Source organism: Lampetra planeri, chromosome 61 (genome assembly GCF_965212315.1).
Source record: "Lampetra planeri chromosome 61, kcLamPlan1.2.h2, whole genome shotgun sequence".
NCBI lineage: Eukaryota > Metazoa > Chordata > Hyperoartia > Petromyzontiformes > Petromyzontidae > Lampetra > Lampetra planeri.
The window spans coordinates 3,518,100-3,630,771 of NC_136167.1; the positions used below are offsets into that span (position 1 = coordinate 3,518,100).

Below are 112,672 nucleotides of genomic sequence, written 5' to 3' on the forward strand. Positions count from 1 at the left end.
CATTGTGATACACTTTAAGGTGGGTAGAATAATACATATTGTTACATTAAAATGACGTATAATTGTAATGTATTACTTACTGTTAGTGGCTCAGCTTATTGTAGATTATAGTGAGTATACTGATGATGCTATGTAGTTTATACTTTAGTTGTTCATGCAGTTTATACTTTAGTTTTTTACGTGGTTGTTTGGTAACTGCAGCTGCATACTATTAACATTCCTTTCCTTTGATGATGCTACCCCCCTTCCCCCTCCCTTTGATGCTGCTAATCCTGCATAATGCACGGGCATAATATTAACTTGAAACCCCCTCCGTCCACCTCCTACGCATTCTTCATATGCTAAATTACTCTTGATATGCAAATTATTTTGTTAAAGCGCTCTTCTTCGCACCTCCCCCCCCTCCAGCCCAGCTTAAATATACGCTCCTAACTTGGTGGTGTTTCATTCTTCACCTGAGGACGGCTGCTTGCGTTGTGGCCGAAACGTCGTGAGAATTATATTATTTTATTACGTTTTGTTTTTATTATTGTATTACTTCCCTTCTACGTGACTTTACCGAAAGAACCAAGAAGATGAATCCCTGCAGTCACGAAAGCTTTAAATCGAAATTTAGCTCTATCTTGATTTGAAGCTTTCGTGACTGCAGGAATCCATACTCGTTGGTTCTTTTGGTAAAGTCACGTAGTTACAAATAAATAAACCACGACGTTTCGATCGCAACACAAGCGGTCGTCATCAGGCAAAGGACGACCGCTTGTGTTGCGATCAAAACGTGATTTGTTTTATTTTATTTCTAACTACGTGACTTTACCGAAAGAACCAAAGAGTTTAAACATCCCTAATAACTCCGATTGTCTTATTAGCAAAGGCACAACGCGTTCCGAAACTTGGGAGCTGCACGGACAAAATGCGATCACCCCCTGCAGGAACAGAGCCTTGGCCTCAGGGGTCCTTAGAAGAAGGCGATTCGACGATCTCTGGGACCTCGTCGGGAGAGTCGACACGGATCACAGCCGTGGAAGAGTCGGTGCCCAGACAGGCGGATTCAGGTGATTCCGCATTGCCTGGCAGTAGTCGCCCCAGTGTCCCATCGTGCCATCGAGGGACTGTCCACTCCGCAGTATAAATGGGCACACCACAGTGGAGCCATATGCCCTATCTGGGGAGCCATCTTTCCAAAGTAGTTGACAGAGATGATATTCCATTGTAACCTCAGAGATGATTTTGACCATCGGATGAAACGTGCCGGTGCTGTCTTCGATCGTCTCCAAAATCCGATTTTGATGATCGTGACAGCAGCAGGACCCAGACCAAACCTCTTGTCCACCAGGCTGTTTGAAGCTGGACAACTTATCAGAAACACCTGCAAAGCATTGGAGCATTCATATCAGCAATGCCTTCAGATAATAATTTTGTATTAAACTAGGTTTACTACCCGGCTTCGCCCGAGACTTGGATTCTTGTCTTGGATTCATACACGGCCTACGCGGAGGGTGGGGGGGATGCGTGACGTCAGCAGGCACAATGCGTGACTGCCGCATGCGGGTGACATCACAGATGTGACGTCACAGCTCACTTCCCGTGCAAAATATATCCATTATTGCGCCCCCCCTCCAAATACAAAAGTCTATTTTTATACTTTTTGCATTGTGTACAATCTGGAAGCTCCCCACATGCCAAATTTCAAGTTTGTTGCATGTCGGGAAGGATGCTAAACATTTCGAACAGACACAATCACACATTTCCCTTTTATATACAGTATATAGATGGGATGGGTTGACAAAAGTACCAACATCAGCATCTTGGCTCAAGATGGAGATTAATCCACTTGGAGTCTGCCACCCCCCGGCAAAGTATTGGTGCTTTCAATGTCTACGGGAGATGTAACATTTGTTAGATCCACTGGCCCTCACTTCCAATGCTGTATTACTGGCGTGTGCAACCACCACCACCCTGCAACACAGTCGAACCCCTCTTAACGACCAACCCTCTTAACGACTAATCGCTTAACGACGGGCCTCCATAGAGCCCAATGTGTAGTGTATAGTAGTGTAGTAGTTTAGTGTATCGTAGTGTAGTGTATAGTAGTGTATAGTAGTGTAATGTATAGTAGTGTAATGTATAGTAGTGTAGTGTATAGTAGTGTCGTGTATAGTAGTGTAGTGTATAGTCGTGTAGTCTATAGTAGTGTAGTTTATAGTGTAGTGTATAATAGTGTTGTGTATGGTAATATAGTGTATAGTAGTGGAGTGTATAATAGTGTATACAGTGTAGTGTATAGTGTTGTGTATGGTAGTGTTTCGTAGTGTAGTGTATAGTAGTGCAATGTATAGTGTAGTGTATAATAGTGTAGTGTATAGCAGTGTAGTGTATAGCAGTGTAGTGTATAGCAGTGTAGTGTATAGCAGTGTAGTGTATAGCAGTGTAGTGTATAGCAGTGGAGGTCCTCCATAGAGCACAATGTGTTTTCTTACCCACCATTCCCCTGTTAACAACGGGCTATTGTAGGTACAGTAAATATTAATGTATTGATTAACCATATTTTGTTGGATTTTTGTTTATAATGTTAGTATGTTTGTGTATTAATATCAATTGCTTTAAATATTACAAAGTACCTTTTTTGGATGAAAAGGGGGTTACGTTCGATGCTATCAGAACGAATTAAGCCTCTAACGTCCACTTCCTATACTCGCTGAATGACCAAATCACTTAACGACCGGTTTCATTGATCCAATTACCGTCGTTAAGAGGGCTTCTACTGAATATGAAAGGCATCGACTGATGTCACCAAGCCCCGCCCATCACCTACCGTCCAGCGGCACACAGGTGACACTTGTTTTTCCAACTATTTTTGCGCTGTCTGATTCGTCCAGCAACAGAACAGATCACCAGGTAGTCATTTGAGGCTGAGTCGACCTAGGGGAGGCCCAGGAACAGTTCAGATAATTGTCACTAGTGTTAGCCATGAGCGAGAATCGAACTCGGGTCGCCGGGTTCGTAACGCAGGGCGCTAACCACTACACTACCGCTACCCACGCACACACATGCACGTGTAGTGACATAGAATTGGTCACTTAGCACAGGGGTGTCCAAACTTTTTGCAAAGAGGGCCAAATTTGTTAAAGTGTAGATGTCCGGGGGCCAATAGTTCCTTCTGACATTTTTTTAACCAAGTTACGTGAAAATATACACTGTTATGAAATAATTTTCATTGTCACAATTACCTTTATTTTTCAAATGACAATGTAACCAAATATAAGCCACTCAGGCAGACGTGAACAACTCTAAAAACACAATTCTGCCTTTCATTCAGTCAGAATAAACTGTATAGAATACCTTACATTTCCATGAGTTAAATATCTTTGCCTCATGAACATTTTAAACAGGAGTTATAAGTAATGCAAAGTGGTCTGTTATCATTAAACTTTAAAACAAGTGAATTTTGCCCTTGTCTTTTACAAGATCTTTCAGAAAGCAATAGTTTGTGTCACATCTACAGGTACATAACATCAACAGTTATAACCAAATCTTATTCAAGAGTTTAATAAAACAAGTGCCATAAGTCCAAGTGCATTAGTGTACTTTAGGCTTTTCACTGTTAATAGTGACAGATGTTACCGTTCAAAACACTACATTTCCGATTGATCAAGGAACAGATAACTTGCTGACACTAATGAGAAGGGTGATACTGAGATCGAGATTTCAGTAAAGAGACCAGGTCTGGCTTGAGGGCAGTGGTTGAGATGCGTACAATGTCACGCAAGTGGGAGTCGCTCATCCTTGACCTCAATTGGTTCTTGTTTAAGTTCATGACTGAGAATGTTTGCTCACACAAATATGTGGAGCCGAATAAGCTCAGCATTTTCTTAGCGAATGACCGCATTTCTGGAAACCTGCTTTTGTCCAGCTGCCGGTAAAAGTCAACAAGAGAACACTGCTGGTGTTTTCCGCGGCACTCATCGTCACACTGCGGCTCAATGAACTCCAGCTGCAGCTGTGGAGGAGCATCATCAGGGTCCACGGAGAAGGGAGAAGATGAAAGCAACATGTCCTTTTCAATAACTGCAAAGTCCCGAAAGCATTTGTTAAATTCCACAGAAAGAGATGCGATAGCTGTTGCATAACTCTTCATTTGCGCACCGATGTTGTCCTGTGGGAAACTGTCAATGACCTCTTTCGAAGCTGGGAAGTGCGCGGTGCAGGGCTCTGTTTGGGACAAGTGTCTTTGGAAAAGTTGCAGTTTGGTTCCAAAGGCCTTGATGTGAGCGTATAGCTGGCTCACCAGTGCATCTTTTCCTTGAAGATTAACATTCAGCGCATTCAGATGCTTCGTTATGTCAACCAAAAAAGCCAGATTTGACAGCCATACAGGATCGGACAGTTATTCCATTGTTTGTCCCTTCTCACCCACAAAATGTCCAATTTCCTCTTTGAGAGAGAAAAATCGCTGCAGTGCGGACGCCCGACTTAGCCACCTCACATTGTTGTGATATATTACGTCACCGTATTCAGCCTGGATGTCACGCAAGAACTGCTGAAACTGTCGGTGGGATAGAGCTTTAGAGCGAATAGAATTGATTGCCTTTGCCACTGGTTTCATAACATCGTCAAATTTGAGTTGTTTGGTGCAGAGAGCCTGCTGGTGAATGATAGAGTGAAGTTGAATAGCGTTACCTGCTTCTTCGCTGACTTTATTGCAGATCAGTGTGGACAATCCACTTCGCTCACCAGCCATGGCAGGCGCACCATCGGTAATGATCCCAGAAACGTTACTCCATGGTAGTTTCATATCATCAACAGCTTCACAAACAGAAACGAATGAATCTGTTCCTCTGGTTTGCCCTTTAAGGCTTTTGAGGTGAAGCAGCTCCTCTGTCACGTTCATGTTGTCATCAACTCCTCTTAAAAAATAAGTAGTTGTGCAGTGTCAGATGCATCAGTGCTTTCATCGCAGGCTAATGAGAAATAGTCAAAAGCCACTCCCCTGTCCCCCAGTTGTCTTTGAATATCTGACGATGTGTCCTCAACTCTCTGTGCCACAGTGTTGCGCGCCAGGCAAACATTAATAAATTCTTGCTTCTTCTCGGGGCAAATGTTCTCCAGCATTTTCATGACACAGTCTTTGATACACGCACCTTCAGTAAAAGGTTTGCCATGTTTAGCTATTAACATGGCCACTTCGTAGCTGGCTTTGGTGATGTTTTCTTTTGACTCACAGGCCCGCGTGAAGATTCGCTGTTGCGATGCCAGAGCAGCTTGGAGTTGCTTCACTTTTTCAGCGCAGTCACTCCCTGTTAGCTTGTCGTATGTTGTAGCATGTTTAGTCTCATAGTGTCTCTTTAGGTTGAAATACTTAAACAAGGCAACCGTCTCTTTACAAATTAGACAAACACAATTGCCTCGATTTTCAGTGAAGAAGTATTGTAATTTCCACCGCTCCTGAAAGCGGCGGCATTTACTGTCAACTTTTCTATTTTCTTTTTGCAGTCGCCATGGCAGAAATGATTCGAGAAGGGTTCGCGGCACGGATGCAGAGCCAGAGAGCATTAGAATGGTGCTGCCACCATGTGGTGAAAGGAGGAATTACATCTTTAAAGTTTGATGATTTGTTTTATTCTGACAGAACTAGCGAACCATAAATAACACATTATAAGACCGAAGCTGCGGGCCGTATGAAATCTGACCCGTGGGCCAATCATGGCCCGCGGGCCGGACTTTGGACATGCCTGACTTAGCAGCATAGCGCTGGCTGGTGGCAGGGAAGGGGATCTGCAGCTTATAGCAGCCCTGACTGACAGCAGGCCACGTGATAGACCCGAGAGGGATCTAGGGGAAAGTTTACGGAAGGGACACGTCGAGAGCCCGCTAGTAGGTTCCAGAAGGGGGGCGCGGCCGGGGTGGAGCGAGACAACGCTGGCAGTAATAGAAGGGCCCCGGGAGGGGACCTCGGGGCTGTCGTTTGGAGTGGGATCCCCGTCGTCGTTGCTGCTGAAGATCGTCATCATCATCGCTGTTGTCTCGCCACCTTCGTCGCTGTCATCATCACTTGATATATTGCGCTGCTAGACGGTAGTTGGCTGTCTCTGTTCAGCGCCGTCAGTGTTAGACGGCTAGTGTTGTGTGTCGGCTAGCAACCAGTGTAGAGCTGTGTATAAGCGAGATACAGAGGAGTGTGTAACAGTGTAGGATGTGTATTGTACAAAGTGTGCTCGGTGTTTAATTAAAGGATTGCCTCTAAGAAATAACATCTCCAAGTCAGTCACTACACACACATTGTGATTCGGAGATCAGTGCCCCATCATGGTTACTTACACTCACACCCGAGCTTCGCCAGCACCATCTCACTAGCATGGTATTCAAGTGTTCGCCACGATAGACAGATGAATACCATTGAATGGCCTGCAAAAAAAAATGTTTTGGCTGAGATCGTGTAGATATAATGTAAATGTTCAACTACACCCTTCTACTAACTGACATAACCTATAAAGTCAAGTTGTCATTTGGGCAAATATACAAATTGATTTGGTTTCATGTTTTGCTGGGGATTACAATCATCGAATCGCCCAAGAGTTGATATTGTGTGAAACACCTGATGAGACTGGTTGGAATCGACACATCACCTAAAAAACTGATTTTGCTGATTAAACTAAATAAATTCGCACGTTTGCCCCCATGACAAGCTTGTCATAGGCTCCGACACTGCTTAGGTCAAGACTCAAAAGAGTATTTGTTCGCGTTCTTGTGAGATCGATATGCTGGGCATGGCAGTGGTTGCTAGAGTTTACGTTATCACCAGCACTGCACGAGCCAATGAACAGCCAGGAAGAGAACCCGCATGCAACATGACTACCGTGACATCATGTGCTTCAGCCGGTATGTGGCTGAGGCAAGTATATAGTATTCATGTTTTAAAGTCATGTATTTGTTCTAGATTTGAAGTTTTCGTGACTGCAAGGATCCAAACTCTTTGTTTTTTTCGGTAAAGTCACGTAGGTAAAAAATAAAATAAACGAAAACTAAAGGAAATCACGACGTTTCGGGCGCAACACAAGCGTCCGTCTTCAGGTGGGGACAACATAGCTAAAGCACAACCGCTTAAGTGTGTCTAAGAGATGGCTGTGACGAGGAATTATATAGTTGCGGGGGATGGAGGGGGGGAGGGGGCATGGTGAGTGTGGGGGCGGGGTGTGGGCTGGGAGGTAACCTGGAGTTCAAACTGAAGCTTTGTGATGCATCACAAAGCTTCCCCCCCCCTCCTTCCCCCGCAACTATATAATTCCTCGTCACAGCCATCTCTTAGACACACTTACGCGGTTGTGCTTTCGCTACGTTGTCCCCATCTGAAGACGAACGCTTGTGTTGCGCCCGAAACGTCATGATTTAATTTAGTTGTTTTCATTTTTATTTATTTATTTTTTTACCTACGTAATGTATTTGTATTTTACTCGCGGTGTTTTGATATGTGCCTTCCCCTCTTTTGCCCTCCCTCCTCTCTCCCATGTCCCCCTTTTCTCAAGTATATTATCTTTCAAGCCCCTAACCTTTTCCCCTCCCCATATAAACTTTCGTGCTCTCGCTAGTGGTCCCCACCTGGGTGGGTGAGTGAGCCCAATGCTAGACGCAGGAGCGGCTTGCAGCCTCTGAAACCCTGAGCTAGATTCAGGAGCAGCTTTCAGCCTCAGACTCCTGGGATCTGATGCAGTGGAGACACGCCTGTCGCCAGCTGCAGCAGGGTGCCTGGGAGACTCCCAGCCTCTGTACTCGGTGGCAATGTCGACGTCGGGCGCCCAGTCACAGGTTGCAGAAATGTGGAGGCTTGGGAGGTTCATCAACGGCGACCTCTCCCTCACTGAAAGCGCACGGCGGAGGCGAGGCACGACCACCACCCAGACACCCTGATGGCCAGGAGTGGCCTAAACACCACACTGTGAGAATAAGTTTCCCCATTTTTTCTGGCAACAAAACAGGTGTTAAGATGTTAAAACACTAAACTGAAACCTTTTACAAGGAATCATTTCTGCATTAACCACAATACTTGTGGTCATAATGCAAACAAAAAACATACTCTGATAATATAATCTATGCATTGTCTTTGAAACTGATTGATCCACACCAGAGACAGCTTTCTTTGGAGCCTAGTCTCAATAGGTGTTAGACCAGAGGACGCCAAAAGTCGCCTTTGGGCGTACGCACGGGAAGCACTCACTTAAATACACAAATTTAATCCCGCCCTCAGAGCCTCTGTCAATCAACTTGGCTCGTGCGGCGCCCCCCAATCGGAACTCCGTAATATCACCCCACAAGCCCTTCAACCAATCACGCACAGCCCCGTCGACTGCCCCTCACCCCACGCCAACTGGCCTGCCCTGACTGGCCAACTCGTGTCCCACCCCCAGTCAAGTCCAGACTGAGTAGCGCCTTGGCTTCTGTAGATGGAGGGTTTGGAGGATTTTCCCCCCATAACAGTTTACCCCCACCCCCTTCGCTCAAATAACCTCGACCACCCCGGGTCACTCCGGGCCACAGCAGGCATCCACATTCTTACATTTATGCTACTTTATTGACACGATAACCAGATGCGTTAATCGGGCTTGGTCTATGGTAGACCGCAGGTAATTTTTTATGAATATGTAGTGTCAGTGAGTCGGAGACGAGGTTTGTAGAGACACCTTTATTGAACACACACGGTCTCGCCTGCACACTCTACAGTCGCTTGCCTATACACAACACGCGCCGTCTAACACCAACGGGCGCTGACGGAGACAACCAACAACTATCTAGCAGCACAATATCGAGCGAAGACGGCAGTGACGATGGCGACGAGACGACAGCAACGACAAGACGATCTAATTCTAGATTTGAAGCTTTCGTGACTGCAAGGATTCATATTCTTAGGTTTTTTCGGTAAAGTCACGTAGGTAAAAATTAAAATTAATAAAAGTAAGAATGGATGAAGCCCTTCGTTGAGAAGTTGGCGAAGTGCGGTTCTGCAATTAGAACCAATTAAACCGGATTTCTCCCAATCTCAGATGATCGGGTTTAATATAAAAAGACAATTAAACCCGATTGTAAAAAACCCGACTGTGCCACCCTTGGTCCGCTCGGCATCCCTTGACGCACCGCACAGCTGGAGATGATGTGGGCCATTGGTCCCCTGCTCAGTGGCTCCTCACTACGTACAGCTCTGCTGGGTGGATCAACAAAAGGGCTTTACAGCCGATCGCTGTGGACGGTCGAAGTGCGACGATTCCTTTGCAACCTGCACCGTCGTCTGTGCCAAGACCGATAACAGGACAGGTCCTTTCCACAGCTGAGTGAACTTGAACTCAATCCAAGCTTTCGCTTTCTCTCTTCTTGCTCCCCCCTTCACTGGAACAAACTTCCCTCTACACATTAAACGGTCACCTTCACTAAGTTTCCACTCCTCACTCACAACTCACTTATTGTTCCCGAGGTCACCGATGGCCCCTTTGTAGTGGGTACAAACTTGAGAGGACTTCACTCTTCTTGAGGCAGCACGTTTATTTATAACAGTAACACAAAGTCCCTGACACAAAGGGGTATCGGCACCTTCCACCCGATACCCTGGGGAGGTAAAGCCTCCGGGCTAGCGTGCCCTAATCACTGGGACCACATTCTCTATATCACAGCCTTCCGGCTAGGGGGGGCCTAGGGGAGGCTAGCCTGACCCGACCCAGCCAAGGTCCTCGGGTCACAACCACTGGCCCACTCGGTCCCGGCCCCGACAAGGACTTCGGGTCCAGGGGTTCCCAGGCAGAGGCGTAGCTAGAATATTTTGCGCCCGGGGACGAACTATAAAATTGGCGCCCCCCCCCCCCCGTATAATCACATTTTCCTATTACATCGAATAAGGAATAACAATTTATATTTTAATGAAACATTGTATTGAAAGAAGCAAATTTATAGAAATTATATTATATGGCTCACTCAGTCACTGTCGTAGACTGGTTGACATAGTCTACAAAAGATACATTTTTCTTGATTTCACTGTCGCAAACTGGTCAACACGTAATCAAAATCTGTTTTTTCCAATGTTTCTCTTTCAATGCTAAGAAGAGCAAGATCGCTGAGACGATCTTGTCCCATTGAAGCACGCAAATGCGACAAAATAAGTTTCAATTTGCTGAACGACCGCTCACAGCTTGCAATTGAAACTGCTATTGTTAATAAAATTTGCAGTGAAATTCGCAAATTCGGAAATATGTCGTCTCCATAAAACACAATAAAACCAAGAAGATCCAAAGGAGTTTCTGGTAGAACTTCATTCCGGTTACTGAGCAGCATTTTGCAATCTCCAATTTATGTGACAAGTTCGTTGCCATTGATGTCGGTGTCATAGAAATTTCCAAAATCTGTGCAATTTTGACGAATTGCATCGACATCTGTGTCGGATAGAAGAGTTTTGACGTCCAGCAGAAATCCAAATTTTGTGTTCAGGTCTTTTAGTCGTAAAAACCGTGTTGACATCTCCTGTTGAAGTCGATAAAATACGCTCTTCATAACGCGCACAATTTCTTCTTCTGCATCTCTTGCCAGTTCTCCTGGCATCTTCCGACGTCGCCTAATTCTTCTGTCCACATCGATCCCCCAGGCTGTGCATCTTGTTTTGGCGTTTTCTACAGCAACTTGGCTCAAATCATCACGAAGCTTGACAAATTCATGCTCCAAAGATTCAAGATCAGTTGCTGCTTCCTTGAAATTCATAGTAGGATCCTGTAAGCGCTTCTGAACACGATACATTTTTCCAAGAATGACATTCCAGAAATGTAATAAAACTATTAAGTTAAAATTTAATACGCATGCCTGTTCTGCATCACTTCTGGTTTCAGGCATCATAGTTACGTCCTCCGATCATTTGTCTAGCAGCCCTACTAGTTCATCCAGTCCTTCATAGATAGCTTTAACAGCTTCTGATCGTGCACTCCAGCGTGTTTCAGGCCGTCGTAGTTTCCGCCACCAAAAAACAGGCCAGTGACTAAGGCTGAAAGACTGCGCCTGTCTGTTGTTTGGGACGTTCTTCCATGTAAGTACTTAATAGGCGCGCGTACCAAAATGTAATTACATGACATGTAGGCTGTGTGTGGCGGGATATATAAACTTTTAGGTTGAGGTTTAGATTTGTGCAGTAGTTTCATGCTGCCGCGCCCGCCGCAATAAGTTAGACTCCCTTCTGCTCCCTGTTGACTCGAGGCCGTTACTGCAGGCTGCAAGTAGTGGCAATCGTGTACAGCGCTCAACGATGCCGCTACACCTTTAATCTCCCACTCATAACCGCCACCGTCACTGTTCCCTCTTCATATTCTCATTCCATGGCTATCACTCATTCTGCATTCATTCAATCCATTCATTCATCATTTCCTGTCATCAGTTTCGCTTTAATCAAATTCACGAGTTATCACAGATTCGCCCCCATTTCTTCCCTCTCAACAGTTGTATTTACCTCATCGCGACCATTACATTCACACACACGGTGTACTGTTCTTCCATGTGAAGCGCCTTGAATAAATTAAGATAAGATACATTTCCCTCGAAAATCCGCTTCACAAAAGCATCTATTTTTCTATTTTGAACTTAGCCCCCCCCACCCCTCGCAATGTCATTGATCTAAAGTGCATTGAGCTAAGTTGTAATTATTATTCTTCATTTAATGATTTCAATAGCACAATCATGATTAATTTGGAGAGCGGTGGGAACTAACAAAATGTGACCAATTTTACCCTTCAAATAATGTTCATGTGTATTAAAAACAATACAATTTCCCACCTCAAAAACATCTTAGTGCAGTAATATACAATCAGAACTTAATGCAGAAAAAATAATTGCTGTATTCCCCTGATTATGAGGCTCCATAAAGTAAGAGATACCCCGAACATGTGACCCACGTCTAGTTAAACAAATCAGAAAAAAGGGGAATATCCTCCAGGCAGCGATTGTAGGCTCTATAACTGCGGAGGTCAAAACACAGATGTGTTTGTGCACGTTGGAGGCGAGATTATAATGCGTGGCACACATCAGTGGTAGCTAGGGATCACTTCTGCTGCACCAGCCAATCAGCTGCCAGGAATAAAATCTTCATGTAATATGGCTGCCGTGGAGTCCCTATGCAACATGGCCACTATCATCGCTCCATTCGTTCAGCGGTTCTGTGGCGAGGTCAGTTGGATATTTGTTATTAATGTTTTTTAGTCAAGTAATGTGAGTTTGATTTTGCATACATTTACATGAGTGTGTGAGAGTGCATGCACATAATTGTTCGAGTGTGCTATTTTGTGTGGGAACGTCTGCTTGCGTGTGTGGTGCTGGCCACCCCACCCCTTCGTGAACCATACCGACCTTCGTAGGTGCTACTCGATCACAGCACTTGCCCCAGCAGTCTATGTTTATACGGGGGATCTTTGTCTTTGTGCGAGGACGTGAGTAATGGTGGCCTTAAAAGGTGGCCTCAACCACCCCAAAGCTCTCTTGTAACTTCCGTGATTTCTCTTGTGTAAATTCCCGATAGAATCGGGGTCAGGGCAAGTCTCAGCCTACTCAATATCTATAACTGCACAAGTAAAAAAAAACTTTGTATTTTACTAGGTAAGGCCCACTCAGCTTATACCTCTCACAAATGAAGTGGTTTATCACGCGGAAATTTATAGCAGCCAAATACGCATGTTTCTAAATGTCGAGGGGGAAACTGGAGGACCCAGGAAAAAATCCATGCGACCACGAGTAGAGAGATCGGGATCAAAACCACGACCTCTTGCATGACAGGCGAGCTCGCTACGATCTCGCCACCATGGCGCCTGGTGCTCAGGCTGCTGGGGTCACACACCGACCAGATTAAAATAAATCTCAAACTCTAAAGAATACAGCGCCTGCTTAAATAGAACACCGCCACCACACGAAATAAGGTATCATGTGCAATGGGAACACCACAATCATGATTACAGCAGATGCATCACAACAGCTCAAAATCACCCCTGTGCAGCCACCATCGGTGATTCAAGTGTCTCTGATCCATTGGTCGGATTGCCCGGCCAATGTAGCAAAACACTATCTATGATATACATTAGGGTGAGTAGAATAATACGTAATGTTATATTACAATGTATAAGGTTTATAGCAATACAGTATATAATTTAATGTTGGGTTTGTCTATGTCAGTATATAGTACGGTGTAGACTCGTGTGATGTAAGAGAATAAAGTTTAGATGAAAGCATATTATTTAATTTTTACGACGTAGAATTTTAATGTATTACTTACTGTTAGTAACTCAGCTTATTGTAGAGTATAGTTAGTATACTGATGATACTATGTAGTTTATACTTTAGTTGTTTACGTGTTGGTTTTAGTTACTGCAGCTACATACTATTAACACTCCTTCCCTTTATTAATTCTACCCCTCCCTTTGATGCTGCTAATCCTGCATAATGCACGGGCATAATTAGTACTATTCACATTCCTGCATTTCCCATATCCCCTCCTTTTGATGCTGCTAGTCCTGCATAATGCACGGGCATATGTAGTACTAATCACATTCCTGCATTTCCCATAAATATGCTAAATTCCTCTTGATATGCAAATTATTTTGTCAAGGCGCCCCTTCCCCCCCTTTCCAGCCCAGCTTATATATATGCTCCAAGCTCGTGTGCTGTTTCATTCAGACGCTGTCGCCTCGACAGACCTGGTTTTCACCTGAGGACGGCTGCTTGCGTTGTGGCCGAAACGTCGTGAGAATTATTTTATTATGTTTTATTTTTATTATTTTATTACTTCCCTTCTACGTGACTTTACCGAAAGAACCAAGAAGAAAAAACACTATTTATTATGCATTAATGGAAAATAAACTCCTTAAAAAAATTAACAACGGTTTATTTAGAAGTGCACTAAAATGTAAATAACTCGATTGGACAACGGGAAGTGGACGACATTTGATAACAAGATTTGACGCCGACATACAGAGGAATGAAGTGTAATAAGTCGAGTGGACAAGGGGAACTGGACGATATTTTTATTACAAGATTTTACCACGGCATACAGAGGAATGAAGTTTAATAACTTTTGTTTTCACAACTTCGTTTAACTCGCCGTCGAGAAGTACGTGAATGATGCTGCGGCTGCTCCCACGTCAACGCTTGGCGCCTGCTTCTTGGGCGAGGCGAATCCAGAGTTTAGGGACCGTAGCTTTTTGACCACCACAAATATATATAATTAATAAGTCGTCCATACGAAAAGTTAATTGCTTTCAAGGAGCCAAGTAATTGATTATTGATGCGATTTTTATACAGGCATGCATTGTCACCGGATCTGAGTACGTGTGCACAATTAGGGATTGATTGGACAACGGGAAGTGGACGAAATGCAGATTACAAGATTTGACCACGACACAGGAGGACAAAGTTAAGTAAAACCGTTGAATAAAAGTGGATTATTTTATATCTCATTAATTTAACATATTGATACATGTTCATGGCCACGTACTGAATGTTGAACCAATAAAGTTACGTCCCCTCGACTTGCATTGACACGTATATTAAATGATCTTGGCACATAGACTAACGTTCACCATCTCCCATCCATCCCGTCTCCCTCTGCCCATGTCTCCTCTCTCTCCCCGTGTCTCCTCCACTCCTTTCCCCGTTCACCCGGAGACTTCCAGCGGCAGGCGGCTGTACCCGCCGCTGTGTCCTTGCTGCCTGCGGTGGTAAATCAAGGATCCGCCCACGAAGAGAGCCGCAAACACCACGGCCAGCGGGGTCAGCAGCTGGGTCAAGTTCACTGCGGGGTTGGGGTCAAGGGCGAGACGGTGGTGGGAGAAGAGGAGGCGGCACGGCATCACGACATCGTCCTCACGGTTTGACTGCGCGAATCTAAGCCACTCATCACTTCCAATGTCAACTCGACATTTTAATAGATATGCAGTTTAAAGCTCTGTCCATTTGTCTCACTGCCCGTCCGTAACACACTAATCCTCGTAAAAACGAGCCAATATGCGCACAACTTTAGTTTCAAGCTCTGTTACTATTGGGGACTTTCACTGATCAAACAGTCGCCCAAAACTTGGGGAAACACAAACCAGTGCCAAAATGTCTCGCCTCGGCATTCCAGGCCGGTCGACTGAATCGCACTCGCCCCAGCAGTCGTTATCCAAACCCTTTTTGTCTGATCGGGGGCTTATGAACGCCACCGTTATGATAGCTAATTTAATACTTCCTGGAACCCAACGCATGTTGGGATAACATGACACAATCCATGTGTACAGCTGGTAAAACGAGCTACCACCGTGCGGCAAGTCAACAGAGGTTGCCCAATGGTTTGGCGGCGGCGGCGGCGGTATAACGTTGGTTCTGTTGTATTGTTGTCTATCTGTAAGGGGGGTGGTGGGTACCTCCAGGCGATCGCTCCGCCGGTTCCCCGTAGACCAGCGGGCCCCGTGAGACGGTGTGAACCTCCGACTGCACCGTGTCCTCCAACGCGCTCCTCCTGCGCCTGGCAGAGCCCCCCCCGGTGCGCAGGCAGCCCTGCTGGCAGCGGGTGTTGGGCTCGCCCACCTTGCACACGATCACGTCGCAGTGGACAAACACCTGCCGACCGAGCGGGGCGGGGGTGGGTTAACAGGGGGCGGGAAGAGATGAATACACAAACGATATTTGGGCCCAAAGGTTGGTAATGTACATACTGATAATTGTTTTTTACCCTTCTATCTGGCAACAAAACTGACACTTTTTTACAAGGAGTCATGTTTGCATAGACGACAATACCTGCAGCCATAATGCAAAAAAAAACATAACTCTGATAATATATGTACTGTCCTAGAAGTTGATTGGTCCACACCCGAGACAGCTTTCCTTAGAACCTAGTCTCACATGGGTTGGACCAGATGATGCCAAAAGGCGCACAACTCAAAGACAATGCACCATCAGAGTATGAGAGCTCGGGGTAAGCATTTACACCATTGGAACCTCATTTGCCAGTAAAAAATATGATCATTGGTTTTTTACCCTTCTATCTGGCAACAAAACTGACACCTCTTTTGCAAGGAGTCGTGTTTGCATAGACCACAATACCTGCAGCCATAATGTAAACAAAAAACATAACTCTGATAATATATGCACTGTCCTGAAGTTGATTGGTCGACACCCGAGACAGCTTTCCTTAGAGCCTAGTCTCACATGGGTTGGACCAGATGACGCCAAAAGGCGCACAACTCAAAGACAATGCACCGTCAGAGTATGAGAGCTCGGGGTAAGCATTTACACCATTGGAACCTCATTTGCCAGTAAAAAATATGATCATTGGTTTTTTACCCTTCTATCTGGAAACAAAACTGACACCTTTTTTTACAAAGAGTCATGTTTGCATAGACCACAATACCTGCAGCCATAATGCAAACAAAAACATAACTCTGATAATATATGCACTGTCCTTGAAGTTGATTGGTCGACACCCGAGACAGCTTTCCTTAGAGCCTAGTCTCACATGGGTTGGACCAGATGACGCCAAAAGCGCACAACTCAAAGACAATGCACCATCAGAGTATGAGAGCTCGGGGTAAGCATTTACACCATTGGAACCTCATTTGCCAGTAAAAAGTATGATAATTGGTTTTTTACCCTTCTCTCTGGCAACAAAACTGACACCTTCTTTACAAGGAGTCATGTTTGCATAGACCACAATACCTGCAGCCATAATGCAAACAAAAAACATAACTCTGATAATATACTCTGATGGTGAATTGTCTTTGAGTTGTGCGCCTTTTGGCGTCATCTGGTCCAACCCATGTGAGACTAGGCTCTAAGGAAAGCTGTCTCGGGTGTGGACCAATCATCTTCAAGGACAGTGCATATATTATCAGAGTTATGTTTTTTGTTTGCATTATGGCTGCAGGTATTGTGGTCTATGCAAACATGACTCCTTGTAAAAAAGGTGTCAGTTTTGTTGCCAGATAGAAGGGTAAAAAAACTATTATCATATTTTTTACCTGCAAATGAGGTTCCAATAATGTACATATTATTAACACATTTTTATGTTTAACAGGTAAAGCCCATTGAGCTGTGTAGCTCTTTTATCAGAAGCGACCTGGCCATCACAAATGATAGCTCAACGGAGTGGCTCATCGTGTCGAAATCTATCGCAGCTAAACACTGTCAATGCATGTTAATTCTAAATGTGGAGGGAAAACCGGAGAAATATCCATAAAACCAAGGAGAGAACACGCAAACTCCAAATATACAGCAGGTGTCAGGGTCGGGATCAAACCCACGAACTCCTGCATACCAGGCGAGGTAGTTAACATCTCGCCACCGTGGAGCCAAGAATGTACATACATATATACGCTGCTGGACAGAGCTAATGCATTAACTAATGTACATACATTATGTATGTTGATTTACTATGAATAACCCAACTAATAATAGAGACCCATTGTAATGTATATGACTATATTGACCCCCCACCCCCTCCTCTGGTCTTCACATCTGATAGGCTCAGAGTGATGACAACCCAACGCGAATGCGTTTCATCAGCTGGCCTATTATCTCGTTACAATTACGGCAGGAGAGAGAGAGAGACAGGATGGGCAGGCTACACTATGGTGCGTTTCAGATGCCTCATTCTCACTCAGGTGGCTCATAATGGCCGTGTCTGGGCGGGCAGACCTGGTGGAAGTTGCCGATGAAGTTGAACACCGTGAAGCTGAACTGATTCTTCTTCAGGAAGTTCCTGTAGCTCCTCCACGTGGGGTCGATGGGGCAGCTGTTGGGAGACAGAAATCGGCAGCGTCAGTATCATCACCATCAGCATCATCACTAGGATTTCATGCAGTGAGTTGCTAAGTTGTAGCCGGCCCGCCCTGTCCCTCTCCTCCCATGAATCCTAACCAGGGGATAGGTCGGATAAATAGAGAATAAAATAATAAAGTTCGTAGACGAGGAGGTAGATACTCTGTGTTGTGTTCTGTCCTCCTGAGAAGTGGGCGACTCCACAACCGATGAGCACCAGAGGTTTGCGAAACGGCGATGCTCTATTTCAAAGTGCTCTTCCGAGGAGCATTTGCGTGCCTGCAAAAATGACCAGACACACCGCTGTATCATCCTCCATGTTACACAACACCTCGGCTCAGTCCCTCAGTACGGAGTCCACCCGAATCTAAATTGGGGGCGGGTGCCCCGTACTCTGAACGGTCTACACACTGCTGGACATAGCCTGCTATGCATGTGAGGCTTGGGGTCCCTATCTCTGATCATCATCGCATTCGCTTATAATAATAAAAAAATGCACCTGGCTCTCTACAGTAATTACAGCAACACGTATGAGAGAGCACAAGAATTATCCGTGGGATTCATCACAGGTAAGCTCACACCGACTACATTGAACAAAGTCGGGTGCAGAGCCAAGGTCCGAGTGTCACTTGAGTGCTCCTGCGCATAGATGCGTCTTTATGCTGATGATACACAATTGTACACCGCACTGATATGGAGAGCCTCGAATATGTGGTTTGATCACGTGCAAAATATAGTCAGGTCCTGCAATTTCAAATCAGAGCTCTACGATACATTCAACCATTATTGAGTCGTGATACAGCCAACGCGGTGGTGTGTAGCATTGTATCAACAAGGCTCGGTATTGCAACTCGCTACTCTATGGGACGTCTGGCAAAAACATTGCCAAGCTGCAACGTGTACAACATTCTTTGGCACATCTCGTGACGGGTACTGAAAGGTCCGACCATGTCCGTCCAATGCTCGCTAAGCTGCATTGTCTTTTGGTTGGTGAACAATACATTTTAAAGTCACACTCATTACACACAAAGTACTTACCACAAATGAACCACAATACCTTGCTGATTTAGTCAAGGAGCATAAACCACCATCATGCTCGGAGCAGCATTGACTTACCATCGAACAAAGACCGTCACTGCATTGCACGCTTTTAGATGTGCTGCTGCGGTCATCTGAAATGCTCTTCCTGCCGATATTAGCAAGCCACTGGAGCTATGCACTTTAAATCATCTAGATTGAAAACTAATTTAATTAGAATTACTTTTTTGTGTTTAGTTTGTTGTCCTTCCCCCACATCACTATCTCACCACCACGTCTCCCGGATGAGCATCCCGGACTTTCCCACTTTGCTGAACGCCAAACCATGGCCCCCTCTCACTCACCCGTCCTTCAGGAGGTCGTATCGGATGGGGTCGCGGGGGTCGCCGCTGGGGGTCGCGTAGCAATTCTCGGCGAAGAGGGCGATGCTCAGGGTGGAGTTGACGGCGAGTTGCAGATAAATCTCCTGGCTCTCGTAGTAGTGCACCGGGAAGTCGTTCCTCCTACAGACACGGGGGTTCACTTCAGCCGGCTCCGTCTATGGTGTCACGATAAGCGTCCTGGACTTGCAGTAATAATGGGTGCACCAAAGTTAATCGATGGGCAGATCTCATGTGTTGGGGCACAGTGTGGGTACCCCCACCTATTCCCAGATGTCAAGCCAGCATTTAAAAGTTGGCCAAACAAATATCCTTCAGGGGAGCTCGCGAGTGCTCCCCCTAATTGGAGGCCGTTCTGCCAACAGTGACATGAGCAAGCAAGTGCAAGGCTGCAGCTTTACCTGTCCGGGTCAATGATTCAGTCAAGATAATTCTGCAGCCGGCATGCCACATCCTGTACATCTCCCTCGTCGTGACTGTGGCTACCACTCGTCAAGTGCCACCTCTACTCGGGGTCTACCAGCGGGGAGGCTTTAGAATGAGCGGTGAAGAGCCCTGCCTGTAGGCGAGTGCGAACGCGTCCGTCGTGAAGATGTCGATGGTGAAGACGAACTCTCCGAGCCCCTCCTCTTTGATGAAGATGCTGTTCGTGTCCGGAGTGAAGCTGACGGCCAGACCCTTGCGCTTGTCATACACACATCTGAGGGAAGGGGTAGAGGTAGTAGGTGCGGTGTATGAATGTTTAATTTTTTTGGCACCGTACGTAGCCAACCGTGCTAATCGGAGGTGTGGTGAGGGTTGCCGAGATATAATTGTTCATGGTACAATAACAATTTTCACGATATATAGTGGTTACCACGATATTCGTTTCCCATAAGGTAATTGTTGCACGTTTTTATTGTACTATATAGTTTTGCTTCTTGGCTGTATGGGCCTACCTCGACATATGTTTGGGCTGAAAACCTGAACTTACAGTGAAAAATTGTAATGTATATTGAAATATATTTTCCTATAAGGTTCCATTACTCAACCCAAGATGCGGTCCTAAGAACATATTTTATGATCCAAATCCTACTAAAATAACACTTTTCAACACAACTTAGATATTTTCATCCGTAAATATGGAGAACAATAACGAGACAAGGAATTAAAAGCAAATAGTGTACAGTGTACACATGCACACAACTACAACCGCCATTCGCAACAAAATGGCATTGATGTCACCACAGCGCTTTTGACACGCTATGTGCACTTTAAGGCCGCGTGAAGAAGTGTCAAACGCCTCTTGGCAGGAGGTAATGGGACAGACCCAGGTGCCATGGGTTGACTGACTGAGATGACTGGCAGATGCACCACCTGTGCCTCCTACTGTGCCAACTTGCTGTGTTTTAGTCACCCCGCGCTCCGCTCGTTATTGTGAGCGTCGCTTCTCTGCCCTCCGTTGTTGCCGGAGAGCGTCTGCCTCCAACTACTCAGTAGCGTCCTTCACTCTCTCTCTTGTTCGTCCATCAAAGTTGATGATGACCAAGGCACGTTTGTCATTTTGTTGGGTTTTGATGAGTGCGCAGATGGCTGAAGAGGCCAATCCGAGCCCGGAATTCTCTGTGGCACACTGGACAGGTCAGGGAGGATGTAGAGCTCTGAGGTGCAACCACACGTCCTTCCTTGGTAGATTTGCGCTGTTGCCTCTTCAAGATGGCACAGGAGCTTCTCCTACTCTCACAGAGGACTGCACCGTCCTGTACTTTCCTTCTCCAGGCAGGTCGGTCCTGTGCTAGGGATTCCCAGCTTTTCAGGTCGAATCCAAAGTTCTTCAAGGTAGCTTTAAGGGTGTCCTTGTAGCGCTTTTTGGGGCCACCTTGTGCTCGCTTGCCATTCTTCAGCTCGCCAAAGAAGACTTGTTTTGGAAGTCTCGCGTAGGGCATTCTGGTCACGTGGCCAGTCCATCTAAGTTGTTCCTTCGCAAGCAAGGTGTAGATGCTGGGGATATTTGCCTTGCGGAGGACTTCCATGTCAGGGATTCTGTCTTGCCACTTGATCTTCAGCAGTTTCCTCAGACAGCTCAAGTGGAGATGATTCAATTTCTTGGCATGGCGCTGGTAAACTGTCCAGGCTTCGCACCCATACAGAAGAGTTGGTAAGACAATAGCCCGGTAGACCTTCAGTTTTGTCTCCTGCTTGATGCCAGTCCTTTCCCATACCGAGTCACGTAGACGTCCAAAGGCTGCACTGGCCTTGACAATCCGGATGTTAACTTCATCATCTATGTGCACAGCGCGAGACAGTGTAGTACCAAGGTAAATAAACTTGTCAATGGCTGAAAGCTTTTACCCATTCACAAAGATGGTTGGCTCAGTGTAGGGTTTCCCAGGAGCAGGTTGGTATAGGACTTCAGTCTTCTTTGTGCTGATTGTTAGGCCAAAGTTGTTGCAAGCTGAGGAGAGGTGGTTCATACTGTCCTGTATATCTTTATTTGAGCCAGCAGCCAGAGCACAGTCATCAGCAAACAAAAGTTCTCGAACAGTGACTTCCTCCACTCTAGTTTTGGCTTGCATCCTCCGCAGATTGAATAGCCCACCGTCAAAACGGTAGATGAAGTTAATCCCAGTGTTGTGGTTCTGGAATGAGTATTGCAGCATCGCAGAAAACACCATGCTGAAGAGCATTGGCGATAAAACGCAGCCTTGCTTCACCCCGTTTGTGATTGGGAACGGATTAGAGAGTTCTTGCTGATCTCTGACGCTGGCCATCATGCCATCATGGAGATTGCGCACGATGCCAATGAACTTGTCTGGACACCCATACTTGGCCATGATTTTCCATAGGCCCTCCTGGCTGACTGTGTCGAATGCTTTTGTTAGATCAACGAAAGCCATATATAGATCAACATTTTGTTCTTGGCATTTCTCCTGTAACTGCCGGGCAGTAAATACCATGTCAGTGGTTCCGCGGACTTTTCTGAAACCACACTGACTCTCAGGTAGCAGACCCTGGTCTAGGTGGACAATTAGGCGGTTCAGAAGGATTCTTGCCAAGATTTTGCCAGTGATTGATAGTATAGAGATGCCTCTATGGTTGTCGCAGTCCTGCCGATTGCCTTTCCTCTTATATAGATTGATTATAATAGTATCCTTGAACTCCTTGGGAAGGGCTTCTAATTTACACAGAGACTGGAAGAGGTTGGTCAGTTTCTCGACTAAGCGAGGCCCTCCAGCCTTGTAAATTTCTGCTGGAATGGCATCGGACCCTGGAGCTTTGCCTGATGAGAGGAGTGTTATGGCTTTGCTGGTTTCTACCCTTTTAACTGGTACAAAACTGACACCTTTATTTTTTGTACCAGTTAAAAGGGTAAAAACCTACCATTATATTTTGCCACTGGTAAAAGAGATCTCATAGTGTTTGCTGGTTTCCTCAATGGATGGTAGAACAGCCAGGGACTGGTTTATTTCAACTTGAGGCAGTCTCGCAATTGCCTCCTCATTTATGCACGATGGCCGGTTGAGGACTGCGCTGTAGTGTTCGACCCACCTTGCAAGTATTTTGTCCTTCTCCATGAGGAGTGTTGTTCCATCTGAATTCAGGAAAGGTGAAGTTCCTGAGTGTTGCGGACCATAGACCTGCTTGAGTGCATAATAGAGGCGCTTGGTGTTGTTACTGTCAGCGTAAGATTGAGTCTCCTCGGCTTTTGCGCACAGCCAGGCGTCTTGCATGACTCTGAGTCTCTGCTGGACAATCCTGCGAATGTTGAGGAAGGCAGTTTTCTTTAAACTTGAGCTGCTGTCATTCAGATATGCTTTATGCAGGCGGTGTTTTTCGTCAAGGAGTGCTCGGATTTCTGCATCGTTCTCATCAAACCAATCTTGATGTGTACGTAATGGAACACCAAGTGATTCAAGGGCTGTAGAATGCTGCACGGTCTTGAGAGCAGTCCAGTCTGCATCAGCGTCTGTATGCTCGAAGCTTAGAGACTCCAGGTGATGGTCTAAAGCCTCAACAAAGGCCAGTCTGGTGTGTTCCTGTTGTAGGCGAGTGATGTTAAGACGCTTCACACGTCTTTTTCCTTGTGGGCGTCTGGGAGCCTTAATCCGGATGTTAAGTTTGGAGATGATGAGACGATGGTCAGTCCAACATTCAGCACCACACATTGCCTTGGTCACCCTGACATCGTGCCGGTCGCTCCTCCTCATGATGACGTAGTCAATCAAGTGCCAGTGGTGTGAACGAGGATGCATCCATGAAGTTTTCTTGCGCTTTGGTAGTTGGAATATCGTGTTTGTGATGAGCAGGTCAAATTCAGAGCATGTTTTCAGCAGTAGAAGACCGTTGCTGTTACATTTTCCAATGCCATGTGCACCTATGACTCCATTCCATGATTGATGGTCACTTCCAACTCTGGCGTTGAAGTCACCAAGTATCAGGAGTTTGTCCGAGCTGGCTGTGGCAGCAATAATGACTTCCAGGTCATTATAAAACTTGGTTTTGATCTCGTCAGAGTTGGGCATGGTAGGGGCATAGGCACTGATGATGGTGGCCGCCTTTTTACCCAATAGGTGGAGCTTCAGGGTCATTAAACGGTCGTTTATCCCCTTGGGTTGGCTTGCCAGTCGGTTGACCAGGTGGTTTTTTACTGCAAAACCAACACCAGCATCACGTCTCTCCTCCTGGCCTCGTCCGCTCCAGAAGAATGTGTAACCTGCACCCATTTCAGTCACTTGTCCAGTATCGGCCATTCGGGTCTCACTAAGGGCAGCAACATCCACATTGTATCTGGCCAGCTCTCTGCCCACGAGGGCGGTGCGTCTCTTAGGTCTTTTTGATCCAGATGTGTCCATCAAAGTGCGTACATTCCAGGCGCCAACAGTGAGTGGTATCACTTTGGTCTTTTTCATTTTATTTCTTTTTCTTTTTGTTTTTCGACCGCAAGTATGGGATCCCGCCAGCTGCGGTAGGCTGGCCAGGATGTTTTGAAGCAGACAATGTTTAGGGTACCTTTTCTAACCATTTCCTCACTACGGAGGTGAGCAGTGTGATCCTGAATGGGGCTGCTCAGTCACTCAGGGTGCTGCCGGACCTCACTGCTGTTTCGGTCCAGTGAGGGAACGACCAATATCCTGAGCCGCCTGCGTGCAGGTTTGCGGCTACAGCTTCCAGCATATCCGTGCCTGCTGCTTCGTCGCTCACCCATCGCCACAGGACTTGGATAATGACGATGGTAAAAAGTGCCATGACTTGCGCAGAGAACTTGGATTTAAGTGAGGGTGATTTGCGCAGCATTCAACCTCACTCTCTCGACCAGCCGCATCTGTACCCAGTGGCAAGACGTAGTCAAGACGACTGGAGATGGTCCTGGTTGCAGTGGAAGGTCCAAAGACCCGTTTTGGTGGAATTTCCTCCACCAGGGGTTCCACACGCCCAGGCTCAGACAAGCTGAGTTTTCCGGGTTAGTTAACCGCCGCCCAGGGTTCGGCGTTGGCAGCTGCTGACTGTACCGACTCACCAGGGATGTTGAGCCTGGTGTGCGCCTACGGTAGCAGCTAGAGGGCCGGGCCAAATGGAACAAGCCTGAGGCACAACTAGCTGGTCAGACACCAATCTTGATACCTCTGGTACCAGTCAGCTCCATATCCTCTCATACCACATTTCCATCTCTTCTCTAGCTTGTGCCGCGCCTTTTTAACCTCCTCTATCTGGCCGAACAAAAGCTGTTTGGGAATGCGGTGGCTGGGTATGCGGGCAACATGACCCAGCCAACGCAGCCTTGTCTGCGGGAGGAGCTCACCGATTAAACTGTGTCCAGATCTTTCACGGATTTGTGAGCTCCTCACATTTCAAGGGGTCCATATTTTGCAAGCATAGAGAAGGCAGCTTGGTCAAGTGCTGTTAGCTAGCAAATATTACGCAAACAAACGCACGTACTTGATGAGAACCTGGATGTCATTGAAGTTGCGAGTGATTACTTGGCTTCTGTTGTTTGCCTTGAGCATCACCGTCTGGGAAAAAATCATTGACTTGTCCACTTCCTGAAGGATCACAGGGCAAAGGAGAAATAAGAAGGGGCACGGTGCGGGAGAGATAAAGACACATCACCAATGTTAGCCATGATTTATCCACTTTTAGATAAAGGTCTCCTCAATGCATTGCAGTCCTCGCGATGCAACAATCCAGGTAGCAACTGCACAAGAGCTCATTTCATTACTCCATCTCGTCGGTTGGTCCACAAGTTTGCCAGCCAGTCTGTCTATTTGTCGATTAAAAAATAATCGTTGGTCAGTCAGTCAATTTGTGGATCCATTGACGATCAGTCAATCAATGGACGTGCTGAATGTGATCTTCCGTCACCTGGCAGACGGCGCCGCAGTCGGCTATTCCGATGTCGAAGGTGATGAAGTCTCCGTCGTCGACGAGGGAGCAGCCGGGCGGCGTGGGGTCATTGAGCCGCGTGTCGCTCGCCGTGTAGTTGAGCACCAGCACGCGCGGGATGCGCGCCGACATGCGCTCTCCCTCGCACGACAACGCCACCTCCGCTACGGGGGAAGAGAAGGAGGAAGAGGGGTCGTCAGTCGGCACACTGCGAGGCAGAGGTGTGGACTCGAGTCATGTGACTTGGACTCGAGTCAGACTCGAGTCATGAATTTGATGACTTGCGACTCGACTTGGACTTGCATAACAATGACTTTGTCCCACCTATGAGATGTGGACTCGAGTCATGTGACTTGGACTCGAGTCAGACTCGAGTCATGAATTTGATGACTTGCGACTCGACTTGGACTTGCATAACAATGACTTTGTCCCACCTCTGCTGCGAGGAGCGCAACACATCGCCGCATCGTCTACACGCGTCATGACTCGTTCATGGCTTGTGACATTGGCAGTATGGCTCAGCTTCTGCAGTGGAAAAAAAACACCTGGCACCTCATAGGCAGCACCACGCCCTGGCGTGGCTTGATTGTGCCAGCGGGAAAAAAAACACCCACACCCTGAGTGGCCCCGGCGTTAGCTCAGCTTGGATGCGCCAGTCGAGAAAGGGGTTATGAGTGATGGCGTCCCTGTGTGGGTGGTCCTGGCAAGAGAGTGGGATGGGGGGTGGGATAGGGCGTACCTGGGTGGCAGCCCAAGCGGCCCTCCTTGAGGAAGCACGCCTCTCCCCCGTGGCATCCGCCTGCCTCCTCCACGACCACCCCCTGGGAGCGGCACCTGTAGCGACGCGAGCAGTCGTGGCTATACCACGACTTCCCCACCTGGGAATCCACACGACACGCACAGACGGGACCACACAATTAAGTAATGACATAGTCAGTTCTCCTGCTACGTGTGGTTTTCATAACGCGAATCGCATATAACGCGATTAATTTATTAGGGAACGCATTATTTTATAACGCGGATACAAATTGGATATACAGTATAACGTAATCGAGTGAATGTAACTACGATGTGCGAGTAGGAATAAGTGGTGGTATGGCTGCCTCGGCGTAGCATTGCAAAAGGCATTGGGATGTTGAAGGTTATTAACCTTTTTGGAATTATCTTTCACAAACGTAGGTCTCTTACCTGTAAAATGGAACAATGTCACGCTGAGCAGGCCTATAGCAGACCTCCATTATCTACGCAGCTCATGTGAAATTATGCAAACAAGGTCACTCAAGAGCCCGGGCAGCCACTCACTGACCAGAATCAAATATTGATTACGACCGTGTACATACACGTGTCGTTGAAACCTAGAGCAAATAGGGACCTTGTAAAAAAAATACCAACTTCCACTATTGAGAGAAAAATAATAAAACTGTAAGTGCTCATTTCTACTTGTGCCACACCGAAGAACCTCATTTGATGAAGTTAGGAAAATAACATAATGAAATGTGGTAGATTTACTATACCCAGTGAATGTATCTGTAGGGCTGATAATAACATATACACAAGTCTAATAGACATCAAAAGTACACTGGAGTAATTTAATTATCGCGGATTTAGTTTAAGTGTAACATAGATGTAATTCAGTATAGTATTCAGACACGAAGATCACTCAAATCAATTTCCGTATCTAAATGTACATGAGCGGAAAATATGGTGGCCATCTTGAAAAACAGCACCCGTGTTGCATTTGCGTCATTGTGTCATTGCGTCGTTAGGCGTTGTACGGTCTGTTCTGGATGACCACAGTCGCACACTACTACTGGAGAGCTTTGAATTTTCCATTTGTGCATCAGGTATCCGCATCTGCCATGATGCAGATACCTAATACACAAATGGCATCGAGTCTGCATTAACCACACATACTGCATTAACCACATATACCTATTACAAGACGTAAAGATTTGATGCCTTGTAATAGTTAAAAGGTGTCTCGTTTTTGCATGTTAACACCTCGTGTATTCATGCCAAAATTGGTCAAATCTTTTGTTTTATCATTAAAAATCTTGATGCTGGAAAAAGTGTCCCAGATATCTCGTTAGTGTCGTTTGACTTTCCTGCGTCCATTTGCAGCCTCCCACTTGCGATGCAGTATCAGTGGTAGAATCGTATTTATGTCCCAGTATTGATACGTGATAGGGCGAGTGTTAATCTCAGTGTGACCGTGTGGAGCTCACGTCTCTATAGACTCCGTCATGCATGCAGTGTCGGTTTTGGGACCGTGCTTGCGATGAACGTAGGGTGAGCGATAGGGTGAGCAATAGGTTCAGTGTTAATCTCAGCGTGATCGTGTCGAGCTCACATCTCTGTAGACGCCGTCGTGCGTGCAACCGCAGTCCGCCGCCGCCACACACGTGCCGCCCTGCAGGAAGAAGCCGGCGTCGCACACACAGCCCTCGGCGCAGACGCGGCCCCGCGGGCACGCGGCCGCGGGCAGTCCGCACGACGGCGGGCAGGGTGGGGCGCACATGCTGTACGCGCTGCGAGCCGGGCACGTCAGCGCTGTGGCACACAAATACACGCAGGTGAACACGGCACGCCAGTGCGGTGAACACCAAAGATAACCCGTGTAGCTTTTTCCCACAGGCTGTCTGGGCAAGTGCTGTTAGCGAGCACCTTTGAAAGCCGGCAAGGTACACGAGGGGGTGGGTGGTCGGTCCCATGCCCAATCGCCTTTGTCTCCCCAGTGGTGAAGTTTACACACCGCACCAGGTACTCATTTGAGGCTGAGCCCACCTAGGGGTAGGCCCAGGACCGGTTCAGATAATCTGTACTGGTATTGGCCTTGAGTGGGAATAGAACTCGGATCGCCGGATACACAGCGCAGCACGCCAACTGCTACTCCATCGCTTCCCACACACACAAATACACAGTACGTACTGTCATTTAGCCACACTAGCAGTGTGTACACATTCACATACACAGATTGTGAGCTAATGGAAATAACCCTTTCACCAAGGTTACACTCACACCAGGATTGGCCAGTATCTGCCGCAATGGAAGAGCCGACAGTGAATAATGAGTGGCCTGCAAGACCCACGCTTTCTTGCATCATACACGATCATGATGATCACCTCAATTTGTATTCCACTCCCTCCCATGCATCTATCTCGAGGCATCCGCTGCAGTCTAGCCAAGGGGGGTCCAAGGTGCCAGCTGCTCCTGTGCAGTGCAAGGAGAACTCTGCGCAGGCGACAAAATGGGCATAAGTCTGCCAACATGGGGTGATGTTGCTCTCTGGTTTGTCTCCAAATTGGGTGATTTTAGAGTAATTTATCAAACGAGGAAGTTTTGACTGTGACGCCTGCATACATGGCCTATTTATTTTCGAAAAACGTCACTGGATCTTTAATACCTATCAGTATTTCAACTATTGAAAATATGTTTTATTTGTATTTTACCAGGTAAGGCACACGGAGCTATATCGCTTTTCTTTTTCAGAAACGACCTGGCCACTAACGATAGCTCAACGAAGTGGCGTATCATCACGTGGAAATGCATAGCAGCAGCCAATTACTCTGAACTAACACTGCCACTGGGCTCTACCCACGAACCTCTGCCACAAGTGACAAATTGCGCTACCGTTTAGCCACGCCAGTGCCAATTGATGACGCCGGTAATGGTTGCGGATAGTGGCAGCGGTGCCGACGTTGGTCGTGGTGGTGGTGACAATGACGACGACGACGGTGAGACAGGAAAATGTCGCTCACGGCAGTTGGCGGCCGCCCTCCACTCCGCGAGCAGCACCCCGCGCGCCAGGCACGTGGCGAAGTATCCCTGCAGGTGCGAGCAGCGCAGCGCCGTCCCCGTCACGAGGGCCAGGTCGAACGCGCAGTTGGTGAAGTACGGCTGGGGCGGCACCGCTGCGAAGCACGGGGCGAAGGGCGACCGCTCGCTGCGCAAGAGGTCGCACAGCACCTCGGCCGACGCCTTTTCCGCGTCGCCGGGCACCACCGTGTGGCCGTAGTCTGGCCCACAGCTGCAATCATTGTAGAGAGAGAGAGAGATGCTTTGGTTGGGGTTGGGGGTCGAAGGTGGGAGTGGGGGGATCTGAGGCCTGTGACATTAACATTGTTATCGTAGCGTGGCCTGGCGGAATAGTACAACGGCTGCTCTTGTCAATTAGCCACAACGCCCACCACAAAGGAGACAACCGCTTGGTTGGAATAATCTTGGCCGGGGCCCAAATGACCCAGTGGCTAGAACAGGGTCCAGCTTGATCTCCCCGTGCCCGTGGGGACGCGACATCTGCGTGCGTTATGAATGCGTTTGATATTTTTTTTTCAATCGAATTTTCAAGCACAATTTCGGATCTTAGATTGCTTGATAACGTGACGTGTAATTTGTGCCAACAAAATCACGTCAGCCACGTTACATACCACTTTTAGCGGGAATGGCATTGGTGTGACGTCATGACTGTGACGTCACTACCCGTGACATCATGGAGGTGACATCGCTACCCTGCGACGGCATGAAATGAACGTTGCATCTTTGGATTAATCTGAAACAATAGTTGTCGTTTCCGGACTATCCAAACAGTTTCATATCTAGGCCCGATTGTCAGACTAATCCGTAAATGAGAGAGCCGTCTGTAAAGTGTGTCCATGTGCATGCGTGTGCATGGGGAGCGGTAGTGTAGCGGTCAGCACACTGCACTACGAACCCGACGACCCGAGTTGAATTCCTGCTCACGGCCAACATCAGTGGCGATTATCTGAACCGGTCCTGGGCTTCCCCTAGGTCGACTCTGCCTCAAATGAGTACCTGGTGCGATGTGTCGTACACATCGCACACCGGGGGTGGTACTGGCCACCCGCCCCCTCACGTGCCGTGCCATGCCGGCCTTCATAGGTGCCTACTCACAAACAGCCCCAACAATTTGTTACACGCAATACGAGGAAGATCTTTGTCTTTGTGCGTGCGAGCCAAGGCCGTAATTATATTATATATTGGGGGGAGGGACATCCCCCCCCCACCCAATATTCAAATATGTTCAAAATGTCCCCCCCAATATATTGCTATAAAATAGATGTCTGTTTATATGATTGTGGTTGTACTTTATTAATACCTAATCTCTGCCATTACATAAAATGAAACGAGAAAAGGTAAAAAAAGAAAAAAAACTGAGCAATGTAATACAATACACTATTAGACATTATTGTAAAAAATAAATAAAAATTGCATCCTATGTGTTAGTGAAATTTTTTGACATTTTAGGCAAGAAATTCGTTTTCAAATTGAGATTTTTTTTCTGGGGGTGGACCCCCAGACCCCCTGGAAGATTTGGTCCCCCCCAATGTTGACTCCATGGCTACAGCCTTGGTGCGAGCGCTCACGTCGCTTTACTGGCGGACGCCTCGCTCTGCCAGGCGTTGCCGAACGTGTGCGGCGTGTGGTGACGCTCGCCGCCGGGCCCCGTGAAGTCGTTGCCGGCGTCCCCGTCGTAGTTCCCGCACAGCCCCTGGACGGCGCCCGCGAAGTCGGCCTTGAGCCCCACGTCCACGTAGGCGACGCCGTCGAACTTGACGGTGAGGCCGGCCGCCGGCGCCGACAGCACCGCCAGGCTCCCCAGCTGCACTACCGTGGCGCCGGGCAGCAGCGCCGGCATGCTGACCGTCTCGCCGTTCAGCTGTCGGGCGGCGACGGTGATTCGTCGTTATAATCGCTTCATGTTTATCATATTCTCTGCATTTTAAGAAACTCGAGAAAGTCAGCCGCACGCCAAACTTTGGGGTAATTTTGAAAAATTGTTCGTCGTGTTTTACAATCAAAGGAATACGGTGCTCAAGAGAATCGTCTTTAATGAGGTGTTTATGAACTCGCAACTTTAAAATGTCTTCCGGAAATCTATTTTAAACAGCTGGTGGTGGTCCTTCTGCCCTCTGGTGGGTAATGAATATCTGTGGAAAGCTGTCTTCTGGAAGAGCGTTCTGAAAAGTTGGCACATACAGTCCGCCACCACAGGGCTAGTGGGAGCGTGGGTAATCTGTTCATTACTCCTTCTTTCACATGGCGTTTGTACACAAAAAGGCAACGGGCTACCAGTATGCATTGAACGTTGTGAGCCATTCCATGGTAATCCGGGGGGGCAAGTAGCTGAGTGGAAAGGTCCACTTGCTCCACCAGAACACAGCGTGGTTATATCGGGGCAGTGATCAGTGACACACACGCCTTGTGGTTTGGCACCTCACCAGAATCACAATTTGGTGCGGTCCTCGATAGTTTGATTTACGGAGGAAATATCTTTCACGAGATGTTGTGGGGACGCTGGTTGAGAGCGATCCCCACTTTTTCCGGGGCAGCAGAGAGAAACCAGGGCTGTTCCATTAATCGGCTCTTCATCAAGGTGCTCGGTTGGGATGCCACTGCTTTCCCACGTCTTAGGGTGGCAGAAGAACCTCAAGGATGGCCGATGGCAACACTGCATATGAGTGGCTTTCCTCTGGTCTATTCCCTTGGCAACCAACCACATCCACAGCTAGATTGGTGGCATCAATAACATTTTTTTTTTACTTTGAAAATGCGTCAGTTACCACGCACCTCCGATGAGCACGGTTGACTACGTACGGCGGTGCGAAATAAGTTCAACATAAATAGCACGCAATCAAAACAAGCACGTCCGTGTCTGGAATTTGTTGTCGACTCGATTCGTTGAAATTGTCTGTGTGTGCTTTATTTATGAAAACAAATTGCCAAGCCAAAAACCCTTACCTGGACGACGCCCCCGGGCAAGAGTCTAACCCTGGTGTGGTTGCCGAGCCGCACCTCGACGGCGCGCGTGTACGACACAGTAGCTCTAGCGCCCATCGCCTCGTTCTCCACCAGCACGTGCCACGCGCCGCTGAGCCGCGAGCCGGCGTAACGCGTGGACGGGGCGGCCAGCGTGTACGCGCACGTGCCCATGAAGTCGAAGTAGGCCCCGTCGAACGTCACGTAGTGGGGGTCGCCGGACGCCTGGCAGTGACCTGGAGGTCCGGGGGTGGGCGGTGGTGGAAGGGGGCATGGGTGGAGTGGGGGAGGGTGGTTACACACGGGGGAGGAAGAAGGCTGAACAGGTAAATGGCTGCCAATGAAATAAAAAATAATTGTGGAAAGCCACAGAGCAACACTTTCCCCCTCCTTACAGACTCATGCCCACGTGCAGAATGGTTGTAATGATGATGATGTTTGTATTGATTGTAACGTTGGAGATATTAGTGAGGATGTTGACGATGATGATGGTGACGACGATGACCTCACCCTCCAGGGCATTGCAGCCGATCTTGCCGTCGTCCGTGAGTCCGCACGTGTGGAGGGCAGGGCAGGAGAAGGCGTCGCATTCCAGTTCGCCGGCCTCGCACACGCACCGGCTCCTGCAGTCATCCGAGATGAACTCATCTCCCAGCTGGCGCACACACACACACGCATGCACACACACACAGACGCACGCACACGCATGCACACGCACACAGACGCACGCACACACACACACGCATGCACACGCACACACGCTCACACACCGCACACACGCGCGCGCACACACGCACACATACAGACGCGCGCAAACAGGCGCACACATGCATACACACACGCGCAAACACACAAGCACACATACACACAGAATCAACAACATCATCATCAAGAGTATAATCAGCATTCGAGTCATCATCAATACAACATAATCGTTTACATTTGCTTCATCATCCTCATCAATGTCATCGTCATCAACATTACCCATAAACACCTTGTGGGACAGCCGCGACTGGGAGTCCACCTTGGCGAGACTGCTGTAGGCCAACTCGAGATGTGCTGCACGGGAGGTGCGTCATCAATACAATAAAGTATGTGTTCCCCCTATAACGCAGCGGTGATAGTTGCATTCTCGAAGAACACCGCGTTATGGGGAAAAAATCTCGTTTTAATCATTAATATATAATATATAGGGAGTAAAGCACAGTACACGATAACACGTGAGATGCGTACGCACGCCGAACAAAGGCTGAGGTGCGTGGGTAGCATCTAGAAGCATCCAGCAGCATCCCAATGCCTTGCGTGGCGATGCTACGCCGAGGCAGTCGTACAACCGTTCGCTCGATCGCGTTATATACAATTGGCATCCGCGTTTCATAAAAGCACGTTCCCTATAATACATTCATCGCGTTATATCCGATTCGCATTATGAAAACTACACGCGGTGTCACAGGAGAGTGTTAAGGAATTGTATATCCAAGAATAAGGAGAAATCCCGAGCTGCACGTGCACCCCACGTGACACACGTGTGCCTTGCGTGTTTTGTGCCGTGCTGCTCCGAAAGGTGGATATTTGCCGCGAACCTCACAGGTAGGAGGAGAGTGGCACTTTATTTATTTATTTCCCATAAGATAATGAACAAGGAGGCCTCACGTGGCATTCTTAAACTAAACAAAAATATTTTACCAGGTAAAGCCCCACTGAGCCATGAAGCTGTTTTTTTCAGAAGCGACCTGGTCATCACAAATGATAGCTCTGCGAAAGTGGGTCATCGTCGTATGGACATTTATATCAGCAGCCAAATTCTCTAAACGCATAGTGACGTTGATTCAAAATTTGGAGGGAAAAACCAGAGGACCCGGAGAAAAATCCACGCGACCACATAGAGAGAGACACGCAAACTCCAAATATACAGCAGCAGGCGTCACGGTCAGGATCGAACCCACGACCTCCCGTATACCAGGCGAGGTAGTTAACATCTCCTAGCCACCACTGCACCCTCTTTTCCCAGCCTCCAGGAACCTCTGGGTTTGTTTCTCGCACGTCAACAACAAAAACAAAGAGAAAGAACCTCCCGTGTAGCCTGAACAGATAATCGTCACTGGTGTTGGCCATGAGCGGGAACTGAACTAAGGTCGCCAAGTTCATAACGCAGTGTGCTAACCGCTACGCCACCACTCCCCACAACACACACATATGTACACGTACACACACGCGTAAACACACATTTACACACACACACGTACACATCAATACCCGCAATTCGCCACGAAGTGACGGTGACGTCACCACAGCACCTGTGACAGGCCAGGTGCACTTTGAGGCCAAGTAAAGTGTTGAAGGCTCGCTGACAAGAGGTCACGGGACAGACCCAGGTGCCATGGATTGGTAGATGCACCAGCTGTACCCCCTACTGTGCCAACTTGCTGCATTTTATCTGCTTGGCACTCCGCTCGTTGTGAGCATCGCTCCTCTGCCCTCAGTTGTTGTCCGAGGGCGACTGGCTTCAACTGCCCAGTAGCAGTCCTTCACGAGCCTCCTCCATAGAGGCCAATCTTGACACCGCTGGTACCAGTCTTCAGCAAGTCCGCTATGCTCCAAATCCTCCCGTACCACATCAGTCCATCTCTTCTCCAGCCTGTGTCGTGCCCGTTTAGCCTCCTCTATGCGGCCAAACAGAAGCTGCTTGGGCTACATGACCCAGCCAATGCAGGCTTGCCTGCCGGAGGAGCTCACTGATGGGAATGTGTCAATATCTTTCAAGAATTTGTGAGCTCCTCACACAATCCAGCCTGATTAAACACAGGAAGGATGGTAGGCAGGCCATCCTGAATCTTTCTAACTGGCACATATGTTCTATTAGAGGGGTCCACATTTCACAAGCATAGAGAAGGGAGGGCATGACTGTGGCCGAGAAGACCCGAAGCTTCGTGCGGAGCGATAGACCAGGTAGCTTCCACACAGCATTACGAAGCCGATGAAAATATATTGCCGCCTGACTCAGAGTGAGACCTCTGCTGTCAAACCGGAGCTGGTCATAAGCACACTGTTCACAGGTATGGGAAACTCTCCACTCTCTCCACAACTGCTCCGTCACCAGTGGGGAGCTGAGGGGGTGAAGTGTTTGGTGGCATAAAATACCCAGGCAAGTGCTTAGTTTTGGTGGGGCTGACGGTAAGACCCCACCTCTTAGTAGCACTCTCCAGGTTCGGCAGCAGCGCCTTCAACTCCTCCTCTGAGTGAGCAGCAATCACCAGATCATCGGCATACATAACATGATTGACCAATAGGGAGCCATCCCTCGATCGCACCCGGGCATCGATCAGCCTCCCATTGTATCTGTACCATCTACTACATGTACACACCAAGGCCGTAGCCATGGAGTCAACATTGGGGGGGACTAAATCTTCCAGGGGGTCTGGGGGTCCCCCCCCCCCCAGAAAAAAGCATCTAAATTTGAAAATAATTTCTTGCCATTTCCTGCCTAAAAGATTTAAAAATTCACTAACACATAGGATGGACGTTTTATTTATTTTTTACAATAATGTCTAATAGTGTAATTGTATTACATTGCTCTGTTTTTTCTTTTTTACCTTTTCTTGTTGCATTGTATGTAATCGCAGAGATTAGGGATTAATAAAGTACAGTACAACCATAACCACAATCATATAAACAGAAATCTATTTTATAGCAATGTATTGGGGGGGACATTTTGAGCATATTTTAATATTGGGGGGGATGTGTCCCCCTCAATATATACTATAATTACGGCCTTGGCACACACACAAACGCACACACGCAAACACGCGTCTCACCTTGTAGTACTTGCCGTTGCTGATGCAGCCACACTGGTCCGCGCGCACACACCGGTCGTGCTCCAGCAGGTAGCCCGCGTCACAGACGCAACCCTCCACGCAGCCTCCCGTGCACTGACCCTCGCCCGGACCCCGCGCGCACGTCGCGGGGCACGGGGAGGCGCAGTGCGAGTACGAGCCGCTGCCGGGGCACACTGGGGAGGCTGTGGAGAGGTCACGGATGAAGAGGGAGAGGAGTGGGTGGAGGTGAAAGTCAAGATGCAGCTCTACCGGAAATTGGGCACCGCGGTGGCGGGATGTTGACCGTCACCTCTTCCCTATTTCCCAGAGTGTTGAGTCTATTGCCCATAGACTCAACACCGCCCATAGACTCAACACTGCACATAGACTCAACACTGCCCATAGACTCAACACTACCCATAGACTAACACTGCCCATAGACTCAACACTGCCCATAGACTCAACACTACCCATAGACTCAACACTGCCCATAGACTCAACACTGCACATAGACTCAACACTGCCCATATACTCAACACTGCCCATAGACTCAACACTGCCCATAGACTCAACACTGCCCATAGACTCAACACTGCCCATAGACTCAACACTACCCATAGACTCAACACTGCCCATAGACTCAACACTGCCCATAGACTCAGCACTACCCATAGACTCAACACTACCCATAGACTCAACACTACCCATATACTCAACACTACCCAGAGACTCAAAGCTGCCCACACACTCAACACTGCACATAGACTAACACTGCCTATAGAACCTACACTGGGGTGCGACGGTTCCTAGGAGATGTTAAATACCTCGTCTGGTATACAGGAGGTCGTGGGTTCGATAACAACCCTGATGCCTGCTGCTGTATATTTGGAGTTTGTGTGTCTCTCTCCCCATGGTTGCGTGGATTTTTCTCTGGGTCCTCCGGTGTTTCCGTCTACATTTAGAAATGTGTGCTTCGAGTATTTGGCTGCAACACATTTCCAAGTGATAAGCCACTTTGTCATTTGTGACCAGGTCACTTCTGAAAAACAGCTATGTAGCTCAGTGGGCCTTACCTGGTAAAATAAAAATAAAGTTTTCATTTTAGTTTACTTTCTCATACCACTGCTGTTGTAAGGGCTCTAGGAAGCCTTCTATAAGTTACTTTGGCCTACTCTCATGATGGCAAGATGTCTTAAAAAGAAGCGGAAGTTCGCACACTTTCCCTACACGTGACCAGTCGATTGACTGTGCTGTACCCATTCATACCACTGGTGCTGCTGATTCCAGAAACCTGCACCACAGTTTCACTTACCAAGCCAGGAGATCAAATCGAATCCCGTCGACCTTCCGTTCAGCGTGGTAACAAATACACCACAAAGGCACTGTGAGTGCACCTGATGCCACATAGGGGCAGCTGCCACCTGGGGGGACCCCTTGGCCCCCGACTGCTTCAGGGTGCAATGCCGGACGGTCGATACGATGCCGGGCGACTCACGGCAGAGCGTCTCGTTCCTCCAGCCGCCCAGGGCGACGCCGGCCTCGACGCAGGCAGCGTGGTATGCGGAGAGGGCGCGGCACAGCGGGGCGGTGCCGGCGGGGGCCTGCAGCGCCAGGTCGAACACGCAGCCGTCCACGTAGGGCCGTGGGTCGACGGCGCCGGCGCAGGCGGCGAAGGGGCCCGTGGAGTCATTCAGCATGCCGCACCTGTCGTTACCCAACGCCGCGGCCACGTCGGTCGGGTCCGGGGCCTTGCCGTCGCCTGCGTCGTCGGAGCCGCTGTGAGAATTATTTTTTTGTTGAGAACAGAGAAACCGCAGGGGAGACAATTGGCGGGCAGGCGGCAGATGCCGGAGTGCATCCGTGACGTCGCGCGGATGCGCTGATGCCGAAACGTCGTGCTGGTGGATTACGTGCCCATGGGCTGCACGGAATCCTGGCAGCCTCACACCGTTGTCATTGAGCCAATCTCGCCCATGCCTTTTTCAATCCCTCCTGCGCAACTCTTGGCGTCAATAAGATGACTCTACCCCAGAGGGGAGGGGCACTTTAGCCAGCTCCTCGGACAGGAAGGACGTAAAAGACATCCCACTCGTTATCCTTTCCTGCATCCTTTCCACAGATGTTCGTCTTTAGTGGGATCATAAATAACCACCACCGTTAACCCACCTTTTGTTGACAGGGTATTGAGCCCACATAAGCCTGGGACTTGCACCTCCCCTCAGCCCCCCCCCCCCTTCATTCTTTTGAAGAAAAGAAGAGCCACTCACTGTTGTCTGATGTCATGAAGTAGACTGAACTCCCTTACCCCCCACCCCCTATCAGTGTTCCTCCAGAAACAACAGATCGCTTTGGCTGGCCACGTGGAATGACTAAATTCTGGGTATGGAGGAGGATCCCTGTGGCCCAGTGGACTAGTTTAGACTCCATTCACTATAAAGTGTGGAACATTCCTCAAGAAAAAGATCCCCCGTGTAGCCTTAGCTGACTGTTGGGGCAAGTGCTGTTAGCAAGCACCTATGAAGGCCGGAACAGTACACGAAGGGGTGGCTAGTACCACGCCCGACCGCCTTTGTCTCCCCAATGGCAATGCTTACACACCGCACAAGGTACTCATTTGAGGCTGAGCCGACTTAGGGGAGGCCCAGGAACGGTTTAGATAATCGTCACTGGTGTTGGCCATGAGCGGGAATCAAACCCCGGGTCGCCGGGATCGTAGCGCAACACGCTAACCCACTACACCACCGCTCCCCGTCCATTCGTCAAGGCAGGATGTCATCTCCCACACACACACACTCTCACGTCTCGGGAGAGCCGGCTTCCGTTATCTTCCAACTGTTGCCGAAGTCGGAGGCCGACGTCCCTCATCACGAAGTCGTCACCGGGGTTCCCGTTCATGTTGGAGCAGAGGCCGCACAGCGCATTGTTGAAGGACGTGGGGAGGCGTGCCACGACGTGGCTGCCCCCGTCGTACAGAACCTCCAGCTTGAAGTCGCTCCACAGGCGCATGAAGTTCCCCGAGCGAATCACGGAGAACTCCGCGCTGCCGTTGGAGTAGTAGTACGGCACGTTGATCGCTACTCCGTCCAGCTGTGGCAAACAAGGTTTTGTCGGTGCTACCACTGCTACTGTGAACGTTGCGGTAGTTCTCTTTGGCACGGCAGTTGCAACAATGGTAATCTAGCCTTAGCAGACTGTTGGGGCAAGTGCTGTTAGCGAATAGCACCTACGAAGGCCGGCATGGCACACGAGGCCAGCACCCGTACTAAGGGATGCCCAGGGCTTATGAACATACTCGTCACTGGCAAGGCCGTAAATAAAATATATATTGGGTGGGACACATCCCCCCCACTATGAAAATATGCTCAAAATGTCCCCCCCAATATATTGCTATAAAATAATAATTGCTATGCTATGTAAAAAAAAAACTATTTGCTAAACCTTGGCCACAAGATCTGGACTTGTCTTCATATAAATCAATGCATAGATTTCTGTTGATATGATTGTGGTTATGGTTGTACTTTATTAATCCCTAATCTCTGCCATTACATACAATTATTTGCTTCATCTTTTAATTTTAATTATCGTCGGCACATTGTACGTAAGTAAAAAAGTTGCAGGCCTGTAAGGTAAGCCACTGCAGGAAGCTCTAGAGAGCCCCTATTGAGGCTATTTAGATCTACACTTCCATGCTAGCCAGACCTCTAACAAAAGGTGGAAGTACCGAAGCCTTAGCCCGAACCCCACCGGCGACCGCTGGATTGCAAGTCCAGTGTGCTAACCATTAAGCCATGGCAGCAACCCTCCATTCCACGAATGAGAGTTTGGCTTTGCCGTGGGTGGAAGCTGAAAGGCACCCGAACAAAACCCACGGGGGCATTCGAGGAGATAACAATAAAAAACGCCGTGCAGATGGATTCAAGAATCCATTGCGAGTCTGCTGTCTCCTGGCCACCTCGCTCATTTTGAGCGACTTGGCCAGCGTCCCCGAGTGGGAGCGCCCCACCCCGCACGCCACCTTTCCGCGCAGCTCGGAAGCTAAGCAGATAATTTTTTTGTTTTAGCCTGGCCAGCAGTCGGGATGGGGCCCAGACTCACGTAGACCCTCCAGCCGAGGCCGAAGTGCACGCGGTGGTGGTAGAGTTCGATGAAGACGTCGCGGGTGTAGGCGATGGACCAGCTGCCAGCGATGAACTCGTTCTTTACCTGCACGCTCCAGCCACCTCCAGAGCACAGCTGCCGGCGCAGCGTGCGTGCGTGTACATACACATACGGCGGGTTTAAGTGTAGTCAGCATGTGTTGCTTTGGTCATTGTCGAAGGGCTGTAGAGGAATCGCATTTTGCGTTGCTTCACATGTACGTCGCTGATGAATTATGGAACACATTTCCTTATGAGTTTATTATTTAGATAATTTTGCTGCTGTCCGAATGATAAGCCACTTTGTTGAGCTATCATTTGTGGCCAGGTCGCATTTGAAAAATAAGTTAATATCTCAATGGGCTTTGCCTTTTAGGATGGATTGTATTTGTATGTTTTGTTTACCTTTCTTGTACTCTGCACTACCATCGTGTGTTGTACTATTTGTTTTTGTGACGTTCTTACCCCGTGCCCGGACTGGATATCTGTGAAGAAGAGCTTTATAGCTCATCGGATTCCTCCAGGAAAATAAATATTCAGATTCAGTTTCGCATATGCGTTCTTTAACAAAAATGTGCAAACATTGTTTGTGGTTGAATCGAATAGTTTCCTGGTGTCCAGTAAGAGTACTTCAGATTTAGATGAGTTTAGAAGAAACTCGTTGAACCAGAACGAGTGCTCCAGAATAGAGGTGCAACGTTCCAGGTTCCACATGTGCCTAGCAGGAATTGTGGCTGAAGAGAGCTGGGTATCGTCGTTCACGGGTTGCGGCAATTGATATTGAAGCTCTCAATGAGGTGGGCAAGTGGCGAAACGTACTCAGAAAAGGGTGTGGGAGGTCCGAGTACAGAGCCTCGTTGTACTCCAGTGGTCAATCTCGAAACAAGATGAGTAACCTACCTTCACCAAGGAGCATCTACCAGCCTGATAAGACTTCGTCTGCTGAGTATGAAGGCTGTGAATGGCGAGCTCCCTCTCCAGGCACTCAAGTAAAGGCCTTCATCCCGCAGTGGATAGGTCACGGGGCGAGGCTCGCGCACCTGCGTGAGGACGTAGGTGTAGGTGCCCATGAAGTCGAAGGTGCGGCCGTCGAACGTGATGTAGTGTGGGTCGCCCCAAGCGGTGCACTCCACTTGAGCCACCACAACAATCACATCGAGAAAAATATCAACCATCATCAATGCGATTAACAGTGATGATATTAACTATGACAATAACATTAACAACATCAACAACGATAACATAAAAAACGTTAAAGAAATATTGTATACCCATATACTTAATGTTAATAGCTCAGCTTATTGGAGAGTATATTGAGTACATTAATTATATTGATGTAGTTTATACCAAGTTTTTTCACATCGGTTTATTGTATGGTGGTATGATAGAAGCAGTTCTTTAACGTCAATATGCTAAATTCCTCTGTTGATATGTAAACTCCTTTGTCAAGGCGCTCTGCTCCTCCCACCCAGCTTAAAATACGCTGCCAAGCTTAGCAGTGTTCATTAGGACCCTCGCTTTCCGACAGCTCTGTTTCTTCACCTGATGACGGCTGCTTGTGTTGTGGCCGAAACGTCATGAGAATTTTTTAAGGTTTATTATTATTATTTTATTATTTCCATTCTATGTGACTTTACCGAAAGATCCAAGAATATGAATCCCTGCAGTGACGAAAGCTTTAAATCGAAAAATAATGCACTGCTTTGTGCCACAATATTTACCATTAAAGTAGCGGAATATGCAGTACACTAACCATGGGTTGTACATGTACAGCGCTTGTGTCAATCTCATACCGAATGAGAGCCTCCCCACGCTGTGTTGATTGTGGGGGTTGTATAACCGTAATTTGCCACACTGGTCAGTTCGGGTTGATAAAGTAGGAGCATTAGAATATACAAGAAAACCTCGCCCAATGCAGTTTAATCGAACGCGTGTTTTCGGCTATGCACGGTGTTGCCTAAATGCGGTCTGTCTTCGGAACACCGGGGGTGATGTTCTGGTTCCACGCGGTTTGACGATGCTCAGGTTCTCATCTCTGCATCGAAAAGTAGTGCCGTGATGGTGCCGCGTCCGTCGCAAGGTCGGAACGATTCGACCGCGAGAGCGATTTATGTACCGCAAACGTGATTTTCTGCGCGTACGAATGTTCTTGCATGCTTTTTTCCGTGTAACGGTGTAACACAATGCACTCAACGGCACAATGCAATTGTTCACACATTGCCGCGTGCATGTAGCCGTCCGCTAGTTGGGGACATCAGTCGGACATCAGTCAGATTCCTTGGAAAAGGTATCTATTTGCTGTTTGAATATCTTAATACCTGCTATTTTATTGCCAGAAAGGGTAAAACCTATTCTTATTTTTCATACTTTTGATACTGGCACAAAAGGTCCAATGATATAGCTGCTCAACCCGAGGTTTAAATGCTCTGATACGTGCATTGTCTCGCCTTTTGGCGTTCTCTGGTCTGATGCTGGTGAGACTGGGCCATAAAGAAGGCTGCTGCCTCTGGTGTCGGCCAATCAGTTTAAAAGACAATGTGCATATTTATAGTGGTAGGAACCTCCTGGTTACACCAGCCCACAGGGGATTATTGTGTCTGTCGTGCAGGGAGGGGCTGGGTGGGGAGGGAGGGGCTGGGTGAGGAGGGGAGGGTGAGGAGGGGCTGGGTGGGGAGGGTGGGGCTGGGTGGGGAGGGGAGGGTGGGGAGAGGCTGGGTGGGGAGGGTGGGGAGGGGCTGGGTGGAGTGGGTGGGGCTGGGTGGGGGGTGGGAGGGGTGGGGCTGGGTGGGGAGGGGCTGGTAACCCCGTGGTGCCCTTATAAAACTCAACGTTGAACCTACTCACGCTGGCTTGTGCCCGCCCTCACAATCGGGCATATTTGCGGAATACACCAGGCCGACGTTGTCCCTGGCCATTGACCGAGCAACCCAACGTTCCTACCAGCTCCCTCCGCAGGAATGTGTTATAAGAGCATGTGTATATGCATGTTCACCACAAGTATGTGTGGTTAATGCATACTGGATTCCTTGCAAAAGGTTTCTATTTGCTGTCTGAACATCTTAACACCTCCTGTTTTGTTACCAGAAAGGGTAAAACCTATTCTTATTTTTCATACTCAGTCAGACGGATGCCGAGATGGCGAATCATGAGCATTCAAGTGTCAGTGTCAGGGGCGAACATCGGGCAATTCAGCGCAAGGGGCGAGCGTTGGGGCGTGAGTGTCGCGCTGCGGGAAGAGTCACGGAGACACCGGTTTTGTGTTGAACGTGGAGAAGGGTGATCACTTCGGACCCAGGAACACAACCCTATGTTTCCCATAAGACATAATATTTGTCGTATGTGGTCTTTGCCCAAGGCGGCATTTTCCAGGAACATAACCCCGAATTTGACTGAGGTTCACACCTGTGGCTCACGACGCCCAGATCAGTATTTCGGTGCCGGGCGATGACGGACCGTGAGATAATGAAGAACATTTCTTAAAGAAAAAAAGTGCGGGAACTCACGGCTCTTGCGGTGACACCCGTGCACCCCCTCGTTATCGGTGCCACAGAAGTTGAAGGTGAGGGGGCAGGAGCTCGGCTGGCACTGGATGCTGCCAGGGGAAGCGCACGTGCACTGCACAGCACACCCGGGCCGCCAGAACGCCTCGTTTAGCTGCACAAGGTGGGGGGGGGGGTTGCACGCCGGCAGAGGGCAGCGGAGAACGGAGTGGGTGGGGCGAAAAGAGCGGCCTTAGGTTACGACTGTCCTTAAGCCTCACCTTAAACAGTATTTCATACACCCCAATCCTAACTCATGTCCACAAAACAAAACCTAACTCTTAACCCTACCCTAAACCTAATCCTAAACTAAATTGTAATCCCTCACCCATAACCCAAAACCATGATCTAACCCCTGTAAACCGACCCCGTAAACCCATAACCCCTAATCATTAATCTATAACCTTAACCCCAACTCTAACTCATAACCCTAACCAATAATTCTCATCTTATATTTGCATAACAACAACAACCGCCATTCGCCAAAAAGTGGCGGTGATGTCACCACGACGCTTGTGCCAGGCTATGTGCACCTTGAGGCCACGTGAAGTGTCGAACGCCCGCTGGCAGGAGGTCACGGGGCAGAACCAGGTGCCACGGGTCGACTGACTGAGACGACTGGCTGATACACCACCTGTGCCCCCTACTGTGCCAACTTGCTGTGCTTTAGCCACCCGGCGCTCCGCTCATTCTTGTGAGCGTCGCTTCTCCGCCCTCCGTTGTTATTGGAGGGTGACTGCCTCGAACTGCCCAGTAGCGTCCTTCATGAGCCTCCTCCACAGAGGCGGATCTTGACAACGCTGGTACCAGTCATCGGCAAGTCCACTCAGCTCCACGTCCTCCTATACCACATCACTCCATCACTTCTCTAGCCCGTGACGCGCCCATTTAGCCCCCTCGATCCGGACGAACAAAAGTCGTTTGGGTATGCAGTATTTGGGCATGCGGGCTACATGACCCAGCCAATGCAACCTTGCCTGCCGGAGGAGCTCACCGATGGGACTTTGTCCAGATCTTTCAAGGTTTGTGAGCTCCTCACACAAACCAGCCTGATTAAACCCAGGATGAATCATAGACAGGCCAGCCTAAATGTTTCTAACCGGCGAAGATGTTCCATTAGGGGGGTCCATGTTTCGCAAGCGTAGAGAAGGGAGGGAATGACTGTGGCTGAGAAGACCTGACGCTTCGTGCGGAATGACAGACCAGGTAGCTTTCACACAGCGTTACGCAACCGATGAAAAGATAATGCTGCTCGACTGATTCGGAGTAAAGACCTCTGCTGTTTAACCGGAGCCGGTCATGAGCACACTGCCCAGGTATGGGAAACTCTCTACTCTATCCACAACTGCCCTATCACCAATTGGGAGTTGTGGGGGTGGAGTGTCCGATGGTACAAAATACCCAGGCAGGTGCTTAGTTTTGGCGGGGCTGATGGTAAGGCCCCACCTCTTATTGGCAAGCTCCAGATTCAGCAGCAGCGCCTCAAACTCCTCCTCTGAGTAAGCAGCAATAACCAGATCATCGGCATACATAACATGGTTGAGCAATAGGGAGCCATCCCTTGACTGCACCCGAGCATAGATCAGCCTCCCATTGTGCCTGTACCAGATGAAAATTCCTCCGTTACAGCTATTGAAGGCTTCACAAACTACGTGGTCGAAATAGATGTTAAATAATGTGGGAGCCAGAGGACATCCCTGTCGCACCCCAAGGTGTACAGGGAAAGGCTCTGACTCCCGACCACGTAGTTTTACCCGGGCCCTCTCACCATCATGAAGGTCCTTAATGATCGTGAGCAGAGGGTCAGCGACTCCGAAAGCCCGAATAATAACCCAAGAACAACCCAGAGCCCAGGCCTACTGATGGTATCATAGGCCTTGACCAGGTCAATAAAGCAGAGATGTAGGTCTTGTTGGGATTCCCTACACCTCTGCTGTAGCAGACGGACAAAAAACATGGCATCTGTGCAGGACCACCCTTTCCTGAAACCGCATTGACGCTCCGGAAGCATTTCCTCAACGTGCCTAGCAAGGCGGTGTTGAATAATCCTTGCCAGGACCTTTCCCGGCACACTGAGGAGTGAGATGCCCCTGTAGTTGTTACAGTCTGTGCGGTCCCCCTTCTTAAAGAGGGGGACCACCAGGGCATCCTTCCAATCCTGCAGAACCCGTCCAGTGGTCCAGACTGTTGTTATGATGTCATGTAGGGCAGTCTGTGCACAAACGCCACCCTCCCTCAGAATTTCGCTTGGGAGATCATCTCTGCCCGGTGCCTTTCCTAGTCTCAGACTCTGGATTGCATATCTGTAAACCTGTTCCTGGGGGTCGGAGATTGGTTCACCGTTCTTTCCCTAATTATAGTAATAGGTGTGGTGCTGCAGGTTACTTTTTTATGGAATTAAAGAGCGATTTGTGATCACAGGCCATTAAGGCGGACTCCATCTCCTCAGCAACCCGCGACCACCACCCATCCTTGCAGCTCCTCATGGCTCTCCAAACCTCCGACTCATTCTCCGACGTGGGATGCTGTAGCTGATGAGAGTGGGCCTGTCGCTTTTTCTCAGCCAGCTTGAACACCTCCTCTGTCAGCCAGGGTATCTGGGGAGATCTGGACCATGTACCCAAAGCAGCCATTGCAGCTGCATGAGCCACAGTCCTAAACCTCGCCCATTTCCCCTCGACATCAGGAGGAGTGGGGGACGATGCCAACCCCAGCCGCAAGCGATGATTCAATTCTCGCTTGCAACTTTCATCAGCTAGCTGAGACCATGCAACTAAGGGTTTGAATGAGGTCCTGGGTGTACACCCACCACCGGAGTGGAAGAATAGCAGGTGCATCTTACTGATGACAAGTCGATGGTCAGTGGGCAGATCAGCTCCGTGGTAGGTCCTGGTGTCAAGGACATGGGCCCGCATCCGCTGTTCCGTCACTATGTAGTCCAGCAGATGTTCTTGCTTGGAACTGGCATGCATCCATGATGTTGTGTGGATGCACCGATGCCGGAATAGCGTGTCGGTATCAATCTTAATTTTAGAACTTTCGTGACTGCAGGAATTATTATTTGGTTCTTTCGGTTAAGTCACGTCTAAAGATAAAATAATAAATTATTTAATTTAATTTATTATTTTATCTTTAGACGTGACTTAACCGAAAGAACCAAATAATAAGCGTGTCGGTAATTACAAGCCTATCGGCTGCACAAAAATCTAGCAGCCTCCTGCCGTTATTATTCAGCTGATCAGGCCCATGCCTTCCCATCACTCCAGACCAGGTGCCAGCCAGCACTTGTGACAGGAGGTCATAGAAGGCATCTGACTCATCAGCCTTGCCTGCATCCCTCCACGGATGTTCGTCTTCAGTGGGGGCATAAGTAACCTTGACCACCACTCCTCGCCTCTGGTTGATGGGAAGGCGAGCCTAAAGTAGCCTGGGTCTTACAGCTTCCCACACCTCACCGCCACTCCCTGTTGTTTGGCAGTCTCCTGACCCGAGAAGAGGACTGTCCACCCCCCATGGTGGCAGGAGCCAGAGCCGGTCCACCGGACCTTCTGAATACCACAGAGATCCAGGCGGTACCGGTCCAACTCCCGACAGAAGAGTGGCAGCCTCTCCTCCGCAGTGAGCGTTCGAACATTCCACATGGCCACACGTAGTGGCTTTTTGTTGTTTCTGGAGGAGCCCCGAGGATAAGGATTCGGTCTCCTGGCTCCGCCAAATGCGGTTTGGCCAGGAGACATCAAAGACGCCTGTCCCCCCTGGGCCTCCAGCACAAGCTTATTAATTCAAATGTTCCGTCATGGTTTAGTGGTAATTAATTGAAGGTGGAGGGGTTACCAGCCCCTCGCACCCATCCAGAGCCCCCATTTCGCCGCTGTGGTGGTCACAAACGCCATGAGGGGAAAGGCCAATCGGAATTGGTCCTCCCCCCACAGCACTGCCCACGATAACGTTGCCCTTCCGGCACCACGAGGAGGTAGGGGGTTGTTTTTGCATAGAAGGGGTTGAACAGGCACGGCACAAGCGCTGGGGTGACGTCACCATCGCTCAGTGGCAGATGGCAGTTGTTGTTGTTGTTGGCAGTGTTCGTGATTGTGTGTGCACGTTGGGAGGTCGTGGGAGGGGGGTCAAAGACTAATTGACCGAGTCCGTGATTGCCTGACTAAGTGCGGGAGGGCATCACCACTCCCCTGCTAGTAGCAGCCGTCTGCGTATCCATTGAGCCTCCCAGAAACGTGGTCACTTTTTAGGAGTGAGTCCTGGAGGAGTGTGGCAGTTTGGGGTGAAGCAGCGGTGTCACTCCCCTGGTCGTATCGACCGTCTGTGTCCCAGTTGAGCCTCCCAAACACGTGGTCTCTAATGGCATTGAGTGCGGGGGGAGTGTGGGAATCCGCTGTGTGAGTGAAGCGGCGGCGGCCGCCCACTCACCTTGTAGTAGCGGCCGTCCACGTCCCGGCACCCGCACTGGCCCGGCGGCACGCAGCGATCGCCGTCCCACAGCTGGGTGCTGTCGGCGCACTCGCAGCCCTCCGCGCAGGGGTCCGCGCACCCCGCTGGGGCCGCGGGGTCGTAGCACGTGGCCGGACACGCGACAGCGCACGAGCTGAAGCGCGTACCAGCACCACAGCTCGCCGCTATGAAAGAGACGAAGATTCCGCGCCCCCCCACCCGATTAGCCTCAATGTTCTGTTGGGGCGAGTGCTGTTAGCGAGTAACGACGGCGCCTGTTGGCACCCGAGTGGGGTTAGGTGCCCAGCACCACGCCTGTCCGCTTTTGTCTCCTGAGTGGCGACGTTGTTTACGCATCGCACCTGGTACTCATTTGAGGCCGAGTCGGCCTCGCAGTGCACCTAGCGTGGCACAAGCGCCGTGGTAACTATACCGCCACTTTGTGGTGAACGGCAGTTGTATCTTTATAGAGTACACGTGGGTAGCGCGCTGCGCTACGAACCCGCCAACCCGAGTTCGATTCCCGTTGGCTGATGAGTACGTAGTGCGGTGTGTAGTAAACGATCGCCACAAAGGCGGCCGGGCGTGGTAGGTGCCCACCCACCCCCTGTACCGTGCCAGCCCTTATAGGCGCTGCCACTCGCAAACCACACTTTCCCCAACAGTTTGTTAATGCTATATGGGGAATCTTTTTCTTCTTTTGTGTCTTTATACATAGACGTGTGCATTCATACGCTGGCGTGTTTTTTTTAATGGGCATAGCAACGGTGTAGCAGCTAGTGCATCGCAATACAAAGCCCAGGGGACAGTTACTTCTGCGCAGCTCAACGTTCAAAGGTCGGCACCAAGTTCCAAATGCCAGTCTACGTTAAGACAGACGACACTGGAATTGCAATGCTCCCCCCTCCCTACTCGGCGCCACGGTGGTGAGATGTTATCTCCCTCGCCTGGTATACAGGAGGTCGTGGGTTCGATCCCGATCCCGACCCTGACGCCTGCTGTATATTTGGAGTTTCATGGATTTTTTCCTGGGTCCTCTGGTTTTTCCCTCCACAATTAGGTACACTGCTATAAATGTCCACACGATCGTCCTCTTCGTTGAGCTGTCATTTGGGGCCAGGTCCCTTCAGAAAAAGAGCTACACAGCTCAGTGGGGCTCCATCTGCTTAAAAATGTTTAAATGTTCGTTTTACTCGGCAAAAGTTACCGCAGCCGGTGCCGTTCCTCCACGGGTTGGCGAACGAGAAGCCGGCCGCGTTGCAGGCCGCCGCGTATCCCTCCAGCGACCGGCACAGCACCGCCGCGTCCATGCCAGACAGCACCATGTCGAAGACGCAGTCAGCGAAGTACGGCGCGGGGTGGACGGACGTGAAGCACGGAGCCAGCGTGCCGGCCATGCCACGAAGCTGCCCGCAGTTCTGTGGGCCGGACGCGATCGCCACTTTGCCGGCGTCCAGGATAGCGCTGGACGAGGCTCCCGTGTCGCTGTTCCCACTGTTGGGGGGGGGGGGGGTAATGTTCACGGTGACAAACAGTACCAGAAAATACATACAGGGACTCCTCTACTTACAAACATTCGACTTACGAACTTTCAGAGATACGAACAAGCCTGTCCGTGTGTTCCAGTTGCCTGATCGGACCGACAGTCGTAAGTTCAACCACCGCACAATAGATGACGGTGGTGGCATCTACGTCTGCAGAACGTAAAGAACCAGTGGCATCTATGTCTACAGGAGATGATACCATTTTTTAAGTCATTCCCCGTGTTTAGTGTGCATGCCGTACAACATTTTTGAAATCGACAAGAGTAAAGTTGGACTTACGAACAAATCGACTTACAAACAGACCTCTGGAACCTACCTCATTCGTCAGTAGTGGAGTCCCTGTACAGTATATATATAATGGCTACAGGAGCAGGCCCTGCATTTGCTGGTTTACACAACTGGTGGTGGAAGTGGCCCCCACGATAGCGCCTTAACCATGGCTCTTTGCCGAGAATGAAGAACAGTATAATCCGTGTGTGTGTGAATGTGATGGTGGAGATTAGATGAATACAATAGATGAGAGATAAGCAGTGGAAGTGAATCCGTGAATTCCGTGAAATAAAATATTATGACAGTAAATGATGATGATGATAGATTGAATGAATGCGGAATGAGTGATAGCCATGTAATGAGAATATAAAGAGGGAACTAATGGTGGTGGTGGTTAAGTGGGGTTCGTGGGGTGAGCTCGGGAACAATAAGAGTGAATTTTGAGTGAGGAGCGGAAACTAGTGAGGGAAGGTGACTGACTGCTCAATGTGGAGGGGGAAGTGTTCCAGTGAAGGGAGGGAGCGAGAAGACAGAAAGACCGACAGCGTGGATTGAACACAAGGAGGAACAGAGAAAGAAAGAGAGAGAGAGCAAAGATTGAGAGCCCCCTCTGGTTTATTATTTTAGGCAAACTCCTCGAAACTGGCCAGAACGTCTTTGAAAAACTAAACTATATTTTATGTTTCCAGGTACGGCCCACCGAGCTACATCGCTTTTTTCAGAAGTGACCTGGCCATCAAAAATGACAGCTCAATAAAGTGGCTAATCATCGCGTGGCCATTTATAGCGGCCAAATACTGCAAACGCATGATGTTGATTCTTCATGTGGAGTGAAAAACCGGAGCGCTCGGAGAAAAATCCACACGACCTCGGGGAGAATATGCAAACTCCAAATATGCAGGCGTGAGGGTTGGGATCGAACCCACGACTTCCCGCATACCAGGCGAGGTGGTTAACGGCTCGCCACCACGAAAAAGTGGGGAGCACCCACGCTTTGCCCCACCACACCGCGACTCGTCGATCGCCTCATTCGTAACTGCTGGGAGCGCAGAGGCAGTTGAACTTAAGAAGTTGTCCCACTTCAACTGCCTAGGCTGTCTCTGATGTAGGTCTATCAACTTCAAATACAATGCATATATTATGAGAGCATGTTTTGTTTGCATGTTCACCACAAGTTATTGTGATAACTGCAGACTTGATTCCTTGCAAAGGGTATCTATTTGGTGTTTGAACATCTTAACACCGGTTTTATTGCCAGAAAGGGATAAACATATTCTAATTTTTCATTATTTGATACTGGCAAAAAAGGTCCCATGATACCAGTGACGAGTATTTGAACCAGTCCTGGACCTCCCCTAGATGTGCAAACGTCGCCACTATGGAGACAAAGGTGGCCAGGCAATGGCAGTGGCCACTCACCCCCTCGGTACTCGCTAACAGCACTTGCCCCAACAGCCCGTTAATGATACGCAGCCCGTTACGGCCACGTGGCCCGTGCATACTATCCAGCCTGTTAAGGGGACCGCTGTCTTTGTAAGTCTCCACATGGCACCTCTCCGTATTCTTCTTCTCGGGAACCTCCCAGCTGTTGCCAAAGGTGGCCGCGTCGGGAGCCTGGGAGTGATCGGGCATCGTGAAGTCGTCGCTCTGGTCACCGTTCCACAAACCGCACACACCACACGTGCCGTTCCAGTACACGTCGTGGTTCAGCAGAGACACCACCACCCTGTCCTGGCCTATGGTGGGGGGGAGACATGGGGGACATACAGCTTACAATCACAGCCTGCTGTGTCTGTATGGGAAATTATGGATACGTTTCAGGTTTAAGATTCTCAAGGGCAACTTTAGATTTGCATTACTGATGAAAAATATATTCACGCAAAAAATAGTGTCGCCGTCCAACGTGAAGTGACATCATATTTCATGGGCAAACTTTGGAAATTATGTCGTGTTTTTTGGTCAATATGAGTCAAGACATTTTTCCAGATCATCGAAAATGTAATAGCTGGACTCGGGTTTTGTATTTTGGAAATAAATATGAAAATCAGAAACTCCACCATAATAAAAAAGGCGAATCTAAAGCTACCGAATTTCTGGAAGTCAACCACGCTACATCTTTCCATGTTTACCATTTTTACTCCCCCACACCAAATACAAAATAACTCGTTCCACACTGCCCTGCGCCGGATAATTGTTAAACAAACCGGTGGGCAAGCCCAGCACAGGGAGTCCTCACTTAATGTCGTTTAGCCGCGTTCCTGAAAAATGTGACTTTAAGTGAAGCGACATTAAGTGAACCTATTTTACCCATAAGAAATAATGTAAAGTCGCAGGTTACGTTCCAGCGGGCATTTTTTGTTACCAGACAAAAAAAACCCATCATGAGTTGAAAAAATACAGGAACATAATATAAAAGAAATGCAAATACATTGCAAGAAATATAAAAAGTCATGAAAGAATATAAATTTTAAGAATATAACACTTCCTATCAGATCCACCAATATCACTTGCTGGCCATTTTCCACGCACTGTTCAGAATAATTGCATCACAAAAGCACGACACTTATTTCACGTTGTCTGAATCTTGGTTTCGCGCGTGGAACAACTCTGGCACAATGGAACGAAGACTGAGCTGGGACGCAAGCAATGCTGGGACGACGCCACTTTGCCCCGCCACGCGCGACTCCTCTACCCCACAAAGTAGTTCCTGTACACTGGCAGCGCCGACATAAACGGGAACCTCGCGACGTCAGGAGGGGAGTACCGGCGGTTCGCACTCGAACAACATCACAACGCCTTGCCGGAACCCCACTGTGGGTCATGAATTGGATCGTCGTAAATCGGATCCCGGTTTTTTCACCGAAAGTAGAAACGGTAGAAAAGTCACTTTCCGATGTGTTTTTCGTTTTGCCAACCGTATGTCACGCGGTTTAATTAGTCAAAATCCGTGGGAATAACAAAAGCTCCACGTCAAGTCACACCAGGTTAGAACTCCCTGGAGTAGACATATGCGGTCCGAACCTCCTCACCATCGTATTCGACACTGAAGAAGGCGTCGGTGGTGAGGCGCGCGTAGCCCCCAGAGCTGGTGATGCGGAACCTCTCCCTGGGCTCGTAGTATGGCAGGTTGATGGCTTGCCCGTCGAGCTGCGATGCAAAGATAAAGATCGCCTTTATAGCCTGAACAGACTGTCGGGGCATGTAGCAGCGCTGATGAAGGCTACAGCGGCACACGAGGAGGTGGGTGGCCAGCACCACGCCTGCTTGGCTGCCTTTGTCTCCCAAGTGGCGATGTTTACATATCACTCCAGATATTCATTGAGGCTGAGTCGACCTAGGGGAAGCCCAGGACCAGTTCAGATAATCACTGTCAATGGTCTTGGTGGTTGCCGTGAGCGGCAATCGAACTCGGGTCTCTACCAGGTTTGTAACGCAGCGCTGCGCTACCACTCCCCATACAGACAGAACAGACTTTTTTTCCCTTTTTTTCGTATGGCTGCTGTAGATGCAGAGCAACAACTACAATTTCACATTCAGGTGACCAAGCCAGATAACCGAGTTAGGAGTAGTAGAGTGTATCGCTGTGATGTCTCCGTCGTATCTGTGCATCGGTCCTTACGTCTTCATTACGTTGCACGGTCTGCTCTGAATGACCACAGCCGCGCACTACTGGACAGTTTTTTAATTTTCCATTTGTGCATCAGGTATCCACATCTGCTATTGTCTGGGCGGATGCGCGTCCGCATATCTCACAGACCCACCGCGATCGCACCCCCCGCTCACTCTGTCGCATTCTCGCACACTCACCCGGACGGCGCCGCTCTTCAGGAAGGAGACGGTGTGGCCGTAGATCTCGGTGTGCACCTCGCGCGTCCACGCCACGTCCGCGCGGCCCCGGTGCTCGTTCCTGGCGAGCACTCGCCAGGCTGTCGGCTGCTGCTGCCAGCCCAGGCAGTTGGACGCCAACACGAAGGTGCGGGTGCCCATGTAGTCGAAGAGGCGCCCGTCAAACGAGCTGTAGTGGGGGTCGCCGACGGCGTAGCACTCGGCTGTGGGGAAGGGGGAGCGAAACCCGCGATGTTGAAAAGGTAAAGGAGGCGCTGCCCAGATATTTTTTTGCCCATACCACCACTGGCAGAAAGGGGACCTCCACTATGGGGGAGCCCATCCTGAGGGTAATTAGGTCTACTCTTCAATGCTGGCTAGACGTATTGGAGGAGGTGAAAATTATCTACACTGTACCCTCGCCACACATGGTCTGCTGAATGACTAACTGTGGTTGGATGAAAACTGCACTGCAAGAGGTGAGAAAAGGTGGTAAAAGTTGTTCCGCACGTTTCGGACAGGGGCCAAACACAGGCTTATCTATTCTTCGTCGGGAGCTGAGACCCTTTAACTATGGTTTACCCGCTTATATGAGCACCTCCAATTAGAACGGTTGGCTACGTACGGCGTGAAAGAAGGTTCAACATACATACATTGCATTGTGGGGGGTTTTCAACTGCCATGCCAGGAGATCGAGGTGAGCTGGCGACCTCTCGATTGTGAGCTTACTGGACATCTGTGAAAATGAGCTTCGTAGCTCATATCATTCCTCCAGTCTAAATAGAGATTATGATTCTGGATGTCCGGTGACTTCATGGCTCAGTGGGCAGCGCTGAACGGGCCACTACAACTCCTACTTTAGAAAGCCACCCCTCTTGTCCACTAAACCACCTGTTTCTTTGTTTAATAGTCAGTTTTCTATTTTTTTTCCTAACTTCAGGTGCCCAGAAAGGGCCCTAGATTTTTAGATTTCCTTCCTTTATTTAGCCTCCCAGGGCAATTCACAGACCCCTCGAGGCCTAGGGCCTTTTGTGGGCAGCTCGAGCCTGATCCTGTGACTATGTTACGGGGACTTCTCCCCGTATCCTCGTGCTTCATGGCGGACAGGTCCCCAGGGGAAGTAATCTAAAGCTTCGTCCCCACTGGCTTCAAGGCGGGCTCAGAGACTCCGGTGTGGAGGAACGCGGGAGTTTCTACAAGCCCTCCTGGAAAAGACGGAGGAGAATACAGCCCTTCTCTGGGTTCTCAACGAGAAGCTAAGTGAGGTCTGGGAGAGGGTGGAGAGGCAGGAGGCCGCCGTGATGAACCATAAAAAAAAACACTGGAGGAGCAGAGTGAGACGGGCAGGACCCACAAATCCACGCTGATGGAAGCTTGAGGATGCTTAACAACAAGGCTGGACGCGAAGTGGCGTGAGTGCCAACTTAAAGCCTACGGCAGAGGTCGCAAACGGGTTTTGATTCCTTACCCCTACCCGGCCGCACCAGGGTTGCAAACGGGTACCCGTACCCTACCCGTACCCGGCCGGGTACGGGTTGGGTACGGGTATCGGGTACCTGATTGCGACCTCTGGGATGAAGCCATGTTGCAGGTGCGGGTGGGTTGATTCTAGGAACTTGAATTGTGAGAAGAGACAAGACGTTGGGAAATGAGTGACAAACGGTTACTCATCAGTGACTCACGGCCTTCCCGTACCCGTACCCGGCCTCACCAGGGTCGCAAACGGGTACCCGTACCCGGCTGGGTACGGGTAGCCGGGTATCGGGTAGGGTATGGGTATCGGGTACCCGGTTGCGACCTCTGGCCTACGGCCTCCCCGAGGGAGTCAAGGTGCTCTCTCGCCTCCATTCAGCAGCACCTGCCCAAAGCTCGAAGAAGTTTGGAATCTCCCGGCACACAGCCTGTGAAGTCGGAGGGGATAGTACAGGAATGCCGGGTGGGAGGGACCTGATGGAGTCGAATAACGTGAGACCTCGTCCCCTGCTGATCCTGTTTGCGATCTGCCATGGCGCCTCTGAAGCTTTGAAGGCAACTTGGGCCGCAATAGGCATGGGCACCCTTCTGCAGGGCCAACCGTGTTTTTATCACTCCAGCGGATGCCAAGAAGAGGAATCGTCCCCTGCCCTTGCACAGGGACTTGGTGGGGAGAGCCGGGATACGCTCCCAGTTGCTTTACCCGGCAAAGATACGAATCCAAGTTGGGGGAAGAAGGCTGTATTTTCTGACGGTGGATGAAGCAACGAGGTTTAAAGAAGTGCAGCAGATTCTGCAAGGCGTGAATGGGATTGGAGGCCGATCCTGAGTTGGAGTGTTTAAGACGGGGACCTTTTGGCCTTCAGCAGTGCAGGACAACCCGGGGCCACGACACCGGTGCCCGGGCAGCATCGTGCAGTCTTCGGATGGTGGCGTGTAATGGGAGGCGTCCATGCAGTCCTCCAGCCTCTCTCTCTCCCCCGCTCACAGTCTCGGTCGGGTCTGGCGCTTTGGCTTCTTCCCCCTCCCACTTCGGCTTCTCCCTCTCCTCTCTCTAGGCCGTCTCCCCTTCTCTCTCCTGTCTGTTAAACTCTGGTTGCAAGTGGTTGTTTTGTTGTGTTGAATGGTATTATTTCTCTTGTTGCGGGTCGCATTTGGTAATAGGGTCTGGCCTTGAGCACTGCACTTTGGTGTCATCGGGAGTCCATGGTTGACTACGTCTGGGCTCGGTTTTGAGCGCAGTGGCATCTATTTTCGTGTTCCCCTACTAAATTTTGTGAAAGTTTTCTTTCCACATTTTTCCCGCGCGCGACAGCTGTTGTGTCCCAATCGGGAGAACTCGGATACTTCCCTTTGACCCGGCTCTGTTCCCGGCAGTAATGCCTGGTGCGATGGACCCGAGTCCCCCCTCACTTTCAATATCTGCGACACCCCCCCCCCCTCGCCCCAACATCATTTCTTTAAATGTTAATGGCCTGAATCACCCACATTAAGAAACAGTCCACCCTTCTTAAATGGTGGGTTTTTTCACTTTCTCAACCAGGGTAGGGCAAGTATAGCATGCCGTTTCTACTTCGGGTAGCAGGGTTATGACTATCCCGGTCAATATTAGTTTTTGTATCTATGGTGACCTTTTTGCAAGTATCAAGAATAATGAAAAATAAGAATAGGCCCTTACCCTGTATGGCAATAAAACAGCTGTTAAGATGTTCAAACACCAAATAGCATGTTTGTTTGCATGTTTTGCCACAAGAGTGTGTGGTTAATGCAGACTTGATGCCTTGCAAAAGGTGTATATTTGATGTTTGAACATTTTTTATTGTATTTCAGTAGACATGCTTATGCTGGACCCCAGGATAAATATATTCTCGCAGGTAAGGTGCACGGCATACAACAAAACGTTTCTGAACGTTTATAACCCACCTGCCATCAATTCCAAACTTATTTCACAAATAGTGGCTCTGATCGGAAAAAGAACGGGGGAAATAGCCATGGGAGGGGACTGAAATTTGGCCCAGTCAATCATTGTGACGTCACGTTTACTTGCGAAGTAATCCGCGGCCATTTTATTCATCGATCGAACGATCGACCGATTCACCACCACGCCAGCGCCGCGCTGTCACTCGAGTGATTGATGCTGCTCACCGTAGACCTTCTTGCGCAGCGTGAACACCCAGTCCTTGCGGCTGCGCGCGTTGCTCTTGGTGACGACGGAGCCGTTGACGACCATCATGGCGGCGCCCTCGTCCACGGTGACGTAGAGCGGGACGCCGCCGCCGAACACGGACGACGGCGTGGTGAAGCGGACCGCCGTGCCGTTGGGCAGCAGCGTGACCGTGGTGCCGTCCACGCGGTACACCTCACGGCCGCTGCGCAGCTCCCAGAAGCGGAAGTACCTCGACACGGTGGGCAGGACGATCTGCAGGGGGTGGAGTAGGGAGCGCGGCAGAGCGAGCAAGGCGTGTATGTAGGGCGCTCGCTTAGACGGTGGCTAAGAGATGTTAACTACCTCGCCTGGTATGCAGGAGGTCGTGGGTTCGATCCCGACCCCGACGTCTGTATATTTGGAGTTTGCATGTTTCTCCCCGTGGTCGCGTGGATTTTCCTCCGGGTCCTCTGGTTTTTTCCTTAACTTTTCTAACCAACATCACACGTTTCGAGTATTTGGCTGCCATACATTTCCACCTAATAAGCCACTTCGTTGAGATATCATTTGTGGCAAGGAAACTATTTTAAAAAGAGCGAAATAGCTCAGTGAACCCAACCTGGTAGCGTGCATGAAACTGAATCACTTATGTGTGGACGTCTGTGCAAACGTTGACGAGCAGCTGTAGAGACGGACTCGACTTGTAAACATCGATCTGCAATGCGATTTTTTGCGACGTGGTTAATCAGCACGTGCTGCGATTACTCGCCCAGATGTGGACAAAGCAGCTGTTGGTGATGAAGCAGAGTTGGGTTATATTAAGTAAAGCGGCTGTGACGCCTTGTGTGAATGTTGCTTTACACAATCCGATTTTAATTTTGTTAGATTAATTTGTGTGATTCCGAAAGTGATTTGGTTGCGAACTGACCCGATATCAAGGACAATTACATTTCACCTATTCTAATGCCGCAGTCGGGACAAGGGGACTGCAAGTGTCAGCTGTCTGTATGAAGTATAATGAGAATGCAGCACTGGTCAGAAAATTAGACACCCATAGACTCATCACACAGAGACCCAAAAACTCATCACACAAACCCCCAAAGACATACACAGAGATCCATGGATAGCAACGGTCCCCTGTTATCTGACGTTTCGCTCCGTGCGCTGGGAGCTTCTTCAGGAACTGAACAGGAACTAAAGAAGCTCTCGGCACATGGCTCGAAACGTCGTAAAACACGCGGAACACCTGAGATATCGGAGAACTGTGTGGCACAACCGCGAAAACCTGTGCAGTTGTAGCGTCGATCAATGTTCGTGAGAAACGATTTAACGTTCAGCAACATCGTCGGACCTTTCCTCACCTCGTCGCTGAAGGTGATCGTCCACTCGATGGGGAAGTCGTTGGTGGTGATGCTGTCGTAGGAGAACGCGATGGGTCCGCCGGTGCCTAGAGTGGAGACGAGGCAAGACACACGACACACTCGGACATGTCTCCTGAGGCAGTGAAATTTTCATTTACACATTATCAGCCCGGGGCAAGTAAGTAAGCACCTTTATTCACGTGAAAATCCAATAACTTAATGCACAGTATTGGGCGGTTCTCTCCTGCATTATCTTCTGAACTAGTTAAATGTCTGTAAAGAGTCTCAAACACTATGCAGCGGTTGTGAGTTCTGGGCCCATGGACCGCTGAGTAGGTGAGTGGGTGGATGAATAGATGAGTGGGTGTGTGAGTAGGTGAGCGAGTGGGTGGGTGACTTCCACGCCAATGGACCACTGAGTAGGTGAGTGGGTGGGTGAGTAGGTGATTGGCTGTGTCGAGTGGTGGTGGCGGGTTTAACTACACATTTATATTCACGCTATTCAACCCAAAAAATATCTTATAATATTGGACGCGAATGCCAAATTACCACATGCCAGTTTTCTATTGTTGGGGCAGGGGTAAGGTAACATCAATCTTTCATACACGTGGCAGTGTCCTCTCACCGTACTATCGGATAAATCTGCAGAGAGAGTCATCGACGAGTGGTGATTGTTTTTAAGCCACTGCATCTCATGAGCAAATACAAGAACGACAACAACAATAATACGACTTCTGAAATTGTTCAGGGTTCGAGAGACCTGGACGACTGCTTTTTTTGGCAGTGCATCGTTGACACACGTAGTCACCTGAGGGCAGGAAATCCCCTAAACAACAACAACGCCAAGCGTGACTCCAATTAAGTCAATGAAGCCCCGTCCATTTCCTCCCATCCAGCGGCACACGTGAGAAGAGAAGTGAGACTTGTTCCCAAACCCCCCTATTTATATGCTAGCAATGGCTCGACCAATCAGATAGTTAATCAATCTGAAGGCGACAGAGGTGACGCCTCTTTCCGCGATTTTCTACCTTACCCGTCGAGTTCAGAATCAGAATCGATATTTTATCCTGCAGGAATCCGATGAGCTATGAAGCTCTTCACAGATGTCCAGTAGGAGGCGGGTCAGCGAGTTACAAAAACGACAGAAACACACTTGGTGGAGTAATCGATCATTGGTGGATCAATCGATTGGTTAAACTAATTTCAGGGTCCCAGCTGTGATGAGGATGAACGTGCGTGTGGGCGTTGAGCGATGCGATTGGCTCACCTTCGACGACGACATTGACGCAGCGCAGCTCCGTCTCCTGGCTGCTCACACACGGCACACATTGGGTGAGTAAACGCGCGCGGGTGAGCTAACGCGCGGGTGAGCTAACGCGCGGGTGAGCTAACGCGCGGGTGAGCTAACGCGCGGGTGAGCTAACGCGCGGGTGAGCTAACGCGCGGGTGAGCTAACGCGTTACAACGCGGAACGTGCACACCGTTATAACGCGGTTTACGAGTTGTCAATCACGAACTACTTTCTTGAGCGGCGACATACACTCAGTTATTTGTCCTGCCGTCTCACGGCGTGCGCGTAGAAGTACAGTTTTCGCCGAACGCGTTTTTCGCTTTAACGCAGCACGACTCTTTAGGAACACATCCAGCGCGCTAAACGAGGACTTGCTGTGCAAGGACCAATGGGGAGCCCCACAAGTTGAAGGAATCATAACCCAAACAGCAAACAGCTCCAATCTTATACTAAACACAGATCTGTTGCGATTTGCATCACATCTCATCTCGTCCAACCTAACGACCGGCTGCAATATAACCCAAGGGGTCCCCCAAGTGGTAGCGTGAGGTGTACACAGCGCCTCTCTGATCAGTGGGACATTAGCCTGCGAGCAGGGGTGTGATGTTCCTTCCTGCGTGCTTTTTTTGTCCTCCCAACCAAAGAGATTTGCGAGCAAGTCATCAACTTGTGGCCACGAGATCGGCGCTCTTGGCCCTCTTTTTGTCGCACAATGCCACGGGGTCTGCAACGTCCCACGTGTGAAGCAGACAAGTGCGCACCATTGGTCGATGCACTTGCAAGTAATTCACTCTCATCTCATTGCTCCTTTCGACAGTGCCAGTTATGCTACCGGACTCGCTATTGGCCTGGAGTGGCTACTGACGCGTTGCTGTCGGACGCGTAGAAGCAGATCTGGTGGCTCTGCACGTCCGCCCGGCCAGGGGTCCAGCTCAGCGCCGTGTGGAAGAGCTTCGGGTCTCCGGCATCAGCTATGACGGCACCCTTCTGCACCCCGACGGGCGCGATGGTTCCCAAGCGCACGATCGTCACACTGTGCAGAGACACACAGCAGCAACAGCAGCAGGTCGAGGTCATGAGGTCGAGGTCAAAAGGGATGTTTTCTGGAACGATGTTTTCTGGCTCATCACGCGTGGGAGAGGATGCTGGGATGCCTCTCTGTGCGAGTAGCTTTATGGTTAAAATGCAAAATCTTTTACCTTGAATTTTGCTTCTTATTTATTACAGTTAATTTATCGTGTTTGTACAGAGACTCCCCTACTTACGAACGAGTTAGGTTCCAGAGGTTTGTTCGTCAGTCGATGTGTTCAAAAGCTCAACTTTGCTGCTGTCTATTCCAAACATGGTATACGGCATGTACACTAAACACTGGAAATTGATTTAAAAGTTGTATAATCTCCTGTGGATGTAGATGCGACTGGTTCTTCGTGTAGATGCCGCCACCGCCATCTATTGCGTGGCGGTTCAACTTATGACTCTCGGTCCAAATAGGGAAGTGGATATATGGGCAGGTTTGTTCGTATCTCTCAAAGTTGTAAGTCGAATGTTCGTAAGTAGAAGAGTCCTTATATTTCATTGTTTTAGCTGTGATTAAAAATTTTCCCTTTTTGTGGAAAGTTTCTTACAGATTAAAAATCCGTTTAACCTTTCAATATTTTTCTTATTTTGCATATGTAAATGTTTGCCTATTATATAATCTTGATTTGAAGCTTTCGTGACTGCAGGAATCCATACTCTTTGGTTCTTTCGGTAAAGTCACGTTGGTAGAAACATAATAATAGATCACGACGTTCCAATCGCCACACAAGCAACCGTCTTCAGGTGAGAGAGAGAGACAGGCTACTAAAACATGTCCTAAAATATAAAGGTGAGTGACTCGATAAGGTGAACCTTCTTGTCTCGCAGTCTGTTAAAAGATCTAACAGTTGTGTGAAAACCCTCCACGTAGAAGAGGAGGGTCTGGATTCCTGCAGTCACGAAAGCTTCAAATCAAGATTGAACCGTCTCAAGTTCTGTTTTGTTAATGTGTCACGTGCAAAAACTCCAACGGAAGATGGCCCCTTGCTTGCCCTCATAGGACATTGCAAGGGTCAGGCCTGACAACGGGTCCCTGGTCTAGACGGCTAGTAGAGGTTTTGTCCCAAAGCTTGGCTCCTGGATGTTCCAGCCAAACAATTGTGAAACGTGCAGGACGCAAGAGGCTTTGGGACTGATCTTCTACGTCACCGGTACGGGACAGACTCAGTGACTTAAGCCCCACTCACCCTGCCGCCGCGTCGCTGGGCAGGGAAATGTCGACCTCCAGCTTAAATAGGACGCCCTGCGTAGCTTGGAACGTATTTCCGTTCAGAGGCGTCACTCCCGTGAAAAATGGACCCGAGCAAGAACTTCCAGTCTCGACTGCCAGAGAAAAACAAGACGACCACAAAACACAGACGTGCGAAGGTTTTCATGGTGATTCAGTGCTTTTCGGCTCCCTGGCCTGGTTTTTCTGGTTACCCGTGATGTCCGATGGGTTTTTTTTCTTTCTTTTTTCCACGTGCTGAAGAAGCTTCCAGCACGTAGAGCAAAACATTGGACATCACGCTAAACGACCCGTGACCTTTGACATCCGACAATTTTACGAGCTTTTATGAGCTTTTAGAAATGTACACTCATATTAAAGAAGGCCACCAGCTCGTACGTCGCCCAGATCAACAAGGTCTGCGTCTCCAATCGAGCAGCAGCTACGACGCCATCAGGAAGCAAATGAATCAAAAATCCTAACAGCAACATAACGTGGGAAACATTAGGATCATACGGAGTAGGGAAAAGACTGACGCAGATTCTGCAGGATATAGGTGAAAGGTCAAAGTCAGGAGTACAAGTTTGGACAGGAAACAGGAGAATGGTTCCCAACAACAATAGAAATGAGATCGGGAGATCCACTATCACCAAACAACTTCATCACATACTTGGAAAGAGGGATGGATGCCATTCAAGACAAAGGCACAGGGATATTTGTGCAAGGATAAACAATAAACAACCTGAGATTTGTGGACGACGTAGATCTGATGGAAGAAAGCTTCATAGCACTGCAGGAAAGAGTTTGTACGCTGAATAAGTCAGGAAAGGATGCAGGGCTGAGGATTAATGTGGACAATGGTACTCGGAAGGGAGGACATTGAGAAAAAAGAGTTAGAATAGAAAGCAGCATGATTGTGAATTTAAAGGAATTTGTATACTTGGGAAGTCTACTAACATAGAACGATGACTGCACGAAAAACATCAGAGCAAAGATCTCAAAGGCAAAAGGAGTCATGGCAGGATTCAATAACATCTGGAGAAGCAAACAAATCAGCTAGAATACCAAACTGAACATCTTAAGAACATGCATGTTCAGTGCAGATTTGTATGCCTGCGAGACTTGGACATTTAAAGTTTCAGTTTTCATTTCATTTATTTGGAATAACCCTGTGAGCCATTCGGCTCTTGATTCGGGTGCAACCGCAACAAGCAATACAATTGCAAGATACATTAAAAATTTACTGTACGCAAATTGAAACATCCCCTACAAAAACAATAAAATATTCCAGAAAAAGCACCGTTTGTTTATGCTGCGTACTAAACTGTGCAAAAAAATCCCAATTCGATGTTAGATCACAATAACAATCAAAATACAATTTAGATTTCGATTTAAAGCTTTCGTGACTGCAGGGATTCATATTCTTGGTTCTTTCGGTAAAGTCACGTAGAATGGAAATAATAAAATAATAATCCGACAGCTCTGTTTCTTCACCTGAGGACGGCTGCTTGCGTTGTGGCCGAAACGTCGTGATTTTTATTGTTTTATTTTTATCAATTTTTATTTCATTTTTACCTACGTGACTTTACCGAAAGAACTAAGAGTATGAATCATTGCAGTCACGAAAGCTTCAAATCTAGAATAAATACAATTTAGATATTTGCACTCGAAATGAATTGCTACAGGAGGATATGGTATCTAAACTGGACCCAAAGAGTGACCAACGTAGAAGACAAAGGCTGCACATAAGAAGAAGTCCAGACGATGTAGACGGTGATGAGAAGGAAACTGCCATTATTTGGACACCACATGTTGGACAACACCAAGAGAATTAAAAGTGTGTTGGCTTGACGACCACATAAGAGATTGCTGCCAGAAAGATGTGGCACCACTTGAGCATGTTGGCACAAGACAGAGGACTGATTTGAAGCTATCATGACTGCAGGAATACATATTATTTGGTTCTTTCGGGAAAGTCACCGTCTTCACCTGAAGACGGCTGCTTGTGTTGCGATCGAAACGTCGTGATCTATAATTTTTTTCTACCTACGTGACTTTACCGAAAGAACCAAAGAGTAAAGACGGAGGATTATAAAGATGATGATGATGATGATGCGAAATGTATGAACTCTTTTGCAATTAATTTTGCTTGTTTTTGCTGGAATTTAGATTGGTTTGGTAAAATGAAGACGAACCCGGGTGATAAGATTAGTATATTTTTGTCTTGAAAAGCGACTTGAGTGGTGGAGGGCACAGCCTAACAAGGCTATCGGCCACTCATTCAGTCCCATTCATTGGATAAGTACATCCCCTCTTCAGAGCTTGTTGTCAGCTTGGGCAGAATTACAGGAATCATCAACTATTGTTTACACAAGTATAACACAAGTGCTGAAGCACCAACGAAATTAAGGAGCACAACTGAAAAGAAGACTGCACATGGGTAGCAGCACGCATCAACTTAGCATCAAAACGCGTTTCCAAAACACCCAATAATATTTTTATGTACAGCGCACTTAAAAGGCTCAGCATTTTGAACTGCCTTACATCACATAACAATGTCATATGAAAGCCGAATAATAGGAAACACGAGATCTTTATTTCTGCTAAAAGTAGTGACATTACCCGATGCCACAATTGGTGGAATTTTTTTTACGTGAAATGTGATGTCATATCTTGTGACGTCATGCTTTGATCCTAAACCACAAAATATCGGATCATTCTAAATTTGACATCTAGCCCCGATTTCAGGATTATTAAATAATATATATTTTTTTTATTTAATCTGAAAATTACGGAGCACATCACTTCGGGGCCGTCCATAAATGACGTCACGCACCTAGGGGGGGGGTCAGACAATTGTGACGATGTGTGACGAGGGGGGGGGGGGGGTTGAGAAATGTGACGTCACATCAAAATGCACAACTTTAAATAAATATAGACAACACGTTCTACTTAATTAAATAGACTCTTTAATAAATGTTTTCTCCTACAACATCAGAGTGCAGCGCCACATTAAATACGCACTATAATGACAATAGTTTAAAGCGATTTGAAGCATGTTTTTTTTTTTGGGCGTCATATTCGAGGGGGGGGTCTGACTGTTTGTGACGCCGTGTGACGATGGGGGGGGGGTAAAAAAATCGTCAAAAATCGCGTGATGTAATTTATGGACGGCCCCTTCGTGACATCACGATGCGCCTGACGGGTGTGCGCGACTCACTCTCGAAGAGGACCTGCAGCGGGATGCTGGAGAGCGGGCTGCTGGGGGAGTACGAGGTGGAGTCCATGGTGATGCTGCTGCGTGGGAAGTCCTCGATCATCAGCGCCAGGGCCCAGAGGCCCGAGGCGTTGGTGGGCACCGTGAACGTGACGGTGCACGCGTCCTGCACCACAAAGCAGAGGTGGGACAAAGTCATTGTTATGCAAGTCACAAGTAAGTCTCAAGTCTTTGCTCTCGAGTCCCGAGTCAAGTCGAGTCAAAGATGAGGCAAGTCCAAGTCGAGTCTGAAGTCATCAAAACCATGACTCGAGTCTGACTCGAGTCCAAGTCGCATGACTCGAGTCCACACCTCTGAGGTGGGACAAAGTCATTGTTGTGCAAGTCACAAGTAAGTCTCAAGTCTTTGCTCTCGAGTCCCGAGTCAAGTCGAGTCAAAGATGAGGCAAGTCCAAGTCGAGTCTGAAGTCATCAAAATCATGACTCGAGTCTGACTCGAGTCCAAGTCGCATGACTCGAGTCCACACCTCTGCCACAAAGCGACGCACGTTCGTTCGTTCGCCGATGCATGCGGTCGGTCAGACTTCTCAAAATTGGACAAATGTTGGCGCCAGTTCTGGCTACCTTCCCCTCGTGCCCGTCGCGTTCCCACATCTCCGAATCCCGCTTATTTGGTGGATTGATGATTGTCTTTTTCCAGTCCAGTGACAGCTGTTCCCTATTCCAGGCAGCTTTACTTACGTCGTTGCAACTCCTCCAACACACCATCGACCGCCCCCCCCCCCCTATGCCCTTCTTTGTTCAATTTAACTTTCTGATATTAACCTACAAGGCACTAAATGAACTTGCGACTGTCTAGCTCAAGTCAACTGCTCTCATGCTACACTTTTAAATGTATTTTCCCTCGACTCTGGGATAATCTATAGTGTAGAGATGGGTATAGCAAGTCCTCGTTTAATGCGGTAGTAGTAGTAGTAGATGCATTGTTGAAAGGTTCCGCGTTGAGCGAAAAACGCGTTCCGCGAAAACAATTTCCCGCCCATAAATAATGTCCTGATAAAGTTTGGCGAGATGTGATGTAGCACACACACAGCAGTGAGATGTGATGTACACACACACAGCAGTGAGATGTGATGTACACACACACAGTGTGATGTGATGTACACACACACAGCAGTGTGATGTGATGTAGCACACACAGCAGTGTGATGTGATGTACACACACACAGCAGTGTGATGTGATGTACACACACACACAGTGTGATGTGATATACACACACACAGCAGTGAGATGTGATGTACACACACAGCAGTGTGATGTGATGTACACACACACACAGTGTGATGTGATGTACACACACACACAGTGTGATGTGATGTACACACACACACACAGCAGTGTGATGTGATGTACACACACACAGCAGTGTGATGTGATGTACACACACACACAGTGTGATGTGATGTACACACACACACAGTGTGATGTGATGTACACACACACAGCAGTGAGATGTGATGTACACACACACACAGTGTGATGTGATGTACACACACACAGCAGTGAGATGTGATGTACACACACAGCAGTGTGATGTGATGTACACACACAGCAGTGTGATGTGATGTACACACACACAGCAGTGAGATGTGATGTACACACACAGCAGTGTGATGTGATGTACACACACACACAGTGTGATGTGATGTACACACACACACAGTGTGATGTGATGTACACACACACACACAGCAGTGTGATGTGATGTACACACACACAGCAGTGTGATGTGATGTACACACACACACAGTGTGATGTGATGTACACACACACACAGTGTGATGTGATGTACACACACACAGCAGTGAGATGTGATGTACACACACACACAGTGTGATGTGATGTACACACACACAGCAGTGAGATGTGATGTACACACACAGCAGTGTGATGTGATGTACACACACACAGCAGTGAGATGTGATGTACACACACAGTGTGATGTGATGTACACACACAGAGCAGTGTGATGTGATGTAGCACACACACACACAGCAGTGAGATGTGATGTAGCACACACAGAGCAGTGTGATGTGATGTACACACACAGAGCAGTGTGATGTGATGTAGCACACACACACAGTGTGATGTGATGTACACACACACACACAGCAGTGTGATGTGATGTACACACACACAGCAGTGTGATGTGATGTACACACACACACAGTGTGATGTGATGTACACACACACACAGTGTGATGTGATGTACACACACACACAGTGTGATGTGATGTACACACACACACACAGCAGTGTGATGTGATGTACACACACACAGCAGTGTGATGTGATGTACACACACACACACAGTGTGATGTGATGTACACACACACACAGTGTGATGTGATGTACACACACACAGCAGTGAGATGTGATGTACACACACACACAGTGTGATGTGATGTACACACACGCAGCAGTGAGATGTGATGTACACACACACACACAGTGTGATGTGCTGTACACACACAGTGTGATGTGATGTACATCACATCACACAATGTGATGTGATGTACACACACACGCACAGCAGTGTGATGTGATGTACACACACACAGCAGTGTGATGTGATGTACACACACAGTGTGATGTGATGTACACACACAGCAGTGTGATGTGATGTACACACACACAGCAGTGTGATGTGATGTACACACACACAGTGTGATGTGATGTACACACACACAGTGTGATGTGATGTACACACACACAGTGTGATGTGATGTACACACACACAGTGTGATGTGATGTACACACACACAGCAGTGTGATGTGATGTACACACACACAGCAGTGTGATGTGATGTACACACACACAGCAGTGTGATGTGATGTACACACACACACAGTGTGATGTGATGTACACACACACAGCAGTGTGATGTGATGTACACACACACAGCAGTGAGATGGTATGCCACCACTGCGTTACTGTTTCATTCCTCGTACTGTATCGCTGTACCGCTCAGCCGTGCAGTTCAAAGTAGTTTGTCGTCTACCGCTCAGAAACCGCGTTATGACGGTGCACGTTCTGTGTTATGGCGGTGCACGTTCTGTGTTATGACGGTGCACGTTCTGCGTTATGACGACGAACGCTGGGTGATTGTGCATTCTGCTGCTATACATCAAGACTGTGTAGTCAATATTACGGGGTTATGTTTTGCAGTCTTTGGTGACTAGTCTGGGACCATCAACTTGCTACACTTGTGAACCTGGATTAAACCCAACTCCGCCTATATGCGTCTATAGGCCACTGTGTGTCAATGGGTCTCTATGCAGTCTATGAAACCCGTAGGTTACCGGTGACCGTGCAGAGACCATCAGTTTGCTATACTTGAGAACCCATTTCAATCATGCATGACTGAAACCGGAATTTGAATCCGGGGATTTGAGTTCAGTGCTCTGAAGTCTCATCCATCCGGTTACCTGCCACATGTACCGGTTTTCCACATGAATGAGACGAGAAGCACGTACAGTCGATGGCGAGGTGATTCTGTGTGTCGGTGTATTGACATGACGTCACCTGTAACAAATGCGTCTGCAGCCCTGCCCCAGGCTGCATTCAGATCGATGTCTTGTGAAACCATTAAATAGTATTTGGGTCACAGCGTGGCTCAGTAGTAATAAGTGGAAACATCACCTGTACCGTGAGAGTACCCGGGCCGGCACGGCTCGGATTGTGCCAGTGGGAGAAGGGGTAATGGATGCGACAGGACGCACCCCGTCCAGAGTTCCGAAGGGCGCGACTCCACAGATGCTCCCGCACTCGTCGAGGCTGTCCCTGTTGGCGTAGCGACACTTCACCACATCCTTGTCGGAGTCCAGCACAGGGATGCTCCACACCGTGGTGCAGCCCACTTTGAGCCTGCGGGACGTCCGTCACACCCGCCGATGTTTAATTTTGCGGGGCGCTCGCACGCTTCGGCAGCTCACGTCGCCTCGTATCAACATCTCGCATCAAGGGAACCGGCACACTGGCGGCTGTCTCTGTGGGGTACAAGGTGTACGCAGAATGGGCCTGCAAGTGGGAAAAAGAGAGTATGGATTCCTGCAGTCACGAAAGTTTCAAATTTTAGATTGAAATATTTTCCTGTTCTATGATAGTCACAGAAAACCTCCCGGGGGCGGGGTGGGGTATTTATTTAATTTATTATCCCAAATCAAGAAATCTTGAGTATTTATTTTTTCTCCACCTGATAGATTCGGACCGTGACATCAACACACACGGTCTACTATTTTTCAAATGACGTCACGAGATACATAACGTCCACTGTGAAGCAAATGGTGCATCTTTACTTTTTGATCTTACCAGGGAAGGCCCACTGAGCGCGATGTAGTTGTTTTTGCAGAAGCGACCTGGCTATCACAAATGAAAGCTCAATGAAGTGGCTTATGCAGAAAATTATAGCAGCCAAATAGTCCAAACGCGTGATTCTAAATGTGGAGGGGAAAACTGGAGGACCTGGAGAAAAATCCATGCGTCTCCAGGGAGAACATGCAAAGGCCAAACATAGAGCAGGCGTCAGGTTTGGGATCGAACCCACGACCTCCTGTATACCAGGCGAGGTAGTTAACATCTCCTAGCCACTGTGGCGTCCTTCATGATCAATACATGGGCAGCATTAATCAGCGGTGGCCACCACACTTGAACCACAGACCTCTTTAACAAGCAGGACACATGGTTGTGTTTTTTCAACACTGACATAATAATTTTTTGTGTTTATCCTTTAAGTTAATTTATTAATCTACTGTCATTGCTAATATCTGTTTTTATTCATTCTGTGGGATCACCTCCAATCCTTTGTTTAAAAAAACTTGACCGAGAACCCCAAATGAAATCGAGACAACAAAACATAATTGAAGTTGAATGCTCAAAGATTATGCCCTGTAGTCGTTGTTTTTAAAGTCCTAAATTCATTTCAAAAGAGACATCACGCATCGTGCATTACTGTTAATGGTAGCCAACTTTAACATTTGTTAAAATAAATCAAATAACCCAATGTAACTTTTGGGCCACCCTATATAATAACCCTATGTATCCTGACTTTCGGGCAATCCTGTAGAAACCTGTCACAACATAAACTTGCCACAAGTCTTCTAATCGCTTGGCCCTGCTGCGTACTTGATGAGCGGCTTGGAGGTGGTCATGGGGGAGATGTTGGGGCTGCCGGTGTCGCTCCGGGTGCCCGGGTTGAGTACGGTGATCATGGACCACGCCGGGCTGCTTCCAGGGTCGTAGGTGCCCTGAGAAGTGGCGATGGTCACGGGCACCCAGCAACACCTTGTGAAGCTATGGTCAGACACGTGTGCCACAACAACCAATATCATCAGCATAGTGGTGTTTGTTATCATTGCCACCTTCTTCTTGTCGTACGGTTGCTGATGTAGATGCAGAGCAACAACCGCACTTTCACATTCAGATGGGTCAAGCCCAGATAACCACATCAGGAGCAGCGGAGTTGTGTATCGCTGTAATGTATCCTTTGTATTTATGGATCGAAGCATTGCTTTGTCATACGTTGTAGGGTATGTTCTGGATGACCACAGTCGCACGCTCCTACTGGAGTGTTTTTAATTTTAGATGTGCGCATCAGGTATCCGCATCTGCCGGGGTGTGTGCAGTGGATGCGATTTAGGGTGTACCATGAGCTTCGTGGAAGATCAAACCCCAGGGATCTTCTACGTTGGGTCTTTCACAACTCGGTGTTTGTTTGCGAGTTCTTTTGAGCTCCATTCCGCTCTCTAAGCTTCATCGGGGGTTGAATTCGCATCGTTTAAGGTTCAGTTCATGGGTCCAAAAGGGCTTGCGGCGTGACTTCAACTTCACCATACTCTTTGGTTCTTTCGGTAAAGTCACGTAGGTATCAAATAAATTAAATCACGACGTTTCGGTCGCAACACAAGCGTCCGTCATCAGGTGGGACAACCACAGCAAGAAACAATTGCTGAAGTGGGCAAAGGGGGCTGCTGCAACAAGAGGCCATTTCGGCAAGAGAAGGGGGGAGGAGCCAGGGAGGAGAGACAGGGAGGGTGGGGGTGTGGGGTAGGGGGAGTGGAGGCTACAAGTAAGACTCAAGCACGACAGAAAATGCCAGGGTGGGGAGTGGTGCTTGAATCTTACTTGTAGCCTCCACTCCCCCTACCCCACACCCCCACCCTCCCTGCCTCCTCCCCCCACCTTCTCTTGCCTATATGACCGCTTGTTGTAGCAGCCGCTTTTGCCCACTTCAGCAATTGTTTCTTGCTGTGGTTGTCCAACCTGATGACGGACGCTTGTGTTGCGCCCGAAACGTCGTGATTTAATTTATTGTATTTTATACCTACGTGACTTTACCGAAAGAACCAAAGAGTATGGATCCCTGCAGTCACGAAAACTTCAAATCTAGATTCAACTCCACCAGTTTCGCATACGACTCAGGGGCCATTATCATTGTCATAATCGCTGATGTTAGCAAACCCATCGTCATCATCACCATCAATGGCATCCACATGATGGTCATCATTGCAGTTATTACCATCATGAGTTGTCATAATCATCATCAACGTCATTGCCATCAAAATGGTAAAACTATTGTCATCAACATCACAATCATCCTCACTGGCATCGTTAATTGTCACTTGGGGTATCGTGCCATCCTTTATTTGAATCCGCGAGCTGCCAACTCAGGAAGGCGGCCTTCATTGGGGTAGCCTCTAGAGGCCCTTTTGCGAGCCGCTCATCTCCGCACCCACCTCTGAATTCTGACCCCCCCCCCCCCCGCGGTTCAGCGCTGTGCATTGTGGAAAGTGATTCCCATGAATATTCTAAAGGTAGAGCTCTGGTTCACGTGTGCGATTTTATTTTTTTCCAGTTTGCTCTCTTGTAACTCTGCGTGTTTTCATAACGCGAATTAGATATAAAGCGATGAATGTATTAGGAAACACGTTTTATAACGCAGATGGGAATTGTATATAACGCGATCAAGTGAATGGAACTACGTCGCGCGAGTAGGAATAAGCGGTTGTACGACTGCCTCGGCGTAGCATCGTCACACAAGGCGGGATGCTGCTGGATGCTTCTAGATGCTACCCACACGCCTCGGTCTTTGTTCAGCCTGCATACACATGTCACGCGTTGTCGCGGACTGTGATTTACCCCTAGATTATATATTATAACACGATTTCACCATAACGTGGCGTTCTTAAGGAACGCAACTACTACCGCGTTATAGGAGAACAGTTTTCAGGCAGAGTGAGAGAGTCCAGGATAACGTTATCCACGGGTTATTCTGGAGCCTTTCAGGCAGAGCGAGTCCAGGAGAAACGTTATTAACAGGGAACCCTGTTTCGAATACACTTACTATTTTAAAAAATTGCCTACAAACTCTGTAACCGGTGACAACTACAAAACAATAGCTTTAACTCTTTCTGCCAATAAAAAAATTGATACCTTTTACAAGGCATTAAGTTTGCATTAATTACATGTCCTTGTGATGTCTTAATGCCTTGCAAAAGGCATCTATTTGGTATTTGAACATCTTGCCACCTGCTTTGTTGCCAGAAATGGTAAAACCTATTCTTATTTTTCATCATTTTGGAAACTGGCTAAAAGTTCTCTCAGATGGGGGTGTCACATGGTTCCCATGCAATGTTTGATGCAGCCAGGGTGTGACTTCACAGCTCGGATTAAATTGTTTTACCTACGTGAATATGATTCCTGATGGCACGGCGGCAACCCAACGTGGACTCTCCTCTTCACTCCATCGACTGCCGATCCCCTTCCGGTTCTCACCCTATATCCTCCTCACGTGACCCTGACTCCTCCTCCTCCTCACATGACCCTGACTCCGCCCCCACTCACCCCGACGACCAGGCTCCACCTCCCCTAATACTCCGGCCCGCGTGAGTGGTGCGGAGGCAGCGCCCACCCTTTCCTTGCTCGCATTACATTAGTAGCAAGGTTATAGAGTTACAGGCAGATTGTTTGATACATGATGTGTATTAGTAACGGGGTTCTAGAGTTACAGGCAGATTGTTTGATACATGATGTGTATTAGTAACAGGTTATAGAGTTACAGGCAGATTGTTTGATACATGATGTGTATTAGTAACAGGTTCTAGAGTTACAGGCAGATTGTTTGATACAGCAAGTGTATTAGTAACAAGGTTATAGAGTTACAGGCAGATTGTTTGATACATGATGTGTATTAGTAACAGGGTTCTAGAGTTACAGGCAGATTGTTTAATACATGATGTGTATTAGTAACAGGTTATAGAGTTACAGGCAGATTGTTTGATACATGATGTGTATTAGTAACAGGGTTCCAGAGTTACAGGGAGATTGTTTGATACATGATGTGTATTAGTAACAAGGTTCTAGAGTTACAGGGAGATTGTTTGATACATGATGTGTATTAGTAACAGGGTTCCAGAGTTACAGGCAGATTGTTTGATACATGATGTGTATTAGTAACAGGTTATAGAGTTACAGGCAGATTGTTTGATACATGATGTGTATTAGTAACAAGATTCTAGAGTTATAGGCAGATTGTTTGATACATGATGTGTATTAGTAACAGGTTATAGAGTTACAGGCAGATTGTTTGATACATGATGTGTATTAGTAACAAGGTTCTAGAGTTACAGGGAGATTGTTTGATACAGCAAGTGTATTAGTAACAGGTTATAGAGTTACAGGCAGATTGTTTGATACATGATGTGTATTAGTAACAAGGTTCTAGAGTTGCAGGGGGATTGTTTGATACAGCAAGTGTATTAGCAAGAGGGTTCCAGAGTTACAGGCAGATTGTTTGATACATGATGTGTATTAGTAACAAGGTTATAGAGTTACAGGCAGATTGTTTGATACATGATGTGTATTAGTAACAGGGTTCTAGAGTTATAGGGAGATTGTTTGATACATGATGTGTATTAGTAACAAGGTTCAAGAGTTACAGGCAGATTGTTTGATACATGATGTGTATTAGTAACAGGTTATAGAGTTACAGGCAGATTGTTTGATACATGATGTGTATTAGTAACAGGTTATAGAGTTACAGGCAGATTGTTTGATACATGATGTGTATTAGTAACAAGGTTCTAGAGTTATAGGGAGATTGTTTGATACAGCAAGTGTATTAGTAACAGGTTATAGAGTTACAGGCAGATTGTTTGATACATGATGTGTATTAGTGTAGTAACGCTCACGACTCGTTCACACCGGAGTTGGAGGCACACTTGTTTATTTAACACCAACGTTGTGACATACACATTTGAGGGGGTATCGGCCCCCTCACCCGTCTATCTGAGGACACACCTCTCTAGCTAACCCTAGCCTGCCTCTGAGTCCTCCACTAATGGGCTAGGGGAGGCTATCTTGGCCCGACACTGGTCAGTCGGGCCCGGTACCCAGAGTCCAGACCAGCACTGGCTCTGGCCCTGGTACCACGCCACTGGCTCGAGCCTGCGCGGTCCTGATAAGGACGGCGTACCAGGGGGAGTCCAGGGCTCTCTCTAAGACGTCTTCCGTCTTCTCTCCTTTAGCTAAACATCACTCCCGAGCCCTTCGATACATTCCCCTTTTATACCCAACCCCTCCCTGAGGGGTGGGGCCCCGGGGGATCATAACGACCGAATCGACCCCCCAGGGTGTCTGGCGCGGACGTCGCAGAGGGCACCTGCTCGTGCACTCATGTAGCCCCGCCTACTGTGTTTGTTTACCATAGGCTGCCATGCATAACGGGCTCTCTCTCTAACACCCCTACATCACTCCCCCCCGCATAGCATGCAGCCGTCCCGGCTGCCAACATACAAAAATTTGACAATAAAGGTGCCTTCACCCCCTGACCGCGCGTGTGCCTCACTATTTTTGAACAATAACAGGAACCAGAACAAGAACGCAACAGCAAGATGAGAAAACAACCCGTCGCACCCCCCCCGAATAAATACGAATTCCGTAAAAAAACAGCCTATATACAATCAGCAGGGAACCCACCACGCACACACAACACACGGTGAAGCCAACATATGTACATCCGAGGAGTGGGGAACACACCACCCACACAACATCCAATGAACACAACAGCTATGTACACATTTTCCGGCCTCACAACAGTTTGCGCATTTTAGCGCGCGTCCTTGCAGCGGGCCCCTCACACGGGGTAACCGCGCGTGGCGGACCATCAGGTGGCAATTGTCCGTCTTGGGGTGAGCATTCATCCGACTCCGCGTGACCCTCGGTATCCGCAGGAGGGGTGATCGGGCGTGAGCCCGTCACTCCTGATGCACCTGAAGGTGGCACAGCCGGCAAGGCATTAGGTGAGAGCGACGGAGACGGACCCAGCGAGTCGGCCGACCCCCCACATGCTTGGCCACGCGCGTGTGAAGTGTGATTGTGTACCGCAGAGAAGGGTTTTAACCTAGAGGGGTGCACGAACCATCGCCGCTTCCCCCACTTGATGCGCACGCACTGCGGTCGTAACACCTCCACCACTTCCACAGGGCCCCGCCACGGCCGCACCAGTTTAGAGGAGGTTGCCAGTGGCACCTGGGGGCAGTGCAGCCATGCCTTGTCCCCCGGCTTCCACTGCAGCATGTGCGCTCGACTCAATCTGAGGCGCTCATTCGCCTTCTGACGGAGGTCAGAGTTTTGCATTGCAGCATCCCGTGCCTCGGTCAATTTGTCCAGATTAAATTTAACGTGGTCAGCCAGATTAGTTTTTCCCTGCGGCACGGGGATCTGCAACTGGGCACGAACAGGCGGGTCTGGTTCTCGGCCGTACATGAGGTAAAAGGGAGAAAACCCCGTAGCTGCATGGGGTGCCATCCGGTACGCCGCCAAGACCCCCTGAATTTGTAGGTCCCAATCCGTTTGCGAGTCCGAAACTTGTTGTGATAACATGGACGTGATGGTGCGATGCAACCGTTCGACCATCCCGTCAGTTTGTGGGTGATATGGGGAGGTTCGAATTTTCTTTGTGCCCAGGAGATCACAGACTTGTCTGAGTAGTTTACCGGAAAAATTTCTGCCCTGGTCGGTCAGCAGCCTCTCCGGAGCACCTTTGTCCAGGACATAACCCTGAACAAAGGCCTCCACGATGGCTGCTGCCGACTGGTTGGCCAGAGGCCAGGCCATAGGCCAGCGTGTAAAATACTCGACACCAGTCAACAAATATCTATTCCCCCTGGGGGTGGCGGGGAATGGTCCCAAAATGTCCAGAGCGACCAGCTCGTTTATCCTGGACACTTTGATCGATTGCAAGGGCGGGTTAGACTCCCGTGCCGGCGGTTTGCGTTGTGCACATCGAGGGCATGATCCCAACAAATCCCCAACATCCCTCGTCATGCCAGGCCAATAAAAATCAAGTTGCAGCAAGGCGAGAGTCTTTTGGGTCCCCAGGTGTAGGAGGCGCTCATGAGCGGCCCATACCACCCTGCCCCGCAACCCAGTAGGGACCACCAGCCGATGTCGACGCGACTTCCCGTCCCAATGCATCAGCAGGCCTTGGCACATTTCCCATGCGTCGGAACCACCTCTTTTTCCCCCCGCCGCACCGCCAACGCGACGTCGCCACCCGAGGAGGGAGACATCCTCCATCTGGAGGCGCCCCCATTTAATGACGGGCAACCCCAACAGGGAATCTTTGCCCTGTTGTTCGATCGAATTAGTAACTACTGTATCGTCGTCGTTGGCGGCCGCCAAGACAGGAACCGATGTGTCCCCTGGAGGTCTGCAACGTCCAGACCCCAGGAGGCATGCACACTCGGAGGTGGTTGGCAAGCGCGACAGAGCGTCCGCGTTGGTGTGGCGAACGCCCTTACGGTATGTGGTTTGGAAATCGTAATCCTGGAGGACCTCCAACCATCGGGACAATTGTCCCGATGGCTGTTGAACCCTCAGGGCGTACTGCAGTGCCGCATGATCTGTGCGGACGGTGAAATGCCGACCGTACAGATATGGGCGATACTGTTGGATGAAATGGACAATTGCCAACAGTTCCCTACGGGTGACACAATATCGTTGCTCCGCTGGAGACAACACCCGACTGCCGTACGCAACCACACGTTCCACGCCGTCAACCACCTGGGAGAGCACGCCCCCAATACCCGTGTTGCTCGCATCGGTGTCGAGCAAGAATGGTTTTGAAAAATCAGGGTAAATCAGGGGAGGAGCGTTTACCAAAGCGTCCCGAAGGGAGCAAAAAGCAGCTTCCTCCTCCTGACCCCAGCAGAACCGAACCCCTTTTGATGTTAAAGCGTGTAGGGGTTTTGCTATAGTCGCAAAATTAGCGACGAAGCGTCTATAATACGACGCAAACCCAATAAAACTCCTAACCTCTCCCACTGAGGTGGGAGTCGGCCAGGAGCTTACACACTGCGTTTTGGCGGGATCGGTAGAAATACCTGAGCGTCCCACGATGTGCCCCAAATAACGCACCGACTCGCGTAACAAATGGCATTTTTGGGGCTTAAATTTCAAATTAGCAGCCCGCATCTTTAGGAAAACCGCCCGCAACCTCTGGAGATGTTCATCAAAAGTTTTGCCAAAGACAATAACGTCATCCAAATAAATCAGGCACGACTCCCATTGCAATCCAGCCAAAACCAATTCCATCAACCGCTGGAAAGTTGCCGGCGCTGAGTGTAAGCCCATCGGCAACCGGTTGAATTGAAACAGGCCGTGCGGAGTACGGAAAGCAGTTTTAGGCTTTGAATCATCGTCCAGAGGAAGCTGCCAGAATCCCGAAAGTAAGTCCAATGTGGAGAAGAATCGCGCTCCCGCCAAGGCGTCAAGCGATTCGTCCATCCGTGGGAGCGGGTATGCGTCGGCAACCGTAATTTTATTAAGGCGCCGAAAGTCAACGCAAAACCGCAACGAACCGTCCTGCTTCTTAACCAGGACGATCGGCGCTCCCCAAGGGCTGTTGGAGGGAGAAATGATGTCGGCGGCTAGCATGTCATCAACAGCCGATTTGACATGGTCCTTTTCGGCGGGACTCAACCGAAAAGGATTCTGGCGTATTGGCGCGCTGTCACCCGTATCAATATGGTGACGCAGCAGATTAGTGCAGCCCAAATCGTATTTATCCCGACTGAAAACGTCGGAAAATTCCCTTAGTAGTGTCTTAAGACGTTGACGCTCTAAATTTGACAGGTCCGTCGATCCCGCACAAAGCGCCTCGAGCCACCCTTCATCGCTGTCCGAATGTGGTCGCGGTGCAGGGACAGCGCCGACATGACTCGCGACGGGTTCCTCACAGGGCACCGGCGTTGCGTGAGCAAGCACGGTCCCCTGTGGGACCACCACCGTCTGCGAGCCCACATTGAGGACCGCGATGAAGGGTTCTCCTTCCCCTCTCACTATGGTCTGGGCCGGGAGTAAATCAGGTCCACTGACCCCGGCCCTAGACGGTCCCAACAGAACCCCTTGAGCCCCAATGCCCTTAGCGAAGGGCCGCCGAAGTTTCAAAGGAATCAACATTTGCGCCCCCGGAGGAACGCGCACCGTTCTATCTACGAACGCCGGCACCGTCGCGAACGCCGTCCGGCTCGTAGCGGGGGATGGCAGAAACGCCATGCGTCGGCCCGATGGGAGCTCAATGCATCCCTGGTCGATTAATATCCTAATCGGCATTTTGGCCAGGAAGTCCGTCCCCAGCAGGCACGGAACCGCCAGCGAGGAGGAAACAAAAATCGGCCCAGACAATTTAATATCCCCGACACAAATTTGGGCACGAATTTGTCCGATGATGCCAAGTGAACCCCCGTTAGCAGCAAAGAATGGCACGTTAACAGGCATCAAAGGACGGCTTTGGGCAGGGAGAATGTTATAAATCAACTCCGAAATAATGGTCGCCGATGCTCCTGTATCGACCAGGATGCGCACCTCGACCCCATCGATGTGACCCACAACGGCCGACGACCCTGACGACGCGGCTACAACCCGATGGGCCAACACGGACCACTGGCTGGGTTCAATCTGAGTACCCAGAGCGGTGCGTGTTGGTGCCATGGTACGCGATATTGGCCCCCCCTTCGCTGCGGTGTTTGAGTGTGTGACGGGCGTGTGCGTGGGCCAAGCATGAGGGGTGCCGCGACTCGCCGGATTATGATGGTGGAGCTTGTGACGAGGGCCGGCGTCCCGTTGAGGTGTCGTCCTGCGCTGCCCAGGAGAGCGGCACCCCGAGGCGACGTGGCCCCGGATGCCGCAGTTGTAACAGCGTGGAAGCGCTGGTGACGACGATGGATGTTGTAGACGGCTTGAACCGGCCCGGTCCTCCCGTACTCCCGCTCCATGCTGCCGTTGATGGTCGATGGCGCAAACCTCTTCCGCCGGGAGGGTGGCTGCAGCGACGGCACGCCCGCTCGCTGCCTTGCTGGCCTTCCGTCGTTGAGAGGACAGGTTTGCGTGGAGAAGACGGGCCGCTTGGAGGGAGCACATCTCTGCATCGTCCTGTGCGACAATGACGATGTCTAAGTCGTCCGCCAGCAAAAGTATCTTCTCTGTCACCATGGCGTCGACACCCTCGTCATCCATTCGTGGAAAGGCCTCCTTCGCCAGTGCCAGGAGGCTTGTGCGGTACGCCAGGGGCGACTCCTTCGTCCCCCGCTGGCGATCGTAAAAGAGTTGGCGACAGTCCGATGGTGGACCATATACCGCCGACAGCACCTGCATCGCCTTCCGCAGCGTGGAGCGCCTCTCCTTCGAAGCCGATGTTAGAGTGGCGAGGGCGTCGCTGTCGAGAAGTGCTGGCAGCGCGCGGAGAGCCTCGGCGTCTGTCCACTGTGCCATCTCCTGGTGAGCGAGGAAGCGCCGCTGGAAGCCGCCCCAGTCGCCATCCTCGCCCACAAATTCCTTGAGTGGAGGTAGCCGCTGATGTAAGGCAGCGGCTGCAGAGGAAGAACGCACTCCCTCGTCCGCCTCACTCAACTCAGCGTCGGCACGAACCAGCGATGGCATCGCCGGTCGCACCCGTGGTGACGTTCCGCCCGTTGGTGGTGACGCGGCAGGTACTGTACTCCCGCCGTTGGACGCGATGCTTAGAGCGGCCACGCCCTCAACAGCAGCTGCGGCGATGGCGGGAGTTTCAAAATGTTGCTCCGTGGAAATGGCGGGAAGGCGCTGTGATCGTCGGCTGCCGTTGCCCCGTGGCGGTCCCGCAGCCCCCAGCTGCGTGATGGTGTCGAGCATGGCGGCTGCGGCGTACAGCAGCTCGGTCAGCTTCGCGTGCGCCTCCCTCAGCCCCTCCATCGACGGCTCCCCTTCCTCCAGCTGCTGTGGCGTGGATGCGCCCAGCCCCGGCTGGTCGATGGCATCTTCAGCCGTCTCGGGCCCTCCGACTGCAGTGGTGTCTTCTGCCTCTGGTACCCCGACTCGAGTCGTCCGGCGTGTATCCATGTTCGTACTTTGTTTCACTTCTGACGCCAGATGTAGTAACGCTCACGACTCGTTCACACCGGAGTTGGAGGCACACTTGTTTATTTAACACCAACGTTGTGACATACACATTTGAGGGGGTATCGGCCCCCCTCACCCGTCTATCTGAGGACACACCTCTCTAGCTAACCCTAGCCTGCCTCTGAGTCCTCCACTAATGGGCTAGGGGAGGCTATCTTGGCCCGACACTGGTCAGTCGGGCCCGGTACCCAGAGTCCAGACCAGCACTGGCTCTGGCCCTGGTACCACGCCACTGGCTCGAGCCTGCGCGGTCCTGATAAGGACGGCGTACCAGGGGGAGTCCAGGGCTCTCTCTAAGACGTCTTCCGTCTTCTCTCCTTTAGCTAAACATCACTCCCGAGCCCTTCGATACATTCCCCTTTTATACCCAACCCCTCCCTGAGGGGTGGGGCCCCGGGGGATCATAACGACCGAATCGACCCCCCAGGGTGTCTGGCGCGGACGTCGCAGAGGGCACCTGCTCGTGCACTCATGTAGCCCCGCCTACTGTGTTTGTTTACCATAGGCTGCCATGCATAACGGGCTCTCTCTCTAACACCCCTACATTAGTAACAAGGTTCTAGAGTTACAGGCAGATTGTTTGATACATGATGTGTATTAGTAACAAGGTTCTAGAGTTACAGGCAGATTGTTTGATACATGATGTGTATTAGTAACAGGTTATAGAGTTACAGGCAGATTGTTTGATACATGATGTGTATTAGTAACAAGGTTCTAGAGTTATAGGGAGATTGTTTGATACAGCAAGTGTATTAGTAACAGGTTATAGAGTTACAGGCAGATTGTTTGATACATGATGTGTATTAGTAACAGGTTATAGAGTTACAGGCAGATTGTTTGATACATGATGTGTATTAGTAACAGGTTATAGAGTTACAGGCAGATTGTTTGATACAGCAAGTGTATTAGTAACAAGGTTCTAGAGTTACAGGGAGATTGTTTGATACATGATGTGTATTAGTAACAGGGTTCCAGAGTTACAGGGAGATTGTTTGATACATGATGTGTATTAGTAACAAGGTTATAGAGTTACAGGCAGATTGTTTGATACATGATGTGTATGAGTAACAGGTTATAGTGTTACATGCAGATTGTTTGATACATGATGTGTATTAGTAACAGGGTTCCAGAGTTACAGGGAGATTGTTTGATACATGATGTGTATTAGTAACAGGGTTCCAGAGTTACAGGCAGATTGTTTGATACATGATGTGTATTAGTAACAGGTTATAGAGTTACAGGGAGATTGTTTGATACATGATGTGTATTAGTAACAGGTTATAGAGTTACAGGCAGATTGTTTGATACAGCAAGTGTATTAGTAACAGGGTTCTAGAGTTACAGGGAGATTGTTTGATACATGATGTGTATTAGCAACAGGTTATGGAGTTACAGGCAGATTGTTTGATACATGATGTGTATTAGTAACAAGGTTCTAGAATTACAGGAAGATTGTTTGATACATGATGTGTATTAGTAACAGGTTATAGAGTTACAGGGAGATTGTTTGATACATGATGTGTATTAGTAACAGGTTATAGAGTTACAGGCAGATTGTTTGATACAGCAAGTGTATTAGTAACAGGGTTCTAGAGTTACAGGGAGATTGTTTGATACATGATGTGTATTAGTAACAGGTTATAGAGTTACAGGCAGATTGTTTGATACATGATGTGTATTAGTAACAGGTTATAGAGTTACAGGCAGATTGTTTGATACGTGATGTGTATTAGTAACAAGGTTCTAGAGTTACAGGGAGATTGTTTGATACAGCAAGTGTATTAGTAACAGGTTATAGAGTTACAGGCAGATTGTTTGATACATGATGTGTATTAGTAACAGGTTATAGAGTTACAGGCAGATTGTTTGATACATGATGTGTATTAGTAACAGGGTTTCCATGGACGTTCAACGTCTACAGTGCCTCAGAGTACAGACATTCACCATGGGGCAACCGGTGACAGGCTTGTGTCTTCACTGCATCAGAGCCCAGGGGTCTGAGGCTGCAAGCCGCTCCTGAGTATAGCCCAGGGTTCTGAGGCCAAGGAGAATTTGCCGAGTCACAACTCTTTTGTGCGGTTGGGGGACTTTCAGGCGACGCCAGTGGTTTGTATCATGTGATTGTTTTTGCGTTGTGTTTAGTTGTGTTGATTATTCAAGTGTATTTCGTAAGGGTTGACTGTGCTGTGGAATGGCTGTGTGCTGGGAGCTCAGGTGGGCTGGACTACTTTACGAGGGGTTTGCAAAGAACCCCCGTGGGACCCAACCCTCACACAGCCACCGCGCCTCTCTTATCAGGGCACCCCCACGTGTCTCTCCACGTCACAACCATTGTTATCATCGTCGCCATGGACATCGTCATCATCATCAGCCACGTGTCTCTCAACGTCATGACCATTGTTATCATCGTCACCATGGACATCGTTATCATCATCAGCAACGTGTCTCTCACCTGATGATGCTCTGCTGCGTGGAAGGGACTGTGAAGTTGAAGCTCCCCTTGCCCACCATCCAGTCCGAGTTGGTATTCTGCTCGATGCACGCGATATTCATGGTGCGGCTTTCGCTGCAGCCCTGGGTGCATTGCCACGGGTCGCCCGTGGAGAAGTACGTCCCAGCCACGATGTCGTCGTCCGTGCAGGGGGTCATGGACGAGCGGCGCCAAGCCAGCATGTAGCTGAACTTCACCTGCGGAGAGTCAGCGTGTGACGTGTACGGCTACTGCTTTGTGTAGATGTAGGGGTTGCTGAGTGGCAACCTCTATTCGGAAATAAATACATATGGAGTGATACCCCGGTTTACGCTGGCGGTGCGTTCCTGGAAGGTGCGACGACGAATATCGAAACGACGTCAATCGAAGCGATTTACAGTCCCAAGTATGATCGAGAAGGCCGAGTCCAGCTTCACGTGTTTCTAGAGCGCCTTCGTTCAAGGCGCTGTACACAGTTTAAAGATGATTACAAGAACCGAGTGATTTTGTTGGCAAGGGGCAGTGCGAGGGCCGATGAATAATAAGTCACCATAACCAGAAAGGCACGTGGGGGGGGGGGGGGGTCAGGAAAGAGCTACAGGAAAGGGACGGGAGGGAGTGGAGGGGCTAGGGGAGGGAAGAGGAAGAGAATGGCCAATGGAGAATATGTTCCGAACAGTTTTACAGATAATTATTCAGTTGTAAAGTACGTTTATATCATCTTGAGGACAGGGGTGTAAAAGGTAAATCGGCATTAGACAAGAGCCACTTAAAACAGATGCATTTGTAGCGTCGGAACAACATGGCATACGCCGCCCTCTGTATACAAACCTGTAGTTGCGGGCACGGGTCTGTAGGGGGTGCCACCCTGAGATAGAGAGAGAGCCGGACCGTTGAGAGGCCGAGTTCCCCGCCCCCTCGACCCCAGGTGAGGGGTTGGGGGGTTATTCCAGAGCCCCCTGGAAGGTTTCAGAAAGGGGGCGGTACCAGGGGCGGAGAGTCCCCGAGGAGTGTATAAAAGACGGACCTCAGGACGGCTCGAGGAGTGCTCTGAAGACGAAGACTGAAGACCAGCTAGGCTCAAACCCTGGCACCCCCGGGATCCGACGTCCTTTTAAGGGCCGGGGCCGAGCACGGACCAGTGGTCGAGACCAGCACCTTGGCTGGGTCGGGTCAGCATAGCCTCCCCTAGGCCACTCTTAGTCGGAGGACTCGGAGCCCGTAGCCCCTGTGATAGGGCACGACAGCCCAGAGGCCATACCTCCCAGGTAGCGGGGGTAAAGAGCCTCGTGTTACGATATTTCAATAAACCGTGTTGCCTCTAAGCTACGTCTCCGGTCTCCGTGGGAACCCACTACACATTCACCGGTTAAATAGTAGCGACGTACGAAGTATCTGCTTTTATCAGAGTAAGTACTGTTTTTCATGTGTGGTTCAATGTTGAGCAGAATTCATATTTTGGACCAGAGGCCTTTACATTCAATTAGAGATGTACTTGCTACTTGGCATGGCCGATGCAAATGTAGAGCGACATCTATAATTTTACATCAAGGTGGTTGGGTTAATTAGTGCTACAACACTGCTAGAATTGTATAGAATCCAAACAAACAGGGATATCATTGAAATACAATGTGCGGGTTCCAGTTGGGGTTGTTGGTCTCAATCGGATTGGGTCATGGGTAGGCTCGTGGTGCAGAAATGCAGGAATCGCACGGAGCGACAAAGCCAGGAAGCTTCCATACAGCGTTACTCACGAAAAAACTAAACTGAACTATTATTATTTTACCAAGTAAGGCCCACTGAGCTATGTAGCTCTTTTTCAGAAGCGACCTGTCCACAAATGATAGCTCAACGAAGTGGCTTATCATCATCACGTGGAAATGTATAGCAGCCAAATACTTGAAACGTGTGTTTCTAAATGTGGAGGGAAAAAACCCGAGGACCCAGCAGGCGTCAGGGTCGGCATCGAACCCACGACCTCCTGTATATCAGGTAAGGTAGTTAACATCTCCTAGTCACCATGGCGCCCCAAAGATAATGCCACTTGATTGATTCGAAGTTAAACCTCTGCTGCCAAACCCGAGCTTACCATGAGTACACTGCCCAGATATGCGAAGTCCACGGTCTCTAGAAGTGCCCCATTGCTCGTATTAAATACCCAGCAAGGTGCTTGGATATTTTTGGTGGGGCCTTAACATCAATGGTTCTGGCTCAGAGTCTTTGATCTCGTAACCATGCGGTCACCTCTACCATTTATGGCTTGCAGATTAGAGGCCGACCGAAACTTTGTGCCATGATGTTTTCCTGGCTGAGGGATTTCTCCTCCCCCAGGACCTCACAGAAATGCTCAGCAAATCTGCAAACTTGTTCCTGGGGGTCGGAGATTGGGTCACCGTGTTTTCCCCTAATGATGGTAATAGGTGTGGCGCTGCAGGTTACTTTTTTGATGGAGTTAAATAGTGATTTGTGATCGCAGGCCACTGAGGCAGACTCCATTTCCTCAACAACCTGCGACCACCACCCATCCTTGCAGCGCCTTACGGCTCTCCGAACCTCCGAGCGAAGGCTGCGGTAAGCCTCCTCATTCTCTGACATGGGATGCTGGAGCCCAGGCATGTCCAAAGTCCGGCCCGCAGGCCAATCACGGCCCGGGGTCAGATTTCATACAGCCCGCAGCTTCGGTCTTATAATCTATTATTTATGGCTCGCTAGCTCTGTCAGAATAAATACATCATAAAACTTTAAAGATGTAATTCCTACTTTCACCACACGGTGGCAGCACCATTCTAATGCTATCTGGCTCTGCATCCGTGCCGCGAACCCTTCTCGATTCATTTCTACGGTGACGTAATATATCACAACGATGTGAGGTGGCTAAGTCGGGGGTCCGCACTGCAGCGATTTTTCTCTTTCAAAGAGGAAATTGGAAATTTTTGGGTGAGAAGGGACAACCAATGGAAAAACTGTCCGATCCTGTATGGCTGGCAAATCTGGCTTTTTTGGTTGACATAACGAAGCATCTGAATGCGCTGAATGTTAATCTTCAAGGAAAAGATGCAGTGGTGAGCCAGCTATATGCTCACATCAAAGCCTTTGGAACCAAACTGCAACTTTTCCAAAGACACTTGTCCCAAACAGAGCCCTGCACCGTGCACTTCCCAGCTTTGAAATAAGTCATTGACAGTTTCTCACAGGACAACATCGGTGCGCAAATGAAGAGTTATGCAACAGCTATCGCATCTCTTTCTGTGGGATTTAACAAACGCTTTCGGGACTTTGCGGTTATTGAAAAGGACATGTTGCTTTTCTCTTCTCCCTTCTCCGTGGACCCTGATGATGCTCCTCATGCGCATCTTACAGATGACTAGTCGATGGTCAGAGGGCAGATGAGCTTCACGGTAGGTCCTGGTGTCAAGGACATGGGCTCGCATCCGCTGGTCTGTCACTATGTAGTCCAGCAGATGTTCTTGCTTGCATCCATGATGTTGTGTGGATGCGCCGATGCCGGAAGAGCGTGTTGGTAATTACAAGCCCATGGGCTGCACAAAAACCTAGCAGCCTCCAACCGTTGTTATTGAGCTGATCTGGCCCATGCCTTACAATCACTCCAGACCAGGTGCCAGCATCATGACCAACTTGGGCATTGAAGTCACCCAACAAGATGACTCTGTCCCGAGTGGCCACTTTAGCCAGCACCTGTGATGGGATTTCATAGAAGACATCTTACTCATCAGCTTTGCCTGCATCCCTCCACGGATGTTCGTCTTCGGTGGGGGCATAAGTAACCACGACCACCACTCCTCGCCTCCGGTTGATGGGAAGGTGAGCCCAAAGTAGCCTGGGGCTTACAGCTTCCCACACCTTACCGCCACGCTCCCACGCCCCTTTCATTCCTTTGTTCAGAAGAAGAGCCACACCCTGTTGTTTGGCAGCCTCCTGCCCCGAGTAGAGGACTGTCCAACCCTCATGGTGGCAGGAGCCAGAACCGGTCCACCGGACTTCCTGAATTCCACAGAGATCCAGGCGGTACCGGTCCAGCTCCCGACAAAGGAGTGGCAGCCTCTCCTCCGCAGTGAGCATTCGAACATTCCACGTGGCCACCTGTAGTGGTTTTTTGTTGTTTCTGGAGGAGCCCCGAGGGTAAGGATTCAGTCACCTGGCTCCGCCAATTGGGGTTTGGCCAGGAGACGTCAATGACGCCTGACCCCCCGGGGCCTCCGGCACAAACTTATCAGTTACATATTTATGTTTAATTCGTAGTTTCGTGGTAATGAATTGAAGGTGGAGGGGTTACCAGCCCCTCGCATCCGTCCAGAGCCCCCGTTTAGCCACTGTGGTGGTCACAGACGCCATGAGGGGAGAAGCTACACTCACTCACGCACACACACACACTCACACACACTCACTCACACACACTCACACTGCACTCACACACACTCACGCACAGACACTCACTCACACACACTCACCCACACACTCACGCACACACACTCACGCACAGACACTCACACACTTACACACACTCACACACACTCACGCACAGACACTCACACACTCACGCACCTGATTGCCGTCTCCATGAATCCAGGAGATGGTTCCCCCGCGGAAGTGGGAGCCACTCGTCGTGCCCAGGGCCAGGAAAAGTGCGGCCAGAGCCAGACACAGCCTCATGGTGGACTCCTGCAGGGGCGCGGGGTGGACAACAAACGAGGGTGGACAACCAAGAGACCAGCAAACTCCAAATATACAGCAGCAGCAGCAGGCGTCAGGGTCGCGATCGAACCCACGACCTCCTGCATACCAGGCGAGGTAGTCAACATCTCCTAGCCACCGTGGCGCCCCTCGCCACCGTGCCACCGGCACAGGGAACTGCTGTCAACGCTCCATCTCCACGGTCCCCAAGGAGGATGTCCTCCAGGATGCGTTCCGATCCTCGGCTGCCACTGCATCATTATCCTGGACCGTCGACCATCAACCCCTTCCAGCGACGTGCACGACCCACGCGAAGTAAAATGTGCGTGTGTATGCGTGTGTGTATGTGAGTGTGTATGTGTAAAGAACCCAAATAAAGGACAACGGAGACAGACCCAGTGAACGAGTCCTTTATTACACATATATGAATCTAGATTTCAAGTTTTCGTGACTGCAGGAATCCATACTCTTTGGTTCTTTCGGTAAAGTCACGTAGTTATACATAAATTGTTTCTTTCTGTGGTTGTCCCACCTGATGACGGGCGCTTGTGTTGCGCCCGAAACGTCGTGATTAAATTTATTTTATTTCTTATACCTACGTGACTTTACCGAAAGAACCAAAGAGTATATATGCATATATGGCTGCGGGGGAGTGAGCGGCAGTGTAGCGGTCTGCACACTGCACTACGAACTTGGCTACCCGAGTTTGATTCCCGCTCACGGTCAACACCCAGTGACGATTATCTGAACCATTACCTGTGCCTCCCCTAGGTCGACTCAGCCTCAAATGAGGACCTGTTGCGGTGTGTAAACATCGCCACTGGAGAGACAAAGGCGGTCGGGCGTGGTGCTGGCCACCCACCCCCGTTTGTGCCGTGCCGGCCTTCATAGGCGCTGCTTGCTAACAGCACTTGCCCATACAGTCTATGGTAGCTACATGGGGGATCTTTGAGTGTGTGTGCATGTGTGCCTTTGTGTGCGTGTCTTTGTGTGCATCTTTGTCTTGTGTGCGTCCGCTTGTGCCCCGTGTGTGTTGACTCATTGCGTGCCCCTTCCGACAAGCAAGCCAGCATCGAGACTCAAGGTAAGTGAAATTAAAACTGATTTATTTTTTTCTATTCATGTTACTTTTTTTTATTTACTCTACAACATTTATTTCATGATTACATGCCAATGTACAATATTTATTATTATTTATGAGTTTGGCAGTGCTTCCCTTTTTCGTTGAACTGTAACACATTATATAACCCTTGACTGCACGTGCATTTAAATGCAGCAGTCCATAGCAGCGTTCCAACTTATGGACCGTGCGACTTACGAACGGGTCTCAAGAACGGAAGCCGGACACAGTGAACTCCCCGTTTTGATACTGTGTGTTACAAAAAATGCGTGTGATTCAATTGCTGTCGAAATCAATGACTTAATAGTGATAGGAACTTTCTTTCTTTATAGGCCGTATTAACGCTTTAACGATTAAAAAAAGCATTTTTGGTATTTTGTGCCGTTTAATTATCTAGCATATTTTACTTTAAAATATATGTAACATATATATGTATTTAACAAAGTTTTTTTCCCTTCGGAAATTTTGAGATGCAAGACCAGCCTAAAGTGTAGCTACCAGCTCAGTTCCGATGTTCTGTATTTAAACTTTTTACTATGAAAGTTACGTGTATATGAGATTAAGAGTGGGGTTTTCCTCGCTGCCTCGTCATAGATTAGTCTACAAATAAGACTTAGGTAGTGACAAAAAAATACAGGACCCGATTTATTAAGGCTCACTGAGCTATAAATAGTTATTTTTCAGATGCGACCTGGCTATCACAAATAATAGCTCAACGAAGTGGATTATCACTTGGACATTTCGAACAGCCAAATACTATAAACTCGTGTTTCTAAATGTGAGGAGGGAAAAACAGAGGACCTGGAGAAAATCCACGCGGCCACAGGGAGAGAGACTTGCAAACTCTACATATACAGCAGCAGGCGTCAGGGTCGGCATCGAACCCACGAGCTCCTGCATACCAAGCGAGGTAGTTAACATCTCTCCACCATGGCGCCCCAACAGTGTACATCCCGAGTGTTATTATTAATGCGTGGGCGTGTGTTTTTTCAGGCTATAAAAAAGAAATCCCTTCGAGAACATGGCTCCTCTATATGTCCTATAAACATAAATATATGTTTGGGGACATTCGACCCCTGGTGTCAATATTTATAAAATAAAAAATGTTTTTACCTCACTACACTCGGCACATCTGAGTTACCCAAGTGATTTCATGCTATGTCCACCCCCTGTGAACCGTAACACAGCTCATAACACTGACCTATGTGCATTTAAATACAGTCGTACATTATTGTGTTCCAACTTACCAACCGCTCGACTTACGAACGGCTATCGGGAACGGAACCTGTTCTTAAGTCGAGGACGGCCATATGTATACATGGGTATGTATATACAGACAGTCCCCGGGTTACGGAAGGGTTAGGTTCCCCATAACGATCCGTAACCCCAATTTTCCGTATGTCAGAAATGAACAATTTCCCCCCAAAATCAAAGATAAAATCCCATGTCCGGAAATCGTTGTGCCTCCCCCAATGACGCCAACAATTACATTTATATCGCGCTTTCATCAAGGATCTCAAAGCGCTATACAGGCCACAGCAGCAGCAGACACTCAGCATAAAAATAATATAATAAAAACATTTTGAAAATAATTTACTAAAAGAACTACACGTTTAATAAGCGGAAGCACATGAATAGGTTTTAAGGCGCATTTTTAAAATATCCAGATTCAGAGATCCTGCTCTTTTGTAGAAGAGCGTTCCATAGCCTGGGGGCTACACGGGAAAAAGCTCAGCCATCCATATACACCGAAACCTCGACCTGGGAATGCAGAGAAGATTTGCATCCCCAGATCATGGGGACCTTGAGGGGACATATGGGTGCAGCATGTCAGTGATGTAGGCTGGGGCAAGATGGTTCACTGCTTTGTAAGTTAACAATAGGATTTTAAACTGTATTCTACATGAAACTGGAAGCCAGTGGAGGGAGGCCAACACGGGTGTAATATGATGTGAAGGAGGTGTTCGGGTTAACACCCTATAATGCGAGATGAGATGAAGATATGAGACCAGCTTTTCTGCATCTGAGACCCGAGTTTGATTCCCGCTCACGGCCAACACCGGTGATAGTTATCTGAACCGGTCCTGGGGCCTCCCCTAGGTCGACTTAAAATAAGTACCTGGTGCAGTGCGGAAACAACATCAGAAGTGGAGAGAAAAAGGCGGCCGGGCATGATGCTGACCACCCACCCCCTCGTGTGGTGTGTTTGCCTTCATAGGTGCTACTCGCTAACAGCAATTGCCCCAACAGTCTGTTCAAGCTATACAGGGGATCTTTGTCCTAGTTAATATATAACTATATATGAACCTTACGGCAGTACCCCGGGGAACCATAGTCTGTGATGCAGTGATTTTTAGTCTGCTGATGGTCGGCGATGCGGCAATCGACTCATCTCGACAAGCTGTACACGATGCACCACTACGGTGCGTACGATCGTTCAGGGTTTCGGCGCAATCATCGTCCTCGCTGCGTTTCAACATCGCGGAGTGTAGCAGTGATGTCGGATTGATTGGTACCCCAGTCCCGGAGATAAGTAACACCCCTGGAAACAATAGTGTCCCAAAAATAAAACATTTAATTGCCTCTGCCATTTTGTATTATTTGGTACCCCGGGGTACTGCCATAAGGATCATATATGGGCACGTGTGTATGTGTATTGTGATGCGTGCAATACCGACCTTGTGTTTTCACACGCTGCGTGTGGAGTAGATCTCTTTTCGTTCGGACAGACAGAGACCCTTCGCCTGCCTCGCTACTAAACTCAGTCCTCTGCCCCAATATTTATACTAACAGACTCACCATCCTCACCACCATCATCAACACTGCATTCAGCTATTCTTGACTTTTCTAAAGGTGGCCGAGGCACGGGCGGTCGGGGTCAGGGAGGTTGAAGAATGCAATAATTTTAACCTTGTCACCAAAACCAAACACTCTTTGTTTCCCCGGAATGCGACATTGTACATCTAACGTGATTGCTTCCTCATTACATATCGAGTGGTGAGGTGCGGCGGGGGTGAGCATGTGTAGTCATTATTCACTCCTAGAGAGGTATTATCCCTGTGTTTAGTTAAAGGTGTGTACAGGGCTAAAGTGGTCCTCCACATTGCCCGTGGTGGAGCAATAGGCAGGACGGACAATGGAATTCAAATTTTTACGAAATCTTTGGGGGTTTTCATTGACGAACACACAAACGACAACAACAACAACCGCAGAGAAATAGCTCCTTGTAGGCTTTGACGGCTCTGGAACAGAAACACGTGCCCTTGGAAAAGCTTGAAATTGAACCCAAGCTCTCAGTGACCTTGGGTTCAGTCGTACGAAAGAAGAAGAAGAGGGCGTTGTCTCTTGATCTCTGAACCGTGCCATCACCTCTGCCACTGACTATTCGAAGGTGTTTGTGTGCGGGAGTCTCCATAGCCTCGCGCTCCACCAAACATAATACAGAGATCCCCCATATAGCCTTAAACAGACTCCTGGGGCATGTGCTGTTTGCGAGCACCTATGAAGGCCGGAACGGTGCATGATGATGTACTCACCGCATCAGGTGCCGTGGGTTGACTGCCCGAGATGGCCAGCAGATGCACCACCTGTGCTCCCCGCTCTATACAACACTAACACAACAAACATCCCGCATATATCCTTGACAGACAGTAGGAGCAATTGCTGTTACAAAGACAGAGATCCCCTGTATAGCATTAACAGACACTTGAGGCAAGTGAGGTTAGCGAGTGCCTATGAAGGCCGGCAGGGCTCGTGAAGGGGGTGGGTGGCCAGAACTACAGCTTTTGTCTCCCTAATGGCATATAATTACACACGGCACCAGGTACTCAATCAAGGCTGAGTCGACTTAGGGGGGGCAGGACCGGTTCAGATAATCGCCACTGGTGTTGGCCTCCAACCACAAACTCACACGCACGCACGCACGTGTTTAGAGGGCCCGATTAGTTTTGCTTAAACAAAAGTGTTTTTTTTTATTTGACCAGGTAGGGTCCCACTGAGTCGTGTGGCTCTTTATCAGAAGCGACCTGGCCATCACAAATGCTAGCTCGACGAAGTGGCTTCTCATCATCATCATCATGTGGAAGTGTAAGGCAGCCAAATACACTAAACGCGTGACGTTGACGCTAAATGTGAAGGGAAACAACCAGAGGATACCGCAGAAAAATCAACGCGACCACGGGGAGAGAGAGACGCAGACTCCAAATATACTGCAGGCGTCAGGGTCGGAACCGAACCCACGACCTCCTGTATACCAGGCGAGGTAGTTAACATTTCCTATGCACCGTGATGACGAGAGAGGAACGCAAACCTCAAATATACAGCAGGCGTTAGAGCCGAGACCGAACCAACGACCTCCTGTATACCAGGCGAGGTAGTTAACATTTCCTATGCACCGTGATGACGAGAGAGGAACGCAAACCTCAAATATACAGCAGGCGTTAGAGCCGAGACCGAACCAACGACCTCCTGTATACCAGGCGAGGGAGTTAACATCTCCTAGGCACCGTGGCGCCCTAGGGCGGGGTGGCTCGCTGTATTTTTTAAATCCTTTATATTAAGTTCACTTGCTTGCTTGCGCGCTTACGACCGTGCAAATCTTTCGATCGTTTTTTAACCCACTTCCCGTGATCCAATCGAGCTGACATTTTGCACACAGACTCGTTGAGCGTGACAATTTATTTTCGTGAAAATTTTTTTCCAAAATTTTCCACTTTTTAGGAAAATTTTTATTTTAAATCCTTTATATTAAGTTCACTTGCTTGCTTGCTTGCGCGCTTACGACCGTGCAAATCTTTCGGTCGTTTTTTAACCCACTTCCCGTGATCCAATCGAGCTGACATTTTGCACACAGACTCGTTGTGCGTGACAATTTATTTTCGTGAAAATTTTTTTCAAAATTTTCCACTTTTTAGGAAAAAATACATTTCACTAACACAATCATATATTTTTCCTAAACACAGAAAATTATTCAAGAAAACAACAAAAATGTACAATATAAACAATCATACAAAAACTGAAAACCTTATAATCCTTATATACGACTTTCCTTATATTTAATTTAAAATACCAATGTGATACAAATGAAACTCTTACTCAAGAAAAACAGAAATGAATAATAAAATAAAACCGATGCCACGCATATAAAGGATTTAGAGTGAAAAACTTTGTTTTTACGGGTTCATTTTTCTTCCTTCCCTTGGCTGATTTATCACCAACCGTTCACTTTGGCTATTTCAGCGCAGATGCATTATATTTTGTACTTGTTATATTGCACAAGTGGCAAAGGTAACTCAGAGTTGAAGAGAGTAAACAGTTCCCTTGAATGAATACCTGGGCGACAAAAGCAAACGCAAAAAAGAGGAAGAGAGTTAAAAAAACAAACAGGCAGAAACATGGATAAAGGCATTTCAACATTTGCACAAATATTTCAGAAACGAGAATCAACACGGGTGTGGCGAGCAAGCGCGACTCTGGCTGCTGAGACAATCTTAGGGGCCGTCCATAAATGATGTCACGCACCTGGGGGGGGGGGGGTCAGACATTTGTGATGATGTGTGACGAGGGGGGAGGGGTTCCAGTGTTGTGACGTCACATCAAAATGCGCAACTTTAAATAAATATAGACAACACGTTCTACTTAATTAAATATACTGTTTAATAAATGTTTTCTCCTACAACATCAGAGTGCAGCGCCACATTAAATACGCACTACAATGACAATAGTTTAAAGCGATTTGAAGCATGTTTAATTTTTGGGGGGGGGCAGAGCTTTGCGACGTCATATTTGAGGGGGGGTCTGACTTTTTGTGACGCCGTGTGACAATGGAGGGAGGGGGGTCAAAAATCATCCAAAATCGCGTGACGTCATTTATGGACGGCCCCTTATGCGATGTGGAGCGCTTTGGATCAAGGCGCTTGACATCGTTTAAACAATAAACAATGAAGCGGTGACAGTGCGACAGAATGATTTAGATAGAGTGGCAGAGGGTGAGGTGCGAATGACCATGACAGAGGGGCACTTAGGGGGTTACGAAGAGGTGTGGGGGGAAGGACAGGAAGGAGTTGATGGGACGAGAGGAGGGAAGAGGGAACGGGCGATAGAGAAGAAGAGAGGCTCTAAGAAGGACGGTAGGAGGGGGACTGCTCAATGCACGGGGACAGTGCTGAGTCTATGGGCAGTGTTGAGTCTATGGGTAGTGTTTACTTCATACAGCTGTCGTGGCTGTGACTGTACCACCTGAAGACGGAAGCTTGTGTTGCCGCCGAAACGTCGTGATTTTTATTTTATTTTACTTTTTAATGTTTTTACCTACGTGACTTTACCGAAAAACCCTAAGAATATGAATAATTGCAGTCACGAAAGCTTCAAATCTAAAATCTATGGACAGTGTTGAGTCTATGGGCAGTGTTGAGCCTATGGGCAGTGTTGAGTCTATGGACAGTGCTGAGTCTATGGGGAGTGCTGAGTCTATGGGCAGTGTTGAGTCTATGGGGAGTGCTGAGTCTATGGGCAGTGTTGAGTCTATGGGCAGTGATAATTGGTTTTATACCCTTCTATCTGGCAACAAAACTGACACCTTTTTTACAAGGAGTCATGTTTGCATAGACCGCAATACCTGCAGTCATAATACAAACAAAAGACATAACTCTGATAATGTGCACTGTCCTTGAAGTTGATTGGTCCACACCCGAGACAGCTTTCCTTAGAGCCTAGTCTCACATGGGTTGGACCAGATGACGCCAAAAGGCGCACAACTCAAAGACAATGCACCATCAGAGTATGAGAGCTCGGGGCAAGCATCTACACTATGGGAACCTCATTTGCCAGTAAAAATATGATAATTGGTTTTTTACCCTTCTATCTGGCAACAAAACTGACACCTTTTTTACAAGGAGTCATGTTTGCATAGACCGCAATACCTGCAGTCATAATACAAACAAAAGACATAACTCTGATAATGTGCACTGTCCTTGAAGTTGATTGGTCCACACCCGAGACAGCTTTCCTTAGAGCCTAGTCTCACATGGGTTGGACCAGATGACGCCAAAAGGCGCACAACTCAAAGACAATGCACCATCAGAGTATGAGAGCTCGGGGCAAGCATCTACACTATGGGAACCTCATTTGCCAGTAAAAATATGATAATTGGTTTTTTACCCTTCTATCTGGCAACAAAACTGACACCTTTTTTACAAGGAGTCATGTTTGCATAGACCGCAATACCTGCAGTCATAATACAAACAAAAGACATAACTCTGATAATGTGCACTGTCCTTGAAGTTGATTGGTCCACACCCGAGACAGCTTTCCTTAGAGCCTAGTCTCACATGGGTTGGACCAGATGACGCCAAAAGGCGCACAACTCAAAGACAATGCACCATCAGAGTATGAGAGCTCGGGGCAAGCATCTACACTATGGGAACCTCATTTGCCAGTAAAAATATGATAATTGGTTTTTTACCCTTCTATCTGGCAACAAAACTGACACCTTTTTTACAAGGAGTCATGTTTGCATAGACCGCAATACCTGCAGTCATAATACAAACAAAAGACATAACTCTGATAATGTGCACTGTCCTTGAAGTTGATTGGTCCACACCCGAGACAGCTTTCCTTAGAGCCTAGTCTCACATGGGTTGGACCAGATGACGCCAAAAGGCGCACAACTCAAAGACAATGCACCATCAGAGTATGAGAGCTCGGGGCAAGCATCTACACTATGGGAACCTCATTTGCCAGTAAAAATATGATAATTGGTTTTTTACCCTTCTATCTGGCAACAAAACTGACACCTTTTTTACAAGGAGTCATGTTTGCATAGACCGCAATACCTGCAGTCATAATACAAACAAAAGACATAACTCTGATAATGTGCACTGTCCTTGAAGTTGATTGGTCCACACCCGAGATAGCTTTCCTTAGAGCCTAGTCTCACATGGGTTGTTTGTATTATGACTGCAGGTATTGCGGTCTATGCAAACATGACTCCTTGTAAAAAAGGTGTCAGTTTTGTTGCCAGATAGAAGGGTAAAAAACCAATTATCATATTTTTACTGGCAAATGAGGTTCCCATAGTGTAGATGCTTGCCCCGAGCTCTCATACTCTGATGGTGCATTGTCTTTGAGTTGTGCGCCTTTTGGCGTCATCTGGTCCAACCCATGTGAGACTAGGCTCTAAGGAAAGCTGTCTCGGGTGTGGACCAATCAACTTCAAGGACAGTGCACATTATCAGAGTTATGTCTTTTGTTTGTATTATGACTGCAGGTATTGCGGTCTATGCAAACATGACTCCTTGTAAAAAAAGGTGTCAGTTTTGTTGCCAGATAGAAGGGTAAAAAACCAATTATCATATTTTTACTGGCAAATGAGGTTCCCATAGTGTAGATGCTTGCCCCGAGCTCTCATACTCTGATGGTGCATTGTCTTTGAGTTGTGCGCCTTTTGGCGTCATCTGGTCCAACCCATGTGAGACTAGGCTCTAAGGAAAGCTGTCTCGGGTGTGGACCAATCAACTTCAAGGACAGTGCACATTATCAGAGTTATGTCTTTTGTTTGTATTATGACTGCAGGTATTGCGGTCTATGCAAACATGACTCCTTGTAAAAAAGGTGTCAGTTTTGTTGCCAGATAGAAGGGTAAAAAACCAATTATCATATATCTATGGGCAGTGTTGAGTCTATGGGTAGTGTTGAGTCTATGGTTAGTGTTGAGTCTATGGGCAGTGTTGAGTCTATGGGTACTGTTGAGTCTATGGGCAGTGTTGAGTCTATGGGCAGTGTTGAGTCTATGGCCAGTGTTTAGTCAATGGGAGTGTTAAGTCTATGGGTAGTGTTGAGTCTATGGGCAGTGTTGAGTCTATGGGTAGTGCTGAGTTTATGGGTAGTGTTGAGTCTATGGCTAATGTTGAGTCTATGGGCAGCGTTGAGTCTATGGGTAGTGTTGAGTCTATGGGCAGTGTTGAGTCTATGTACAGTGCTGAGTCTATGGGTAGTGTTGAGTATATGGGCAGTGTTGAGTCTATGGGCAGTGCTGAGTCTATGGGTAGTGTTGAGTCTATGGGCAGTGTCAGTTAATGGGCAGTGTTGAGTCTATGGGTAGTGTTGAATCTATGGGCAGTGTTGAGTCTATGGGTAGTGTTGAGTATATGGGCAGTGTTGAGTCTATGGGCATTGTTGAGTCTATGGGCAGTGCTGAGTCTATGGGCAGTGTTGAGTCTATGGGTACTGTTGAGTCTATGGGCAGTGTTGAGTCTAAGGGCAGTGTTGAGTCTATGGCCAGTGTTTAGTCTATGGGAGTGTTAAGTCTATGGGTAGTGTTGAGTCTATGGGCAGTGTTGAGTCTATGGGTAGTGCTGAGTTTATGGGTAGTGTTGAGTCTATGGGCAGTGTTGAGTCTATGGGTAGTGTTGAGTTTATGGGCAGTGTTGAATCTATGGGCAGTGTTGAGTCTATGGGTAGTGTTGAGTCTATGGGCAGTGTTGAGTCTATGGGCAGTGCTGAGTCTATGGGCAGTGTTGAGTCTATGGGCAGTGTTGAGTCTATGTGCAGTGTTGAGTCTATGGGCAGTGATGAGTCTATGGACAGTGCTGAGTCTATGGGGATTGCTGAGTCTATGGGCAGTGTTGAGTCTATGGGGATTGCTGAGTCTATGGGCAGTGTTGAGTCTATGGGGAGTGCTGAGTCTATGGGCAGTGTTGAGTCTATGGGCAGTGTTGAGTCTATGGCCAGTGTTGAGTCTATGGCCAGTGTTGCGTCTATGGGTAGTGTTGAGTATATGGGCAGTGTTGAGTCTATGGGCAGTGTTGAGTCTATGGGCAGTGCTGAGTCTATGGGCAGTGTTGAGTCTATGGGTAGTGCTGAGTTTATGGGTAGTGTTGAGTCTATGGCTAATGTTGAGTCTATGGGGAGCGTTGAGTCTATGGGTAGTGTTGAGTCTATGGGCAGTGTTGAGTCTATGTACAGTGCTGAGTCTATGGGTAGTGTTGAGTATATGGGCAGTGTTGAGTCTATGGGCAGTGCTGAGTCTATGGGTAGTGTTGAGTCTATGGGCATTGTTGAGTCTATGGGCAGTGCTGAGTCTATGGGCAGTGTTGAGTCTATGGGCAATGTTGAGTCTATGGGCAGTGTTGAGTCTATGGGCAGTGCTGAGTCTATGGGCAGTGTTGAGTCTATGGGCAGTGTTGAGTCTATGGGTAGTGTTGAGTCTATAGGTAGTGTTGAGTCTATGGGTAGTGTTGAGTCTATGGGCAGTGTTGAGTCTATGGGCAGTGTTGAGTCTCTGGGTAGTGTTGAGTCTATGGGCAGTGTTGAGTCTATGGCCAGTGTTGAGTCTATGGGTAGTGTTGAGTCTATGGGTAGTGTTGAGTCTATGGGTAGTGTTGAGTCTATGGGCAGTGTTGAGTCTATGGACAGTGCTGAGTCTATGGGGAGTGCTGAGTCTATGGGCAGTGTTGAGTCTATGGGGAGTGCTTAGTCTATGGGCAGTGTTGAGTCTATGGGCAGTGTTGAGTCTATGGGTAGTGTTGAGTCTATGGGCAGTGTTGAGTCTATGGACAGTGCTGAGTCTATGGGGAGTGCTGAGTCTATGGGCAGTGTTGAGTCTATGGGGAGTGCTTAGTCTATGGGCAGTGTTGAGTCTATGGGCAGTGTTGAGTCTATGGGTAGTGTTGAGTCTATGGTTAGTGTTGAGTCTATGGGCAGTGTTGAGTCTATGGGTACTGTTGAGTCTATGGGCAGTGTTGAGTCTATGGGCAGTGTTGCGTCTATGGGTAGTGTTGAGTATATGGGCAGTGTTGAGTCTATGGGCAGTGTTGAGTCTATGGGCAGTGCTGAGTCTATGGGCAGTGTTGAGTCTATGGGTAGTGCTGAGTTTATGGGTAGTGTTGAGTCTATGGCTAATGTTGAGTCTATGGGGAGCGTTGAGTCTATGGGTAGTGTTGAGTCTATGGGCAGTGTTGAGTCTATGTACAGTGCTGAGTCTATGGGTAGTGTTGAGTATATGGGCAGTGTTGAGTCTATGGGCAGTGCTGAGTCTATGGGTAGTGTTGAGTCTATGGGCATTGTTGAGTCTATGGGCAGTGCTGAGTCTATGGGCAGTGTTGAGTCTATGGGCAATGTTGAGTCTATGGGCAGTGTTGAGTCTATGGGGAGTGCTGAGTCTATGGGCAGTGTTGAGTCTATATGGAGTGCTGAGTCTATGGGCTGTGTTGAGTCTATGGGCAGTGTTGAGTCTATGGGTAGTGTTGAGTTTATGGGCAGTGTTGAATCTATGGGCAGTGTTGAGTCTATGGGTAGTGTTGAGTCTATGGGCAGTGTTGAGTCTATGGGCAGTGATGAGTCTGTGGACAGTGTTGAGTCTATGGGTAGTGTTGAGTCTATGGGTAGTGTTGAGTCTATGGGTAGTGTTGAGTCTATGGGCAGTGTTGAGTCTATGGGTAGTGCTGAGTTTATGGGTAGTGTTGAGTCTATGGGTAATGTTGAGTCTATGGGCAGCGTTGAGTCTATGGGTAGTATTGAGTCTAAGGGCAGTGTTGACTCTATGGGCAGTGCTGAGTCTATGGGTAGTGTTGAGTCTATGGGCAGTGTCAGTTAATGGGCAGTGTTGAGTCTATGGGTAGTGTTGAATCTATGGGCAGTGTTGAGTCTGTGGGTAGTGTTGAGTCTATGGGCAGTGCTGAGTCTATGGGCAGTGTTGAGTCTATGGGCAGTGTTGAATCTATGGGTAGTGTTGAGTCTATGGGTAGTGTTGAGTCTATGGGTAGTGTTGAGTTTATGGGCTGTGTTGAGTCTATGGGCAGTGTTGAGTCTCTGGGTAGTGTTGAGTCTATGGGCAGTGTTGAGTCTATGGCCAGTGTTGAGTCTATGGGTAGTGATGAGTCTATGGGTAGTGTTGAGTCTATGGGTAGTGTTGAGTCTATGGGCAGTGTTGAGTCTATGGACAGTGCTGAGTCTATGGGGAGTGCTGAGTCTATGGGCAGTGTTGAGTCTATGGGGAGTGCTTAGTCTATGGGCAGTGTTGAGTCTATGGGCAGTGTTGAGTCTATGGGTAGTGTTGAGTCTATGGGTAGTGTTGAGTCTATGGGCAGTGTTGAGTCTATGGACAGTGCTGAGTCTATGGGGAGTGCTGAGTCTATGGGCAGTGTTGAGTCTATGGGGAGTGCTTATTCTATGGGCAGTGTTGAGTCTATGGGCAGTGTTGAGTCTATGGGTAGTGTTGAGTCTATGGTTAGTGTTGAGTCTATGGGCAGTGTTGAGTCTATGGGTAGTGTTGAGTATATAGGCAGTGTTGAGTCTATGGGCAGTGTTGAGTCTATGGGCAGTGTTGAGTCTATGGGCAGTGTTGAGTCTATGGGTAGTGCTGAGTTTATGGGTAGTGTTGAGTCTATGGCTAATGTTGAGTCTATGGGCAGCGTTGAGTCTATGGGTAGTGTTGAGTCTATGGGCAGTGTTGAGTCTATGTACAGTGCTGAGTCTATGTACAGTGCTGAGTCTATGGGTAGTGTTGAGTCTATGGGCAGTGTTGAGTCCATGTACAGTGCTGAGTCTATGGGTAGTATTGAGTCTAAGGGCAGTGTTGACTCTATGGGCAGTGCTGAGTCTATGGGTAGTGTTGAGTCTATGGGCAGTGTCAGTTAATGGGCAGTGTTGAGTCTATGGGTAGTGTTGAATCTATGGGCAGTGTTGAGTCTGTGGGTAGTGTTGAGTCTATGGGCAGTGTTGAGTCTATGGGCAGTGTTGAGTCTATGGGCAGTGCTGAGTCTATGGGCAGTGTTGAGTCTATGGGTAGTGTTGAGTCTATGGGCAGTGTTGAGTCTATGGGCAGTGTTGAGTCTCTGGGTAGTGTTGAGTCTATGGGCAGTGTTGAGTCTATGGCCAGTGTTGAGTCTATGGGTAGTGTTGAGTCTATGGGTAGTGTTGAGTCTATGGGTAGTGTTGAGTCTATGGGCAGTGTTGAGTCTATGGGCAGTGTTGAGTCTATGGGTAGTGTTGAGTCTATGGGTAGTGTTGAGTCTATGGGCAGTGTTGAGTCTATGGACAGTGCTGAGTCTATGGGGAGTGCTGAGTCTATGGGCAGTGTTGAGTCTATGGGGAGTGCTTAGTCTATGGGCAGTGTTGAGTCTATGGGCAGTGTTGAGTCTATGGGTAGTGTTGAGTCTATGGTTAGTGTTGAGTCTATGGGCAGTGTTGAGTCTATGGGTAGTGTTGAGTATATAGGCAGTGTTGAGTCTATGGGCAGTGTTGAGTCTATGGGCAGTGTTGAGTCTATGGGCAGTGTTGAGTCTATGGGTAGTGCTGAGTTTATGGGTAGTGTTGAGTCTATGGCTAATGTTGAGTTTATGGGCAGCGTTGAGTCTATGGGTAGTGTTGAGTCTATGGGCAGTGTTGAGTCTATGTACAGTGCTGAGTCTATGTACAGTGCTGAGTCTATGGGTAGTGTTGAGTCTATGGGCAGTGTTGAGTCCATGTACAGTGCTGAGTCTATGGGTAGTATTGAGTCTAAGGGCAGTGTTGACTCTATGGGCAGTGCTGAGTCTATGGGTAGTGTTGAGTCTATGGGCAGTGTCAGTTAATGGGCAGTGTTGAGTCTATGGGTAGTGTTGAATCTATGGGCAGTGTTGAGTCTGTGGGTAGTGTTGAGTCTATGGGCAGTGTTGAGTCTATGGGCAGTGTTGAGTCTATGGGCAGTGCTGAGTCTATGGGCAGTGTTGAGTCTATGGGTAGTGTTGAGTCTATGGTTAGTGTTGAGTCTATGGGCAGTGTTGAGTCTATGGGTACTGTTGAGTCTATGGGCAGTGTTGAGTCTATGGGCAGTGTTGCGTCTATGGGTAGTGTTGAGTATATGGGCAGTGTTGAGTCTATGGGCAGTGTTGAGTCTATGGGCAGTGCTGAGTCTATGGGCAGTGTTGAGTCTATGGGTAGTGCTGAGTTTATGGGTAGTGTTGAGTCTATGGCTAATGTTGAGTCTATGGGGAGCGTTGAGTCTATGGGTAGTGTTGAGTCTATGGGCAGTGTTGAGTCTATGTACAGTGCTGAGTCTATGGGTAGTGTTGAGTATATGGGCAGTGTTGAGTCTATGGGCAGTGCTGAGTCTATGGGTAGTGTTGAGTCTATGGGCATTGTTGAGTCTATGGGCAGTGCTGAGTCTATGGGCAGTGTTGAGTCTATGGGCAATGTTGAGTCTATGGGCAGTGTTGAGTCTATGGGGAGTGCTGAGTCTATGGGCAGTGTTGAGTCTATATGGAGTGCTGAGTCTATGGGCTGTGTTGAGTCTATGGGCAGTGTTGAGTCTATGGGTAGTGTTGAGTTTATGGGCAGTGTTGAATCTATGGGCAGTGTTGAGTCTATGGGTAGTGTTGAGTCTATGGGCAGTGTTGAGTCTATGGGCAGTGATGAGTCTGTGGACAGTGTTGAGTCTATGGGTAGTGTTGAGTCTATGGGTAGTGTTGAGTCTATGGGTAGTGTTGAGTCTATGGGCAGTGTTGAGTCTATGGGTAGTGCTGAGTTTATGGGTAGTGTTGAGTCTATGGGTAATGTTGAGTCTATGGGCAGCGTTGAGTCTATGGGTAGTGTTGAGTCTATGGGCAGTGTTGAGTCCATGTACAGTGCTGAGTCTATGGGTAGTATTGAGTCTAAGGGCAGTGTTGACTCTATGGGCAGTGCTGAGTCTATGGGTAGTGTTGAGTCTATGGGCAGTGTCAGTTAATGGGCAGTGTTGAGTCTATGGGTAGTGTTGAATCTATGGGCAGTGTTGAGTCTGTGGGTAGTGTTGAGTCTATGGGCAGTGCTGAGTCTATGGGCAGTGTTGAGTCTATGGGCAGTGTTGAATCTATGGGTAGTGTTGAGTCTATGGGTAGTGTTGAGTCTATGGGTAGTGTTGAGTTTATGGGCTGTGTTGAGTCTATGGGCAGTGTTGAGTCTCTGGGTAGTGTTGAGTCTATGGGCAGTGTTGAGTCTATGGCCAGTGTTGAGTCTATGGGTAGTGATGAGTCTATGGGTAGTGTTGAGTCTATGGGTAGTGTTGAGTCTATGGGCAGTGTTGAGTCTATGGACAGTGCTGAGTCTATGGGGAGTGCTGAGTCTATGGGCAGTGTTGAGTCTATGGGGAGTGCTTAGTCTATGGGCAGTGTTGAGTCTATGGGCAGTGTTGAGTCTATGGGTAGTGTTGAGTCTATGGGTAGTGTTGAGTCTATGGGCAGTGTTGAGTCTATGGACAGTGCTGAGTCTATGGGGAGTGCTGAGTCTATGGGCAGTGTTGAGTCTATGGGGAGTGCTTAGTCTATGGGCAGTGTTGAGTCTATGGGCAGTGTTGAGTCTATGGGTAGTGTTGAGTCTATGGTTAGTGTTGAGTCTATGGGCAGTGTTGAGTCTATGGGTAGTGTTGAGTATATAGGCAGTGTTGAGTCTATGGGCAGTGTTGAGTCTATGGGCAGTGTTGAGTCTATGGGCAGTGTTGAGTCTATGGGTAGTGCTGAGTTTATGGGTAGTGTTGAGTCTATGGCTAATGTTGAGTCTATGGGCAGCGTTGAGTCTATGGGTAGTGTTGAGTCTATGGGCAGTGTTGAGTCTATGTACAGTGCTGAGTCTATGTACAGTGCTGAGTCTATGGGTAGTGTTGAGTCTATGGGCAGTGTTGAGTCCATGTACAGTGCTGAGTCTATGGGTAGTATTGAGTCTAAGGGCAGTGTTGACTCTATGGGCAGTGCTGAGTCTATGGGTAGTGTTGAGTCTATGGGCAGTGTCAGTTAATGGGCAGTGTTGAGTCTATGGGTAGTGTTGAATCTATGGGCAGTGTTGAGTCTATGGGCAGTGTTGAGTCTATGGGCAGTGCTGAGTCTATGGGCAGTGTTGAGTCTATGGGTAGTGTTGAGTCTATGGGCAGTGTTGAGTCTATGGGCAGTGTTGAGTCTCTGGGTAGTGTTGAGTCTATGGGCAGTGTTGAGTCTATGGCCAGTGTTGAGTCTATGGGTAGTGTTGAGTCTATGGGTAGTGTTGAGTCTATGGGTAGTGTTGAGTCTATGGGCAGTGTTGAGTCTATGGACAGTGCTGAGTCTATGGGGAGTGCTGAGTCTATGGGCAGTGTTGAGTCTATGGGGAGTGCTTAGTCTATGGGCAGTGTTGAGTCTATGGGCAGTGTTGAGTCTATGGGTAGTGTTGAGTCTATGGGCAGTGTTGAGTCTATGGACAGTGCTGAGTCTATGGGGAGTGCTGAGTCTATGGGCAGTGTTGAGTCTATGGCGAGTGCTTAGTCTATGGGCAGTGTTGAGTCTATGGGCAGTGTTGAGTCTATGGGTAGTGTTGAGTCTATGGTTAGTGTTGAGTCTATGGGCAGTGTTGAGTCTATGGGTAGTGTTGAGTCTATGGGCAGTGTTGAGTCTATGGGCAGTGTTGCGTCTATGGGTAGTGTTGAGTATATGGGCAGTGTTGAGTCTGGGCAGTGTTGAGTCTATGGGCAGTGCTGAGTCTATGGGCAGTGTTGAGTCTATGGGTAGTGCTGAGTTTATGGGTAGTGTTGAGTCTATGGCTAATGTTGAGTCTATGGGGAGCGTTGAGTCTATGGGTAGTGTTGAGTCTATGGGCAGTGTTGAGTCTATGTACAGTGCTGAGTCTATGGGTAGTGTTGAGTATATGGGCAGTGTTGAGTCTATGGGCAGTGCTGAGTCTATGGGTAGTGTTGAGTCTATGGGCATTGTTGAGTCTATGGGCAGTGCTGAGTCTATGGGCAGTGTTGAGTCTATGGGCAATGTTGAGTCTATGGGCAGTGTTGAGTCTATGGGGAGTGCTGAGTCTATGGGCAGTGTTGAGTCTATAGATAGTGCTGAGTCTATGGGCTGTGTTGAGTCTATGGGCAGTGTTGAGTCTATGGGTAGTGTTGAGTTTATGGGCAGTGTTGAATCTATGGGCAGTGTTGAGTCTATGGGTAGTGTTGAGTCTATGGGCAGTGTTGAGTCTATGGGCAGTGATGAGTCTGTGGACAGTGCTGAGTCTATGGGGAGTGCTGAGTCTATGGGCAGTGTTGAGTCTATGGGGAGTGCTGAGTCTATGGGCAGTGTTGAGTCTATAGGGAGTGCTGAGTCTATGGGCTGTGTTGAGTCTATGGGCAGTGTTGAGTCTATGGGTAGTGTTGAGTTTATGGGCAGTGTTGAATCTATGGGCAGTGTTGAGTCTATGGGTAGTGTTGAGTATATGGGCAGTGTTGAGTCTATGGGCAGTGTTGAGTCTATGGGCAGTGCTGAGTCTATGGGCAGTGTTGAGTCTATGGGCAGTGTTGAGTCTATGGGCAGTGCTGAGTCTATGGGTAGTGTTGAGTCTATGGACAGTGTTGAGTCTATGGGTAGTGTTGAGTCTATGGGCAGTGTTGAGTCTATGGGTAGTGTTGAGTCTATGGGCAGTGTCAGTTAATGGGCAGTGTTGAGTCTATGGGGAGTGCTGAGTCTATGGGCAGTGTTGAGTCTATGGGGAGTGCTGAGTCTATGGGCAGTGTTGAGTCTATGGGGGGTGCTGAGTCTATGGGCAGTGTTGAGTCTATGGGTAGTGTTGAGTCTATGGGTAGTGTTGAGTCTATGGGCAGTGTTGAGTCTATGGGCAGTGCTGTGTCTATGGGCAGTGTAGAGTCTATGGGCAGTGTTGAGTCTATGGGTAGTGTTGAGTCTATGGGTAGTGTTGAGTCTATGGGCAGTGTTGAGTCTCTGGGTAGTGTTGAGTCTATGGGCAGTGTTGAGTCTATGGCCAGTGTTGAGTCTATGGGTAGTGTTGAGTCTATGGGTAGTGTTGAGTCTATGGGTAGTGTTGAGTCTATGGGCAGTGTTGAGTCTATGGACAGTGCTGAGTCTATGGGGAGTGCTGAGTCTATGGGCAGTGTTGAGTCTATGGGGAGTGCTTAGTCTATGGGCAGTGTTGAGTCTATGGGGAGTGCTGAGTCTATGGGCAGTGTTGTGTCTATGGGGAGTGCTGAGTCTATGGGCAGTGTTGAGTCTATGGGCAGTGTTGAGTCTATAAGTAGTGTTGAGTTTATGGGCAGTGTTGAATCTATGGGCAGTGTTTAGTCTATGGGTAGTGTTGAGTCTATGGGCAGTGTTGAGTCTATGGGTAGTGTTGAGTCTATGGGCAGTGTCAGTTAATGGGCAGTGTTGAGTCTATGGGGAGTGCTGAGTCTATGGGCAGTGTTGAGTCTATGGGGAGTGCTGAGACTATGGGCAGTGTTGAGTCTATGGGTAGTGCTGAGTTTATGGGTAGTGTTGAGTCTATGGGTAGTGTTGAGTCTATGGGTAGTGTTGAGTCTATGGGCAGTGTTGAGTCTATGGGTAGTGCTGAGTTTATGGGCAGCGTTGAGTCTATGGGTAGTGTTGAGTCTATGGGCAGTGTTGAGTCTATGTACAGTGCTGAGTCTATGGGTAGTATTGAGTCTATGGGCAGTGTTGAGTCTATGGGCAGTGCTGAGTCTATGGGGAGTGTTGAGTCTATGGGCAGTGTCAGTTAATGGGCAGTGATGAGTCTATGGGTAGTGTTGAATCTATGGGCAGTGTTGAGTCTATGGGCAGTGCTGAGTCTATGGGCAGTGTTGAGTCTATGGGCAGTGCTGAGTCTATGGGCAGTGTTGAGTCTATGGGCAGTGTTGAGTCTATGGGCAGTGTTGAGTCTATGGGGAGTGCTGAGTCTATGGGCAGTGTTGAGTCTATGGGGAGTGCTGAGTCTATGGGCAGTGTTGAGTCTATGGGCAGTGTTGAGTCTATGGGCAGTGTTGAGTCTATGGGGAGTGCTGAGTCTATGGGCAGTGTTGAGTCTATGGGGAGTGCTGAGTCTATGGGCAGTGTTGAGTCTATGGGCAGTGTTGAGTCTATGGGCAGTGTTGAGTCTATGGGCAGTGCTGAGTCTATGGGTAGTGTTGAGTCTATGGGTAGTGTTGAGTCTATGGGTAGTGTTGAGTCTATGGGCAGAGCTGAGTCTATGGGCAGTGTTGAGTCTATGGGCAGTGTTGAGTCTATGGACAGTGCTGAGTCTATGGGTGGTGTTGAGTCTATGGGTAGTGTTGAGTCTATGGGCAATGTGAGTATATGGGTAGTGTTGAGTCTATGGGCAGTGTTGAGTCTATGGGCAGTGCTGAGTCTATGGGAAGTGTTGAGTCTATGGGTAGTGTTGAGTCTATGGGTAGTGTTGAGTCTATGGACAGTGTTGAGTCAATGGGTAGTGTTGAGTCTATGGGCAGAGCTGAGTCTATGGGCAGTGTTCAGTATATGGGCAGTGCTGATTCTATGGGCAGTGTTGAGTCTATGGGCAGTGCTGAGTCTATGGGTAGTGTTGAGTCTATGGGCAGTGTTGAGTCTATGGGCAGTGTTGAGTCTATGGGCAGTGCTGAGTCTATGGGTAGTGTTGAGTCTATGGGCAGTGTTGAGTCTATGATCAGTGCTGAGTCTATGGGTAGTGTTGAGTCTATGGGCAGTGTCAGTTAATGGGCAGTGTTGAGTCTATGGGTAGTGTTGAGTCTATGGACAGTGTTGAGTCAATGGGTAGTGTTGAGTCTATGGGCAGAGCTCAGTCTATGGGCAGTGCTGAGCCTATGGGCAGTGCTGAGTCTATGGGCAGTGCTTAGCAGAGGTGGGACAAAGTCATTGTTATGCAAGTCCAAGTCGAGTCGCAAGTCATCAAATTCATGACTCGAGTCTGACTCGAGTCCAAGTCACATGACTCGAGTCCACATCTCATAGGTGGGACAAAGTCATTGTTATGCAAGTCCAAGTCGAGTCGCAAGTCATCAAATTCATGACTCGAGTCTGACTCGAGTCCAAGTCACATGACTCGAGTCCACACCTCTGGTGCTTAGTCTATGGGCAGTGCTGAGTCTATGGACAGTGCTTAGTCTATGGGCAGTGTTGAGTCTATGGGCAGTGCTGAGTCTATGGGTAGTGTTGAGTCTATGGGTAGTGTTGAGTCTATGGGTAATGTGAGTCTATGGGTAGTGTTGAGTCTATGGGCAGTGTTGAGTCTATGGGCAGTGCTGAGTCTATGGTTAGTGTTGAGTCTATGGGCAGTGTTGAGTCTATGATCAGTGCTGAGTCTATGGGTAGTGTTGAGTCTATGGGCAGTGTTGAGTCTATGGGTAGTGTTGAGTCTATGGACAGTGTTGAGTCAATGGGTAGTGTTGAGTCTATGGGCAGTGCTTAGTCTATGGGCAGTGCTGAGTCTATGGGCAGTGCTTAGTCTATGGGCAGTGCTGAGTCTATGGACAGTGCTTAGTCTATGGGCAGTGCTTAGTCTATGGGCAGTGTTGAGTCTATGGGCAGTGCTGAGTCTTTGGGCAGCGTTGAGTATATGAGCAGAGTTGGGTCTATGTGCAGTGTTGAGTCAATGGGCAGCGTTTAGTCTATAGGCAGTAAACTGTCAGCTAAACTCCATATAAAAATGTTTTTACCAGGTTAGGCCCACTGAGCTATGCAGCTCCTTTTCCGAAGCGACGTAACCACAAATTATAGCTCAACTAAATGGTTTATCATCATGTGCAAATTTATGGCGGTCAAATACTCTAAACGTGTGATGTTGATTCTAAACGTACAGAGAAAAACCAGAGGACTTGGAGAAAATCCACGCCTTCACAGGGAGAAGATGCAAACTCCAAATATCCAGGCGTCAGGGTCGGGATCGAACCCACAACGTCCTGTATACCAGGCGAGGTAGTTAACATCTCTCCACCATGGCACCCCAGTGTTGATTTTAATGGCAGTGCTCGTCTATGGGTAGTGTTTTGAGTCTATGTGCGGTGTTGACTCTATGGTCGGTGTAGAGTCAATGTGCAGTGTTGATTCTAAGAGCAGCGTTGCGTCTATCCATGGTATTTAATCTATGGGCGGTGTTGACTATGGGCGATGTTGAGTCGATGGGCAGCATTGAGACTATGTGCAACGTTTTGTCTATGGGCAGTGTTGACTGCTGTCAGTGTTGAGTCTATCGGCAGTGTTGTCTATGGGCAGTTTTGAGTCTATGGGCGGTTTTCAGTCGTGGTGGTGTTGAATCTATCTGCAGTGTTGATTCTATGGGCAGTGATATGGACCTTTCTCGCCAGTATTAAATGATAGCAATAGGTTTTACCCTTTCTAGCAAAAACACAGGTGTCAATATGTTAAAACACCAAACAGAAACCTTATTCAAGGAATCCTGTCTGCATTAACCACACGTGCTTGTAATATGATGCATTGTCGTTGAAACGGATTGGTCCACACCAGGGACAACTTTCTTTAGGGCCTAGTCTCAAAGTGTTAGACCAGAGAACGCCACAAAGACAGTGCCACTATCAGGGCATTTGTAGTCAGGGTGAGCAGCTACAATACGGAACCTTTCTTGCCAGTATTAAAATATAGCAATAGGTTTTACCCTTTATGGCAATAAAACAGAGCATTTTTTAATTTGCATGTTCACTACAAGTACGTGTGATTAATGAAGACAGGATTCCTTGAATAAGGATTCGTTTGGTGTTTTAACATTTTGACACCTGCTTTTTGCCAGAAAGGGTAAACCCTATTGTTATGGGGTCTGTATAGTTGGACAAAGTACACAACCGCCAGCAATTCTCTGCGAGTCAAGCAATAACGTTAGTCCGCCGGTGATAGAACGCGACTACCGTAAGCGAGTATGACTTCAACCCTGTCCTTCAGCTGAGAGAACAGCTCCTATGCGGAGATCACTCGCGTCGAAGATGAAGGGCAGGGAGAAGTCTGGGTATGCTAAGGGCGGAGCATCCGTGAGCCGATCGCGCAGCCTGACAAAGGCTGTTTCTTCCTCCATCCCCCAATGAAATGTTTGGTTCTTATTTAACATATGCAGGGGCTTCGTGATTGTGGCGAAATTCGGAAAAAAATCGCCGATAACATGACGTGAACCCGACAAAACTGTGTACATTACTCACTGATTTAGGGGTTGGACAATTTTGCACACACGCAGTTTTCTCGGGATCAGTAGCAACACCCGACACGCTTACCACATGCCTCAAATATTGCACCGACGTTTGCATCAAATGACATTTGGACGGTTTTAATTTTAAGTTGACTGAGCATACCCTAGGCAGCACCATGCGCAACCGTTGCGGCTGTTCATCAGACGAGCAACCGAACACGATGACTCCATCCAAGTATATGAGCCATGACTCCCACTGTAGCCCCAGTTCCATGAGCCTTTGGAATGTGGCCGGGGCAAATTGTAAGCCCATCGGAAGGCAATTAGATTGAAATGCCGTTTTGGCCTTCGAGGCGTTGTCCAAGGGGAGTTGCCAGAGTCCTGAGAGTAAGTCCGACGTAAAAAATGTTTTGCCCCTGACAATGCGTCTAATGAGTCGTCAATGCGCGGGAGCGGATATGCATTAGCCAACGTGACCTTATTTAGGCGGCGGAAATCAACACAAAATCTCAAACTGCCATCTGGCTTTTTCACAAGGACCACGGTAGCTCCACAAGGGAAGGTAAATGGAGAAATCATGTTCGCCGCTAAAATCTCATCTACCAACCAACTGTACGTGTGATTTTTCGACGGGGCTCATACGATATTAATTTTTCCGAATAGGGGGAGAATCTCGTGTGTCGATGTGATATTCAGCAAGGCTTATATCGCCCTATGTCATACTGCCCCCTGCTGAATAAATCGGAGAATTGCAGGAGCAGTTATCTTGGCCGTTTTGCTCTTCGGACAGTTCAGCATTCTCACTCCACAATGTATTTATCCAACTCTCCTCGGCTGACGAAACATCGACAGCGACTCCCGCTATTACAGTTTCTGTTGGGTCCATCGTCTCCATAATTACAGGTCCTGCGTGCACTAATACGGTCCCTGCTTGCACCGCAATCGGTTGCTCCCCGACATTCAATACGTGGAGTGACTCACTTCGAAGACAGGGTTCGTTAAGGCACCTTCTTTATTCCACACGTCAGGGAAATACAGACACCCTACGTGCTTACACATTAGTCACACATCCGTCTCTTTTGACGGCAGTATCTAGCTAGTACAGTTGGCAGGCTATCTAGCTAGCGACGTCTAAGGGTGGTCAAGACGGCAGCGACGAAGGTGACGAACAGCGACACAGCGAGGGGGATCTACTTCCAGCAACAGCCCCGAGCTTTCGCCCCAGGCCCCCTTTTATCCTCCTGGCGTGGCCTCGCTCCGCCCTTGCCACACCCCCTTTCTGGAACCTACTAGCAGGTTCCCGGGCTTCCAGATGG

At 48.6% G+C, this 112,672-nt stretch overlaps 1 protein-coding gene across 1 annotated transcript; it reads right to left on the reverse strand.

The window, feature by feature from the left end:
- Window positions 1-14,651: 14,651 nt before the first annotated feature.
- On the reverse strand, window positions 14,652-92,292 carry LOC144736554 (IgGFc-binding protein-like). Its single transcript, XM_078619104.1, has 35 exons — window positions 92,153-92,292; window positions 88,226-88,342; window positions 83,645-83,880; window positions 70,879-71,046; window positions 69,477-69,621; window positions 65,696-65,858; window positions 62,456-62,591; window positions 61,057-61,224; window positions 60,168-60,208; window positions 58,901-58,986; window positions 57,539-57,812; window positions 53,903-54,144; window positions 53,125-53,242; window positions 51,648-51,831; window positions 49,489-49,775; window positions 48,261-48,466; window positions 43,800-43,950; window positions 41,337-41,428; window positions 40,256-40,393; window positions 39,000-39,247; window positions 37,656-37,936; window positions 36,161-36,363; window positions 32,856-33,000; window positions 32,328-32,581; window positions 30,953-31,245; window positions 29,327-29,595; window positions 27,919-28,118; window positions 26,308-26,446; window positions 25,548-25,732; window positions 25,125-25,228; window positions 19,768-19,908; window positions 19,173-19,331; window positions 17,668-17,764; window positions 15,399-15,594; window positions 14,652-14,788 (listed from the first exon to the last, which is right to left on the reverse strand). Exons 2-35 carry the CDS (start codon window positions 88,331-88,333, stop codon window positions 14,652-14,654), a joined length of 5,994 nt encoding a protein of 1,997 aa, XP_078475230.1. The 5' UTR covers window positions 88,334-88,342; window positions 92,153-92,292.
- Window positions 92,293-112,672: the final 20,380 nt, after the last annotated feature.

Coding starts and splice junctions, on each gene's coding strand:
- LOC144736554 (XM_078619104.1), bottom strand. CDS start 88,333: ATGAGGCTGTGTCTGGCTCTGGCCGCACTTTTCCTGGCCCTGGGCACG. Junction 40,394..41,336: donor ACACCTACGTCCTCACGCAG/GTGCGCGAGCCT, acceptor CTGCGCCGGCAG/CTGTGCTCTGGAGGTGGCTG. Junction 31,246..32,327: donor TGCCCGGGGGCGTCGTCCAG/GTAAGGGTTTTT, acceptor GCCGCCCGACAG/CTGAACGGCGAGACGGTCAG.